General features: G+C 38.4%; 1 protein-coding gene across 7 annotated transcripts; it reads right to left on the reverse strand.

Annotated features, from left to right (window-relative positions):
• Nucleotides 1-39,329: 39,329 nt before the first annotated feature.
• On the reverse strand, nt 39,330-104,629 carry AGFG1 (ArfGAP with FG repeats 1). 7 transcript variants are annotated; one of them, XM_082629754.1, is made up of 14 exons: nt 104,346-104,629; nt 90,149-90,242; nt 69,112-69,227; nt 65,445-65,607; nt 64,103-64,256; nt 58,557-58,676; nt 57,820-57,891; nt 56,305-56,514; nt 55,032-55,212; nt 52,495-52,574; nt 52,189-52,281; nt 45,487-45,645; nt 44,518-44,603; nt 39,330-43,782 (listed from the first exon to the last, which is right to left on the reverse strand). In XM_082629754.1, exons 1-14 carry the CDS (start codon nt 104,510-104,512, stop codon nt 43,723-43,725), a joined length of 1,755 nt encoding a protein of 584 aa, XP_082485880.1. In that variant the 5' UTR covers nt 104,513-104,629; the 3' UTR covers nt 39,330-43,722. The 7 variants fall into 7 exon arrangements, with proteins under 7 accessions (XP_082485880.1, XP_082485877.1, XP_082485875.1 ...); XM_082629751.1 differs by lacking the exon at nt 57,820-57,891 and adding an exon at nt 103,448-103,540 and having other exon boundaries at nt 44,518-44,609; nt 104,346-104,362; XM_082629749.1 differs by lacking the exon at nt 57,820-57,891 and having other exon boundaries at nt 44,518-44,609; nt 45,487-45,642; nt 104,346-104,624.
• Between the last annotated feature and the right edge of the window lie 39,550 nt (nt 104,630-144,179).

A 144,179-nucleotide genomic window follows, 5' to 3' on the forward strand; every position in this document is an offset into this window, starting at 1 on the left:
TGGTGTTGGGAGTCAATGCCTTCATTGCCTTGCTGACCCAAACCATCCTGACTGTGGCCGTGATTGACAACCAGGGACCAGGGCTTCCAGCCCACATTGAGGTAAGTGCATTGCTTCTGTGCCTGCACTGACACAGAGGCATATCTTTAAAAATATGTATATTTTTACAATCAGATTTATTGAGACATAATTTACATACAATAAATTTACACATAAATAAATTTATGTACAGTTCTGTTAATTTGAGCAAAGATACAACTGTGTAGTCACCACCACAATGAAAATCAAGAACAGTTCTTTCACCCCAAACAGTTCCCCATGCCCCTTTTTCGTCAGTCTCCTCTTTCAACCTCCCTCTCCAGCCCACTGATCAGTTTTCTATCCCTATAGCTTTGTCATTTTAGAAAGTCATAGAAATGGAATTATAATAGTATATAGCTTTTTGTTTCTGGCTTCTTCCATTTCTCATAGTGTCTTCAGATGGAATAATTCTGCATTGAGAAATAGAAATATAATGTAGTTCAGATGCATTCTATTTCTTAAGAAGCTTTTTCATTAAACAGATGAGCTTTTTATTAAACAGGTGAAAGAATGAAGGAACTACCTAAAATAGAACCATAAAGCCATTCCCGTTTAAGTGGTTCCCCTTTCCCACAGATAAAGGTTTTTCCTTGCCTTGACTAAAGTTCATTCTCATTAAAGCTTAGTTCACAAATTCCATAAGCCTACTCAATCTCATGAACAAAATGGTCAATTTTACGTATCTCTATAAATATGTAATACAAAATATTTAGAATATTGAGCTATCTTCTTTGAAAACAAAAAAATAGAAATCATTTCACAAAACACAATTAAATAAAATAACACCAGGATATTTTAAAAATCTATTTTAACCTCCCACTTGTTCAATAGAAGGAAGGATACCTACATTTAGTAAATATTAAAACTAAGATTCATATAGATTCAATACTTTCTGAGATAATAAAGCAAGCAGTTTTTACTCTCTAAAATTAAATTTGAATTCCCGATTTATTATCTGGCTTGCAATTCTTTTCCCTGTTTTTCAGAAATTATTAAGTGTGTGATGGAGAGAATACAAGCTTGAAATCAGAAAAATATAGATTTGAATATTCAAGTTTATTAGTAACTATTTTAAAACTTCTAATTTTGGAAAATTTCAAATACACTTTAAAAAGTAGAATAGTGTAGTGAAACTTCACCCAACTTTAACAATTATCATTTTGTGGTCAATCTTGTTTCATCTGTACTCCTCATGCAATTCCTCACCTTTTTTAATGTTTCAGTTTTCTCATCAATAAAATGGAGAATATAACACCTACTTCATGAAGTTTTACAGAGACGAAATACCAGCCTATTAAACACAAGATTCCTGGCCCATAGTGTATTCAATACATGGGTGTGTTTCTCTTTTCTCCTAATTGAATAAATATTCACATTAGTCACACTGTTAGGATGTACTTATTTTTTCTAAGGACTTTTACATTAATCATCTCCAGATAGTTCTTTTTTTTTACACAAATCCACTGTGTCTTAATTTGAAATGAATATATTCCTATGACTGAAGTAGGCAAAATAGAACTTGAGATGAAAATTATCCATCAATCTGTCTATCCTCCTTCTGCTGCTATTTTGTATAACCTGATTTAAATGTCTACTTTGCTGGCAAATCATTTTGACCTTTCTGGGGAGTTCATGCAAATATCAAAGACTCAGAAAAAAATTAAATTTGGCAGAAAAAGTCAAGCTTCATCTTGTTCCCCCTAATAATATAAGATTTTTAATCTTTTTAACTTCTCAACCAAGAGAAATCTAGATTTAAGAAACTTCTCCAACATCTTTTTTTGTATTTCTATATTTTCTCTTCTAGTTTCTGCCAACATCCTCAGCACTAGGAACAACTTTCATTGAGGTTCTTTCATTGAAAATTGTTTTAAACCTCAGCTCCCAAAGAAAGGACTTGTTTATCCAGGTGCCAGAGCAGTGTAAGCAAAAAAACATACAATCCAAAGGCATAATAGACGACAAATCCTATTTCAATAATATATTTCCCTAGACAAAAATGTGTTATTGCAAATCCCTGGTTTTGAAAAGCAAACTTCTTCAAAATTGATTTTTGGTAGGAATCTAATTAAATATGCTTGAGTTAAACTTCTAAGTGCCAAGACTGTAAAGATATTTGATTAATAACTCCCTAATCTCCATCATAAACGTTCATTTATCATTGATTATGCACTTATGACATCCCATGAGCTCTTTAATGTAATGCCATTTTAAAAGATTGGAATCTAAAAAAATAGAAAGTACAATGTCAGCATTTTCCACATGACACAGAGATTTATCAGAGAGAAGACTGCATTGAAACATCCTAAAGTAATTCTATTTTCTCAGCATTTCTCAAACCGTTATGACAACATAGGCTATTTATGAATTTTGCAATTAAAAAAAAGCCAATGAAGAGCTTAAAAAGATGATTCAAGCACATCTTCAAAGATTACTGAAAGGCTAGGGGGAGAAAAGGCCCATGAGAAAAGCTAAAAGAATCCTTTTACCTCATCTAGAAAGAGTTAAGGAGTAATTTAATAATAATCTTTAAATACACAGCCAATTAGGCAAGGAGTGGTAACTATAAAGTCTCTATCTTTACTAAAAGCATAAGAATATGTTGTGATATATAGATGATATAACATAATTTCCTGGGGGGAATCTTATTTTTAAAAGATAGATGAGGGCTTCCCTGGTGGCGCAGTGGTTGAGAGTCTGCCTGCTGATGCAGGGGACGCGGGTTCGTGCCCCGGTCTGGGAAGATCCCACATGCCGCGGAGCGGCTGGGCCCGTGAGCCATGGCCGCTGAGCCTGCGTGTCCGGAGCCTGTGCTCCGCAATGGGAGGGGCCACAACAGTGAGAGGCCCGTGTACCGCAAAAATAATAATAATAATAAAAAAAATAAAAGATAGATGAAATTCCTCAGTCTAAAATATGGGGTGTGGGGCACGGGGTGTTAGAGGAAGTGGGTGAATAACGACACAACCTCTCAATAAAGGTTAACTTCTTCAGATAACCCTTTAGCTAAGTAAATGAAGTAATAACACCTCACTAGTTTCACACCAAACACCCAGCTATTGACAAATTGGTTGCCTGTTACTCTATCTCTCCAACTCTCTCTGTCTCTCTCTGTCTCTGTCTCTGTCTCTCTCTCTCTCTCTCTCTCTCTCACACACACACACACACACACACACATCCTTCCAACCTCCAACTTGCAAAGATACTCTTTTGAATGGGGAACAGATTGGGTGAACAGCTGTTTCTTCTCGATTAAGGGAGTTGACAGTTAGGACCTCCTCCCATTCATGGATCTCATTGCCTTCGCCCTCCTCCTCCCTGGATGGTCTGGAGGCTTAAGATATGAAAAGCAACTCTGTAATTTTAGAAGAATATTTTTTCCTCCTACGTGTTTAGTTCTTAGCTGGGTCCCTGTAACAAAAGACAGATTAACAAGAGAAAAGCATACAAATTTATTTGATCTAAGTTTTATGTGCCACAGGAGCCTTCATAAGGAAATGAAGACCCAGAGAAATATTTAAACCTGTGTGTTTTTATCTTAGATTTGATGAAGACTGGAAAGTCATGAAAAAAATGTGATAGGACAGAAAGGATATGAGCTAAGAGTAGTAAACTGGGGGAAACTTAGCATAGCCTGTTTATTCAGGTTCCTTTCTGTGTCCCTTTGTCTTTGGAGGTAAGGATGCTCCTTTCCTCTGGGTATAGGGAAGGCACCTCTCACATGAGGGTCTAATGACCTGCTTCAGGGGAGGGTCAGAAAGTCCTTCCTGCACCTGCAGTGTCTCAAATTCCTATTAAAAATATTAGAGAAAAACAAATATTGTATATTAACACATATATGTGGAATCTAGAAAAATGGCACAGATGAACCTATTTGCATAGCAGAAATAGAGACACAGACATAGGGAACAAACATATGGACACTGAGGGGGGAAAATGGGGGGTGGGATGAATTGGGAGATTGGGATTGACATATATACACTACTATGTATGAAATAGATAACAAATGAGAAACTACTAAAAAAAATATTTAGTATGCCAAGATGCATATTTGGGGGTAGCATGGCCTAAATCCCATTACCACCAAGTTTGGGAAGTACACATGAAAAAGAAGAGAAGAGTACTGGTGCAAAGTGGTCACTTGATGTCATGAAAATCACAGTGTTGTGCTGCTCTGTCTTTCCTGTCCTCCCTGGGGAATGCAAAATGATCCTTTCTAGCTCTCCTGGCAGAAAGCCATTGCACTCAGCTACTCTAGGACCTGCCAGATGGACCCTGATTACACACTCCATTAGGTTATCTAGCTAGGATAACTGGTGCCTTCGTCTACCCTAAATTAAATAAAATTAGGATCATGAAAATGGATTTTTAGTTATAACCCCAAAGGGCTTAATTAAGGGAGGGACACTCTAAACAGAAAGATTACCTCACAGAAAGTAGAGCAGTGATGCTGTTATTTTAAGTGCATGAAATAGGGTTGTGTTCAAATTTGGGGCAGCCTCACATACACCAAAACTGAAAATTTTCAGATGTGTTTAAAGCATGTAATATTTGCCAGCCCAGGTAGCTCAGATGAGTGTTTTCACTTCACATCCATTAATCCAAACCTGTGATGTGTACAGTTGCTCAGCCCTAGGCTTCACTATTTCATAAGCTATTTTGGAGTCAACTCAAAGAATAGCTGAAGTTGAAAGCCAGATTTTCAATATCAAACAAAACAACGACTTATATGGATTTTCAACGCATTTGGGCCCTGATCATTTGGACAACTTTTTTTCTTACCTTTCTATTCTCGTGGAGATGGCCTCAATGCAGTTATCTTCAGGGGAATAGGATTGAGGGATTGAACTTGAAGGAGAAGAGAGTAATGTTTGACATTTAAACAAATTTCAACAAGTGTTTTTAAAAATATTAAAATAAGAAAGGCTTACTTCCATTAAAGCAACAACCGACTAGATATCAGGAAAATCCTTACACTACAAAACACCTAAAACTTGTGGATATAAATTTAACTTTTTAAAATAAATGTCTGAATTGGTAATAAGTAAGAAAAAATCCTCAGAGGCCAAAGCAGGACAGGAAACCAGATAGGCAAGGAAGCATTGTGTCTGTCATGTGCTCAAGGCATCTGCTGATTCTCCCACTGACCTGGAATTTGGGCTTCAGTGGCACCCCAAAGGGCTACATCCTCAGTGAGTGGTGAAATAGAATAAAACAGGGGGGGAAACCCTAACAAAGAAGATTAATCTAGGTGGAATTGGAAGAATTAACTCTAAGAATTTGTCTTCATAAACCAGCACTCAAATAATTCTAGAACCCAATTCCTGCAAGCTAATTTCTTTCTTAAACTGAGAATTTAGTTTAAAGTGGTCCAGGGACTTACCTGGTGACGCAGTGGTTAAGAATCCGCCTACAAATGTGGGGGACACGGGTTCGAGCCCTGGCCCGGGAAGATCCCACATGCCATGGAGCAACTAAGCCCGTGTTCCACAACTACTGAAGCCCACGCACCTAGAGCCCGTGCTCTGCAACAAAGACAAGCCACCCCAATGAGAAGCCCGCGCACCACAACGAAGAGTAGCCCCTCCTCGCCCCAACTAGAGAAAGCCTGTGTTCAGCAACGAGGACCCAACGCAGCCAAAAATAAATAAATAAATAAATAAATAAATTTTTTTTTTTTTAAAAAGTGGTCCGTATTGGCAATGGTTGCAAGCACATATATGTATTAAAAGCATCTGCTGGGCTTCCCTGGTGGCACAGTGGTTGAGAGTCCGCCTGCCGATGCAGGGGACACGGGTTCGTGCCCCGGTCCGGGAAGATCCCACATGCCGCAGAGCGGCTGGGTCCGTGAGCCATGGCCGCTGAGCCTGTGAGTCCAGAGCCTGTGTTCCGCGACGGGAGAGGCCACAACAGTGAGGCCCGCATACCGCAAAAAAAAAAAAAAAAAAAAAAAAAAAGCAGAGGCTCTCTAGAAGCGTGTCCCTCAATACAAGAATCAAAATACTGGCACAGATGAAATTCTACCAAATATGAGTTTATGATTAAAAAATCCAAAATCATATAAGGATATAAAATATCATAAGCAAATCAACTGAAATAATAAACAGCATAATCAGACCAACAAAGGTTTTAAAAGAATTATCAGCAACATTGTGTGGAATTGCTGGATCATGGCAATAATAAAATGCAAACAGAGTTTTAATCTGTTTTATTATTGCTTTTAAATTCTCTACGGACAATTCTCCCCCTTACTGACTGTACCCGGGACAGACAACTCCCACCATCAGCATTCTTATACACCCCTGCTTTGTTTAAGGGTGAATATGTCAAGTGTAACTACTAAAAAATTAGAAATAGATTACATAATTTATATACAGAAAAGAGGAATAAAACATATTATGGAAAAAAGATAACCCTAAAGAATTCAAGAAAGGAGGGGGAAATTCAGGAGCATGAAAAAATACGAAAAATATAGTAGTAAGAAATAATAAACAAGCTCCTAGACTGAACTATCAATTTACAGAAAATAGAGGAGGTACAAGGACTCATTAAATAACATCCAGGGATATCACTCAAAAACACCAGAATCTGGGAAGCTATGGTTCTTTTCAACAAATAAAATTCAAGGGGATAAGAAAAAGAAGTTGATAGTATCTTAGGGGATCTATCAATCAATTGCTATGTGTGAATTTTATTTGAATCCTGATTCATACCATAAAACTAATCAGGGAAATCTGAACACTGACTAGAGATATTAAAGAATTATTAATGTTTTTAGGTGTGATAGTAGTTTGTGGTTATGCTTTCGTGAGTCCTTATTTTTAAAGATACACACAAATATTTATTAAGTTATATGATACAGGATTCAAATTAATCTATGAGGGGAAAGGGTAAGTGCTTGGGGCATTGATGAGACAAGATTGGCTCTGAGCTGGTAATTGATGAAGCCTGGTGATGGATAAATAGGCATTTGTAAACTATTCTGTCCACTTTTGTGAATGTTTATAAATTTTTAAAAATTAAATTCAAACAATTTTAAGTTAAATTACCCAGTAAAAAAAAGTAAAATACTAAAAGGTATTGCCAGACAGGATTCCAATTATAAATGGAATCATTATAAATGCTTCCAAATATATTCTATTTATAGAAAACACATCTAAAATACAAGAACATCTAAAGTTCAAGGGGGAGATGGGGGAAAGAGAAAATTCACACCATACAAACAAAAAAATTTTTAAGTTACTATAGTTCAATTTTTAAAATATAAAATATAATTAAGGCCTCTTGATTGAGATATATAAAGAGAGTCATTAAAACAATTAAGGGCTCAATTATTTCATTAGAAACATACATTAATTCAAAACTTTTATAGGTCTATTAATATAATTTCAATGGTTCTAGATGGAAACACTGCAATTTTTTCAAGTATATCACATTCTAGCAAAAGAATAAACTATATATATAGATATAGTAAATATGTACTGTATCTGTATATATAACTATATAGTTATAGTTTTAGAATATGTATATATTTGGAGAGTTTCAGAAGTATACAAAGTTAAAATTTACTGAATTCATACTATATAGGCACCCTTCTATATGCCTTACATGTAACAACTTATTTAATCCTCACAAGTGTGTGAGTAGGTATTGTTATTATTCTAATTTTACAAATGAGAAAACCAAGACAGAGAATCACACCTGCGGAACCTCTCAGCTTGTAGTAAAATATCATTATATATATTAAGTGTCAGACTTATGTGACTCATTAATGTCCTTTTCTTTCATTTTTTTTTTTTTTTAGTTTTTAGTTTAGGGGAGTTAATTTTCTGTCATTGTTGGACTTCTCCTAATAATAAGAATTTACATAATCTATTCAGCCAAATACAGAAAGGGAAAATGTAGTTCTACTATGGATCGGAAACTAAATGAATCAGAGGACTCAACTCCTGACAGGAGCCCAGTAACACAGTTTTAGTCTGGTCTCTCCCACCATGGACTCAGAAGACAGGCTTTCTGAATATGTATGGTGCTAAAATACATGGTTCTTTAGTGTTTTATCCTAGACTAAGATACCATGAAAGACAGGACCATCATGAACCTCATCAATATCACATTAAAGCCTCAGCTATTGGCCAGTAAACAGGATACAACCAAAAGATGGAGCTGATGCAACTGAAACAAACCATCTGTATGGTCTCAGTGAGCAACTGGGACCCAAAATACTATTTCAATACTTTCAAGTCTGTCCCCAAAATAACATGGAAATCAGACAACTGGGATCATCCAAGAGCAGAAAGATGAAATATACAAGAGCAGAAAGATGAAATATCCTAGAGTGAATGATATATATTAGCTGTCTGTGCCTTACCTCATAAAAGTGTGACTTGTTTTGATTTGGATAATAGATAAAGAAATACATAGCACAGGTCCAATACATATTAGGTGATCAATGTGTGATTATTATTATTATTCTAGTATTGTATACAGACATAGTTCAGAGATATTGCAGGTTTGGTTCTAAACCACTTCAGTAAGGTGAATATCAAAATAAAGTGAGTCACATGAATTTTTTGTTTACCGGTGCATATAAAAGTTATACTGTATTGCACTGTTGATGGGAATGTAAATTGATACAGCCACTATGGGAAACAGTATGGAAGTTCCATAAAAAACTAAAAATAGAATTACCACATGACCCAGCAATACCACTACAGGGCATATACCCTGAGAAAACCATAATTCAAAAAGAGTCATGCACCACAATGTTCATTGCAGCACTATTTACAATAGTCAGGACATGGAAACAACCCAAGTGTCCACTGACAGATGAATGGATAAAGAAGATGTGGCACATATATACAATGGAATATTACTCAGCCATAAAAAGAAACGAAACTGAGCTATTTGTAATGAGGTGGACGGACCTAGAGTCTGTCATACAGAGTGAAGTAAGTCAGAAAGAGAAATACTGTATGCTAACACATATATATGGAGTCTAAAAAAAAAATTGGTTCTGATGAAGCTAGGGGCAGGACAGGAATAAAGATGCAGCTGTAGAGAATGCACTTGAGGACACCGGGAGGGGGAAGAGTAAGCTGGGAAAAAGTGAGAGTGGCATGGACATATATATATTACCAAATGTAAAATAGATAGCTAGTGGGAAGCAGCCATATAGCACAGGGAGATCAGCTTTGTGACCACCTAGAGAGAGGGGTGGGATAGGGAGGGGGGGAGGGAGGGAGACACAAGAGGGAGGGGATATGGGGATATATGTATACCTATAGCTGATTCACTTTGTTATACAGCAGAAACACACCATTGTAAAGCAATTATACTCCAATAAAGATGTTAAAAAAAAAGTTACACTGTAGTCTATTAAATGTGCAATAGCATTATGTCTTTAAAAATAACATACAAATCTTAGCTAAAAAATACACTATTGCTAAAAAATGCTACCATGATTGTGAGAAATGCATTTGTGAGGGGAGCTCAGCATTCCTGAAGAATTCTGTGGTTGCTTTTCTCTACAGGTCAGAAATTACAGTGGGAGCTGATACCACTGAAATGAGATACTTAAATGCAATGGAGATAATAGGGTCCTGGGGTAGCAGAGCCCAAGTGCTGTCACTTAACTGTCAAAGACAAGATGGTATGGTTACCACAATGGAGCCAAAGCAGTGATCAGAATAGCCTAACTCACAGAGATCTGTGGTGTTGGCTGGTTAGCATCCCCAGAAAATAAACAGATGCACAATCTACTAAATTCTTACTCGATCTGTCTAAGCAGAGGTGTTCTAATTAATTTTAAGCAACTCAATATTCACTAAAAGTTGTAATGGAAAACATTGACATTTGCTTTGTGATAATTTGGAGTCTGATGTTTTTAGTAGAGTAAAAGCTGCCTGGAAACTAATCCACCCAAGGATAAAAGATGCCTGAAATTTAATCCACCCAGATGTCTTTAATTTAAGTCCAAGTTGAATGAGTTTAGGGGTAGTGGTAAGAAATGCTTGGGCATAGGAGGCAGCTCCACTGGGAAGGTTTTCAAAACGTTTCTTCCCAGATTAGATAGAATGTTGAGACAAATGACTTTATTCTCTACTATGGGCCTTGATCTCTCCCTGCTGTGTGCTGAGTAAACACCTCATATCAATTTTACAATTCACAAATTCTCTCTTTGATGGTGCCCACATTTATTTTGTTGCTTGAGTTTTTATTTCAACTTGCATATTTTTATTCCCAAAATTTCAGATTGGTTGTTTTGATATCAACCTATTCTTATTTCATTTCTACCTGTATTTGTCTTCTAAATTCTTATTCTTTTTTTATGGAAGTCATCCCTTTATTTATCACCTAGAAAATCCAAAAAAAAAAAATTACTATTTGAAAGACATTGTCAAAGAAGAAGTAAAGCTGTCACTGTTTGCAGATGACATGATACTATACATAGAGAATCCTAAAGATGCTACCAGAAAACTACTAGAGCTCATCAATGAATTTGGTAAAGTAGCAGGATACAAAATTAATGCACAGAAATCTCTTGAATTCCTATATGCTAATGATGAAAAATCTGCAAGAGAAATTAAGGAAACACTCCCATTTACCATTGCAACAAAAAGAATAAAATACCTAGGAATAAACCTACCTAGAGAGACAACAGACCTGTATGCAGAAAACTATAAGACACTGGTGAAACAAATTAAAGATAATACAAACAGATGGAGAGATATACCATGTTCTTGGACTGGAAGAATCAACATTGTGAAAATGACTATACTACCCAAAGCAATCTACAGATTCAATGCAATCCTTATCAAACTACCAATGGCATTTTTCACAGAACTAGAACAAGAAATTTCCCAATTTGTATGGAAACACAAAAGACCCTGAATAGCCAAAGCAATCTTGAGAAAGAAAAACGGAGCTGGAAGAATCAGACTCCCCGACTTCAGACTATACTACAAAGTTTCAGTAATCAAGACAATATGGTACTGGCACAAAAACAGAAATATAGATCAATGGAACAGGATAGAAAGCCCAGAGATAAACCCACACACATATCGTCACCTTATCTTTGATAAAGGAGGCAAGAATTCACAGTGGAGAAAAGACAGCCTCTTCAACACGTGGTGTTGGGAAAACTGGACAGCTACATGAATGAAATTAGAACACTCCCTAACACCATGCACAAAAATAAACTGAAAATGGATTAAAGACCTAAATGTAAGGCCAGACACTATAAAACTCTTAGAGGAAAACACAAGCAGAACACTCTATGATGTAAATCACAGCAAGATCCTTTTTGACCCACCTCCTAGAGAAATGGAAACAAAAACAAAAATAAACAAATGGGACCTAATGAAACTGAAAAGCTTTTGCACAGCAAAGGAAACCATAAAGAAGATGAAAAGACAACCCTCAGAATGGGAGAAAATATTTGCAAAGGAAGCAACTGACAAAGGATTAATCTCAAAAATTTACAAGCAGCTCATGCAACTCAATAGCAAAAAAACAAACAACCCAATCCAAAAATGGGCAGAAGACCTACACAGACATTTCTCCAAAGAAGATATACAGATTGCCAACAAACACATGAAAGAATGCTCAACATCACTAATCATTAGAGAAATACAAATCAAAACTACAAGGAGGTATCACCTCACACCAGTCAGAATGGCCATCATTAAAATTCTACAAACAATAAATGCTGGAGAGGGTGTGGAGATAAGGGAACCCTCTTGCACTGTTGGTGGGAATGTAAATTGATACAGCCACTATGGAGAACAGTATGGAGGTTCCTTAAGAAACTAAAAATAGAACTACCATACGACCCAGGAATCCCACTACTGGGCATATACCCTGAGAAAACCATAATTTAAATAGAGTCATGTACCACAATGTTCATTGCAGCTCTATTTACAATAGCCAGGACACGGAAGCAACCTAAGTGTCCACTGACACATGAATGGATAAAGAAGATGTGACACATATATACAATGGGATATTACTCAGCCATAAAAAGAAATGAAATTGAGTTATTTGTAGTGAGGTGGATGGACCTAGAGTCTGTCATACAGAGTGAAGTAAGTCAGAAAGAGGAAAACAAATACCATATGTTAACACATATATATGGAATTTTTTTTAAAAATGGTCATGAAGAACCTAGAGGCAGGACAGGAATAAAGATGCAGACGTAAAGAATGGGCTTGAGGACACGGGGAGGGGGAAGGGTAAGCTGGGACGAAGTGAGAGAGTGTCATGGACCTATATACACTCCCAAATGTAAAATAGATAGCTAGTGGGAAGCAGCCGCATAGCACAGGGAGATCAGCTCGGTGCTTTGTGACCACCTAGTGTGGTGGGATAGGGAGGGTGGGAGGAAGATGCAAGAGGGAAGAGATATGGGGACATATATATATGTATAACAGATTCACTTTGTTATAAAGCAGAAACTAACAGACTATTGTAAAGCAATTATACTCCAATAAAGATGTTTTAAAAAAAAAGACATTGTCAGTTCTATAAAGTCAATTTCATCTTAAATGCATTCATGTCCTAAGTTTTATTTCATTGTTCTTTCTCAACATTAGATGTTTTCAAATGTGCACTAGTTATTTATTACTGCATAACAAATTACTAAAACACTTTATGACTTAAAAAGCACACATTGATTATCTCACAGTTTCTGAGTCAGGAATCTGGGTACAGCTTAACTGGGTCCTCTGCTTCAGTGCTTCAGGGTCTCTTACAGGCTGCAGTCAAGGTATTGACTGGGCTGTGGTCCTCTCAAGGCTTGCCTGGGGCAGGATCCATTTTAAGTTCATGTGACTGTTGGCATAATTCAGTTCTTTGTGGGCCGTTGAGCCGAGACCTTCAATTCTTGGCTGGCTGTTGACTGAAGACCGTCCTCAATTCCATGCCATGTGGGTCTCTGCAACACGGCAGCTTGCTTCATCAAAGTGTACAAGCCAAGAAATCAAGAGGCAGCGTGAAGATGGAAGTTACAGACTTTATGACCTAATCATGGAAGTGACATCCTCCGATTTGTGTGGCATTGTGGTCATTAGCCATTAGATCCAACCAATACTCAAGAGAAGGTGATTTCACAAGTATGTCAACTCCAGGAGGCAAGGATCATTGGGCACCATCTTAGAGGCTCCTACTACAAAGAGTGTTTGAAACTTGTTTGCAGACTTACTGAAAGTGAGAGGTGTTTCGGTTTTGTTTTCATTTCTTTCTCTTCTCACCCCAATTCCCCACGCCCTGCTTCTTCCTGTCTAGAAGTTTTGTAGTTATCTTTCCTGCCCCACCCGCAGACCCCATCCCATAGCAGTCATGGGATATCATAGATTATCCTCAAACCACAGATGATTTAAGTCAATCTGTGGTCTCAGATGTGGCATATATATATAACTGGAATGATACAGAGACAATAAGCATAGCCCCTGTGCATGGATGACATGCAAAGTCATGGAACATTTCATATTTAAAAGAATAAGAGGGGCTTCCCTGGTGGCGCAGTGGTTGGGAGTCCGCCTGCCGATGCAGGGGACACGGGTTCGTGCCCTGGTCCGGGAAGATCCCACATGCCGTGGAGCGGCTGGGCCCGTTAGCCATGGCCGCTGAGCCTGCGCTTCCAGAGCCTGTGCTCCGCAACAGGAGAGGCCATGGCAGAGAGGCCCGCGTACCGCAAACAAACAAACAAACAAAGAATAAGAAAGAGGGGGAAGGGGAGGGGAGAGGAAGAGGAGGAGGAGAAGCAGGAGGAAAAGATTTGCCGTCTCAGGACTGTGTCCATCCTCCAGTCTCTCTGGTGGACAATAGTTTAGAAGCCATAGCCCCAGACAGCAAAGACCAGTAGATATTTTTCAAGACCCAAGAGGACCCCCCCTGGCACCTAACCTTGAAAGTGAGCGTGGCTCTGGTCTCCCATCTCATGTGGGATATCTAGTCTCTGCTATCATATCCCCAGTCTCTTAATAGCCCATTTTCAGGCCCAAAACCCAACAAGGCCATGGCTACAGCCTTGCATTCTGCATTCTCATTCTGTGTCTTCTCCATGGGGATATTTATCTTGATTTTGAGTCCAGCTATACTATAACTTATTTTATTTTTATTTGTTATCCACACTAGATCTTTTTTCGCTTTTTTGAACATAGAGGTTGCATCAATGTGAAAATACTGAACCATTGCTATTCAAAATCTCGTCAGCCTACGATCTCTACTCCTTATTAAACAGCAAAATCTCCACAATTGGAGAACGTTGTAGAGAATAACCAGAAAAAGAAAAAAGGAAAGGAAAAGGAGGAGAAAGAAGAGGAGAGGGAAAGAAGCGAATAGAAAGGTAAGGAAAAAGAAAAGAAGTGGTTACCCTGTTGCTTTTAATTAAATTGAAAGAGTGGGAGAAAAGACTTCCTCCTGGAAAAAATGCATTGAAAACCCCCTTTCCCCTTGGTTTCCTTTCTTTAGACCTTCATTTCACTTATTACTTTTGCTAAAGATAGCTGAGAAGACAGAGGCATTGGGAGAGTTTGTGGCAATCTAATGTGTTTTATTTTAAAATGTTTCAATATCTTTTATTGAATGTTGCAGTGTACTGAAAAAATTGAAAAGAAAACTTCATATACAAAGAATAGGAAGAGGAGAAGAAAAAGATTGAATATGTCAGTAAAAGAAACCCGTCCAAAGCCCAAGTGGTCTTAGTCCCACCACTGAATTCTGTATTTGGGTCCTGAAGGGAATGGCCTTGTTTGGCTTGCGGAGCAGCTGCTGATGGGCCATGTCATGTTGCATCAATGAAACAGGGAAGAGGCTGCACGCGTGGGCATAAGGGAGGGAGGAGTCACTGAGGCAAAGTGCTCCTTCACTGGGAGGAGAGGTTAGTCCCCCCTGACCTGGCAGAGCTTCCTATCCGACCTTTGCTTGTGATGCTGCCACTGTGAGGGTTTTAAAGGCTTTGTTCAAAGATAAATTCTCTCTTAAGTTTCAGAACAGACAAACCAGGATTCAGTGTGCCCAAATACAACGAAGACAAAAAGAATGTTTTCTTATGGGCATCTAGTTTTTATTTTATTAGGAAATTTGGACAATATTCTGTGATAACTAAGAACACAAAAGGAAAAAAAGAAAAGAAAACCGTGCATGAGGACAGGCAAAAACGGAGGAAAGATGGAGCTGAATGGCAGTCAGTTGGATGTATTCATATCCATAAAACCAAACATTAGGAATCATGATTTTATTCAGCTGAGTTTACTGATTTGCACAGTTACTCAGGTGCTGGGCTGCATACATATTTTTTCCATTAGATGTTTCCTATTAGTTTGGAAACTTTACAGATGGGAAGACTTGAGGTACAAAAGAAAGCCAGGAAGAGAGTCCAGGACCATAGAATGGAGGAAAAACAAGCAGAATGGGAAGGAGGGAAGTCTTACCAACAGAATGGGTACCAGCAGCACCTGCAGACCAGCCCATTTGGCAGCAGCATTGCTTCCAGCAGCAGCTCTTCTGCTGGCAACAGCCCTTCCACCGCCACAGCTGCCCACAGTGTCGGGAGAGAGGACTCAGGAGAGGTGAGGAGGGAGACCCAGGAGGGGAGGGAGGTCTGATGCCGCCTTCTAAGAAGCCCTTATATACCATCTTGGGAGAAGGGGGAGGGAGCAACCCAGGACTCCTGACCAGTGGTTACTCCCTCATTGTTGCCATTGCAGATTCCAAATGGCGTTGTCTGGGGTTATTCCTTGTTTACATTCTTATGGACTATATTTGACCCAATACATTTGCTAATTTTAGCTTTTCTCTTTAAAGTCATTTTAGAAACAAACCAAGAGATGCTAACATGTTGGAAGGGATCTTCATTTTCACAGAAACACAGCTAAATCTTTGAGATTTTTTTTTTTTTTTTTTTTTTTTTTTTTGCTGTGTTGGGTCTTCGCTTCTGTGCGAGGGCTTTCTCTAGTTGTGGCAAGCGGGGGCCACTCTTCATCACGGTGCACAGGCCTCTCACTATCGTGGCCTCTCTTACTGTGGAGCACAGGCTCCAGACGCACAGGCTCAGTAGTTGTGGCTCACGGGCCTAGTTGCTCCGCGGCATGTGGGATCCTCCCAGACCAGGGCTCGAACCCGTGTCCCCTGCATTAGCAGGCAGATTCTCAACCACTGTGCCACCAGGGAAGCCCCTGAATCTTTGAGATTTTGAATCAAGAAGGCACTTGATTACTACCAGCGCCTGTTCCGTTTCTCCTCAATGGTTTTCTCTCCAAATATTCAGTTGAAATCACCCTGCTTTAACAGAAACTTCGAGATGCAGATGAGTAAATATGAATATACAAATTGAAGAAGCCATTCTCTTTCAAAATTTTCCCATTTGTTACTATTGTGTGCCTTCCACCTCATTAAACTGGCCATTTTAGTTCTTGTGAAGTTACAAGTTCATGGCTATATTTCCAAAATTTTTGGAATGAAATGAAAATAAAATTTTTTAATGAAATGACTCTCTTTTCTTTTTTAACCTCAAAAGTTGTCTAGTAAAAGCCTGGATCCAATGCTCTCCTCTCTCACTCTGCAATCTTTCCCTTAGGACTCACATCCACACTCATGGTTTCCACTTCCACATGTATATGCCTGGACTCATTCCTTCAGTGTGCACATACAGCTTGGAATCTTCTCCAGACTCCAAACTTAGCCAACTTGCAGTCCACCTTCTCCCTGTGGGTATCTCAGAGGCAGTTCCAGTGTCAATTGCCCCAGACTCAAGTCCTAATCTTCCATGCCCACCCCCAACAAAAAGTAAATTTCTCCACTGTTCCTTACCCATCAACTTGGCAATCTATTAAAAAAAGTCATCTTTGAATCCTTCCTTTCTCTCAACCCATATCTAGTCTTTCACCAAATTCTGTTGATTCTGCCTCTTTAAAAGCTCTCACATCTGTTCACATATCTCAGCTCCACTGTGCTGCTCACCCCTGTACAAGCACCCCCTGAGCAGCTGAAATGCTCTTTGGTCCACATACCACAGAAATGGTTTGGGATCATTGATAACACCACAGTCAGCCCTGGGGACGACACAGCATTTCCTCTCGCTCAAATTCCTGAAGAACGATCTTACCAGATTGGCAAAATGGGTTCTGAACAGCAAGCCTGTTGCAAATGAAGCTTGGGGGAAAGTCAGCCACCAAACATCCCCACTAAGGTCTCTGCACTCTCAGTGATGGCTAGAGATGCTCCCACACCAGCTTGTGTGATGAATAGCCCACTTGCACTTTCATTTTTCCTACCTTATATTTTTACAGCCTCCGTGTTGGTCACCAACCCTCAAATCTCACCAGGATCCACAACTACATGCTTTACCTCATAGCCACAGACTCCTTGTTTTCCTCAACTTCCCCTACATCTCTGGCCTCTGCCCTTGCACTCCTCAGGGTACCTGCCCTGCTCTCAGAATCACCTAAGTCAGGCTACTTAGCATAGTGTTTCTCTCAGACATCAACTGATGTCGTATCATCAAAGACAAAATTAGTTCCTCATCCAAAGCTAAACATACCAAGAACTACATCATCAAAATCCAGACTCGTCGGAGGATGTATTTCTGTTTTTAAAATAATCATTACAGCCTGGGTATGAGAAGACAAATCACAATGGTATGCTTCAGATGAAGAGGTAAAGAACAAAAGCTTCTAGCCTCAGCAGTTCCTACTGGCCACAGAACATAATCATGGCATCTGGCCTTGGCGGTGGACTTTGATTCTGTTACCATTTTCACATCCCCATCTCCCAATGTCACTTTATTGCAAACTTTTTGAGGTCAGAGATTATACCTTAAACTTCACTGTACTGACCCCCTTGGAAGCTCACAGACCACCTGGCCTAGGGGCTGTCCAATGATGGGTATGGTCTGCAGACCCCCTGACAACCCACACACACAGTACTATGTTCCCTGGGCAGTGAGGGATGATAGAGAAGTCTGCCCATCCCTGTTGACAGCCCGGTTCCCAGTATGCTTCCCTAGAACTTTTAGGCCTTTTCAAATTGTATTGGAATATAGTTTTATGAAAAAATTAACAAAACCGAAAATGTGATGAAGACAAAGATATCTAAAAGGGAAGTAATAAGAGATGATGGATTCTTCCATGTAAACCAAGCCAAATAGCAACAGGGAAATGGTCATGTGTCTTCCCTCTCCTGTCCCCAGAGTCGGTATATAAGGGCCTCTCCCAGCAGAAGGGGCATCAGACCTCCCTCCCCTCCTGTGTCTCCTTCCTCATCTCTCTCGTGTCCTCCCTACTTGATACCATGGGCAGCTGTGGCTGTGGAAGCTGTGGTGGCTGCCTCGGCTGGGGTGGCGGCAGCTGCGCCCCGTGAAGATGCTCCCGGGTCGGCTGTTGCCCCAGCTCCTGCCCCTGCTGCTACGGTTGCCCTGGGGGCTGCTGCAGCGTCCCCGCGGTCTGCCGCCATCGCCGCACCTGGAGCTGCAGCCCGTGTGGCTGCGGCTGCGGAAGGGCTGCTGCCAGCAAGAGAGCTGCTGCCGGAAGCAACGCTGCTGCTGGGTGGGCCAGCTCAGCTGCTGGCAGCGTTTGCTGAGATTGGGTTTGCCTGTTGGCAAGTCTTTCCTCCAGCCCTCCCCGTCTCTCCTTCCGTGACCTGGAAGTCACTCCTGTGCACTCAAGGGTTGTAATCTCTGCCACATCACAAATTGATAATTTCAAAAGACCCTGCTATTGAGGTGAACAATAAGAACTGTGCAAACAAGACAGCCCAGCCGCTGGAGACAATTCACATATTGAACGAACTTGAAAATCGAATCATATTTACTTTTTTGCTTTCCTGAAATTCTTTTACACAACTTCAATGCCCACGCTTGTTTTCACTGTGCCCGTACATTACATGCCATTTCTTCTGTATTCTGCCCAGCAGTGCTGTACTGCTAAAAATGAAATCTTAAATAGAATAATGCACCATGCACTGATGGCTAAAGATCTCTTTTATTTTATTTTATTTACTTTTATTAATTGTCTTGCTATGAAAAGACCTTCTGTGGTCTCTAAATTCAAGAAAGCTAAACAAAGAAACCCTTGTTGGGAAGGATTTCCCCAGTTGTAAGATTCTTTTCTTTTACGATCATCAGTTGCACTGATGCGTTATGGAACAATCACAATCAGGTCTCAGAGCAGCCGGATTTACCCACATTCCGTCTCCTTATCTCATTGTGACACTCATTTCTTTGAAGTCAATGGGAATGTTATTATTCTTTCCAAAAATTCCTACATCTCACCTTGGTTTGAAAGAACATGAACCCAGCTGGAGTTGTTGCCACTCCAGAATAACAGCTGGCGTTTCACCCCAAATCAGCCTACCCCATCCCTGAAAAGGATATTCTTAAGACAAATGTAATAGATTTCCAAATCTGCCTTAAATCTTTTCTTTTCAAACCTCAGTTGGAAGTATATGGCCTCTGACACAAAATGCTTATCACAGAGAGTGATTTTTGTAAGGGGCCATGACCATGGATGGCCTCTGGCTCCTACCTAGCAATGACTTGGTGCCAGGATGTGTTGGGATGGGGATTGGGAACAGGTGTATGCAGGTGCTACCAAAGTTCACTGACCCAAGGTTAGGTCAGCACCTGATGATTTAGGTCCTAATTTCTTTGTTTTTACTCTGGTACTACTCTTAGAAATGGTGAAAATGTTTTAATTCTGCATTTGCCAGTTTCTGAGAGTGGTTCTCCACCCCATTCTTATGAGAAGAATAAATGAGCAAGACAGATCTAAGATGTTGATCAAGGCCCCCCCCACTCTATTTATGCACATTAATGTGCAAGAGGATGAAGATTTTTGACATTTCTGTGTGATATGGGGATAAGGGTTACAATGACACTTAGCCAAGCAATGCCAGGAATATACCATGAGTACCTGACTGTCAGGACCCAGGAAAATTCTCCTTGTGTGTAACTAAGTGAATGCAAGTCTAACATAGAGAGAAAACGTCTACAAAATTGAAGGATTCAATTACTTACTTAGTTGTTTTAGAAACTGGGAAGAAGAATTCATCTACTGACTTGTGCCATCTCCTACATTTTTAGAAACTTAATCATTTACCTTTAAACAAGAGACTTTCTCAACAATTCAGAGCAAAGGATGGCCTCTGGCTTATTTTCTTTAGAAGGACTCCAGGTATAGAAAATCCGTGTCCTCCACTGTTGGCCTATCCCAATGCACCCTCACCCCTGTACTTCACATCTTCCAGATGTACAACTGGAATCCTCCCTTCTTTCATGTTTCCCCTGGTCCACTGTAGACCTAGATGAGAGTCTGCTCATCAAATCTCTTTATAGACCTGAGGACAGTCTTCAGTCTTTTTTTTTTTTTCCCCAATAAGCAACAACCTCAAATTTTTAACCTTCAGTAGACTTAGAATATATTAGTCTATCTCAAAGTGTAGCCCCTGGAGCCAGCAGCATTGGCATCACCTGGGAACTTGTTAGAAATGCAAATTCTCAGAGAGTCTGGAGGTGAAGCCAGTAATCTGTGTTCTAACAAGTCCTCCAGATGATTCTGATGCATGCTTGAATTTGAGACCTTTGGACTGTATCAGTTTTTTTCCATTTAGATTTAGAGAACCATCTCATTATCATAGGCATCTAGTTAACTCTTTCTGTCTCATTTTTCCAGTGAATCTTTTTTTAATAGAGAAGATGATCTTTGGAAACTAAGGCTAGATGAAGAGTTCTTAGATTTGACACCAAAAACACGAACAGTAAAATAAAAAATTGACAAATTGGGCTGCAACAAAATTAAAAATGTTTGCTCTGTTAAAGACCTTGTTGAGAGGATGAGAAGACAAGCTATAGACTTGGAGAAAATATTTATAAACCACATATCCCGCAAAGGACTTATATCTAGAATACATGAATAATTCTCAAAACTCCACAGTTAGAAAGCAAGCAACCAATTAGAAAATGGGCGAAAGACGTGGACAGACAATTCACTGAAGACGATATACCGATGGCAAATAAGCACATGGAAAGGTGTACTACATCATTAGCCATTAAAGAATGCAAATTAAAACCATAATGAGATATCACTATATACCTACCAGAATGACCAAAATAAAAAATAGTGACAACCCAAAAGCTGGCAAGGATGCAGAGAAACTGAGTCACTCATACACTGTTAGCAAGAATAAAAAATGGTATAGGCATTTTGGAAAAGTATATGGCAATTTCTTACAAAACCAAATATGTGTTTAGAATACAATTTAGCAATTGTACTCTCAGGCATTTACCCCAGAGAAATGAAAACTTAATGTTCACAAAAAACCTATACATAAATGCTTATGGCAGCTTCATTCATAATAGCCCCAAACTGGAAACAGCTCAGAAGTCTTTCAACAGGTGAAGGGTTAAACAAGCTATGGTATATCCATCCCCGGAATACCGCTCAGTCATAAAAAAGAAACCAACTACTGCTACATGCAGAACGTGGATGACCTCAACGGAATGAGGCTGAGGGAAAAGCCCAGCTCAACAGGATACATAGTGTATAATTCCACATGTATAACATTCTTGCCATAACAAAAGTACTGAGATGGAGAACAGGTTAGTGGTTACTAGGAGTTAGAGATGAAGAGAGGGAAGGGAGTGAATGTGACTGGAAAAGGGTGACAGGAGGGGCCCTGGTGACAGAACAGTTGTGTCTTCACTGCGGTGGTCACACACGTCTACACATGCAATAAAATTGCATAGAGGTAAGTACACGCAAATGAGTGCCTGAAAAACTGGTGAAATCTGAACACAATGTAATGTCAGTTTCTCAGCTGTGATTCTCTACTACAGCTATGCAGGATGTTACTATTGGGGGAAACTGAGTGAAGGGTGTGCAGGACCTCTCTGCATTCTTTCTTACAAGTGCGTGCAAATCTACAACTATCACCAAATAAAAAGCTTAAAAAATAATAATAAGCTGCAAAGAACACTTCTAGATCAAAATGGCACCTAGGCTGACTGAGATCCCTAAAGCCCTCCTTTCCAGCTCTTCTCTGGCGACTCCATTTGCTCATTTTCAGTCTAGACTGTGAAGATTATGATCCTCCCACAATTCCTCCTGTGTCTGGATTGTCCTACCTTCACCATGTATACTGGGTGAATTCCTCTTCCAACAACATCCAATTCTTTCTCCAGTACCATCAACCCCACTTCTAGCCACTGTCTCTTTTCTGAACTACATGTGTAGTCTCCCAAATTACTCTCCATGCTTCACCCTTATCCCCGATAAATTCCCTTTTCCACACAGCAGCTAGAGTTTGGACCACATCATGCCCGAGCTGACAACCCACCAATGGCTTCCCTTCATGCTCTGGGTTTGTCTTAATCCCTTACCCCAGCCCACAAGGCTCTACATGATTGACCCCTCCCCTTCCCTTCATCAGCTCCACCCACCAGCCACACTTGCCTTCTCTCCATTTCTCAAATACATAAAACATATTCCAACTTGCACACTTTTGCCCTAGCTGATTTCTATGCCTGGAAAAAAGTTTTCCAAATCTTTGCACAATTGATTCCTGCTTAACTTTCAGGTTGAAAATTAAATCTCACCTCTGTAGAGTGATCTTTTCTGATCACTCACTCTGAAGTAGCCCTTAGGGTATGGTGTTTGTAAACACCAGAATTTTGCTTCTCCGTTGGCCCTTATTTATTGTTTTTCTCTCTCCCTCCTTGAGAGTTGAGTCCTACCTGCCTATCAGTGCTGTGTGCCTGGTGCCCACGACAGTGCCAGGCACACCCTCAGTAAACACCCACTCAAAGAAAGAAAGGGAGCTCTGGAGGCTGACTCTGACCAGCTGTCTTCCTCCCCATCATTCACAGAGTCAATTACTCCCTTACCTGTGCGAGCAGCTGCCTTTTACATGATCTCACTGGTACATCAACACAATCATGCACATGCTTGTTTACAAGACCTTGCAGTTCTAGAGGGCGGGAGCCACATGTTTTGGTTTTGAATTCCCAGGTCCTTTCACAGTATGAGGCATCAATTAATATTTGATGAATGAAGGACCGTCCTCTTTCCAGGGGATGACACCAGGTGGTCACGTCCCCAGGAATCCATTTAAAGCCATTTACAAGGCCAGCGAGGATGGGTATTGAACAGTGTCTCCCGTGAGGTATAAGGGTCAGACACCGACGACCTGACACTTCCCTTCTCATTAAAGTACGCAATTCAGCCGTGTCCTTAAGCTTCTGGCCAAGGACATTCTTCACAGAAAACTCACAAAATAAAGGAGCAAAGCTGAAAACCAAACGCACAATTGCATCTTCTAGAAAGATTTTAAACTGGAATGCTTTTTAAAAAGGTACCTCATCTGAAACAGTAGGGAAAGGAAAGCCCCATAATAGTCATACAACAAATTTCATTCAAAATTAAATCAGTGATTTTCATATGGGATGCCCAAGTGACCTTGCTTCTGGGAGGTCACCAGAGCAGATGACGGAAACTCAGAGAATAAAGCCATCTTAAAAGCAAGTGGGTTTTTTAAACCCATGCTAACATAAGATCATGCTAATGCCCTTTTAAAGACATTAAGATGATCTCCCAATTCATCTAGAGTTTTTGTTTTTATTGTGGTTTTTGTTGCTTGTTACAAAAAGTGTAGTAATTAGATACAAGCAAAACTGAGCTACCAATATATATATATATATATATACCCCATAGTTGGACAATAAAAAGAAAACCTTTGGAATGAGGTACCTAAAATGTCTAATCTATGTGGATACTTCTTAACATCCTCCATCAAAGTGTCTCAACAGGCCAGAAAATCAGCTTCCAAAGAGAAGACTTACCCCCGGTGCTTCCCACCAGCTCCACACTTGCAGACCGAGCTTCACCCAGCCCCACCTAGCCCCAGGGGCAGGGCCGCCGCTCAGTTCCATCACCAGCCTCTTCATCCTGGGGTAAAAAGACTTACCAGCGGAACCAAGGCAAGACCAAAGAGATATGCCTAATTCCCTGGGACCCAAGATCTTCAAAATGACTTCTGACTATTTTTCAAGGCGAGTATTCGTGGATATTCTTTTCCCTTTGAGCTATTCTGACACAGAACAGAATAAAGAATTAGAAACTAAGAGCCACTGAAAGGAACAAAAAAGGGGTGTCTGGGACCCATCACTAACCCACCAGGAGCCAGCAGGCAGGACCAAAATCCTCATCAAACACTTCTCAACGAGACCATAGGATATGGGGCTGAGTATTTTTACCCAGAAATCACCAGCTCTGTAATTGTTCATAAGGCTCTGGGAATACAGGGTGGGAGGCTATAATTACCAGTGGTAGCTCTACGGTGCCTTTTAAACTTGAGGTCAGAAAAGAACCTGAGTGTTTTAAGACTGATGGGCTAGGATGGGTCAGGAGACTGTGAGAGATGGAAGATGTACATTGATTGGGGAGTTCAAACAGGTAATTGAAGGGATAACATAAAGTAAGACCTTAAGGGCAAGTAACCAGTATCACTATTTGTCTTTTTCTTAATACAGGAATTGGTGCCTTGGAACAAGCGTTGAGTGGGCACGGCAGGCAGAGCCATCTGGTTTTGTCCATGTCACAGTGCAGCTGTCTGCCTGTCAATAATATTGTCACTAAACTTCTCTAAACAGCCATTTCTCCCCTTGTAAACATTGGGCTTAGGCTCTCCCAAGGATCCGTCCAGCTCTTAATTCTTCCGTGAGTTTAATGATAATACAGAATGATCCATTTTAACTAAAAATTATTCTCTAGATATATGCTCATAAAGGGAATTACTGATTTATCTAAAGAGGGCAGAAGTTACTTTTATTTGATCTGGATTGATGGTTTCATTTTTTTAACTTAATGTATACAACTATGTAATTGTGAAATGATTTCAGTCAAGTTTACTTACATGATGAGAGGTTAAGCAGATGATGATAGAATTGTAATTTAATGTAAGCATATAGAGCCAAATTTTATTCTTAAAAGTTAGACCAGACCTAAAAGAAATTTAGACTCTGAATAAGTAAAAACTTGAAAACAAAAGTCACGATGATAATAATGAAGGTATAATAGTCACCACTTACAGAGGGCATACATACATACATCAATCTAACTTAATTCCGATGATAATTCTGACAGATCAATATCATGATCTACATTTTACAAAGGGAAAAACTAACGTTCAGGGAAATTAAATAAGCTGCCAAAGGTGCAAGGCTTTCTGAGGTGTGGAGCTGGAATTTCGATCCAGATTTGAGAGTTTTTATAGCCCATGTTCTCAGTTACTGCACTGCCAACACCAGCAGGGTCACAGAAACAGTGGGTTGCTGGATAAACTAGGGCAAATGGTGGGGTAGGGGTGACCAGACGCCTCCATATATTTTAGCAGTAACTACCAGCACTGTTCATTCTCTCTGGATAAGGACAATCAATTTATCAGGAAATATTTGAGGCCAGCTAAATTCTTTCTTGATTTGAGCTGTGTCAGTGCTCTATCACATTAAAAGCAGCAAAGAAACATACAGATATCAGGTTCTTTCCAAGCCGAGGACAGGACGATTTTCCCTTTGTACCTTAGCTAGTCCATCCCTTGCTTTTCTCACTGTCACTTGTAGCTTCTTTCGCATCCCATGCCATCTCAACCCAAACGTGACACGGTAAAAGTCGTGAGATTCTTTCATCACAGATACAACCCACCTGGTGTCTTCAACCATGTTATCAGAGCATCTTATATGAAGTCTGAGAATACTCGTCAATAAAGTGCTGAAACAATCAATTATGACCAGACTGCTCATAACATCACTTGAGCAAGTGGATATTTGGTAAGTGGCTGATGGCAAAAGCCATTCCAGGAAGGGAAGCAGTGGAACCGCCAGCCACATCATCATTGGGAAATGAGTCACAGGGACCCATTTCATCACCCCTGGGAAATGAGTCAAAGGAATTCAATTTGGGATGACATATGTATTTAGTTCACTTGTTGAACTGCTCCAAAAAAAAAAAAAAAGGAATGAGTGCCTACTACTTGCTAGCACTGGTTTGGTGCTAGGGATATAGAGAAAGTCCCTATAGTCCAGTTAGGGGAGATTAAACATTTGAATGACTTACCCGTGCATGGTTATTTTATTTTATTTTTGCATGCTTAATTGTGATATCGTTCACATACCATACATTGTTCCTTTTTAAAGTGTACAGTTCAGGACTTCCTTAGTGGCGCAGTGGTTAAGAATCCACCTGCCAATACAGGGGACACGGGTTTGAGCCCTGGTCTGCGAAGATCCCACACGCCACAGAGCAACAAAGTCCGTGCGCCACAACTACTGAGCCTGTGCTCTAGAGCCCGCGAGCCACAACTACTGAGCCTATGCACCACAACGACTGAAGCCCGCGCGCCTAGAGCCCGTGCTCCACAAGAGAAGCCACCGCAATGAGAAGCCCGCGCACCGCAACGAAGAGCAGCCCCCGCTCGCCACAACTAGAGAAAGCCCATGCGCAGCAACAAAGACCCGACGCAGCCAAAAAAATTAATTTAAAAAACTTTTAAGGGGGCTTCCCTGGTGGCGCAGTGGTTGAGAGTCGGCCTGCTGATGCAGGGGACACGGGTTCGTGCCCCGGTCCGGGAAGATCCCACGTGCCGCGGAGTGGCTGGGCCCGTGAGCCACGGCCGCTGAGCCTGCGCTCCGCAATGGGAGAGGCCACAACAGTGAGGCCCGCGTACCGCAAAAAAAAAAAAAAACTTTTCAAAAAGTGTACAAATCAATGTTTTTCAGGACATTCACAAAATTCACTATCTTAGAACATTTTTATCACCCCTAAGAGAAACACTGTGCCCATTATCAGTCATTTGCTATTCCTCCATCCCCACAAGCCCTGGAAGCCACTCTTCTACTTTCTGTCTCAATGGATTTGCCTGTTTTGAACATTCCATATAAATGGAATCACACATATGTGGTCTTTTGTATCTGGCTTATTTCACTTAGCATGTTTTCAAGGTTCACCCATGTTACAGAATGAATCAGTACTTCATTCCTTTCTATGGCTGAAAATTGTTCCATTGTATGGTCATACCATATTTATCCATTTACCAGTTGATGGACATTTGGGTTGTTTCCACTTTTTGTCTATTATGAATAATGCTGCAATGGACATTCGTGTACAAGTTTTTGTATAGACATATGTTTTTCTCTTGGGTATATACCTAGAAGTGGAATTGCTGAATATGGTAACTCTATGCTGAACTTCTTGAGGAACTGCCAAACTGTTTTCCAAAGCAACTGCGTCATTTTAAATTCACACCAGCAATGTATGAGGGTTCCAACTACATCCTTGTTAACTCTCGTTATTGTCTATCTTTTTTATTATAGCCATCCCAGTAAGTATAAAGTGATATCTCACTGTGGTTTGTTTTTTTGTTGTTTTTTTCTTTTTTGCGGTACGCGGGCCTCTCACTGTTGTGGCCTCTCCCATTGCAGAGCACAGGCTCCGGACGCGCAGGCTCAGCGGCCACGGCTCACGGGCCCAGCCGTTCCGCAGCATGTGGGATCTTCCCGGACCGGGGCACGAACCCGTGTCCCCTGCATCGGCAGGCGGACTCTCAACCACTGCGCCACCAGGGAAGCCCCTCACTGTGGTTTTGATTTGTATATTGGTAATGACTAATGATGTTGAACTTTTTTTAATGTGCTTATTGGCCATTTGTATATATTTTTTTGAATAGAAAAATGTCTATTCAGATCCTTTGTGCATTTTTCAGTTGGGTCATTTGTCTTTTTGTTAAGAGTTGCTCCAAACAGTTAAAAGTACAGAAAGGAATGTATTACACTTATGTTACACCGAGTTTGAAATACATGTTTAAAACTCATTATTATATGGGCATAATATTTTGTCTTGCAATTTAAATAATTTTTATGAATATTTAGAAAATTAAGTTCTATCCGGTTATAATAAAAAAGGAAAATATAAGAAGTGCTAAAAGCTCTACCAACTCGTAAAACAGACAGCAATAAAAATGGGCCAAATAGGGTGGGAGGGAAGTGCAAGAGGGAGGGAATATGGGGATATATGTATACGTATAGCTGATTCACTTTGTTATACAACAGAAACTAACACAACATTGTAAAGCAATTATACTCCAATAAAGATGTTAAAAAAAATAAAAAAATGTGCCAAATAAATTTAATTATACAAAAATAATTTCTCTATTTTATATACTATTAAGTCACTATTAATCTCTTTATTTGTAGACTGGCCACATGACTTTTTCCAGTGGTAAGAAAAATTATCAGTGGTTGCAAGATGTCCATCGATAATTGATTACTGTCTTCATCTAATTTAAACCACAAACTGTTGTTCAAAGTCAAATTCAGTTAACACTTTCTTATCTCAAGATTCCAAGACAAACGTCATGTATCTATTATATTTCATACCATTAAAATGCCTCATCAGGGATGTGACAATTCCTTCCTAAGAAGATAGAACATCTTCCTCCCGTATAATTTTCAACCTTCTAATACTTGAGATATTGTCCTATCTTCGAATCTTAGCAGAAATAATTTCAAAGTTTTAAGATGGTACTTTTTTCTCAATCATCTCAAATAGGGTTTTTTAATACCTGTAGTCTATAGATAGTTCTTAATTACCCCAAATGGTTGAGTTTTTCTGCATCATATCTGCTACCCACCTCCTGGTTCCCAAGTGAGTCCAGATAAGATATAAGGCAGGGGCTGCCCACTGGGGTGAACAGGGAGATAGATTCTTTTCAGGGTCCAGTCAGATGGGAGATGGGTGGCCCCAAGATTTCTTAAAGATGCATTAAACCAAGGACAACACATCTGGATGGAAGCCAAGATCAAAGCCAAGAAAGAATGCATCGTGTGACCAACTAAAAGGGCCAGGTGAAGATGGAGAGTGGACAGAAAGCCCCTCTCTCACTAGAATAAGCTCCAGGAAGACCGGGGTCTTACCTTTCGTCTACTTCCGTGTGTAGCACAATGTAGGCACATTGTGGATCATCAATATTTGCTAAATGAATGAATGAACGTCAAGTTAGGAGCCTGGAGTTTGGGGGCGGAGGGTGGGCTGAAAGAACAGACATTTCTCCCTTGTGTGCACTGAGGGTCCAGGGGAGAAGTGGCCAAGAGCCCAGTCCGCGTGTGCTGACATCTGTGGAAGTAGAAACTCCATGAGTGGGGCATCAACAGTTCATCACTGAACACAAGTCTACAATTGAAAGAACCGCCAGTTCTGCTGTCGACATGTCGTCAACATTGAGTATGGATCAAATTTCCCTACTTCTTTATAAATTTCAGGGGTTGGCAAGCTATGAGCTGCTGGTCAAATCTGGGATGTAGCCTGTTTTAATAAATAAAGTTGTATAGGAATATAGCTATGTGCATTTTTTAACATATTATCTATGGCTGCTTTTATGCTACAGGGCAGAGTTGGGCTGCTTGTTGTCAGCCTTGTGTGTACATAATTCAATTAGAGTATTTAAGTACTTTAAAAAATAAGTTTGAGCTGCTTCACATGAAGTCAACTAGAGCCTGTGCTCAGGCCAAGAGCTATAAAAGCAGGAAATTCAGTGTTCCCTTCTTCCAACTGTCAGCTCCTCTCAGTAGGCAGCAGTTTCTACCTGCTACTGGTTGCTCTCCAGTGCCTTCAGATAACTGTTTTCAGCATTTTTCCAGGATTCATAGTTATCTGTGAGAGGGTTGGTTACAGTTATTACTGAAAGATGGAAGTTCTCTCATACATTTAATTTACTTCTAAATGCTATGAGTGTCCAGACTCAAGTGCGTATCTCCAGGTGAGACCTTTCACTTGAATCTCTGTAACAACCTATTGGTTATGTCTGTATATAGGACCCTCAGGAACAAATCTAAAACTGAACTCAACATCTTTTCATCCAACTGTCTCTAAACCAAGATGTCACTCCCATTCATCCAACTACCTCAGCCAGAAGTCGGGGAGTCACGCGTGGTTGTTCTCTCTTAACCCCTAAAACGTACTCCATCTCCCTATTATGCTGGCTCAAGTCACCATCATTTGTCACATAAGTTACTAAAAACCTCGTCTCCCTACTTCCACTTTCGTCTCTTCAGTAAATCATTCTCCATGCTGCCGCCTAAGCCATATTTCTTTAGCATGGGGAAGTCACTGTTACTAAGCCATATTTCTAAGCAAGTCCGATCATATCATTCATCTCCTTAAATCTCTTAATGCTTAATCACTCTTGTCGCCAACTTCTACCCTAAAACAAGTCAAAGCCCCTCAAATGGCATAAGAAGCCCTTCAAGACCTGGCTTCTATTCAATCTGATCTCTCACCATTTTGCCCCCAGTCTCTGTACTCCTTGTACTTTGAGATTCTCGAGTTTCCCGTAGCCCCAGATTTTTGCACAGTGATATCAGTGCCTGCATTTCTCTAGGCACTAAACTAGATAACTCTTCCTCACTATTCAAGTCTCAGCTGGATGTTTACTTTTATAGAAAGCCTTTCTCAAGGCTCTAATTTGAGTTAGGTGTATCTCCTACCTGTACCCATTGCACCTTAGACTTTATCCTAGTTCTTATTTCATTGAGCACTTGTGTCTATATCCCCCACTACACTGTAATTTATATCACACTGTAATTCCAAGTTTCCCCCTAATTTTCAGGACAGGCACTATATGTTATTTACTGTTAATTCCCAGTAGCTAACTTGGTTCCTGGCTTCTACTCCATACTTGATATATGTGTTGATGAAGATAACAAAATTTTCAAAAGGTATGGAGAGGTATCTTTCTAAAGGATTGTTATCTTAACCAGTGCCAACTCTTATTTTCCCAGAAGTTGATCCAAGAAACCCTCATTTATCCAAGCAACATTTATTGAATGTTTAGCATGTGCCCAGCCCAGTGGTGGTTATAGTTGTCCAGAGGTAACTGAGACAGAGCTACTGCTAGGGAAGAGTTCACTGCCTAGTGGGGAAGCAAGTGAATAAGTGAATTATAAATATCATGCTAAAGTAGAAGCATTCATAAGGTGCATTAGAAACACTGCTGACAGTAATAAAGTGACATTTGGAATGAGCTTTGGAGGATGAATGGTTTCCAAGCAGGAAAAATGTTGCATTTACTAAGCAATTAAGAAACAGGCTAAGGACATGAACAGGCAATCAAAAAAAAAAAAAAAAAAAAAGGAAGCAGAACAAGCAAATAACACTTGGGGAAATAGTCAGCTTCTCTGGCAATTTAACTACAATTTAGAAAATGAGATATGGTCTTTTGCTTATAATAATGCTTAGTTCCTAAAAGTCCCACATCAGTAAGGGTCGGTGGGAGTAAAATCTCTGTGGAAGGCAATTTGGCAATATGAAATACTGTGAAAAGATCAATCCCCAAAAACCTACTCCTGGAAATGTATCTTTCAAAGAGTAACATTATATATACACACAGATTTATGTATAAGAATTTTTAAAAAAATTATTTGTAGTAATGCAAATAGGAACCAAACTAAATGGGGTAATGTTTAATAAATTACTGCATATCTATGTTACATAATACTACATAGATATTAAAAATCTCGTTTTCACAGTATTTAAAGACATGTGATTATATAACATTGGTTTGGTTAAGGATTTGAGTAAGAATTCAGAATTAAAAATTACAGAAAATATCGAGATTTGACTTTACAAAAACATAAAACTTAGGAGAAATATTTGCAAAATACCTAAGTGACTTTACTTAATATCAATATGCAAAAAGGTCTAACAAAACAATTTTTAAAAGATGCGCCTACTAGAATAGAGGGATAAATCTCATGAAACAGTAACTTACAAAGCATGAAGATGATCAACCTCACTAGCAATCCAAGAAAAAAATGAAATATTAGATAACATCTTTGATTTATCAAGTTGACAGGTTTTTAAAGATAACCAGTGTTATCAATGTTTCAGAGGAATAAACACTAGAAAACTTGTGGGAACTCTAAACTGGAGAACCATAACATGACAAGTTAAAGTTTTGCATACCCTTTGGCTCAGAAATAACCATTCCAGGGATTAATTGATGGAACTACAATTGTGCAAAGATGCTCAAAGTACTGTTCATGATTACAGAGAATGCAAACAACCTACAGCCTGCAAGCCTGGTTTTTCAGTTTCACTGGGACAGAACAGAGCCTGCTCATTTACATACCCCTTAGGGCTGCTTCGGTTCTACCAAGGTGGTGTCCAGTAGTTGGGACAGAGACCACATGGCCTGCAAGGTCTTAAATAAATACTATCTGCCATTTAAAGAAAAAGCTTACAAACTCCTAATCTATAGAACTAGCGAAGAAATATACGATCTGTCCAAAAAGAGATACGTATCAGTTACAGCCATTAAAAATGACTTTGCACGCAATTTAAAAGGTACTTGCCAATTGTTAAAATTTAAAAGCAGACAATATACTATTTGCATAAATTTTATACAAAAAGAATTATAGCTAGGAAAAATTCTACACCAAAATTTTGATATTGGTGATCTGAGATAATTTGGGAAGGGGGGGGGGCTGTCTTTAAAAGTTTTCTTCAGTGGAAAAACAAGTTTTCTTCAGTAAACATATCTTTTGTAAAAATGCGAGAACGAGCTGTGAAGTAACTGCTTTCAAAATGGTTAGGGTGTAAGAAAAACAATTTTAAACACCAGTTCTTTAAAGTCACCACACACTGGTCAGCTTCCTGCGCCTGGACCATACCTTGGCCAGCAGGGGATGTGACATGCATGTATCTTCGTCCTCTGAGCCACCACTCTTCTGAGCCAACCACTCCAAGGTGGACCGGCATGGTTCAACTGCTGCCACCAAGAGATACTTTGGGTGTCCCTGGGTGCTTCTGTTCTGTCTGCAGAGCCTCCTCCCCTTTTCCAGTGACTGGTTTCATGGTGACAGTGAAACCTGTGCTCTTTGAATTCACCTCTTCACACAAACCTTCTAATGCCTTTATGTGCTATGAGGTCAATACTGGTATGTTTCTTTACTAATCCTTTTTAATAAATAAAATGGCCTCTGCGCTGACTCCTAATTCCTAGAAACACTTAAACTGAACATTCTTAAAAGGGAACTTAACTCAAATGTGCTTCTACATAATATCTTTTGATTAGTTTTTCTTAAAACTACCTTTTAAAATTCTCTAGAGCAATTTCTGCATAATAAACTAACATTTATAAAAATTTAAAAAGCTAAATACAAAAATGATTTATCTAATACAGGTAGTACCTAAATCAGTGCTTCTTGATCTTGAATATGCATACAAGTCACCTAAGATTTATTAAAATGCAGATCTTTTTTTTAAATAAGGTGTTTTTTTAAAATGATGTAGAGTTGATTTCCAATGTTCTGTTAAATTCTGCTGTACAGCAGAATGATTGTTATACATATTTTTTATATTTTTTCCATTATGGTTTATCACGGATAGTGAATATAGTTCCCTGTTATATAGTAGGACCTTGTTGTCTATCCATTCTATACAGACTAGCTTGCATAAAACACAGATTCTGATTACTATCCTGGGATGGGAATTTACATGGCTAACAAGCTCCCAGGCAACGTCCAGGCTGTAGGTCCTCAGATGACACATTGAGTACCAAGTGGCCATAATCATCTTTAATGCAATAGGTGCAATATATATGCTTTAGAGCAGCGGTCCCCAACCTTTTTGGCACCAGACACGGGTTTCCTGGAAGACAATTTTTCCACGGACATGGCTGGGGATGGTTCAGGCGGTAATGTGGGCGATGGGGAGCGGTGGGGAGCCGCAGGTGAAGCTTCGCTTGCTTGTCCGCCGCTCACCTCCTGCTGTGTGGCCTGGTTCTGGTCCACGGCCTGGGGGTTGGGGACCCCTGCTTTAGAGAATTCCAAACTAATACTATCTTACACTAACTTTAAATACAATTATTATAGACTCTTACACTGCTTTCCATGTTCTTCATGCCCTAGGAACCTGGAAGTGTTTGCAACAAATACTCCTATACACACATACCCCATCCTTTATTCAAATGCTGGGAGGACACACCTGTCCAAAGTGCTGCAAATAGCAGCTTCTCTATCGATACGGAGCTCCCACAACATAAACTCCTCTCTTTCCTGCTTCCTTCAGCTTCTGCTCAGCCTTAGCCCTCAGTCTTACATTCTACTATTCTTTCAAGGCAGCTACTCCTTTATGTCTGCCTTAGGCCGGACTGAGATCCCTCCTACTCTCCACAGCCCTTTTCCCTGCCCTTGGCTTAGTGTTTGCATACATCATCAGCCTTCCCCCATCTAGAAGATCAGTTCTTCCGGGGCACTGTGGTGGAAGAGGTTCTGAACGTCTGCTTGGAGAGTTCTGCCACTTACTTTCCCTGAGCAAGTAAACCGCCATATTAGCCTGTTTTGTCTGGTAAAATATAAGTCATATAAGGTTGTGAATTATAGGAAATGTTTAAAAAACATTTAGCAAAGTGGCACCAAATTAACAGCGACTAAATAGAAGCTGCTATGACAATGACATACAGCATTCAGTATAACCTTTCACATGAAAAATTCTCAAACGTTACTTAAAAAGTCAAAATTGTTCTGCATTTTAAAAGGTATTATTTCTGAATAGGGGAAACTGAAAATATTGGAAGTCTCTGCATGGCGCACTAGGATTTGCAAGGTCCTCTAATCTAATATTCCCACAGTTTAGGATGCTGGACATCTTATCTGGAAAGCCTGGTAATTCCTCTCTTCCCTGAGGGAGCTACCCAAATATATTTAGTAACTGAAAAGAACAATAAGGCTTGAAAGGAACTGTACGGTTCTAAAATCGTTAACTACTGTATTCTGTAAGTTTACAGTATTCTTCGGTGATAACCTTATGGAAATTTAGTCTGAGTTGTTATTTATAACCATAAGCATTTAAATGTTTGAAATTCTATGATTCCACAAAATTTTATTCAGTTCCCTCATCAAAAATTCTCTCTCTTAAAAACCTTAAAGGTTTTTAAGAAGACCATACTGCAGAGATAACATTTGAAGATAGAACAGTCAAGAAACTTGCAGAACTGGTAAAAAGAGCAATCCAGATTCAAGAAGCACATCAAATTCCAAGCACAAAATAAAAATAAACACCCACATCCAGACACATCGTAGTGAAACTAATACTCTGCCCCCTCCCCCACCCCTGCCAATAGCCATTTCTAGGTTGCTATGTGTCGCAAATACAGGGTAGGGAGAAAAGATGAGCTTCTGAATCTAAATAATAATCAGTTCAACTAGAGTATCTAAATACATTCATCCTTCTCTAACTGGTTTAAAGGGGAAAAAAATTATGGAACTAAAAGGAAATTTCTAGATTTGAAATTCCATTACAGATGACGTTATTCAGCCTGAAAGTTAAATGACATTACTAACAGTAGAGAAGTCCTTGATTGTGCCTCTGTAAATTCATAACAATATAGAATGTAATAAATAAAAATACAGATTCAGGTGATCCAATTCATATTTTCAAGTTAACTTTCAGAACAATTCATAAATGAGAAAATGCAACTAGTAAACTATGGAAAAATCAACCCCACCAATAAATAAAGATAAGGCATTATTTCATATGCCTTAAATTAGCAATCATTAAAAGGAATTCCCTCTGACAACTGGAAACTGAAGAAAGAATGGCCCATGTGTCTTTTTCATATTTATAAATATTAAAATAATCCCTTTAAACAGTAATTTAGTTGAGAGGATAAAATGTTAATCCTTATAAGCCATCAGTGTGAATTTTTTTTCAGAATTTATTCCAAGAAATAACACAAATGAAAGGTTATATACAGCGAGGTACTCACTTAACATTAAACTATGAAAAATGTTAAATGACCATGAAGACTACATAGCAATACAGAAAATATCTGAGACGTACCCAAGTCCTTAAGATATACATTCTTCCCTCAGCAATTCCATTCCTAAGAAGCACGACGCCAAACCCCAAGTGTGCAGAAGTATAGGTAAAATTTCTGATGTTGAAAAATTGGAAACAATCTAAATGTTCATCATAAGGATGAAACATCACTGTAAGAGAATACAGATCTATATTTGAAATTGAAAGAAACCCATGATATACTGAGGAAAATGTTACAAAGTAGTAAGCATAGCATGATTCCATTCTGGAAGAAGTCTTTATATTCACTTATACATGGAACAAAATCCAGAAGTACTTACAATATACCTTCACAGGATTATAGTTTTTTAAAAAATAATTTTCTGTGTTTTCAGATTCTTTACAGTGAGCATATATTATTTTTACAATCAGGAAAAATAATAAATGTAATTCCAATTTGGAAGAAAATTATCTGGGAAAAGTACAATATTAAAAATTAACCAGCTATGATCACAATGCAAAATTTCATATGGGCAAAAAGCAAATACGGAGAGAAAAAAACCAAAATTAGATCATTGGGGATAAGAATGCTGAGTTTGAGTTCCATTAAATGTTTGTGAAAGTTTTTTTTTTTATAACTCACACTCTTATTAAAACTGCTGGAACTAAGAGCTTCAAGGGGGGAATACGATATGAGAGGATGAATCTTAAAGTCAGGTAGACTTCTAGTCCTGCCACTTACTAAACAGCTGTATAATCTCGGCAAAGTAGACACCTAAATGCCAATTTTGTGACAAATACTGCCTAGAAGTTGTTGTGGCTATTAAGTGATATCAATTATATGAGGTGCACCTCACAAAGTTGGTAATTAACAGTGGCCATAACATTAAACTATATGATGTTGTTGACACCTGGTACTTTCAACCTACAAAAACACAAGTTTCTTATGCTCAACCGAACAGCTGTTATTCTGAAATGTCTCATTCCAATTTCCAAAGCTTAACTGTTCTCTAAACATGTATACCAAATGACTAACGTTCTACCACGTTTTACCATTTGGAAGAGATCTCACTTTAAAGCTGGGGAACTGGAATCTAACTTACCTGCTTGAATGCCAGTTAATGGCAGAATTTAAGACTGAAACACAGGAAACTTGACTCTGGGTTAGTACTTTCCAGAGTCCCAATCCTAAAGTTCAGTTAAAAAAAAAAAAAAAAAATTAGCATACTACTTAAGAAAAAAGTAAGAATTTGAATCTTTCCTCATTAAATAAGTGAGACTAAAATAAATACTAGTTTCCCCCTAGGGGGAGGGGAGGGAAGAGTGGTGGTAGTGGTGGTGGAATTACTGATTCTAAGGAAAGTAAATTTTCTTCTGGGTTCTGGTGATGATTAATGAAAATAATTTAAACAACAAAAATGACAGAATAACTGAGACGGATATACAAAAAAATAATGGTGACTACTACCAGGAAATAAGATTAGGGGTGTGAAAAACTAAAAATAGTTCACTATTTACCTTTTAAATTTCAATAGGTAGTAGAGTAACTGAAATCCAATTACAAAAAATACTGTCTTAAAACCAAGCTAGACCAACATGGATTTCGAGAACATCGAAATATACGGAAAAATAACCAAGTTAAACAAAGAGAACCAAGTTATAAAACCATACATTTAAAACAAGGGAGGACAGTGAGAGGCATTTAGAGAAAGAGGTATATAAAATAAATGTTAACATTTCTGAAAGACTATACAAAAACACAAGAAACTGTATTTCCCTGGGATGTGGGAATCAAGTCCCAGGAAGGAGACATACTTTTTCACTTTGTATATTGCATACTTTTTAAACATCATAAATATGTATTATTCTATGGTAACATATAAAAAAACCTGATTGTACCCACAGCATTCTATGAAACACTGTATAACATCAATTCGCAATCCTCTGCTGCCTTTGACTTAACAGTCATTTAGTCAAAATTAGAAGGCTCCTTGGGGTGTTTGCTTTCTCTGTCCCTCCACTCAAGATTGAGGGAAATGTTGAGAATTTAGTTTAAGTTTTAACTCTCATTGCCTAAACTGTAATTACAAAATTAATCAATGGACATCTGAATCACCAATTAAAATATTTTATCTAGGATCACTTTTCCTTGTTCCAAAAGCCTGAATCACTGCACTCTGTTTTCGTTAAATTCTACAGCCCTGTGAGTTGGACAAGCACAGATTTCAAAAATATAGTTAAATATATATTGAATTTTTATCCATTGGCATAAAATAAGCAAAATACATAGAGGTTATCAAGTTTGAAAGGAAATACATTTTTGGAAAGAGTCTTCACCAGAAAGTATCATCATAAATTCAAATCCTACAGGACTGACTCCAAAATTAGAACAGTTAAGAGGTGGCATAAGAAGAGCCGTTTTATGTCTACTCAGGATTTGCCAATTCAAAGGCCTTAGAACATGTCTGAACGTCTGAGGCTCAGAACACTGTGAGTGGTAGGCTAGTGCCCACCTTGAGAGTGTGAATACCCTTCAAACTATATAAAATCGGAGTTTTTAAAACACTGTGATGGTCAAACAAAACACAACTGCAGACAGAATTCAGAGTATATGCCATGAATGTGCAACCTCTACGTTAGCACAGTAACTGGACTTTTTAACAGCAGAATTCACAATACTTGGGTCTTTCCAGATTAAATACTTCAGTGCCCAGTACACTTCTAGAAGTAAACGAGTGTTCAAATGTTTTCTGGATTAACAACATAAAACAAAAGGTTCTTCAAATATTGGATACAATGACCAAATACCCAGTATATTTAATGAACTGGGTTGTGGGATTACACATCAGTGCTGTGTGCTGGAGCTGGCCTGCAAAGAAAGACTGGTGTGTGTCTCTTTCTAACGCCAAATTTAATGATATCAGGTTGGTAGGTGAAATCGGCCATGGTCAGAGTATTTATAATCACAAATGTCAGTAAACACTACAAAACAGGGCACTTTTTCACAAGAGAAAAGCATTCACCAGCACAATATATGACCAGTACATCTTGGTCATATTTTCATTTGTTCAAATATACCACATAAAAATCTTAATGAATGACATGTTTTAAAATATACAAAGAAAAAATTTTAACTAATGAAGATAAATTCAATACAACAGGCTAATGTAACACAAATGTTAGTAACAGCATCCTTTCAAAAGTAAATTTTACTACTGTCTAGGGCACAGACTTTATCAATAAAGTTGAAATGTTTCACAAAATAGGAGTCCCTGTGATACTTCAGATGTCTCTTTAGTTTAAAACCTGATCCACTAATTATCCCATTAATTTATTTGTAAAGTTTAAATAAAACCCCAGAGAATAAACCGTACTGATTTCAGCAAATTATGAAGAGAATCCAAATTAAAAATGATTAAGTTTAATTAGGTATATAGGATATAGAAAGCAATTCTATCAGAATTTCCTAAGATTCTGTAAAAAATCTACTTACACATAAATGTAGACAGCATTTTAATCCAACAATAAAATATTTGCTCCCCAGAGCAAAAGCTCTGTCATTAGCCTGTGCCTTGCTTCTTTCATCCTTAAAGTATGAGTCCACTTTAAGGACTTGATGAGATAATACACGAAAAGCACTTAGCAAGTTTCTGATACATTGAAAGAGCTTAATAAGCCACACTCTGTAATAGCACCACCAGGTTCAAGTCATTATTTTTGAAGAAATATATATATCTTTATAAACTCCCCTAGAGATTAATTTTCTGATGTAGTCTGAGACTACAAGTGGAGGCCAAACATGAGGTGGGTCATTCTGAACATGAGTTCAGCAGAGGGGCACAAATGTATGGACAAGGAGGCCCCAGAAGGAAGGCACAGGCCGGCCTGGGGATGGCAGCGTGTTCTGTGGTGTGCCAGCAGCAACAGAGCCAGAGCTTTCTGTGGTGACTATGTACCGTAAGTTACCTTCTACAAAGTCACTCTGTCTTCAAAAGAATTTTAAAACATTCTGGTTAAATGAGAAGCAACAAGTGCTCTCTCTAAAAATGGACAAGGTATAAAAAAAACACTGGGGGAGAAAACCATAGCAAACCTCCTTCTTAAGAAGTAAACACATTCCTTTAATTGTAGCCGACTTCCTGGAGGGTAGTGATTTCTGTTAGAGAAATCCAATTTTCATTTAATATATATATACACACACGCAGACATAAACAAAGCTAAAATTCTTTGTTAACTATAAGCATAGGAGAGAAGAAATTATTCTTCGTTTTGAACTTTCTTTAGCAAGGTGTTTTAATTTTTAAATTCCTATTTGATACTCCCCCAAAACAATTTCCAAGTGGTCAGAATAGTAAATAATTCCTAAATAAACACTCATAACCAGGAGTTAGAACTTGTAATATCCCTTTTAAAAAGGAGCTATTCACTCTTTTCATCATTATTGAAATACAGTCAAATAAAAATAAAAGAAAACCCAGAAAACAGTGTTTTAAAAGTTTACAGTTTCAAATGAAATACCAATTCTTCCCACCAAGCCAACAAAAACACTTAAAAGTTCAGGGAGTAGTATATTTACCCTGAAACTAAACACTGTTGTTCCAGAAAATACAAACGTAAAGTGTAGTGTGGTCTCAGGACCCTTGAGGGTCCCCCCAAAACGCAAGGTCAAAACTATTTTCATAATACTAAAATGTTATATGTCTGTTTCACTCATGGTTTCACAAGCGCACAGTGGAGTTTTCCAGTGCCCACATGCCATGTCACATAAAAAGAACTGTCAAGCAGAAGTAGTATGAGAATCCCACTGCTTCTATTAGGCAAAGAGATGTGCAAAATGTAAAACAATGGTCTAAATAACATTTGTGGAAAACAGTAATTTGTCATCAAAAAGGGTATTTATGTTAACATGTAATGGGGTTATTATCGTTATATTTAAATGAATAAACATGTTTTAAAAATATCTCAGTATTAGTTTCTAATACAACAAATTCTGAGCGATATAAGTTACATAAACAAAAGCTCTTTTGGGGATCTTCAATAACTTAAGAGTTAATAATAGTCCTGAGACCAAACTGTTTCAGAAGTCCTGGTACTGTGACAGGAAAGCAGCCAGTTAGTTACTGCTTCCATTTTACCAATTTACAGGAACTGTACCAACGAGGACGTGTACTGGGAGCAGAGCAAGTCACAAGTAAAGAAAGCACCGATATGCTTCTTCAAATTTACAGAAATAATTATTCTACAGAAGAAAGTGATTACCTAATCTCTATTTTCACAAAAATGAGAGGAAAATATGCCTTTAAACTTATCAATGAAGTTTGTCACCCTAAAAGAAAAGAAAATTTTCTTTCCTCAGCAAACACAGGAGAGAAGACCTGATTCAACTAGTAAATCAGGAAACTCGAGTCTTCATCCTTGCTACCTCTGAGTATTTTCTCCTCTTCAGTGCTCAACACAATTCTGATGGTCTGTGCAAAACCAGAAGCAAATCTGAATATGAAAGTCTAACTGAAGATTTTAATCCACATCAAATCTGGATCACTTCTTACACTAAGCATTTCAATTTCGCAAGTTTTCATTTAAAGTCAACAAGAGTTCCCACTTAATTACAAACCTCAAGATTTACCCAGAAAAAAAATAGTCTTTAAAATTATTTTATTAACAACTGTTTAATTTACTTGTTTCTTAGATGGAAAGCCTGGTAGGTTAATTGAATAATGGCCTACAATTTTATAGCATAACTTTGTACATGAGTTGATTGGGACCCAATACAATCTAAAACATAGGAATTCAAAGACACTTCTTAAGAATTTCCTCCATGAGAAGGGGTCTGGAAGGACACCCCAAAAATGCAGACATTTCAAGTATACACCAAGACACACCCAGACCTTTGCAGCATTCATTTAATTCTAAGAGGCATACTGCTCAGAAAAGGGGCAGAGATTTCCCAGTTTTCTTGCTTATCAAAATAGTTCAGATAACCATACATTCAGCTAGATATGCACTGGACAACAATGTGTCAAGAAGTCTGGAACTCTACACAGATTTTAATATAGTATGAAAACAACTCCTGTAGTCACCATTCGAAAAGGTATTCAACATGAATAAATAATGTTTGAGGAAACTGATGTTCACCTCTTTTAATACCAAGCTTTAAAAACAATTTAAATCATTATAAGAAAACTTTTCAAACATGTATCACGTATTTATATACGTAACCTCACCTTTTCTTGATGACACAGAGTCACAGTAATAGACAATTATCAGAAGAAGATGTAATATACTGATGCCCTCTAAACTGGGCTGGCTGTCCCTACACTAACTGGTCTTTGACAATATATGCTCTTTTGGTCTGGGAAATCTATTAATCAAAACTTCACATAAAGACAAATGCATGGGCTCTAACGTATAGACAGTGTGACTTATATGGGCTGCTCAAAGGCATTTTTAAAAAAAACTATTACAAGTTTCTCAGTTGTGTTCCGTTTTGATGAGATTGCCAGATTATCACTGGATGAATGAGGCATTATATAAATATTTAAACAAGTTCATTTGAATATTAACATAAAGCTATAACTAAACATTAGTATTGTTGCCTTTTTAAACAAAGTATTCTATAACTTTAAGGTAACACTGGGTTCCAGTTTCTTTCCCCCTAGAAATGAACATAAACAAATGTCCTATTAATATCAGTTTGTCCAAACAACGAAAAGAAAACTGAGGTGCAATCATGTCACAGTTAATGCATGTCTGCTTCCAATACATTCAAAGACAGTATTTAAAAAAAAAAAAAAAAATCAATAGTTAAAATAAGCCTTTTGCAGTCTGAGAATTCAAGATACTTTAAAAAATTTGTAAATACACATACATGCAAATTCTTCATATATACAAATTTTCACAAAATTAAGAAGTTGCAAAGAAATCAGAAGGATTACGGTGAATCTAACAAGCTACATTTAAATGCTTTACCACTGACATATTCCTGAACATAGCAGTTTTAATAAATTTTCTACATGGCCTTTTTATAAAATTTTCTCTTTTAGACATAAAAGTTAGTCACTAGAAGTCTTCTGAAATTCTAATTTAAGAATTCAAGATGTTCTCAATTCACTACTGATATGTAAGGCCACTTTGGTAAAGGCATTGCAGCAAGAACACAAAAACAATAGCATATTTTCTAGTATTTATTTTTTTTCACCTGCAAACTGTAGCAAAACATGACCAGCTTTATTATGCAGACAGGTATCCCTCTACATTTTTAAAGAATTTAGGCATGTATAAATAGAAGAGCTCTTTAGAAAGGAAAAATTCAAGAATGAATAAAACCTTCCAATTCTGACTCTGTAACTTTCCAGAAGCAATGGTTAAAATGATTTTAGGTCATTCATTCCAAGATATATGACAGCACCTTAAAAGTGGCTGATCTATTTCCCCAGTAACATTTCTCACATAACAATGTGTTAAAGTTACAAATACTGATATGCACAAATAGCTAATTTCTAAGAAAAATATGTACAGTACTGCAGCATAATGAATGTGGTATCTGCAATAACTTAATATTAGCCAATTTTTAATATACATGATACCGCTACTTTTTTTGCCAATTCACAGGTTAAAAGTTGTTACTGGAGCCCTCTGTTTTGCACATATTTCCTGGTGTTTAATACACAATGCAGGCTTTTTAAAGACTTCTCTTGTGTTTAAAGCTAGGATCAGTGAAACAAGACAACAGTGCAAGAGGCGGAGAGATGTAATGTGACCATGTAAAAGTTCGTTCCAGTAAAGTGTCTATATAAGGCTATAAGAAAGGATTGGTTGATGAGCTTCCTGTTGGAAATTGTCCTGTCGGTGCACCGGTCTAAAGGAAAACATAAGATAAAATAAATAAACAAATAAAGAGTGTGTGGAGAAAATATGAAAATATTTAATGTTATTTAATTAAACTAGATTTAATTAAATAGTATTTAGATTAGGAATTATTTCATAATTATTGGCAATCATATTTATTCATTATTGTTATTAGCAACATACTGTAATAAAGCGATAGGTTATCAGGCACTGTGTTGTGCCTCTTATATCCATTATTTCATATAATTCTCATAATAGATTCTAAGAAGGGACCTGGCCCTAAAAAAATGCATTTATGATTCAAACCAAACCTGACTCCAGGATTCCTTTTTCACATTGTTCACTAAATCTACAGCTTCTCATAAAGCATTATTTTGACAAGAAAGCAGACAAGTTTCATGTCTAAAATAGCTTATTTACTGTCAGTGCTTTGATTTGCAACTGATTAATGTGTTTTCTGGGGTATTTTTTTGAATTTTATTTTTTTATACAGCAGGTTCTTATTAGTTATCCATTTTATACATATTAGTGTGTACATGTCAATCCCAATCTCCCAACCAATTCATCACACCACACCCCCAGCCCGCTACTCCCCCCCTTTAATGTGTTTTCTTAAAAAGGAATTTCTCGATTTGTATAATCTTGCAGAATACCAAAGAGCATCTAGGAGGAATCACATCCTGTTTTTCCCAATTTGAAAACAATGCAACAACTTATAAAGTGCTTAAAATTGCATCTCACTTACCATAAAAGGATTACTAGATACTCCAGCAGCTGCAACTTGACCAAAAGGGGTTACCACTGGCTTTGTTTGTCCAAATGCTGCAAAACCTGCACCTTGTTTAAAAAAACCCACCAATTATAACCATACCTTTGAGACAATCTGATGCTTATAAAGCTTCATAATGAGTTTCAGAAAAATTCCTACCAGAGCAAAAATAATTTAAAAAATCAATGTTAAACTGTTGAGTCTCATGCTCTTTTAAATAGCAGTTAAACTTCCACTAGCATGTCTTAAAGAGCTTACATTGACTCTCCAGAAATAGTTAATTCCAGTTTGTCTCAGCTACTGTGAATTGCTGACAAAGGATTTAATGAAGAGATAAGCTTGTGACTATTTGAGAGGGGCTGTGATCCAGGTATTTCAAACTTTAGCAAATGAGTGAAATGGGCTCCCCCCCCACCAAACAAACAAACAAACAAACAAAACCCCAGAAACAAAAACTGGTCTCTAGTGAATCTTCCTGAAAACAAGTAACAAACTCCAACCACGACACAGTCACCTATTTAGAAAATGAGTTTATGTCACCAAAAAACCCCCAAAACAACAACAACAAAAAACGTACACAAAATGGAACAGAAACAGTTCTCCAATGCAAAACAAACAAAAACACTCTAGGTCTATAAAGTTTCCTTTTAAAATCAAGAGGCATATTAGAACACAGAAGATAAGAAAGACACTGGAGATTCTGAGAAAGAAGAGGTACTCTTTAGTCCCTGATTTCTCCTAAACCTATAATCTGGTCACAAAAACTACCAAATCACTCAATTTTCTGTGGCCCAAATCACCGAAGGCTTCTATATTTGTGTAGTAAACATTCAGCAGATAATGCTACAGCATTCTCTAGATAAGTCTTTTTGTCCAAACATTCATATTATGATACATAAAGGACACCTGCAGTGGACCTACAGCTAGACAAATGTTAGATCTTACCATTGGGCTGTTGAGAAAAGGCTGTCTGCTGAGGGAAAGCTGCTTGGGCTGGGAAGGCCGGCTGCTGGAAGCTGCCACTAAAGCTGGTGGGAAGACTGTAGGGCGTGGGAGTCCCAAACCCCGCAGGCATGCTCATGGATGCCGTGCCGAAGGTCGCTGCTAGCAGGAGAAAAGAAAGGCTGGTCACTTACGAAGGGTAGGTTTTCCTATACGCATACTCAACGTTATGAATCAGACATCATTTACCTTAAAAACAGTATGATGTATTTTAAATTCCAAAACTCCCAACAAACTTAATAGTAAGTTTTAGCTCCAGTTTAACATAATCTATATTTGTTCTCCTGAAACCAATGACCAGAATGAAACTAATAAAGACTTCTCAGTCTTTATTATATATATAATTATATACAGTTTGAGTCTAAACAGCAGTCTACTTTTTAAAGTCCATCATCATGCAATTCACATGTATACTAGTATATACATTTTTAAGTTTTGTTTTGCTATATGCAGTAAAATAGTCAAACATTTAATTGTATCCAGTGAATCGCCTGCTATAATGTAATATATGTGTTCCTGGAAAAACATTTAAAACCTCTGCAAAATAGTTCACTATAAATAAAACTTACAGGAGAAATGGGGTCACAGGCAGGCCACTCAAAACCTATGCAGCTTTCTAACCCAAGGCAAAAAAAGGGGTGGGGCGGGGGCGGTCCTAATAAAAACACTAACACAATTAAACTGAAAACTTATGGACTCCCATTCCTTTTTTGGAAAGTAAATGAACACTGCTTTGGATAAGGGGTATAAGGAAGGTTAGGTTAGGACTGATAAGTTATAGAAACTGGGGCAGAGTACATAAAACTTGAACAGAAAGTGAAATAATAAGCATTCTTACAAGAGACAAAGAATGTAAGGTGAATGACACTGTGTCCAATAACTTCTCCATGGCTTGCCATGTCTAGCCACTATAACTTGATGGAATAAAGCATTCATTCACAAGTTGGGGAAATTCGTGTGTGAACTACAGCTATATATATACATGGTATGCTGCCATCACTCCCCCCATTTACGAATTACTTATGAACTAATTCACATTATTACATTATCATATTATTATATTATTTATATAAACACACATAGTAGCAGAACAGTATATTACTTTTTGCTAGTAAAGATTCAAAATAGAATCTTCCAACTATATGTTGTAGGAAAAGCCTAAGTGAAATAAGAGCCAATAATGGTGCTTTTAATACAGAACACTAGTAAATACATAGTGAAATATTTTCAGCATGATGCTATCAAAAAACATAATTCACTGAATTTCCTGATTTTAAGAAAAAATTACCAACTTGATTGCTGATTTAAGGCACAAGAAATTAATACTAAAGTGCTACACAGAATTATCTTTTATTAAAAAAAAAAACTAAAAATCATGTTACGGATGTTGCCCAAAGTAATTCTCATAATCCTAATTTTTACAACAGTGCAATTCTCCGCAATGAACCTAATTAGATTTTCCAATTTAAATATTACTTTTTATTATTGATAAGAAAAAAGGGGAACTAAGCCACTGGGAAGCAAGTGAATTAAAGAATAATAAGCACACTGCAAGGGAAACAGGAGGGTTTCAGAACAGACAACAATGCACTGACATAACTTTGACAAATCACTTTTTAAGAAAGCAGTATAAAGCAAAAGTTGGATACAGTTAAGCAAAACCAAACTCCATGGAATAATGTGGTAAAATGGTTTGGTACATCGAAAAGGTGTGTCACTCAAAGTACTATGAATTCAAACTTAAGAAAAATAATTGAGAAAACTATTAACATTCTAATGTGACCACGGAGGTAAGCAATATGCTTTTCAGTATTAGAACGCCACAGAAGATTTTCATGTAACTTTAAATATAATGTATTCCCAATGCCACACATCCATGACCACTCCATTTTAAAACATGGAAAAAACTTAATTCCACATGCAGGGATCCAGAACACCAGCAGAAGCTTCCACAAGCAGGTAGACAAATTGCCACACAAATCTAGATATTAGTTGTGGCCACCTACCAAAATGAGCGTGAGGAAACACTTGAGAATGCATTGCTCCAGAAAGGCCTTATGGAAAGCCATAAAGAGACCAATGTCAATTAACTTATGAATAACTACTGGCAAAATAAAAGTAAATTTGTTTCATTAAAATGTTCTAAAATTAGAATATACTGTTACAAAGTAGGTAGCATAAGCATACATAATAAAGACACATCCAATGGAGTCTTTTTATTTTAACTATATTCATGACAGTAGTATTCACACTGTTTGAAATAAAGGGGAGATTAGAATAATACCAGAAAAACAAATATCAAATGAAGAAGCATTTACAGAATCCATCTTTTAAACAAATAACATTTTTTTCATGTGAAGATACAATAATATCCATAAAAAGACTTTCTAGGCCTCACCACTTACACCCAAAAATGCTATTCATAGGATCATCTAAAATGATCTAGCATCTACCTTTAGCATCTAAAAAGTCGACTAAATCTAAAAAAATAAAAATAATAAAATAAAAACTCAAATCTTGGAGAAAGCACTTGAATAATGTTTGATTGTTTTATTTATGACTCCATACATTAACTAGAAAGCCTAATGATAACTCAAGTGAGCTAATTAAATATTACTCAGGGAAAATTATTCAATGTAGTTCATTAGAAAGGCGAGCAGCACTTTCAGTTTAAAATATGACGGCTAAAAAGAGAGAGAAAAGAAAAATACACCTTGTGCAGATCTTACCTGGCATGACTGAGGTCAGATAGGTTACGTATAAATAAATGTAATTAACAAAAAACAAATTTAGGTTGTTAAGTACCAGAACCGCTGTTATAACCATCTGGAGTGGGGTTGTTTCTAAAATATATGGCCATGCATTTTAAATTAACATACTTAACATCAACTAAATTTGGGGAAACAAGGCGATTGAGAGATTAGAGTGGTTCTGTCTTGGTTCTGTAGTTTTCTAATTACAGGGTACCACAACTTCTTTAAGCCTCAGTTTCCTCATTTGCAAACAGGGGGTGGAGGGACATAACATAATACGTATCTACTTTACAGAGCTGCTGTGATTAAAAGTGCTACAGGGTAAATATCCAAGGAGTGTTATTTTTTCTTGCTAACTTAAAAAGATGTTCACAGCATGTTCTAAATTCAGCAAAAGGTTGCTTGAGGGGGAAGGGTTCTGAAACAAGTTTGGTCACTTTATGTTTATCTCCTTTCTTAGAGTACTTTATAAGCTCTGAGAAATCCCGCATTAATAATACTGGTTAAATTTTGTTTAACTCAGCATTTCCCATATATATCTGGGCATAGAATCCCTTTCCATGAAGCACTGATAACACCATCTCAGGACACACGTTCTACAAAATAGGCTTTGGCAAAAACTGACTTTTAGTCAACAGTGATTGTTAACCAGTATTAATTTCTGCACCTCAATCTGCAACAATGATGCCTAGTCCTGGGCTGCTATAAAAATATTTTAGACTTGTTTTAACAAGCTTTTTGATATATAATTCACATATCATACAATTTGTCCACTTAAAGAGTAGAATTCAGTGTTCTTTTTTAACATATTCACCAGGTGTACAACCATCATCACAATCTAATTTTAGAACATTTCATACCCTCCTCACTAAAAGAAATTCCATACCTATCAGCTCTCCATTTTGCCCCACTTACTTTCTATGGATTTGCCCATTCTGGACAGATTATAAATTGAATCATACATTATATGTCACTCTGTGACTAACTTCCTTTGTTTAGCCTAATGTTTTCTAGGTTCATCCATGTTGTACCATGAATCAGTACACGTCATTACTTTTTATTATCAAACAAATTCCACTGTACGGCTATACCACGTTTGGTTTATTTATTCATCAGTGGATGGACACCTGGGTTGTTTCCACTTTTTGGCGATTAGGAATAATGCTGCTGTGAACATCTGTATACAAGTTTTTGTACAGATATATGTTTCATTTACTTTCCTATGAGTGGAATGAGCAGAACCAGTGGAAACAGTGCTGGTTTAGAAGCACTCTGGGTACTAACACTAGATTAGTCATTGATTAATTTTGGACCCTTAAGGTTGGGGGGGGGGAATCTTTTAAAATCATTTTTTCATTAAATGAATGTTAGAAAATAAAGGTACTCATTCAGGGACAAAGGAGAGATTTAAGAGTTATAAGAGAATTTTCTAATAACTGAAAATTATATTAACTTTATTAATTAGATTTAAGGGCTCAAGTGCTCTGGAAAAAGAATGCTAAATATTATAGAATCCTAAAATAAAGAAGGTCTTAGGCCACATTGGCTAGTCTACTGAAGGTTTCTATATAACATGGTAAAAGAAAGCCCAAAAGCTTTGTAAATGCAGGAAAAAAGTTATTATTAAAATGTGCATTTTAAGAATGAAATACGTCAGTAAAACTTTTTAAACAGTTCACACTGAACTATTATCAATACCCTCTTTCAAAAGCTACCTCAAATGGAATTTAACAATACTAATATATTTGAGAAGAACACAAAATATTTCCTAAAGAACTAATATTAATTTTGATGGTAATAAAAACACTGGAAATACCTAAGCACAGTGTATTTGTCAAAGTGTTGTTTATATTTCAGCTTCAGCAGAAACATGTTATATAGTTAACATTTACTTTGACTTAGTCAATTCAATAATAACCTAGTAAAGATGATCAATGTGATAAATCAAAATGGTTTATAAGGGGAAAAAATTTTTGACCTTGAAATAAAAATTTGTGGACATAGTAGTTTACCTTTCAATAAATTTTGCTTAGGCTAATATTAAAATTACTTTATATCATCTGAACATACTTTGTACACTTTATATTATTTCACATCCCGTGTAGAACCTTAACTTTAAAGGACTTTCATACTCCAAATAATTGGGGTGGGGGGGTGGGCCCTTAGCTCTAATAACAGAACCAGTCTGGAGGTACAGTCATGAAAGGAAAATAATAGGAATGATTTACCAAGTATACACAATAATGCAATGACCATGCATGGTGATTTACATAACCTAATTCTCACAACATCCCTGCCAGAGAATAGTGTTCACATTTTACAGAAAAGGACAACAATAAGGTTCTGAGGAGTTACATCAACATAACCTTGGTCAAGGTATAACTTGAGTTTCCATCCTTCAGTTGTCAAATGGGGTTATAATAGCTATAAAACATCTCAACGGTATCTTGCAAATAATATACCTTCCTATCACTTTTCCTCCATTCATTAAAAAAATAATATACAGAAAGCATTTTTAGGATTACCTAGCAAGTAAATCTAAATCAGGATTTGAACGCAAATCTGGCTGTACCCAAAATATACGCACTTAACTTTTCTGAGCCTCAGTTACCTCAGCTGTCAAAGAGTGATTAAAACATTTATTTGATGAGAGTTAAGAGGACTAAATGAGAAAATGTAGAAAACCCTGTGTCATGAGACATGTTATAAATTCATTCCACGAAGTCAAAAAAATATGCTTAGAAACAGAAATATTACATATATCACAAGTGATGTATAAATATTTTGTCCAAAACACAACAGAAATTTGAAACAATCACTGATTATGTATATTTGAATTAAAATAAACCATTTTTAAAAATCAAATTATGTACAAAATTCAAATAGTTATTAAACATCTACTATGTGAGATATCAACAGATTATGACTGAAGACATTTATATGAAAAGGAAAGTTATGGTTCAAACTCCCAATATCACATATTCTCAACCTTGCCAATGACAAAAAGATATGCTAGTAATTGCCAATTCTTAATGGTGCAAATTTATTGTGATGTAACAAACACCTTAATCCCTCAAAATAGCACATCAACAAAGGCTATAACTGAAGTTCAAAGTTTAGTTCTAAAACTATCTAAATCTAAAAACAGAACTGACAAATTCAGTTTAATGGGTACTGGGCCATACCACATGCACTTGCTAATATTCCAAGGTACTGGCAAATAACTCTGGTGTTCAGGGTAATAAGACAAAAATCAAAGAGGTACAATACAAGAAATATGTACCAAATAAAGGGGGAGCGATAAAGAGGATTTTTTAAAAATTACCGGAAAATATTCAAATGTTATACCACAAATTAAACCAGTTTCCCACAACCTAAAAAAATGGGAACACCTAAAAGAAATATGTACTAGAAAAAGACCTCATTTTTAAGATCTCATGTAATAATACCCATCCATTCCTTGCAATCCCATGAAAAGGAAAAAAGCAAAAAAACTTACACATTTTTTCTATTAAGATTGAGTTATAACCAATAATTGTGAAACCAGACCAACAAATAAGTCAGAATTACAACGTTCAAGTACCATCTCTGTCATATATTGGCTGTGCACTTTAAGGCTTTAACTCTCATCTCCACGCTTGGGCTTCCACACCTGAAAAACGAAAGCTTTGAGTGGTGGGTGCTAGATAACTTCTCTGGTCCATTTTCAAATATTAAATTCAAGGATTTTATAAACTTTCAGCTACTATATGTCTTTATGGACAAAACTAATCCACTTTACAGTCACTTCAGTAAGAAAGGAACCTTATTTTCTGATGTTCTTCACATGGTGTCTTTGCAATATATACCTTTTCCAAAACTTACTGTTCTATAATTTATATTTATTTCTTACCTGTTGCTCCTCTGGCATTGGTCTGAAATGGATTTGTAGAAGATGCCACAGAAGGACCAGCAGCAGCAACAAATGGATTTGTGGAAGGTGTAGCTTTAAAAAATTATAAAATACACTATAAAATCCTAATGCATTTGTATTCAATTATTTAAAGTATTTGTTCATATATTTATGAAGACAGAAAACTAGAGCTTTCTGATAATAAACTGGTGCTTTGACTGTCTTCTGGTATCCCTAAGAAAATGCGATACAATATATATTAGGGTTCTTTATAAAAACCAGTATATATATACCAGAAACACGTACCTCCAAATGGAGCAGGCACACTTGAAGAAGCAGGCTGTGTCTGTGCAGAAGCACCCACTGGCACTGTTCCAAAAACATTACTGAAAACAAGTATTGAAAGAGTTCATGTTTTGAGGGGGAAAAAAAGCAACGGTAATCTCTCTACAAGGTTGCCATAAAATATGGAACAAATAATATTGAACATATCATGTATCACATCAGTTCTCAAACTTTAAGTCTCAGAACTCATTCACATTCTAAAAAATTACTGAGAACCCCAAAGAACTTTAAGTTGCTATATTTACCAATATATATTGTACATCAATTAAAACAAATTTAAATAATTTTATTCATTTAAAAATAACAATAAAGCCCTTACATGCTAAGCTAAGTAGCATTTTCATAAGTAACTATATTTTCTAAAACAAAAGGAACCTAATGAGAAGAGTAACACTGTTTCATATTTTTACAAATCTCTTTAATGGCTGGCTTAATATATGATCAATCTGTTGTGATATGTTGTTTAGGCTGATGCATATGAAGAAAAACTGGCCTCACATGGTAACATAGTTGAACAAAACAAGAGAATTTTAACACCTTTTCCAGATAACTGTGGATATTTTCCTTGACATCATACAAAAAACGCCAGGGATAGTTTCCTAAAGGTTAGTTGCAATATGGAATTTAAAGCCGTTATCAATGGACTTTTATGTAAAGTAACATCCACTAGTCTATCTTACACTTTAAATGAATATTTTACTAACTTTATATCATTTGGAAAATACTTGATGCCAATCTTCAAAATGTCAACATATTTCCCTATGCAAAATAAAAAAAAAATTACAATCATTAATGTCACCATCCATCTCATCAGAAAAGTAATGGGAAGCTTAATTTTAAGCCCACGGTGGCCCCTAAATTTTCCAAAATTCTACTATTTGCTTGAGAGTATGTATTTTAAGTAGTTATTTTCCTTAAAGTGACAGACTTAAAATTTCATTTTTGAGAAAATATCTACCAAATATCGAAATCTGAATAACCATGGTTTGCCTATCAATCATACTTTCAAGGAAAAATGGTGTTCCATAAAACAAGTGGCCGGTTCATTCCACAACTCAAACAACCACACAAATTGATTTTACTCAAGACAGCTTTATACTTCACTATATAGCAGAACGACCTGATGCATACCTTACTTCAACACACAGAAAATTAAGAAGACATATTTAAAGGTCAAGACTTAAATTCCTTTACTGCTTCATACAGCATATTCATAATAAAAACTGCATCAAAAATATTCCTAAGTAAAACTGAATGTGTGGTGGTAAGGAATATAATGACTATTAGATGACTATTTGTACGGCTTGGTGCCAAAGCTGTAAATCAACGCTAAGGCACCAGGAAGTTTTACCTATCATAGTTTTTGCACCATCAATACAAATGTCAATTACTGAAAACACAAATAACCCCTCAGAATTATGATGAATTTAGGTTTTAACCTCACAGACCTTTTGAATGGGTCTCAGGTACTTCAAACATTCCATGGGTTACACTCTGGGGACCACTTATGATTATAATGTAATACCAATAAACCATTTCATTACATATACCTGTCTATGTTTCCAGACTTTACGACCACCTTGCTATATAGTCCACTATTACATACGTGTAATGTAGACAACATTAATAAAGCAAAAAATATATAAATACTCTGAATTTTATTCTTTGGATTCAATTTTTTCCATCTGCCATACAGAAAATTCGTTACTGAAGAGTGAGCCAAACTAGTTAATGTTACAATCCTACCGTTTCTCTCTGGAAAAGGTGCTAAAGGGAAATAAAAAGCTACTCAAATAACAAAAAAGAAGAGACAACCTGCAGGAATGGAAAACTAAGAGATGGGTAAGACACTGTACAGGTAAGTCACCTGTACTTCTAGGTCTGCTTCCTTGACCCAAAGATGAAAAAGTCAAAACTAGAAGAGTTTTTAAAGACCGAACACTGTTAAAATGCAGTAGACTTTCTGCTGCCAAGAATTTCTTACACCAGATATATATGAACACAGTAACACGTATGTCTATTTATAAATACCAGTATGACAAAAGAGATACAGAATTGGTCTTGGGTTCTGGTGCAAACATTTCTAAAACTGCTTATTTACAACGAAGGCTATAACATGCTACTTTCAGTGTTTAATCTTCATGACTGAGAACTGTACATTAAAAGCAAATAATTCTGTAAATGGATTCTCTGCTGAGTACAATTAAATTTGTATATGACTATCTATTTCAAGATGTGTATATACTCTAAATTACATTTTAGTGTTCAAGGGAAAAAAGTAACAAAGCCTTCGATTAAATAAAAAAATAAAACTATGGCATTTAACTCAAGGATTATATTTTAATTAGAAAATTTAAACACAGTTTCCTCAAACTTACAAAAATATTCAGAAATCTTTAAGCCCCAAATGGTCATTACTTAACAGCATTATTATTCAGAGGTGAAAATAAGTTTAAAAGATAAAACACAAAGCAGGAACACAGACTAAGACAAGCTACCTGCTAGCATTACTTGTGGAAGAATATGCGTTACTGGAGGTGGCCGCGGAGCTGAAAACGCTGTCCAGTTCTGCTAGGGCTGCATACTTGTCTGAAGATGCACTTGACTGACTGGGAACTGAAACCACAGAACCAACAGGAGCTTTACCTGTGGTCCCAAACCCACTACCCTGATCACCACCTGTGAACAAACAAAAACATATTACATCAAAAATTTTAACTGATGCTTAACTTACACTTTCAACTTACAACCACATTTGCCATGAAACATATGTAAATTCAAAACCGATCTGGAGCTTAGCAAATAAATGGACATGATTCTAGAGTCTTATCCGATAAATAATACAGAAAATATTGGACAAGATTAGTGCTATACATACCACTCTGATAAAGACAACATACTGTTTCTGTAACAAAAACTAAGACCCAGTACCAATAACATGTCTAGATTACACATAAAGAAGAAATTCTCAAAGTGCTACATTAAATCTGCAAGACGGAGACATCTCATTCAAGTGAACATATACACTCATAAAATGCTTGAACTATATGAAGAGTCTATTAATAATATCATTTTCCCAGGGTTGTTCATGAAAAAATTAGAGATAGTAGTAAAAGAAAACATTCACAGAGCACTCATGATGTGCCAGGCACTGTTCTAAATGCCTCCCATGCAATAACACATATAATACAACTTGTTAAGTTCAATGCTATTACTATTGCCCTCGTTTCGGAGGGTAGATGAGAAATCAGGCTCAGAGATCAGGATGCAGAATCCAGTCTGAAAGTAGACCCCTGCTGTTCCCCCACTACACTACGCACTTAGAGAGGCAAAAATACTAGCCTTAAGACCAAAACTAGGTATAAAATACACTGTAAATATCTTGTTTTTTTTAATAAATACAAAAATATTAATAGAACATAGTTCAAAACAAATATATCACAGAAACTACCAAATAATCCTCTAGTCATCTCTATTAATAGGATTTCTTGGCCCTTTATGGCCTTAGAACAATAAAGCATGCTTTCTAAGACAAAATTAAATTTTTGTCAATTATTTTCTTTTAAATCTAGACGTTTACAAATTAGTTTCTAGGCCTTCCATTGTGTAGTTATTTCAGATCCAAAATGTGCCAAATAGTCATGAACATTTAGTGTAAACTAAACGTCTATACAACTAAAAAAAGCACATCCTCAGATTTTAATAAATACAACCAAATTTAGAGGACTTTTTAATATACAAATTTATATTCATTTGTTTAAAGCTTGATACCTTGCCCCGCACTGAAGATATTGTCTAAATTAGCAAGTGCCGCATATTTGTCTGTAGTCTGTAGACCAGCTTTGTTCGCTGAAACTTTACTAACAGTTGATGCTGTTTGATGACTCTGGGAAGTATTGAAGGTTCCAAAATCAGCACTGGAGGATTTGGGGAAGTTATCAAAATGAGCAAAATTAGCATTTACTGATCCAGCACTTCCACCTGTAACAGAATAGACAGAAAACTTGAAATTGCTAGACTTTTCTCAATATCCTTTGATAAAGATTATATGATCATTTCTTCCTAAACTGACTGTTCTATAAGCAATCCTAAATTCTTAAAATTAAAAACTGGCAAATGGCATTCAACTGTAATTATCTACACGTGACTTTCCATAATTTACAAAACTAGATTTTCAAAGGCCCTGGCAACATATAGGACAACAAGTTTCTGTGTGTAATTTTCTACCCTGGAATGAAGAGAATAATTCACAGGAGAGTATCTCCAGGCTACCTAATTTGAAACTCAGTTACTTCATAGAACATTCAGCTATGTATACTATGACCTTTTACCAATTCTCCCTAAACAAACTCTGTAGGCAAGATGTAAAATATCTTACACTACAGAAGTTTTTGTAGTTCCAAGGAAGACCTGGCTGAAACAAATCCCAGGGTAGAAATTTAAAATGTTTACAATGTACTATTTTGATCCAAATTTCTTAAAAGGTGGTTTTTGAGCTTTAGACTTATTTTACTTGAAGAGCTATTACTTAATTCCACATAATAATTTAATGTACACATGACACCACAATGTCTTCAGCAAAAGTATGCCCTAATATATAGTTCAAGGAAAAAATTATTACATCAACTTTATCCTGCTAAGATTTTAAAGACTGTTCTGTATTCTAGAGTACTCCCTAAGGTACTACTAAAATACTAAAACCAGTATATATTCATTCTACACTTTTGGTGCTACACTTTTGATGTTGGTTCTTTATGTCTAAACATTAGTCTCAGCAATCAAGATAGTAGATACAGATATAGATATTTATATATTAAAGTGAGAGCAAAGCACACTTATAGGTATTTCAGAAACAGAAAGGTTACACCCTATTTTTTAAAAAACCACAAACACTTTCCATCAATCAGTTTTTTATGCATTCTAAAACAAATATATTTCTTTCAGGAATTAAACTCTAGTTGTTTTCGATTAAAACTAAGTAATGTTTGTATTTAAAAGACTGTGATCTGTTACAAGGAGCTGATGAACAAAGTACATACTGAGCTTTCAAAATCTGTATGAAGAAAGTTATTTCAAATTAATAAAAACTGAATTATTAAATCAGCTAACTCTGTTATGGTATACTACTGTGTTCTCTGAGTTTAGCAATAGTGGAGAGAGTAAAAGTGAGAATTTCTGAAGGATTATCGTTAAAAGATGATTAACATTCTATAATTGAAAAACCTAAAAAATATAGCACAAAACATACAAATTAGTAAAAGATGCCTACTTGACAACAGAACTTACTGTTGGAAGCCTGGAGAGGAAAAGCTGAAGTAAATTCACCAAAACTGCAGCTAGATGAAAGCATTCTAAATGCTGGACAGCCAGATATTATGTAAATGATGAAATTTAAAGAAAAAAAAAAGAAGAAGAAAGAAAGAAAATTGAAAGAAAAGGCTTTAAGACAATACAGAGTTAAAAGTTGAACGAAAAATAATCAGCCAAAGATCTAAACAAAGGTTCAATGAGTTTCTGAAAACAATACAGTTTATGGGAGAGTATTGAATGTTTAAAGACCAATTCCTGCACAGAAAACTATTTAAAGTTTATTAAAGTGATTGTTAAATAATCTACTCAACTACTAATATTTATTTTCTGAAGCTTGTTGCCCTGAAAATTACTTAACGTTTTTAGTTCTATGGAAGCAATCAACTAGCTTCCTTTATTCAGAGCCTAAATTGTAATGTGTTTTGTGAACCTAATACTAAGTACTTTAATACTTCTGTGCTTAAGAAAGTTAAGGAAGATTCATGTGCAGGAAAAGGAGAATAGATGTGAATTAGACAAAATACTAGCGTTCAGAAAAACAAACGAACAAATAAAAATATAAAGATTTCAGGTTTCCCCAGAGCTTTGTAAGACAACTATTTTAGAACCAGATAATCACAGAATTTAAGTTTAGAGTAATTTTCCAAAACTACCTCTAGAGAGTTTTTTATTTTTTGAAGTAAACATTTAAGCATAATGCTGGAGAGCTCTACCTGTAGATTGGGGCTGAAAAGAAGAGTGGCTTGCTGTGGGGAAACCTCCAAAATTACTCGAACCACTAGACTGTCCAAATGCATCAAAGTTTGCAAAATCTGCATTTGCAGAATTCTGAGCTGTAAATGGTAAGGAACAATATATGTTAATGAATATGAAAATTATAAATGAAAAATATGATAAATGAATTTAAGAATTTTATGAAACTTTCTATGTCTCACAACTTACTTTAAAGAAAATTCATTTAGAAATCTGATTTTAAATTTTACCAGTGTTTATTTCACCGAACTTCAAGCAATTAATTAAAGGGTACCCAGGAATTTCCAAAAACGCTTTGTACAATGATAAATTTGTACACAATGGCCTTTGAGTGACCTCAGGAATAGTACTGTAAAGTGCCTCTATTAAAGGAAACTCTGAATTAAGAGCACTAAATATTTAGTTAAAGCAGATAGAGATGCAGGATACAGGATACATTTGGAAAATTCAGATTTAAAATAGTGATAAGTAATTCATCAGTTATGTGAATCTAAAATAATGATACAAAGATGGCTTAATTACATTAAATCTTTTGGTTGCTTTTTGAGTTTACAATGATGTCATACCATAACATATTTAAAAAAAGAAAACTCGAGTGTATAAAAAGAAAACTCGAGTGTATAAAAAGAAGGACATGATCACCAAATACATTGAAGATACTCATATTTTATTAGGAGGCTGCCATTTTTTAAAAAATATTAAAACTTAAGAAAGGATAAAAACGTAAAAATCATAGCATAAATGCACCTCATACCCAGTGAAAAAGACCAACTGGTATTTCCCAACTGGTCACCAACCTAAGAGCAAAATTCTAGGCTTCCCTGAAGTTAAAATATGTAAGTAAAACGAAATAACTCAAAAGACTTTTTTTAAGGCCAAAACAGATGCTGGATAAAATTTTTATAGAGGATAAGATAAGAATAAGAAGTGGTTGGTATGCAGGAAAGGGAATGCTAAGTGGTAAGAACGAAAATCATGTCCAAAATATGGAGAAAGATTATATGTCACCAACAAAGTGAGTGAACCACTTAAACCCTTTGCAGGCAATTCTAGGTAGTTTTTGTAAAGAGAGAATACTGCAAATGAGCATGGCTGAATCTAACAGCTAAACAATGTGTTTTTTATAATAATGAAAAACTGAGAAACTCAAATGGCCGACGAGAGATCACTTAAATATATTATGGAACATCATACAATGGAATATAATGCAGCCATTTAAAAAATTCATGTAAAACAATATTTAGCCCTATACAAAAATACTTACAGCAAAGTAAATAAGATAAATAGGTTAATAAATTCCAGATACATTTTCATCTGCTAATTTCGTTAAACATGGCATCATGTGCATAGAAAATCTGCATTTTAGTTAAATCAAAGTAGTGAGATTTCAGGTAGGTATCATTTCCTTCTTTGTTTGCCTGAGTTCGCCAAGCTTTTTCAAAGAATATGTACTCTACTTGTAAACAAACCAAAAGAAGTCACTAAGCAAAAAAATTTTCCATTAACAAAGTAAAACATTATTCTAGGAAGAAAATCAGGAAAACTTAACAGTATTTCATGTAATTGCTGTTTTATCTATCTAAATGGATATGACGGGGGCGGGGGAGGAATGTACCTAGAGTAACCCCCCTTTCCTACACACCTGTGCCACTTCCCTTCTAGTGTCTTCGCACCTACCACTTCTGACGAGTGGAGTGCTATCCCCACATGTCACTGCTCACACTGCGTTCTTGAAAACCTTTTTGAAACACATTTGACCTGGCCCTTAAGCACTATACACTAGAATCTAAATTAAAAGGCTGCTTACTGCTTAACAATATAAATTCTGTATTCTGGACTCCTACAATATTTTGTCTGTTTTTACTTAATATGATAAAATTCAACTTCTTTACAGGCTGAAATTTTACTTTCCCCAAAAGAAATATAATGGAAGAAATGCTAATAGATAAATAATAAATTTAAAAAATTAATTTCCTAAAAAATATTTTGAAAGGAATAACTATACCAGTTTAAATATAAGTTTAAACACAGTTACCATTTAGCATTGCTGAGAACACCAGTAAGCAAGTACAGTTTAGTGAAAAGGGAATCTAAGATAAGAATCAGGGAACTCCATCCTAACATAAGTAACTGTAAACCACTGGACAAGTCCCTCAATTGTTCTGGCTCTACCAGTATTCTCATTAACAAAATGAGAAGATTTGCTAGATGGTCTCTACTAGCAAAACCAACAAACACTATGATTCTACAACTTATGAAACAACAGAAATAAATTTCTTAAGAGCTTTGAAATACTAAGCCAAAGAGAAGAAAATTCTACTAAAAGACAAAATAAGTTTATTAAGGCCAAAATAGATAATAAATAGATAATGTAACTATAAACCAAATGAATAGAGAACACGATATAGGAAATTCTCAAATTTAGAGTGGATTATATTCCAAAATGCAAGTTTCCAAGTTTTTTGAACACTTAGCTGTACAGCTGGGAACAAAAAATGAAACATCTGTCCCTTGTAGAAACAAGAACTGGGTCCCTAAGCTAGTTTGTGGCTTATAACCTCGAACATATCTGTAGCCTGTAATAATACATATTCTACATTTAACTTATATTTAGAGAACATCATATGGGAAAATTTTACATTTAACATGTTTCAAACATCATCAGGGGAAAAAAAATCAGTTCAATGCAATCCATTTTGTTGGGCAAGCCTATTTTATCACATTTATATTTTCCCAATGTTTTCCAACCAGAGCACCAAACACACTCATCAAATACCTATTCACTATAGCAAGACAGGGTTTTTAATACTTCTATCCGTTTTTATTTGTAGACACTGAATCTACTGTCTTCAATAACTGACTATAGTAACTTTTTAAATTTGTAAAGTGTTGCAGAATGAAACTGATAAGCACAACTTCGGAAATTAAACACTAATAAATTCAATAAACAAAAATTACTATCTGGAACCTCAAACAATCTCTACACAAAGAAATCCAAACTAAAAAGAATGTGACAAAATAATAAAGATGTTTTTTACACAGTCTTATTCAAAAAGTACAAAGGAGTCAACTCAGAATTTAGAATTTAAGGCACCAAGTTAATGAGCCTGAATCTTGCCAAGAGTTGTCTTTACTCTTCGGTGAGCAACAGATACTCATGAGAAAGGGGAAAAAAATGTAGAGACCAGAGAATGGAAACAGGCAACCCTCATCAAATTCAGCTAACCAACAGACTTTGTTTCACCTATATGATAGTTTATTTTCATTAATTCCTAACATTTAAAAAGAGAGCATTTCACATTACATAACAAGTTTTCAGTGTATTTAGTAATCCTAAACCTGTATTTTCATGTGGCAACAGGAGATTATAGACCATCCCCCTTTTAAAGGGGCACCGCATTATATTATTCATTTGTGTTAACTGGGTGGCAAGGCAACTGAGTTTGACATCCCTCATATAAGGTGTGGCCAGAATCAATTACAGTTTACAGTTCACAGGTTTTGTGATACATTTATTACCAGGCAAAATAACTATTACATGCTGTAGTAAATTATGTTTCTAACTGCATGCCTATTTCTGTAGAAGATGACTTTTCCTGAACATAATACTGACCCCACCACTGACACATATCCACACACACGCCAACTCAGCCAGAATGTTCAAATAAAGAAGGGTAAAGACTTCTGGCTTTTAACCCATTGAACCATCTGCAAAAGCACAGTTTTCTCTTTAAAACAATGCTGGCCAGATTGGCGTATCTGAATAATTACTGTTTGCTAGTAAAAGTTCCATTTGTCACATCAATGTGTTCAGGAGAAAATTTTCACCTAATGTATTTTTTTTTTTAATGATAATTTCAGGGCAAAAACTCAGCTATCAATGACTTTGTTATCTATGAACCATGTATGGAAAAGTAAAATTCAGAGTGCTTGCAAAGGCTCTGGAAAAAGACATTGCAGATTGAACCGTGACACCGATTTAAAACTTACTTAAGGTAAAATGTGAAAGATGGCATCAACTATACTAGAAGGGAAAATAAATGAGTAATTTTATTAGCTTGTTCTTGCAATATCCATATATATTTTATGCTCCTGGGATCAATCAAATGAAGTAAGAAAAGTGATCTGAGTAGTCATCTGTAAATACAAAAAGAACTTCAGGCTAAAAAACTATTACTCTCAGGCAACCTGACCTTATCTACATGGTTATTCAACTACTTCCTCACAGACACATCCGTCCTACCATTTTTGCCATATGTGGAAAAGAGACAAAATAGTTAAGATTTACTACCTTCTATCAATCTGATAAAATCATACATTTCTCTCTCTTTTAACATTTTCTACGATTAAATAATGACAATTATTTTCAAAAACCATTTTAAGGGAGTTATTAAAAGTATGAGGGTAATCACGGTACAAATTAGTCTGTGGAGCTGCACTGTCTTGTCTATTTTTGGCTAATATGATTACACAGAAAAGTGTAACATCAATTCCCTGACTTGCAAATATTCACAAATTGCGTTTAGAGACAAAAACACAAAACAAAAACACACACACAAGGGAAACATGAAATAAGTCATGAAATAAGCTGAAAATTTACAAAAGAGTTTGGCAGTTACTTTTCCATCATTTCAAATTACATTTCCATAAACCTAAAACTGAGATAAATGCAGAATACTCATAAATTACAGAAGGGTCACTCTCTATTCACTGACTCTTCCACCAACTCTTTTGGCCACCATTCGAAAGCAAGAGGGGGGACAGAAGCTAGGGCTCCTGTCTGCTCAGAGAGGGAACTGGTTTCCCACCTACAGTATGAAGGGAAGAGTCTCCTCAGCCTCCTTCTGGACTTCTGGGCTCAGCCAATGTAAAGCAGATGGAAACCTACCACAGCCCTAACAGCGTGAGCCTCCCGATTTCTTACCCTTCTCAGTACAATCCCTCCTGAAAGAAATTCTCATCCTAGAATCCCTTTTGAAAAGCAAACACACACACACACACAAACATACATAAATCGCACCACAACTTCTTCTGTAGCATATTCTTAGAAAATGTTTCCACTGGTATTTAAAACAAAAAATTCCTTCAATGCTTGATAGAAAGAAATATGGCTGAAGAGCAGGTTTTCTATAATTTTCCAAACTATCTCAAAAGGCACATTTCTGGATGCATATATACATGACATACTTTGTACCATTATTATCCAACTATAAGCCAGGACATGAAATTGAAAGGAAAAAAAATAAGTGGGATAGCATCACAATTTCATAGGTGAATAAAAGAAAGTAAAATAAATCCCAAAGTACAAATAGGAAATCAATTCAGTAAGCAGTGGCTTCTGTTATGCTTAAAAAAGTGAAATATATACACGCAAAAAACATAAAGCAAAGTTTCAAATTATCAAATAAAACTGCTTCAAAATGACCAAATCAATTCTTAAATTAGTGTACATTTAATTTGATGATTATTCAATCACTCTGGCAAAAGCTGCTGGAAAAAAACTTACCTGCATGACTGTTGAAATGTGCAAAGTTTGCGAAATTGGCTGTAGCTGTTGACTGAGGTGCTGGAGCAGCAAAGATGTCTGAGCCAAGATCACTTAAAAGGTCAAACTGCTTCTTTTCCTGCTGCTGCCCTTGAGAGCGACCTACAACAGGAGACTATAAACCACATATTAACTATAAAGAGCTTCCAGTCAGATTTGCTGAATTTTTATACCACTACTTCCAATTCACCAAGCTTAAAACACAGTTTAAAGATTACATAATCTTCTATTTGTAGAGTTTTGAGTTCTTTGATGTTTTTTCAAAAGCACAAATTTTCAACATCTATTCCCATATTATCTTTCAATGTTAAGTACAGAATCAAGAGCAATGAAATATTATTACAACAGTTGTTACACCTCATGACACGAGACAGACTTACTGCTAAGACAGTATGATGACAAGGCTTTCATAGAACACATCTTTTATCCATGGGAAGAGTTACAATATACTGACTTTATCCTTCTCTTCATTTTCTACTCAAACCTTTGATGAAAGTGGAAATTTCAACAGTTGTTACACCTCATGACACGAGACAGACTTACTGCTAAGACAGTATGATGACAAGGCTTTCATAGAACACATCTTTTATCCATGGGAAGAGTTACAATATACTGACTTTACCCTTCTCTCATTTTCTACTCAAACCTTTGATGAAAGTGGAGCAACTTATCTAGATGCCCTAGTATATGCATTATTTAAAAAGGTGGAATTTAATTCAAATAGTACCGTGCTTCAGAATCATTCTTGTGTCGGACAGACATTATAATGCCACACAGTAACAGATCTGTCACAGCTCGCTATCATGAAGTACAGAAGCATAAACTCTAGACACCGACTGCTGAAAAGACTTCAGTTTTTTGAATACGCTATGTAATGCAAAGCCACCTGCGTTTCAATGATAAACATGCTTCACAATCAGGATGGAGAAAAAATTCTATGCTTGAGAAATCCTTTCCTGTAAAAGAATAACACAGAGGCCATACTGTTCTGACTCTGATGGTCACCACAGATTCATGTTTTACCACTGTATGTTATATGATACGTATGATACGTATGTGTTGGTAGTTGTAACCATGTTCCTGTACGGCTTTACAAACTCGTATTCACAATAGCATTCGCAATAGCAAAACGAACAAACATAGACACATTCCAACCACTTCACCGAGCATCTTTTAATGTATTACCATTAGGACATACTGTTACTGGTATACAAGGTCCTGCAACTGTCTTAATGCATTCCCAAATTCATGGTACTCAACCCTCCTTAAGCAGAGCCTCTACAAAGACTTGACCACCACTCACCTGACTCGGTGTGCCCTTGTGTAAATGCAGTGCTGGTGCTGAGTCTCCTAAAAGAGACTTCAGCGGTTTGACCTCAGGTGTGCTGCTTGTGCTACTGGCAGAGGACCCTGAAACAGAGGCATGAACTGAGGCCACCACTTTGGCTTGTTCTGGTGGGACATACCTAAAACATATGAAAAGTGAAACAGCCAGTTAACTAAGGAAGATGTAGGGAACACTAAGCTCAAAGTTATAAGCTCAATTCTAATTTTGTACAAGACTGTTTTGATATTAATCTTATTTCAAAACTGTCTTAGAACTGATAGCTTAAGACTACACTTAATTAAAACGTTCAGAGAGAGGGTAATAAGGACTAACCACAAAACTTGTTTCGATTATTTACTTACAGTTTGTCTAATAAATACAATATATTAAATAACTGCTTTTTTAAAAAAAGAGGACTCGTAGTTAATCATGATGATAGTTAATAAAAACCAAAGTATCATACGCTCATAAATAACGTTTGAAAACAGAGCAGGAGGGAGAAACATTTATTATATTACAGTTAGTAGCTCAAAATATAAAGGTCTATTACAAATCTGTAAGATTAACAACCCAACTTTTAAATGGACAGAAGCAATTCACCAAGGGAGACAAAGAGATGAAAATCCTTGTAACCAAATAAAACTGTAAATTAAAATGACATTCGCATTTGATCTGAGTATCAACTTTACAAACTGTGTTACTCTCTATTAAAATACATAAATAGGTATACTGTGCCCCAGAAGTACCATTTCTAGTAACTTATCCTTAGGAAATAATTGACTAACTGTATACACATAAATGTATACGTAGGTTATCACAGCACTCTTTAAAATTTCAAAAAATTGGACAATAAACCAAAATCCACCAGGAGAAAAATGCTTAAAAGGATTACACTAACATCTATATAATAGAATAATACATAGCTACTCTGTCTTGACATGCAAAGATGTCCGTAAGACTTTACAGGTCTTTCACGTTTGATCTCAGACATGTAAGAATTCACAGGATCAAGGGAGTAAAGGAAGGAAAGAGAGGTAGTAAGAATATAATGCCCAAATATTGGCAACGCTAATCTCCAGAGCTGGGATTATGTGCGAGCTTTTGCTCTCTGTATTTCTGGGGTTTGTTCTACCTACCCTCCTTCCCCGTATCACACAGGTGGGAGAAGTAGAAAAACAGAGCTTTTCTACTCTGTTCTAGAATCTGAGTTCAAATCCCAACTCCATCACTCGATAGCTATGAAACATAGGGCAAACTACTTCAACTCTCTGTGCATCCAAATTTTCTTCTAAAACATTGACATATGGTTGTTATGAGGTATAAACAAGTTAACATTTATGAAGTACTTAGAACAGTTTTCTGGTACAGGTGTTAGCTACACAAGTGTTGGCTATTATCAAATTATAGAATAATCACAAACAATAAAACTGCTTTGTTTTTTCCAGTGTATGGGAGAAAACAGGAAGTCACACTTTCCCATAATTTGGCCTATCAGTGATAATGCCAATTTCTGAGTATAGCCAAGTCTTATTAAAGGATAAAATCAGATAATAGTCTTTGGCTCAAAGGCTTGCTTAACTAAAAGTAAAACAGCTAAGCACGTATAGCACAGGAATTGAGTCTGAAAACTGGTTAAAAGAACAATTTCAAAATCCCTTTAGATGACAGCAACAGTCTCAATATTTTAAGTATAGTTGCCCAGTGAGGCTTTTTAGGGAGACTGCATTTGGATAGTGCTTATGTCCTGTTAAAAATCCACTGGTGGCGCAGTGGTTGGGGGTCCGCCTGCCGATGCGGGTTCGTGCCCCGGTTTGGGAGGATCCCACATGCCGCGGCGCAGCTGGCCCCTTGGGCCATGGCTGCTGAGCCTGCGCATCCAGAGCCTGTGCTCTGCAACGGGAGAGGCCGCGGTGGTGGGAGGCCCGCATACCGGAAAAAAAAAAAAAAACCACTGCACCACTCTAGTTACACATCGCAGGTATGCAGGAGTGTGAGTTTAAAATGCACAGGTCCCAGCCTAGCTGAATGTTGGTCACTCCCTCTCCCCTACCCACCAAGTGAAGTTTGTATTTGTATTACTCTTATTAACTATCCTGTTTCTCAGGACAGAAAAGATAACACAAATTATAATTATTGAAGGTTTACAATTATTGGAGGTTTACAATTATTTGCTTACTGTTTGAATGAATTATTTTTATTTTGTTGTTATTATTATTAATGTGGGGGGGGTTCCTGGTTTTAATTCTATAAACCTTATTCACACACACTTTTCTCTTACTAGTTGAAGCTAAACTATCTGAAATCCCAGATAAGTCCTATTCAAACTAACTCTGAGCTGGTAAAAGTAAAACTGTTGGGAAAATCAAAAATTAGGCCAAGGCTATCAAGTAGAAATGTCTTAACTACAGGAAAGGGTCTAGGAAAAGGTCTAAGAAATTAAGAACTAAAATGATAAAAAGATAATTATACACTTCATTTTAAGAGAATCATTTATGGCACCATGTTTTTACTATCACCGCATCTTCTAAGTTTTTTCTTTCCTGAACTAAAATCTTACTGATATGTTTTCTTCTATATTCATACTTAATGTTTCTAGTAACGCTGAATATATAGCCCTGGCAAAAATTAGTCTCCTCTAGGGAACAGTAAGAATACAAAGTTCACAGAACATACAAATCAGAGCCACTTCTTTCTACTATGCTCACCTAATGAAGGTAGAGATATCTCACTCATAACCATGGTTAAGTATTCCCTCAACCAAAACAAGCTCTTGAAGGTATTCTCTGGGTTCAAATACAGCTCCTCAGGGAAACAAGAGGCCATGTACTTCCTCATTACCTATTCCTTCTATTTGTGACTCTCTCTCTCAACTTCTTAATGTCCCAAGAAGGAAAATATACACTACTGAATATTGATAAAGAAACAACCAAGACTTCATCATTGAGTCTCAGTAAACTGACTTAAATTGTACTCATACAGGTAAAAATGAAGAGCTCAAAGTAATTGAACACTACTAGTTCTTCGAATATACCCCCTCCTCTGCTTTAAAAGGCTTACTAGCCAATACATACCTGTTTTAATTCCTTTTTAAAAATTAACATCTGACAGATTTAGTTAAAAAGGTATAAAATCTTCCTTCTTAAACAGGTAGAGTAAAATGACTTCTTGGTTGGGCAGTGAGTGATATTTTGAGCAAAGAATTACTACAACATGCAATTAAGTGAATGAATAGATTGCTTCATGAGTGCTTTAGCATAGTGCCTAGTATATAAAAGATAGTAAATAAACACTTGCTAAATGAAGGAAGATTTTAAGAAAGGAGGCTTTATAAGACTAAAATGTCTAGAGAAGCTAACAGGGATAGAGAAGGTTTAGAAGGAAGAATCCCTAACTTCCCCAAAAAGGGTAGGAGGCCTGGTGATAAGAAACAGGCTACTGCTAGGCACAGATGAGTTAAGATAAAGCAGACGTGTGGAAACCAAATTCAATAAAAAGCTAAAGTATAATGAGTTCTACCTATTTCCTTATTCCCTATCTACCTACCTACCTTCTTATTTCCTTCCTTCCTTCCTGTTATACTAATCTTACCCATAATTAATGTGATTTGGGGAGGCTTTGCTCTAAACACAAACTATTCACTCACCATCTTTTTTTTTCATATTTTTCTTGTAGGAACTCTTTCACTTTCTGTGGATCCCTGAAGTCTGGAATTGCTGAAGATCTATCATCAAATAATCCTAGCCAAATCTGTTTACAGACCTTTGGAAAGAATTAAAAAAAACAAAAGTGTTAAATTCGACATCTTAACTTAATGAAATTTTAAGATAATTAAGATTCTCTCAGAAAGATAACCTACTTAATTTTAATAATATTGCTTTCAATGAGGATATTTATCACAATGATCAATGAAGAAGCAACAAATGAAGGAACTAAATTTATTTTAATGTTACAGCATGCAGTAAAATCTTATCAACAGTATCACAAAGAACAGCTCCTCACAGGGAAACAAACAGTGAAATGGCATTTAAGAGGACCTCAGATTGTTTGGTCTTAAAATAATCATACACTGTAAACAATTAGCAAAGTCATGTAACCTTTATGAACCACAGTTCCTTCACCCCGTAAAACAAAGGAATTAGACCAGTGAGTGGCAATTTCCTGAATCCTTGACAAGTTTAAAAATCAACCAAAAAGAACAAATAAAAAGTACTAGAATCATAAGTAATATGCTATTAAAGTAAAACATAACACAAATACAAGGCAGATACAACTCTAGCTTTATAATTACCTCCTATGCTTTTTTTCCGTAATGACTAAAAAATGAGAATCTGAGATTATTTAAGTTTTCAGTAAAATCAAAGAAGTGAAATGATGCAGAACTCAAATAAGACACAAAGCATAAAGAGAACTATAAAGACAAAATTTATAAGGTGGGCTTCATCAAAATTTACAACTGTTGCTTTTCAAAAAAATTAAATGAAAAGGCAAGCCACCAACTGAAAAAAGGTAGTTACAAAATGTATAAAACCTTGAATTCTTAAAACTCAGTGATAAAACAGACCCCAAATCAGTACTTTTTTAAGAGTGGGCAGAAAAGTTGGCCACTTCACCAAAGAAGATATACAAATGGCAAATAAACATCCCAACATCATTAGTCATGTAGAAAATGCAAATTTAAAAAACACTGAGACCCCACTACACAGACACCCATACATACCACTAGAATGGCCAAAAACAAAAAAGACTAAAGGAAGATAAAGCAAGGCTTTTTTCACGAACTATGTTAATCAAAAATGCACTGGAGAAAATGCTTCATCAGAATTTCCCCTAGAATAATTTTCCTTCTCTCCTCTATAGACCATTAACTCTCTTGTGCCATTTGTAATTTTTTTTGATACATAAGAACTTTTGGAAGTTCTTATGAAGTAAGTGTATGATTATTGAGATACTTGGTGTTTTGACAAATATTTATTACAGCCATCCAGAAATAACTATTCTAACCACCTCAAGTTACACTGGATGGTTATTTCTGAAATAATAACGGTTCTAGCCAGGAAAAGAAAAAAAGACTGACCATATCATATGCTGGTGAGAATGTGGAACAACTAGAACTCTCAAGAATGTAAAAATGGTACAACCAGTTTGGAAGACAGTTGGTAGTTTCTTAAAAGTTAAACATATACCTACGATATGACCCAGCCATCCTACTTCTAAGTATTTATTCAAGAAATATAAAGGCATATGTCCATACTGAGATTTGTACACAAATGTTCACAGCAGCTTTACTGCTAGTAACTCCAAACGGAAAACAACCCAAATGTCTATCAACAGGTAAATGGATTAACTGTGGAATATCCAAGTAAGATACTATCCAGCAATAAAAATGAACAAATTATTGACACAAGAAACTACGTGCATAAACCTCAAGACAATTATGCTGATTGACAGACCTCAGAACCATCCCCTACAAAGTACATACTATGTAATTACATTCATTTAAAATCTTAGAAAATGTAAACTTATCTATGGTGATGGAAAGCAGATCAGGAGAAGCATTACAAAGGGGCACAAAAAACTCTTGGGGGTGATGAAAATGTATGTTATCTTGTTACTGTAATGATGGTTTAACATATGTCAAAACTCAAATTGTACACTTTAAATATACACAATTTATTATAATTAATTATTCCTCAGTAATGCTATAAAAACACATCCACAAGTTTCCAAAATTATATTACTTTAAAGAATAACCAGTTTTAACACTGAAAAGAAGGCAGTATCTAACTTCAAAAGCCTGACAAAGATTTGAGAAATCAGACAGAAAGGTAGCACCCTTCTCAAGCTTACCTCCTCACTGAAGTGGGTAAGAGAGAAATAAAGACAGGAAAAAAGGATTCACCCTTTTCCTCTCTTATTATGTATCCCAAGCATGTTCAAAATAGAATTTCTTGTGGTTCCTTCCTACTCTAGGCTCAGTACAGATACTACAAAGTCATTAAGGCAGTACAACTGACACAAGTGAGGCCTAGGTGAAGGCACAATCTCATTATAAAAACATTTCAGTGGCAAAGCCCAAGAAGTTCAGATACCCAGGAATGGTAATGCAACTTACGCTAGAAATACTATATAAACCCTGTAGAGGGCCAGCTTCTCCAATAGATATTTAGCTACTTTTAAAAAACCACATGATCCAAAAGGAAACATGCACCCCAATGTTCACTGCAGCACTATTTACAACAGCCAAGACATGGAAGCAACCTAAATGTCCATCAACAGAGGAATGGATCAAGAACATGTGGTATATATATACAGTGGAATACTATTCAGCCATAAAAAAAAGAATGAAATAATGCCATTTGCAGCAACATGGGTGGACCTAGAGATTATCATACTAAGTGAAGTCAGACAGAGAAAGACAAATATTATATGATATCACTCATATGTGGAATCTAATTTTTAAATATGCAAATGAAGTTATTTACAAAACAGAAACAGACTTACAAATATTGAAAACAAACTAATGGTTAAGGGGGGAGGATAAATCAGGAGCTTGGGATAAAGAGACACACATTACTATATATAAGATAGATAACCAACAAGGACCTACTGTATGGCACAGGGAACTCTACTCAATATTGTATGATAACCTATATGAGAAAAGAATCTAAAAAAGAATGAATATACGCATATGTATAACTGAATCACTTTGCTGTACACCTGAAACTAACACAACATTGTAAATCAACTATACTCCAATAAAATTAAAACACTAAAAAAAAAAAAACCCGCATGAGACTCTCCTCAGGAAAAGATTCTGTGGCTTTACAATTACATTCGTAAAGCGAGAACTGGTAGTTTCTAATTCTTTTATTTTAAAAATTCCCAAGTGAGAAAACAAGAGAAATTTGCTCGAAGACTTATTAACTGTAATTGACAGAATTAGTTTAGTTCACTTCATGACATTTAGTCTTTGTATTCCAAAACCCCTATTAACTAACATATACGATTTTTTTAACTAAAAACGATTAATGAATAGTAAATAATAAACATATTGATACAAACATAAAAAGGAGATGGGTTAAAGACAGATCATAAAGTTATTGTCTTGGCACTCAACATGGGAATACAAAGCAAAGATGGAGTGCTTGATGATAAACTTTATAGATATTTGCCATTAGCAGCCTGTAGGAGTCACTCAAAATTCTGTACCAACTGCTGGTGGTTCTGATCCTTCTCTCTGACAGGTCAAACTGCTAGAGAAAATAATTAAAACTCACTGCTTGGGTCCACTACAAATTCCTGCTATCTTACTATCAAAGTTCCATCATGTTGTTAGTCAGCTCTTATTTCTTCTGACTATGCTATCCCACAATAGCTATTTGCTATATTGCTCAAAATCCTAACTATACCTGCCACTCTTGGCAGCTGAATTCTTACTCAAGTGAAGTGACCTTAAAACTAAGAGGGCTATTTGATGGGAGTTTTGACCTTCAATGAAAGGAGGCAGCCAGGCTACAGAAATCCCACATGAAAGAAGTTAAGGAAGTAAATTTATCTTAACCTTTCCCTCCTTCCTTTCTTTGGTCCGCTGACAATGTTCTCCATCAGCTGAACGCCCCCCACCACTCCCCCAGAAGCCAGGAAGCAAGAAAACCCATTTGTGTATCCAGACAAACCAGGTGCTTGGAGACAGAGCTAGAAGGGCAGCTGAAAGCTATGCAGCACCGAACCTAAATCATGATAGTAAATACATGCAGTGCAAGCAGTTTCACAAACTCAATTATGAACACCAGAATAGGGACCATCCATACTAATTCTCAATTACTCACATATAAAAAGAAGAGTAAGAAAACAGTGTTGCATCAGACAAATAGATATGAATAGAGATAACATGTTACAGTTTTATAATCCTCTCAGGGACAACAAAATAGAGTGGAAACTTGCTGGAATGGATACTTACCTTTAAAATTCAGACAACCCCTTATTTTCACAAAAGAGATACAAAGAATAAACAATGTGACATGACCCTGCTTGCAACCTCTAGGTCCAAAGATATAAAAATAAGGAAAGGACAGAAAGATTCTCTGGAAGTAGAGAAACTTTTTTCATTAAGCCAACCTATACACATCAACTAGAGTTCAGACTCCTTTCTGTCCTTTCTCTCCTTAGTAGAGAGATGGAGTGCCTTCTTCTGTTAGATATAATTACAGCAGTTAACAGTACTGCCCATAAAATATAGGAACAAATAGGAGACTTAGGGCTTCCCTGGTGGCACAGTGGTTGAGAGTCCGCCTGCCGATGCAGGGGACACGGGTTCGTGCCCCCGTCCGGGAAGATCCCACATGCCGCAGAGCGGCTGGGCCCGTGAGCCATGGCCGCTGAGCCTGTGCTCCGCAACGGGAGAGGCCACAACAGTGAGAGGCCCACGTACTGAAAAAAAAAAAAAAAAGGAAACTTAAGGAACTGAAAAATTCATGAGCAAGTAACTAACATCCACTTTTTGGAAGCAGAAAGAAAAATTTAGCAGAAATAAATATTAACATTAGAAGCTCTCTGGAGAGTTATGATAGACCTACACAAATTCTATCAGCAACATAACATTTTTCCCTAAAAGGGAAAACAAGGGTTTTTGGGGGGTTTTTTGCCTTATTTTGTCCTAAAAATTAACAATCAGAAACAATATCTCGGGGCTTCCCTGGTGGCGCAGTGGTTGAGAGTCTGCCTGCCGATGCAGGGGACACAGGTTCGTGCCCCGGTCCGGGAAGATCCCACATGCCGCGGAGCGGCTGGGCCCGTGAGCCATGGCTGCTGAGCCTGCGCGTCCGGAGCCTGTGCTCCGCAACGGGAGAGGCCACAACAGTGAGAGGCCCGCGTACGGCAAAAAAAAAAAAAAAAAAAGAAAAGAAACAATATCTCATATATATGTCATGATTTAAGTTAAATACTGAAAAAACAAGTACATGATTAAAATTTTCTACACTCACCCAAGTCTACATGAGCATGACTATGCTAGTATTTCTAGGTCAACAGCTGACAGGTATTTCTCAGTGATGACCTATCTATAAAGGATTTATTCTCATTAATAGTGCTTAAAGAAATAACACTATCCATATGCCTTTTGCAAAGAAACAGATAGTCCTGCAATTATTTACATCTTTTGAAGACTGTATGGTATATTCCATCTTAAAATTTGGTTTTAAAAAATGTTTTAGCAAGAATTAGAACATATGCAACTGAGTCATTGAAAACAGGCATGCACAAGCTGTATGTGCAGACCAACGAGACACCAGAGCCTTTGTGAACCAGACAGATAATTTGGGTATGTGAGGGAATATCAGATTTATGAGACATCAAATCCAATTTATTTAATCCTAGTTTGTTGTTGTTGTTTTTTAATTTAAGCATGAACTACCTTATAATGGCTTCCTTAGCCTAAGAATCAAATCCTTCATCACCACCTGTTTAGGCCCCATAGGATCTCACACCTGATTAACTCTGCAAACTCATCTTACATCATCGCTCTTTCCAGCCACAAAGGCCCCCTCATAAAGTCTTCCCTGACCACCCATTCCAAAGGGGTAACATTCCCCACACCAAAACTCATATACACGTTATCACAATGTATTATTTATTTTCACAGACCTTTATCTCACAACTTCTAAATGTAAATTTCACGTGGCAGGAACCTTCTCTCCAATTCCCCACTATCTGTATTCTCAGTGCCTGCCAAACATAGAGCAGACACTAAATAAATATCTGGTGCATGGGTGGAAGCAACTTCCTAACAGCCCTGAAATATATATACAGTAGAAATTATCTTTTTTTCCCCTTCGTTCCATCTAAAATATACATGCTGACCTAGAACATTCAGCTTACCAACTTACGCAGAAGTAATAAATTCACTGATCCAAATTCTCAAATCAAATTTAGGACAAAGGTTAGCAAATTACACCTCCCAGGCTAAATCTGGCCTACAGCCTGTGTTTACAGCTGAAGTTTCACTGGAACACAGCGATGTCTGCTTGTTTATCTATTGTCTAGGGCTGCTTTGCTAGGTAGTTGCAACAGAGACTGTATGATACAAAAGCCTAATATTTACTATCTGGCTCTTTATAGAAAAAGCTTGCCGATGCCTGAATTACGTGCAACGTGGACTTACTATGATACCATCCCAGCATCCAAGAATAATAATGATTTAAATAGTATAATAAATAAAAGCCTATTTTTGAAGTCTGTGTTATAATGTGCATGGGGAATAACAACAGAGAGATGAACATAAAATGAAAGAAGCCTTTCCCTGCAGGAAGAACTTTCCAAGAGTGAGGACTACCTAAGGGCCAATTTATTATACATACCCATTCACTTGAGAATGAAGGAGAAAAGTACCATAGTTTAAGTTTCAGGGAGAGAGTAACACTTTTCAAAATAACTGATAATTACAAAGAAATAGAAAAGATAAAAGAAGAAAATATTTAGGATACTAGAGAGAAATTAAATGAAGTGGAAATAGCAATAAACCTTAACTGCAAGTGTTTGTGAGTTGTGAAGGAGAACAGCAGATCTAATTCAGACACCTATGGTAAAAGTCAGTATATACAACTCACAGCACACTCTCATGCCTTGTTTTATTTAATGTCTCTAACGTCAGAATTGCATTCCATGTAGGTTGCAAAGAACCAAAACTCAGCCACATTTGATCAGATAAAACAAGTTTATGCAAAGTGAACAGTAACACTTAAAACATGGGAACCTGCGCTGCAAACAGGAAGCCATCTGGGACCTAGGCAGTCTGATTACCTGTTTCCAAAGTCCTTCTCCACACCCCGCCCCCTGCAAACACATAGTTTATCACTTTTGCTTCTCATACTATGTCTAATCCCTGCTCTTGCTTATCTTAGTACAATTTCTTTTTCCCTGTTTACTTGTTAAGACTTCACATGGCCCAACTACATACTGCCTTTTTGGTTAAGTGATTCATCTTTTCAATCCAGCCTCTGTGAACCTTAATTCAATTTCGTAAGAGAGGATCTGATTAGTCCCTGGCCCCTAGGGTTAGGCATCCATTCTTAGTCCAAACAGCTGTGTGTTTTGTGTGTTGTGTGTGTGTTTTGTGGTTTTCCCAGGAGAGGGAGTCTTCCCCCCCCTTTCTTCAGTAAGGAGCATGAGCTTGCTAAGCTGCCCCCCACCTCCTAAACACATCTATTCATGAATGTGCTTTATAAACAGCTTTATAAATGTAAGATTTAGTATATTAGCAAAGGGACAAGTAATTTGGAGAAAGATTATCAACTGCCCTATTTTATCAAACTAAGATGACATATGTAAATTACCCTGTACCCTGTATTGCTCTTTCAATTTTGTATGCTATGTCTTTAGTAAGTTTCCATGTTTTAGCTAAATTTGCCAATTTTTACTTTTGTGATTTCTTCCATTGCTTTTAGTCTATAAAGTCTCCACACGTTTAAATGTTAAATATGTAGTCAGCTAACCTTAAACACTACCATTTAGTTTTGCCTGCCTTTTAGTTATGAAATAATCTGTTTTACAGAAAAGTTGCAATTGTAGTGGAAAGAAGTCCCATGTATTGTTTACCTAGAGTCTCTAAGATTAACATTTGCTTTATCATTCTCTCTCTAAAAAAAGTTTTGGAACCATTTAAATTACAGACATGAAACTTTTACCTAGAGTCTCTAAGATTAACATTTGCTTTATCATTCTCTCTCCAAAAAAAGTTTTGGAACCATTTAAATTACAGACATGAACCTTTTACCTCTAAATGTGTATCTCCTAAAAATGAGGACATTTTCCTATAACCGTAACACAATTACCAAAATCAGGAAATTAACACTTTATACTATTACTATCTAATCCACAGACTAACCATTATCTTAACAGTATCCTTAACAGCAAATGGAAAAAGTTCTCCTGGTACAGTATCCATAACTGTCTTGTCTCCTTTAATCGGGAACCGTTCCTTACTCTGTTTTTGTCTTTAATGACCTTGACATCTCTGAAGAGTACAAGTCAGTTATTTTATAGTATGTTCCTTAATTTAGGTTCCTCATAATTAAAGTTATGTTATGCATTTTGGGAAGGAATACCACATAACTGATGTTGTATCCTTCCCAGTGCATCATATCAGGAAGCACATGATGTCAGTTTGTCCCATTCCTGGTGATGTTAACTTTAATCACTTGGTTATAACAATATAGGCCAGATTTCTCCACAGTAAAGTCACTATTTTTCCCCTTAAGATTAATAAGTATCTTGTAGGGAAATACTTTGAGACTATTTTCTATATTTTTATGGCTTCCTAACTCTAAAATTTTTCTTAAATTTATTTTGGTGTACCATGTCAGTTAACATTCTAATTGATTCTCCATTTACTGAATAACAAATTCCTTCCACAGCAGACTGCTGAACTTAATTTATTTTATAATAACTTCATATACATATTTAATATACATAAGGATTATAGTATATCTCAGGCTCTAGTCTACAGATCTAGTCTACTAGGCCCTGCACTAGCTTCAGATTACTGTAATTAATTACTTCAAGTTTACATTGCAAATTACTGCCTATAAACACAGGCACACATTTAGTATCTACTAGAGCCAATCCTATTTACTCCTTGCTTTATAAATTCTTTCCAGCTAGTTTTACTTTTTTTGAGCTTTTGGATAAACTTTAGAACCATTTTCTAAAATGGTATTAAAAAAAAATTCCCACCAACGTTTTGGTTCCATTTGTTCTAAACTTAATTTGTGAAGTCTCTTAAAGCAAAGCATTCTCATTCCCTAAGACAGTATGAATCTGATAAGCAAGCTTGCCAAGAAGGAAAAATTACCAAAGGTTTACGTTTCTCTCCCTACAGGGAGAGAATTTTTTACGTTTTTCAGAATATAACAAGAATAAACACAGAGGTGAGCAAGGGAGGAGAATGGGCAAGTTGGTCTGATACTTCACTTAGAACCGAATATTAAGAAGTTTTATTTACTTGTCTTGATATGAAGTGAGAACTATCAGTGTAAGGATTATCAATGGTTTAGGGAGAGCATCAACACCAGAGCACCACCTCTAGCATGAACACTACTCACCCACTGTTTAGCTTCATCTAAGGCTCAATGATAGGGACTGATTTGGACGGACATTCTATTGTCTGGTTGTCCTGGTGACTGAAAGCATGCATTTGCCAGGCAGTTGACTAAGGTTGGGAATGTAGCCCTTGGCAAAGGAACAGAGAGATTAACTGGCCCAAATGCAAAACAAGTCTCTGAAGTAAACGTGATCTGTACCATATTCTACACAAATCAATCATGAGAAGAAGAAACATTTAGTTTTCTTTGAATATTTGCAAATAGACAGATGGCTCACAGGTTAATATAAAAAGAGGAAAAGGAAAATTTAGGGCAAGCTCTTCTAAGTAAAAATGAGATTTGCAGAAGTGGTAAATTATAGTAGCTTTCCATTATCACCATTTTACAATCCCTACTAATGGATGTAGGCAGAGTATTAGCCACCCCTTCTCAACACAGACAAAAACACGAAAATGTGTTTCTCCACAAAAGAACACACCACCTAACCTATGTAACACTGAGTCTTCCCTCTTCCCTCAATTAAATGTGAATCTTAGGAAGCTACTAGATACGACTATCAATTTATAGGGAACTGAGATGACAGAGCAACACTGACACTGCATGGACAGAATCAGCAAAATCGTGATAGTGGGACTACTGAAAAATGACTGAGCTGAGAAAGGGAAAAAGGGAGGGGGAGAGAGAATAAGAGTAAATAACTGAAGGGAAACTTATAGAATAAAAAAAAAAGGTTTAAAGACAAGCAGAGCAGGTTCCACTTCCAGTAACGTCAGTGTAGCTCAAATTAAAACCCAGCTCCCAGAAATTAACAACTATAAACTCAGCACACTTTATAAGAATTATCAGAAGGCACTAGAAAGCAACCACAGGTAAACAGATTCTGGAGAAGAGTCAACACCTGTAAGAAAGAAACAGCACTAAGTACCTACTCTGTTTTTAAAGATCATCATTTGAAAGCAGACCTCTGCCAAGCAGAGCTGCCAAAACTCAAGGAGAAATCCACAAATCTAAAAGCTTAAAGACAGAGTTCACAACCACAGCAACTGGAAAGTGAAGGGTATGTCCAAGAAGGGAGAGATGCAAAACTTGCATAACAACTTTGCACAAATCTCTGGCTCACCCTTGATCGAGGCATGTACAGGGACAATTCAAAGCAGTTCAATTAAGGACTAAAAGAACTGAACAGAGATTTCAACTGGCTCCCACCAGGAGAGGCAGAGTTTGCTAAAGTAAAAAGTGAACAAAACAAACAAACAAAACCAATACTTTCTGGACAAACAAGACAGAACCCAGAGGCTCTACAACCTACCATTTGCCGATGCTCTAGATATAATCCAAAATCACTAGATACACAAGAGAGTGTGATCCATAATCGAAAGAAAAGCAATCAGTAGGTCCTTGTTGATTATCTATTTTATATATTGCAGTGTGTATATGTTAATCCCAAGCTCCTAATTTATCCTTCCCCCTCACCTTTCCCCTTTGGTAACCATAAGTTTGTTTTCTAAGTCTGTTTCTGCTTTGTAAGTAAATTCATTTGTAACATTTTTTTTAGATTCTACACATACTTGATATCATATGATACGTCTTCTGGCTTACTTCACGTAGTACAATAATCTCTAGGTCCCCCATGTTTGCTGTAAATGGCATTATTTCATTCGTTTTTATGGCTGAGTAGTATTCCATTGTGTATATGAACCACATCTTTATTCATTCATCTGCTGATGGACACATGTTGTTTTCATGTCTTGGCTACTGTGAATAGTGCTTCTATGAACATAGGGATGCATTTATCTTTCTGAATTATAGTTTTGTCTGGATATATGTCGAGGAGAGGAATTGCTGGATCATAGGACAACTCTATTTTTAGTTTTTTGAGGAACCTCCATACTGCTTTCCATAGTAGCTGCACCAATTTACCTTTCTACCAAGAGTGTAGGAGGGGTCCCTTCTGTCCATACGCTTTCCAGTATTTGTTATTTGTAGAACAAAAAAAGCACATTCTTAATTATTTTCTTTATACGAGTATGAATAAAAATCAAAACAGTGGTTGCCTCTGGAAAGGGGAGGGACTGAACAGGAAGAGATGTTAGGGGAACTCTGGGGGAATGATGGTCATGTTCTATATCTTTATAGGACTTTGGGTTACCAAACTGGATACATTTATCAAAACTCTTCCAAAGGTGCACTTAAGACTTTTACATTCACTGTGCATAAATTATACCTCAAAAAATCTGAACAAATATCGAATTCTAATTAATGATATACAAAAGATTTTATGGGTGATATGAACTAATGTTTGCAAATTACTTTGAAATGCAAGAAAAATATAAGGTGGATGACCAAATGGAGACACACACAGATATTTGCTAATGCAAATACAGCACCGTGTTTAATGTGCCTGCATAATTTTTAAAGTTTTATGTATTTCTCATAATAAAATGTTGAGAGTTGGGGGGCAGAAGACAGCCAAATATGGCCATTGTGCTGTGGCTTTGAGCAGCCTCTGCCAGGGACAAGATCTTGCTATGGCCATCCATGAGAGGGGGGTATGAGAGACAACTTAGCAGGCAACCCAACCAGGCCCCCCTCAAGCAGAGCAGCTACAGCGCTCACACTACCAGGAGACCTTGCTCACCTTCAGTAAGACTTATGGCACCATACTGCAGTTAGGTGGCACAAAGCAGGACGGGTTCCGGTGCCAGAAGATGACTGCTCACAGCCACCCCATCGTTGGGAAAATCCTAGCATCACAGGCCAGTAAGAGATCATCCCTGGGGAACTGGTGGAGCCCATGGTCTAGGAGAAAACTGACAAAAGATACCATCTAAATCTCTAAGAAGTTCCTGCCGGGCATGGCCTATGGCTACTACTACCCAAAGATGATCTTGCCTGTGCAGGATGGCTTGAATTTCATGAAACAGAACCAAAAAACCTTCGATGTCATCAACAATTCCTCAAAAATCTATGGCCCCAGAGCTTAAGTTCCTTCTTACCAGCTCATAAAGCACCCTGCATCCAGATGGCATCTTCTGTTGCCAAGATGAATGCCAGTTGTTGGTTGCTGGTTGGTCCTAGCAACCAACTAGCATTCCTGCTCTACAGTAAGAACCCAACATTGATTTTCAGCAGCCTGGTAGCAGGTGATGCTGGAGCAATGGAAGACACATGTGAAAGACTACAACTCAGATATGTACCGGGAGAACTTGTACTATGAGTTTGACTGCAAAGCTTGGAATTCACCTCAACTGCTATGTTTCCCAGGAACTTGAGCTGGCAGTGCCCCCAGTTACAATGTATCCAGCCCCAGAGTAACCACCTGGTCTGAGGCCCCCACTGTCCCAGCACAAACCTGACTCTATCCCACAGACCAAGTGGTACAGGCCCCAGGAAGTTGCCTGGTCCCAGCCAGGCCTAGGCAGGCCAAAGTCTGACCCATCTAGCCTCCAATCCTTTCCTTTGTCAGAGTTTCAAAACCCATATTAACCACTCATAACATGTGAGCCTTACTTGCATCTCTATATTCAAACATATGCTTAAGGGAAGAGAAAAAAGGAAATTTATGAAATAAAAGGAAACTTGAACACTGGCTATGTAATTAGATTACTATTAATTTCTATGGATATGAAAACGATATGGTGTTATATATTCTTTTAAAGTCCTTTTTTAGAGATAACATCTAGTTCCTGAATTTACAGAGGAAAATTGTATGTCTCAGATCTGCTTCACATAATAAAAAAGGGACAGGAGTTTGGTACATTATTCTGTCTACTGTGTAGATATATGAGCAGCTCCACAACAAAAAGCTTAAAAAAGAACAAAAAGAATGAATAATTTTATTTTTAATTAGATTCAAGTAAGATTTTTTTTTTAAAGATAACATACTTAATGGCAAGAAAGAAAGAAACAAAAGCTGAGAGATGAAAGGAAGCTAGAATGGCTGAAGCAAAGAGTTAAAAGGAAATAAATAATGTGACCTGGGATAAAAATGCAATAAAATGTTAAATAAATGCTCAGAGTAGTTACAAACTACCATCCAGCTCCTTCTACAATACTCTTGAGTTTTCAGTCATCATTCAGAAAGATCAACAAGCTACAATATGCACAAAACAAAGATAACATTTCCAACATTCTTTTTGTTAATTAGTATTATTAGATATTTCTCTGAAAGCCAACAACTAATATCAAAGAATGCACTCTGAATATTTTAAAGATTACTATGTCATTACTGATTTGATTCAGCAGAATTTTTAGAAACTCTTAACACCTCACCTTTCTTTCAAAACAGAGGCCAGACTTTAAAATATGTGTTTCTTCATAAATATGCAGAAGTTAAACAAATAGCATCTTTAATACAGAACATGCTTCGATATTTTAGCTAGATGGTTTTAAACCTCAAATATCTCACTAGGAAGCTAGTCTCTCAAATAATTACATATTTTTAGTTAAAAATTTTTGAAATGTTACTATTATTATTGAATTAACTTTTCATACTGATTAATACCATCATATTGACTGTAATTCTGCAAAAATCTCCCTAAACTAAATTCAGTTCAAAGCACACCATTTCCCTATATGATACTTTTTTTTCCCCTGAGCTTAGAATTAGAAGTCAATGAAAAAGTACATTTGCACTTAAAACTGACATCTTACATCTACATAATACATCAGTTTTCAAAATGTTTTCACATGTACTACCTTCAAATCAACCTCATCAAATAGGCAGGACAGGTACTTCCCAAAGTGTACAAGGGAAAATGAAGCTCAGGGAAAAGTAGTTTCCCCAAGGTAACAAGGCTTATCAATTAGTGGTGCCAAAACTAGACCACAGATTATTGAGTCTAGACTGGAGGGAGCCTTTAGTTACTATACTGGTTCTCTCAAAAGGTGGTCTGTAGCCATCAGCAACAGAATCACATGGGGCTTCTGGCTGAAAATGCAGACAGACACTCCTCTGCCTCACCCCACACCCAGGGTCAGAATCTCTGAGGAGTAAAGCCCAGGAATTTTTACAAATATAATAATAATAAAATAAAATAAAACAAAATTAAAATAAAATTTAAAATAAAATACACACACATTTACATATATGTACAAACACACACAAACACACACATTCATACATTCTCACTGCTCTAGGTCTAATGAAGAAGTATATAAGATTATGTCATGGAAATGTCTATAATGTAAGACCAATACAGAAGAAACTATGAGAGCAATAAAAAAAATTGTGTAAAATCTTAGAGTCAGTGCTATATTAAAAAAAAAAAAAAAAAAAAGCTTAAAGTATAGGGGCGGGGGGGGTTGTCCCTGTGGGCTAAAATACTCCTGAAAGACTTGATGGAAGGGTAAAAACTTTGATAGGTCTTGAAAAACAGATTCAGGATAAATGATTCAGCTTGAGCAAAATGGCAAGAAAAGTGGAATACAGACAGCATATATAGAAAACAAACCAGAAACCATTGGCGTTCAAACATTTCTATTGGTAATGAAGCAAGAAAAAGATTAACTAGGAAAAGAAGCAAGGTTATAAAAGAATTTATATTGAGAACTGAAAACTTTGGAATTCCATAGACCAGGAGTCTATAATCAACCACCTGCAGACCAAATTTGGGTTACTGGCCTATTTTTGTACTGCCCCTGATTATTTGGTTTATGCATATTTAAAGGGTTACTTTTTTTAAGATTTTTTCTAACAAGAATATACAACAGAGACTGTATGTAGGTGGCCTTCAATATTTACCATCTGGCCATTTAAAGAAACAGTTTTGCCAATCTCTGTACAGACAGCAAGGTAATTGTAGACCCTGGAGTAATGACTATGTAACTTAACTCTGCCACTCAATAATGACATTTAATATGCTGTTACTAAAATAACTCCCAAATTTTACTAATATTATTTAAGCTCAGCATAAAATTAATATGCTCCAAGAGTTTAAATATATAACCTAAAATTAATGTAAATGATGCTACTGTATTCTAAGAAAACTGAAAAATTCCCCTAATGAAACCACTCTGAGCAAAAAGTCAAAAAAAAATATTGATAATCCTTCTATACCTTCTACTATCTTAGATTCTGATTCACCAAACATCTGAATATCTATATTATTCTATAAGAAATATGCTGGGAACTTTCACAGGTTGCTTGAGCTCAAATTATTCTAGCCTTTCTATATTAAGATACTGTTATTATTTTACACTTGTAGAAATTGAGGCTCAGAGGCATCTTGTCCATCGTTCTCAACCTTCCAAGTCCAAATCCAATCCTTTCTGCACAAGACCACTTCAAGTACTCTTTTAATAGGCCCGGCCCATATTTTATCAATTTCCCTACAGAGTTGCAGTTTGGGTTAGACTGTTTAATTTTTAATCAAACTTAAAAGAAATGAATACAACACTTTGAAACTACCTGACAGTTCCATGCCCTGATTCAGGATTAATTCAAAAGCTCATTGTCTTTACTATGATAATGGCCTACGGGCTCTTTCTCATATTGGCCTTCTACTTTACGGAGTCCACTGTTCTGTACTGACAATGACCATCACTTATTATAAGTTTATAAGACAAGATGATTTAGGAAATAACCACGAGTGTCCTGTTTAACAGCATAATAGATTGAGTATAACATATCATAAAATGATACCTGAATATTCCAGCAAAATTGTCACAGCATGTGAATTTGGAATTTTAAATTTTTTAGATATCAAAATATTTTTCTTTGTGGCAATGCTTGTTTCTGATTATAAAATAGCTCCAATCTTCCCAAAGATGCAATTTAACTACTCAAAAGGCCTAAAGAGCTGTCTCATAAAATAAAGCCTATTTAAGCCATAAGTATAACTTCTTGAAGAAAACTGTCTGCATAATCCCAAGCATTTACAACTCTAAACTGAAGCCCTTTCTCACTCTTATACCAAAATGGACCTGAAAAAAAAAGATTTTTACTGTCTCTCTCCCCTACTAGACTGTAAGCTTTACCTGAGGGCACGAATCATGGACAGTATCCCTAGCACCCAAGGACAATCCCTGGCACATGGTAGATGATTGATAAATCTCTGCTTCAAGAATGAAGAATGGGGCTTCCCTGGTGGCGCAGTGGTTGAGAATCTGCCTGCCAATGCAGGGGACACGGGTTCAAACCCTGGTCCGGGAAGATCCCACAAGCCGCGGAGCAACTAGGCCAGTGAGCCACAACTATTGAGTCTGCGCGTCTGGAGCCTGTGCTCCGCAACAAGAGAGGCAGCGATAGTGAGAGGCCCACGCACTGCGATGAAAAGTGGCCCCCGCTCGCCTCAACTAGAGAAAGCACTCGCACAGAGACGAAGACCCAACACAGACAAAAATAAAAAATAAAAAATAAATAAATTTTAAAAAAATGAAAAATGAATCCAATCATGAATGTTAACCAGGGAAAAGCACACCTTACCTTATGGGTCTACTGTTTAAGAAGGATTTTTTTTAAAGCTTTAGCTTCTGGGTTGGGGGTTATTTTTTTTAATCTAGCATAAAGATGATCAAATACTGTCAATCAATGCATGATTTTATTTCTACATGTAGATTTTATGCCTGTGGAGCATCAGCAGTAATCTTTTTACTCTCAGTCCTGAAACATAATTAGGAAGGTTAATTTATTACTAGAAAAGAAAAACTATATGGTTCAAAATAAAATTACTTCTACATTTTCCTTTTACTGAATTATCTATAGCACTGTTAGCCAGCCTTCCTTCCATTAAGTTTGATAATCAGAAGTTAACCCAATAGTGAAATTCCTTCAACTAGAGGACCATGGTTGACCCACATCATAAAAGAGGGCATATGGAGCAAACCACTAAAGATTTTTTTAAAGTAACATCATGATACAAAAGAAAGCATTACAAGATAAATATGTGGAAATTTTTTGTGAAATATCTGACTTTTGGAAAAAATGTCAACACCAATAAACACAAAGGGCTTTGCTATAAAATATTTTACTAACATCTGGCAAGTATGTTCTATAACCTGATAATGTACGTATCTCCTCCAATGAACACACTGTAGGAGTCTAAGAATTCTAAAGTAATATTCAAGTAACTTGTAAACTATATCTGTAGATACTAATGATATGTTATAAACATCAAGGGTGCCCGTGATACATATTTATAAATACTAGCAACATCATCTGCTTATTACCACAGCTATCAACTCAGACCAATTCAGATGGACTTTATTAATGACTCAAATGCCCTGAGTAGTGCTGCCATCAGTTCTGTGACTTGCCAAAAACAGTGAACAATTCTTAGTAAAGCTCTCAATGAAAAGTGAAATCTTTCCCAGATATACAAATGTGTCAAGTCACTGCATCGACAGTCTCAATTCATGGCTTCCTGTATCCAAGCCCTCTGCCCTGTAACTTGGTAGTCCCCTCCCACACTTGATTCTGGACTTGGCAGCATGACTTCTGGCAATAAGTTGTTCACGACTATTAATGAAAACATATAAAACAGATTTAAGTTATACATGCAGACTGACTGTAAAAAGGTTTTTCCCGCTTATAAAGGTCTGGAGGAACATCCAAAGCATGTGGAATATAGGTTAACTCTATTCAACACCTTGTGAATCATCCAGCAACCAAGGTGCTTGCCTGCTTAAGCCAGCAACATTTCCTAATCGTAACAACCAAACATGCCCCTCAGAACGTTAAAACTTCCTCATAGGGGTAGAAGATCCAAGACTTCTGCCAGTTAATATACTTTTTGATCTTTTAACTTCAGGCATGAACCCATTCATGCACAAGATGTATGACAGTACCTTCTTTTTAATCCAAAATTTATATGATTGAGTATGGTCCTTTCCAGACTACTGAGAGATAACACACAGTGCAAATATGGCAACATAATTTGAAACAAAAAATAAAGATCTGTATTTTTTCTCTATGCATGTTATACTTAAGATTTAAATGTTTAAATAAGATAAACTGATAATAAAGCACTTGCACTTCAAGTCTATAGCTTTTTATTAAGTTGTACCAATCATCCTGCATTTCATGATATCAATCCTCACCTTCTATACATCTCTTGAAATTTTAAGAACACAGATATTGCTAATATTGTAAAGAATCAAATATACCTAGTCCAATACTTTGGTTCTAAGATGCCCTTAGGGACACAAGAAAGTATGTTTTTCTCCCTTAACAAGTAATTAAATGGTTGGTACACTTTCCAGCAGTAAGAACCATTGCAAATTTCTCTTTTTCTTTGTGCACTGTGTTTCCTCTGCCTGCAATATCTTTTCCTGCCAGCCTAAGTCCTAGTCACCCTCAAAAGCCAGCAAATATTCAGCCCCCTCTATGAGATCTTCCCAATCCTCTCCTTTTCACCAACAGATTGAGTCCCTCCTTCCACATTACTTCTGAAACTTCTTATTCTTTATCATTAATTATCTAACACACTGTTGTAATTATTTGTTACATACCTGTCTCCCTAACTAGACCATGAGCTCTATGTCAGCTAAGCCTATGTGACATTTCTATAACTGTATCCAAGTACCTAGTACAGTGACTGCCATGGTGAGGGCTTTAAATTTAAATGGCTTATTAATTTGCATGACTCTTTTTAGGATTTAAGATTCATAAATCCATTCCATCATCTCTATTGTTTGTATTTTGTTTCTATTATTTGATATAATGAGTTACCTAAAATTTCTTTTCATATATTCTAAATTTATTTTGATATTACAGTCTTAATAACTTCCTTCAGAAATCCTGTCATACGCAACAGCACAGCTGAACCTTGAGAACATTATGCCAAGTGAAATAAGCCGGTAACAGAAGAACAGTACTACATGACTCCACTTAAATGAGGCATCTAAAACACTCAAACTCACAGAAGCAGAAAATAGAACGGTGGTTGCTATTCAATGGGTATAAAGTTCAGTTATGCAAGATGACTAAGTTCTAAAGATCCATTTACAACACTTTGCCTATAGTTAATACTACATTTTACACTTAAAAATTTTTTAAGAGAGTCCGTCTCATGTCCAGTGTACTTACCACAATTTCAGAAAAAAAAGGTCCTTCAATCGTAGTATTTTGGAACCAGTCTCCACCTAATCTTATCTACTGACAGGTTTGAATGTTTTTTACTTATTTCTCCAATGCATTGTTTGTTACCTTTCCAGTTCTACTACTCTGACTTTATCTACTGTCAATTGATTTTTAATCTAAGAACAGATATTTTTTCATTTCTGACTCCATTCTGATGTCCAAAATTTTGCATAGAAGGCCAAAATTCTAAAGAAAGTAATTTAAAATATGCACTGCTAGGCTAATCCCAAACTTTATACAAACAGTTCAAATTGTCTTTTAATCCAAAAATACATTTCTACACTTACTGTCATTACACACCTTCTGCCCTTTCATCTTGCTTTAGATTTTCCTGTAATGTACCTACATCAGTCTGGCACTTGATTACTCAAGATAATTTTTTATCGGCAAAATCTGGAAACTTCAAAGTGTGTGCTCAATTCTCTAAATCATGTATTTAAAAATATTTCATAATCTTAAATTTACACTTCTTTACTACTTTAGAACCATATACACACATGAATCACAAGTAGACAAGCAAGTTTAAGATGCTACTATCAAAGTGTTAGGGAAAAAAAGAGGCAGAGTACAAAATGCTTGCATGTATCTTCTGAGGGTGAAAAAGAAGATGGAAATTAATAAAATCTTAAGACTTAAATTATTTTCTGTGTCATATCAAAAACATGCAAAAAAAAAAAACCACCCCAAAAACACGCAACCACTGTAGTACAACTAAAGTAATATTTCCTTTCTAGGAAGTGATTCAAGTGTCTATTAAATAATAATGGCTATTACTCATCAATTGGGTTGACTGGCTCATCCTTGCCCCAAGATTATAAAACATTCTTGCTTTCGCTGTTAATTTTATAGTTTTTTCTTTAAAAAAACAGTAGACCACCACTTTTACTAATAGAAAAACATGGAACTAAAACAAGAAAGCAAACAAACAGAATGGAATTCCTGAAAGCCCATTAAAGCAGAGTAGAAAGAAAAGGCTCCCCTGCAAATCTTTACTCTACTGAGTTCCTCGTGACGCAAGGCTGCCCCCTCAGAACTACTAACCTCCTCCTTACTGAGCACCTGCTCAATAATAAACATCACACATACATCTAAAGTTAAAAACGTAAAAAGGAAAGAGGGGTCCTCAAGTGAAAGCTGATCACACAACAGCCTAACAAAAGTTTACTACAATACCATAATGTTAATTCCCTTTCTCCCTCTCTTATTTTGTCTTTTAAAGCAAAAACTAACAGTTACTCCAATACTAGATGTCCTCCAAAAATGCCTTTTACATTCAATACTGACAAAGTTTACACACAGGTTTCATCTCAGGTTTAAGGTTAAGTATTTATGTAGTAGACATTAATTCTAAACACATTATTAATGAGTACTTTCTATAACATCTAAATATAGAATACAAAAATAACTTTTTAGACAGTGAAAATTCACCATTCTAAGCAACTTACTAAATCTTATTAAAACGACTACCAACAAAAAAGTTGAAAATTGTAAAAAACACTTACTTCATTCCCATGTTTTTGAAGGAATTCAATTTCCTGTTGTGTGAATGTTGTCATGGAGATGGATTTCACCCTGTGTGGTGGATTTAACCCTCGCCTGAAAGATAAAATATTTTACAGATTTACTATTACAAACTATAGTATTTTAAGAATTATGTATCAGATAATTCAAAACATTTTTAATTAGCACATTTAAACTTGGAACAGTGTTTTCATTCCATAAACTACAAATATTTAAAAGTTATCTTAAACTATTAATCCCCACAATAGATATGTCAATGTAAATTTAGTCAGACCCACACTAAATAATATATTTAAAGATAAATTCAAGTAACCACCTAGTTAGAAGCAAACAGTACCTGTAACACATGAGATTCTTGGAAACACAAATATTGCTTTAGTGTATGTCTGATGGAAGGAGAATAATATATATATGATGGGCTCAATGGTAAAGAATTCAAAGTTATTATTTAAATATTTTCATATTTCCTAAGAAAGTGACAATGATATGTCAGGTTTGGACGTTATCTGTTTCACATTTCGAAGTGGAGAAACGTTAAGTTAGGTTTTGTTGTTTTGCTTTAAGTTTTAAACTAATAAATTACTTTCCTTCCAGCTCTTGGTAAATCATAAAATACAGATATGAAGATTGCACAGTAGGAGAAACTGAACACAGCAATTCCATCCTAGTAAAACTTCCAAACTTAACTATAAAGAAACAACTACCATTTGAATTACTTTCAAGTACCTTTACAACTAGCAATCACAAATTAAGGCTTTAACGATATCATCTAAATTTCCAAAAGTGAAAATTTAGCAAAGTCATTATTATTCCTTTAAAGCAGGACATTTTGTTTTCCAATTCATCTGTATTATGAGAATAAGACTAAATTCATCATATTCACAGCTTATTCATTTATGATATTTACCCGAACAAGTCCTATCTTGTTCCAAAACAATTTAAAAAGGAATTAACTTATTACTGTTCTCTCAGATTCCTCTGCTCCCTCCCTCACATTTAGCATCTCTGTCTCTCCTTATTCCCTAATACTGCCTCCTTGTTCCAGCCAACCCTCTACCCTTCCATCTCCCTTATAGTATCCTTTCAATAAAAAAAGCAAAGGAATAACTTTCTAACAAGGAAATGTCAAACACTGCTACAAGGGTGTATGTTTGAATAAGCAAGTTTGGAGCAATGAATTATATCCCTGTACTTCTCAAATCATCAAATGAGGGAACCCCGACTCTTAAAGTTACATGCAGATGTAATCTCATGAAAGCACTGCACTGTATAGCTTACTCTCTCATACATCTCAAGGCCCTACCATACCACAATGTTCATTTTTGCATAGAGAAGGTATTCATATTACTTAAATAAGTGAACAAATTTTCTCACTTATGAAACAAACAAAACCACAACATACTCATAACCACAATATGACACGACATTTTCCCACTTAACAAGAAGACCTATTACAGAGCTTCTTTAAATGCGCTCTCTCAGTGCACTTAAAATAAGATTCAATTTACAAAACTGGTAGACACAATTTTGCAAGGCCAGATTACTTACATAAATTGAGTAACTCCAAGGAAATTTTACATTTGTTCATATTGGTTTCTCTAATTGCTCTTTTATATTTCATTAATTCTGGTAGATTAACTGTTTATCTGGAAATGTTTATCTGGAAAACAGAGTTTACCCCCAGGAGATCTTCCCCAGTTGGCTCTCTGTGTCCCTGGGCTCTACATCCAGGAATTCAACCAACTGCCGGTCAGAAACACTGGGGGAAAAAAATTCCAGAAAGTTCCAAAAAGCAAAATTGGAATTTGCCATGTGCCCAGCAACTATTTACACAGTATTCACATTGTATTCACACCTATTTACATAGCATTTACATTGTACTTATGATCATTTACATAGCATTTACATTTTATTAGGTATTGTAAGTAATTAGAGATGATTTAAACTAAACAGGAGCATGTGTATAGGTCATATGCATCTTATGTAAGGGACTTGAGCATCATCAGATTTTGCTATCTGTGGGGCATCCTGGAACCAATCCCCCATGGATACTAAGGGATGACTGTATACACTTTAAGAAGAAAAATAACCCCAAGAAGGTCATGCGATGCAAAGGGGTGAGCAAAAAAACTGGGAAACACATTGGCAAATCTAAACAAATAGCATCTGATTTCAAAATATCCTACGTATGGTGGAGGGGAGGGGGCAAATTTAACATTTTACCAAAAATAGCACTTAAGTGAGAGTACTTTGTATTTTTAAAGACTTTGTATTATTAGGGGAAGGTTAAAATACTGATTAACTCTAGAATGTTACGATGGATAATAAAATTTCAACAGTGACCATAAAATAACAGAATTTACAGCTTCCTAACCAGTATAAAGGGGAAATCAAATCAAAACAACCAAAAACACTGTCTTTTTTAAAAAAAATTAAACATACACTTACCATAAGACCTAACAATTCCAATCCTAGGTATTTACCCAGGTGAAATGAAAACTTGTGTTCACCAAAAAATCTGTATATAAATAACTGTTTGAAACAACTGGATTGTTTCATAGGTATCAAAAACTGGAAACAATCCAAGTGTCCCTCAAATGAGGAATGGGTATACTCCCAAGCAATGAAATACTACTCAGCAATAAGGAGAAATGGACTACTAGAATATGTATTGGGTGTGCCAAAAAGTACCTTCGGTTTTTTAAGTAAAAATAAAAGACACATTTTTCATTTTCACCAAGAACTTTATTGAACAACGTATTCACCCTTTTGTTCCACTACCTTCTGTCATTTTTCAGGCAACTTTGTAATTCCATCTGCCCAAAACTTTTTATCTTTTTGAGCAAAGAACTGTTCCGAGTGCCTTTTACAGTCTTCCAGGGAATTGAATTTTTTTCCATTAAGAGAATTCTGTAAAGACCGAAATAAATGGAAATCCGAAGGTGCAATGTCTGCTGAATATGATGGATGAATCAGAACTTCCCAGCCAAGCTGTAACAGTTTTTGCCTGGTCATCAAAGAAACATGCAGTCTTGTATTATCCTGATGAAAGATTAGGCGTTTTCTGTTGACTAATTCTGGACGCTTTTTGTCGAGTGCCGCTTTCAGTTGGTCTAACTGGGATCAGTACTTGTTGGAATTAACCGTTTGGTTTTCCAGAAGGAGCTCATAATAGAGGACTCCTTTCCAATCCCACCATATACACAACGTCACCTTCTCTGGAATGAAGACTGGCCTTTGGTGTGGTTGGTGGTGGTTCATTTCGCTTGCCCCACGATCTCTTCCATTCCACATTGTTGTACAGTATCCAATTTTCATCACCAGTCACAATGTGTTTTAAAAACAGAATGTTTTCATTACGTTTCAGTAGAGAATCGCATGTGGAAATATGGTCAAGAAGGTTTTTTTCACTTAACTTATGTGCAACCAAAACATCAAAGTGATTCATGTAACCAAGCTGGTGCATATGATTTTCAACGCTTGATGTGGATATTTTGAGTATGTCAGCCATCTCCTGCGTGGTATGTTGACTGTTCTCAATTATTGTTTTGATTTGATCACTATCAACTTCAACTGGTCTACCTGGCCATGGAGCATTGTCCAATGGAGAACTCTCCAGCACAAAACTTTGCAAACCACTTTTGACACGTTCAATCAGTCACAGCACCTTCTCCAACACTGAACAAATCTTTTTGTGTGTTTCAGTTGCATTTTTACCATTCTTGAAATAATAAAGCATAATATACCGAAAATGTTGATTTTTTTCTTCCATTTTCAATATTAAAATGGCCAATTTTGATAAGTCTTTTTAACTGCATGCTGATATGATAGCTGCCACATACAATCTAACAAAATTGTTTCAAATGAAGGTAAAGACAACTAAGTTCTACTAGAGCCATCTTACGGAAAAAACAGAACAAACCTTTTGGCCCATCCAATAACAACTAACCTGAATTAATCTTAAAGGTATTATGCTGAGTGAAGAAGGTAATCTAAAAAGGTTATATACTGTATAAATGACATTCTCAGAAAGAAAAACTATAGTTGTTGGAGAATGGATCAGTAGAGGCCAGGGGTTAAGGAAAGACAAGGGTTAGAGAGTCTTGAGGGGTAACTGAACAGGTCCATTCCATGTTCTGATTGTGGTGGTAGTTACATGAATCTATACAGATGTTAAGACTCCTAAAATTACACAACAAAAAAGTTGATTTTAATGTATGTCAACTTAAGAGTCCATGTTACTATCTTATAGAAACCACAATTTTTACACAAACTAAAATTTTTTCATTGGCAGACTACCTTCTCCATCTACCAAATTTGATCACTTAAATGAATGAAATCCTCAATCAAATCTGAATTATTCATTTATCTAGTTATTTTCAAGATATATTCCTGGAAGCTGGTGCCACTTCCCCTTTTTTGCTAAGCCAAGTTTAGCTATCATGTGAATCCAGTGTTTATAAAACACTTTACTGTAATGACATTAGTCATAACTATTGGATGAAAGTGTTATTAGGCAAGTAACCCACATCATTTTCACAGTGCCAATATTGTTGAAGTTCCACCCATTCTGGATCCTAAAATACACATTTTAAGTCTCCACTTCAGTGCAAAAGAAATTTTTTTAATGACTCATTTAATAACAGCAGTATTGATATTTTGAAAGCATGTTTGTCACTTAATTGGTTTCAAGAAGTTCCAGTCATCTACTGGTGGAGCCCAACATGCTTCTGCAGTATAATTAAGTCATATGCAGATTCCCAGGAGTTTTAGTTTTAACGACCACCACCCAGGTATGACTGCAACCAGATGGTGTGACTCATTCCATATGTCCACCAGTATGCTACTCTTAACTACGCCTCAAACAATCTTCCAAATAGCCATTTGTCAACTCAAATTACAATGTGTGCTAGATAAATAAGTAAGAAAGCCTATTTAGCTAGTTTTATTAATTGTTTTCCTCCTGCTGGGGGAAAAGCTGGTTAAAATATTTTACTAGGCTGTGGAAATTTAAGTGGTTGTTAATGCTGGCATAAAGTAATAAAGCTAATCTGGCATTTAAATCTATTCCAATCTTAGTTATTTAGTAAAAATATTATATACAATGTTTCATATTATAAAAATTATACATTTAAAATCTACAACAAATGGAAAATGCCTTTAACAGGTTATCAAAAAACTACAGACTTTTGATGCCAAGATATATATGTATTATATAGTCCAGAATATTAGTTTATCCAGAACACAACTTTAAAACACTGAAAATACATACACACACACACACACACACACTCATGGTGCAAACTATAATTGTTATTTTGGGTTTTTGTTTTTGAAAGCCAGAAACACTACACTGTAAGGTCTTGTAACATTTAGGGCAAGCACTAAAAAATAACATCCAAGTAACAATTTAAACCTAATTAAGGTATTCTTGCTAAAAGTGGACAAAACCCAGGAATGTCTTTACTACCTCTCTAAACTCTACTGAAATGATAGCAAAGGAATAAAAAAGCATTAACCCACAAAGAGAAGAACAGAGAACAAAGAAGGAACCCAAAGGCATACCAAAATCTAGAAAATTACCAGCAGTAACTGACTGTGTAGACTAAAGAAAGCCAAAACAGATGCTCCTGTAGAGGTGGGAGAAGCCAACTAAAGATGATTCCCACCACAGAACCCCTGCAAGATTCATGAAAGGAATCAAGCCACAAGTTGGGGGATTTACATAGGGTCAAAAATAGATTCCCAGTTTCCCTACTTCCATAAGACTACCCCTAAGAAGTCCTAGGCAGAAGTCTGAAGGAAAATCTGATCTGGAGAGGCTATACCAAATAGACTCTGGACTCAGGCACAGCTGAGGATCGCTACTGGGTACTATGCTAAGAAATGGAGGCTTATCTGAGACTCCACACACTGAATGATAATGAGCTCTATGCCCCCAGTTCCCTCCCTCAACGTGTGCCTAGAAGAATGACAGCCAGGTTTTTTTTATTCCCCAGTAAGAAGACTGGAGAAAAAATATCTATAAACTAGCCAAGCGTAAGTTTCCAATCCAACAAGTCCAAAATAAAGCCTAAAACACTGAACAAAAAGACCTATACCAAAATACTTCAATATAGGTTCAGAATAGTAGGAATAAAAAGATCATATATACTCCCAAAGAGGGAGTGGAAAATAGGGCACAAAGAATGAGTAGTAAGAATAGAATCAAACTTCTCAATAGCAGTACTGAAGGATTAAAGACAATTAAGCAGGACTTCCCTGGTAAGAGCAGTGGTTAAGAATCCGTCTGCCAATGCAGGGGACACAGGTTCGAGCCCTGGTCCGGGAAGATCCCACATGCCGCGGAGCAACTAAGCCCGTGAGCCACAACTACTGAGCCTGCGCTCTACAGCCTGTGCTCCACAACAAGAGAAGCCCTGCAATGAGAAGCCTGCGCACCGCAAGAAAGACCCAACGTAGCCAAACATTAATTAATTAATTAAAGACAATTAAGCGATGCCTTAAAAATTTATATTAACGATACACACATGGAAAACAATGCAAGTGAAGAAACCTAGACAATTACAAACTTCAGGGGGAAAAGGTTGTACAAGAAAGAAAATGTAGTAGTAATACACTGTATGACTTAGCTGAGAACAGTAGGTACATAATGCAATAAGGTAAATACTAAATAGTGATGTAAGCAAAACTTGTGATGTTCTATTGAAGGAGCAGCTGCAGAGTACAGGTGGAGAGTGAGAGAAGTGTTAAGAGGCCAAAGCCTCATCTTCCCTCTTGTACAGGAGAGAAGTCAATAGATAAAAGCAAAAATTGAAGAATCAAAAACATAGCTGTAAGCATGCCAGCTAGAAATACTAAGATAAGCAAAGAGGAAAAGAACCAACCATCTATGGTAATCAGAAACAGAGAAAGGGAAGAGACGACGGCTGCTGCTCGCTATTAAGTCTTGGCCTTTTTAAACTATGTGCATATATTCTTCTGATAAAAATTAAAATTCAATTAAAAACTAAACATAAAAAAGAATGGAAAGGGCCTCCCTGGTGGCGCAGTGGTTGAGAGTCTGCCTGCCGATGCAGGGGATACGGGTTCGTGCCCCGGTCTGGGAGGATCCCATATGCCACGGAGCGGCTGGGCCCGTGAGCCATGGCCGCTGGGCCTGCGCATCCGGAGCCTGTGCTCCGCAACGGGAGAGGCCACAACAGTGAGAGGCCCGCATACCGCAAAAAGAAAAAAAAAAAAAAAAAAAAAAAAGAATGGAAAATAAATGGTTCTTTCCCTTCAAAATCAAATTTAACTGACATATACGTAAGCTGGTTTCTTTGATGAAAAAACATTCCTAGAAAACATGAGGAATTTTTAAAATTTTAAATCCCTCCTATTTCAAAAATACCAAGTCTCTTTACTAGACACTAGCAATCTTTTTATATAGAAGCACCTACTGAACACAACTGTGGCAAGTTAGAGCCACCAAGATTCACAGAGTAAGATAAAGGTTAGAAGAGAGAAATGTGGAAGTTTTCACATCTTCCCACATTATTAGTTCTGCTGATTTTCATACTTCCCCCATCAAAGATCTTGCAAAATTTAACCAAAAAGTGCGGGAAGAAAAGAATTTTTAGAATCTGACACTACAAGGAAAATTCCTCTTCCTTTTCTAAACATGTATGTTTCTCTGTAACTTCCATACCTGGTCTTGTATCTCCCCCTACAGAATAAACCTATTACCTCTTCCACATAAAGGCCTTAATTTACCCAAAGACAGTGACTACATGAACAGCTCCCCACCCTCACTCTCTAGTTTTTTCTTCTTTAAGCTAATAACACTTCTGTCCCTGCAAATATTCCTCTCATACAGAATTTCAAATCTCCTTATCCTAATCAACTTCCTTACACCACGCTCCAGTTTGTTAATTCATCTCTTAAAATAAGCAACTAGACTAAAAGCAAAGTGTAACTATGACTTCCCTCCCTCTAAAAAGCAGTTATGGTACCAATCAAAAAGAGACCATGTCTTACTCAGGAGTCTTTGGAAATATATGTTCTAACTTAAAAACAAACAAAAACTCATTCCCCATACATAGAACAATTCAAATAAGGTTCCCATCCCTCCTATAAGTTAATAAATTTCATTCTAATCATGTCCAATCAGGTGTCTTTAGGGCAACAGCTCTAAGGTGTGAGGCTGTAAAGGATGTCACAAGGAACCTATTAACAAAGTACCCAAAGTTATGAATGATTTACTTTTTTAATATACATTAGAAGAACCCAAGGTTTATATTCCTAGATAATCATCGATTTGATCATGTGGATTGGGAAACGCATTACTGAGTGGAGGAAAAAACAGGAAGGGTAATGGCACCTAGTCCTGAATATCTCCACAGAAGCTTCTCAAGAATGTAAGTATTATGCATGTTGCAAAGAGAAGACTGAAAATTATCAGTCTGGGGATTTGCTTATTTTCCAAAGAGTGTACTGAAGTTAGATACAGAGGTTTCTAAAGAGGCAATAAATTTTAAGTTAAGGTCCAGAGATCAGCAAGTTCCTTAAAAGAATGTTTTAATTCTTCTTATTTGTAATCCAACTCACAAAATTTTAATATAGATTTAATCTAGATAAATTGTACAACCATTACTTTGAAACTGACTAAAGATCAAAGTGTTTACAATCACACTGACCCAAATTCACAGACAAATGAGAGAAGAACAGATATGAACTTGATATAAAAATGCCTTGGTAGCAAGTTAAAAATGCCTTGGTACCTATGTGCCAAACTCAAAAAAATCAGTATCAGAACCAGTCAGCACCATATCCCATTACACTCACAATACACAACAGTTTCTAAATAAGTCAATGAACAGACATTTGAAGCTAACTAAAACTATTTAAAGAAAAGCATGACATAACTATAAAACAAAAATGGATGATACATCCATAAACTATCTGTCCTGCCTTTTAAAATCCAATGAAGTAAAATCCACCATTTAAATCCCTCAAATACAGAATTCACAACAATTTACAGCAAGCATTAAGAGTGTAAGCCACATTTTACAATTTAAAGTTGTGGAGAGTAACAGTACTTTCCTTATATGATTGTTACCAGAATAATGCCTGACACAGAGTGAGCACTCAGTAATTCTAACTAGTAGTTATTATTCTTATTTTTCATTTCTTTAATTTTTGTATCCCCAACACATGTACTGGTGCCTGGACTTAATGAATATTTGTTTAAAAAGGAAAAAAAAACCTCTGCACTTCACAATTGAAAAAGTATCAGTTTTCCCACTCACACTAAATTGAAGTTGTACTACACTGTCAAAATATCTCACTGAATGTAGCCATGTTAGAGTACTAAAAAAGTGAAAAGGGAATTAAGGATATAAATCACCGCCAACTGTGAGCTCATGTGGTACTGAATATTATAAACAGAGTTCCAAAAGGGTATTTGATTGCAATCCACTCAAATGCTAATGAGTGTATAAAAACAAATGCCTCTTTTCATCTGTCCAACTTTAAAGTCAAAATTCTTATAAGATTCACCAAAAGACTCAAAATGCACACAAAATTAATAGAGTATAAGTTACTATCTGTCTACATTTATCCTCCTGTGAAATTCCAGGTTTAAAGGCACTGTTCACATAAAAGGGCTGGTATTAAGTGGGGCACGGTGTTTCTCAAATGTTATTTTTTATTTTTATCTAAATTCTCTCTGAAAAGTTTATGAATCATTTTTAAAGGATAGAACAATTCTCATATTATTTACTGATTACACAAATGCTAAAACTCTCCACAAAATAAATAATTTGGTCTAAACCTAGTCTTTAACTAAGTTCTTTAACATGAAGGTAATATTTTATGTTGGCTGTAATAGAATGCCATTCATAATTCTACATATTTCTGTAGACAGAAGCAGAAAGAGTGACAAATCAATCTGTTAGAACAACCCCATTCTACCTCAGTGACAGTTTAATACATCTATCTCAAGTCTATTTGAAAGTTTCACAATCGGAATTCAGTTACGTGTTCTAAATAAGCATCATACAAGCACAGAGTGCAGTCATCTGGAAAAAAAAAACAGGAAATAAAAGATCAGCTCTGAGTCTAGTAATATTAACAATAAGATACTTGTTCGATTTATTTAAACAAAGATACTGCTAAATATATGATAAAAGGCATGTGACTATCCTAAATTTTTAAATTCATGATAGTAGATACCCTTTACTGTGTATCTGCATTTTTTAGGCACATCAAGGTTTCTGACCAGCAGCTAACATGACTCAGTTCATATAGGTACATCCACTGCTTAGCCCCATACTCAAAAATAATATATGTTCATAAATATTCAATGAATTGTACCATTTAATCCTCAGAACAGCCTTAAGCTATATATTATCATCTTTTATCACAAATAAAGAAACTGAGGCTGAGGGGATGGGTCCAGGCCAACCTACACATAGTGGCCTTAATACTTTGCCCTAAGTCACAAAGCTAGTGGCAGTGTCAAAATCTGACTTCAAAATTCATATTCTTTCAATTATACCATGGCATCTAAATAGCAAAGACATTATTATTAAACTCAATAGTTATATTATTCTTAAAGTATTTTCCAATATTATTGCTTTCCAAAGAAATAAATCCTCAGGAATTACTGTCCTTTCAGTATTTCTGCAGCAGACCTTTGATTCAGGATCCATTCTTTCCTTCACAAGGATCCCAGATTTCTGATTTTGGGAACTCTATTTTGGAGATCCTTGTTGTTCCAATAACGTCATCATAGAACCCATCCAATGAGGGCACTGGTTCTACTTAGCCATATGACCTAAGCTAACCCAGACTGAATCACAACTTCTGGAAAAGTTGTAACAATGATATAAATTAAGGCAGTATGTAGCCCCAGGAGCTGGGAGCAGCCATCTTTGGATGAGGGAAATCGAGGTAACATCATTAACCACTGGATAAAGCCTTATTTAAAAACACACAATAAATTCCCCTCATATTTTCAAAGATTTTTTGATGTGGACCACTTTTTAAAGTCTTTATTGAATTTGTTACAATATTGCTTCCGCTTTATGTTTTGGTTTTTTGGCCTGGAGGCATGTGGGATCTTAGCTCCCTGAGCAGCGATCGAACCTGCATCCCCTACACCGAAAGGCGAAGTCTTAACCACTGGACCACCAGGGAAGTCCCTCCGCTCATATTTTTAAACCAACTTGAGTCAGGTTTTGAGTTACATCTAAAGAATCCAAACTGATAGATTTTTTTATAAAGCTGCTTCTCATTTCAGCATCTTTCACATATTGTTCCCTACTCATGGAATATCCTGTCCCCCTTGTTAATAATGCCCCTCATATATTGGGGAGCTATTGATATTACATATCTCAGGCATCATGTGAGATGTCATACATAAAATATCTCTAATATTAAAAACTAATCTACATCCCAAATGTATAAGGTAAACCTTATCCTCACCTTTTCATAGATGAGAAACTTCAAACTCAAAGAAACTGACATTCTCAGTACCACACAGTTAATAAGTGGAGCCAGGATTCAAAACCAGGTTTATCTAGCTCATAAGTATTTGTTCTTTCAACTACATGAAGCCACCTGCCATGTGGATCTTGTCTTTAAAGGTCTTTGCTCAGGCATCAAATCTTCTGTGAAGCTTTCCCTATTCATTTACATATTTCAGGGACAGCTCAAAGATATGAAATATCACAGTGTATCATAACTATGTTTACATACTTAGAATGCAAGCTCCTTAAGGATAGTGGGATCCAAGGAGGACCAGTGCCTCCCACAGTACATGACACAGGCCAAGTGAGCAATAAATATTTGTAGAATCACCACTAAACAGAGATATGGAGTCCTATCTGTTACAGGTTAAATTCCAATAAAATAAACAATTGTCATGTATAATGAGATATCCTTTCATATGTAATTGTTCGGAAATGTGACCTCTAGGAAGAAATTTGTAAATATTTTTCATATTACACATTTCCTGCAATAAAGTAAATTTATACTTGCAAATGGCTACACAGAAATGTCAGAAATCCAGAAGAGTAAATATATACATACTTTTCAAACTAAATACTTTAAATGTATCAAAAGACCTTGTGTTTAGTAAAAACACTGGCATATTTATTATGCACATAATAAAAGTATACTCAAAACAAATTGGACTACTGGCTTTATTTTAAAACCAAAAGTTGCCCACAAACTAAGTCTTTATTTGTAAATGAAAAGAATGAACCAGACTATCCCCTAAATACCACCTAGCTCTGGGATTGTGTTGTACTTCAATAACAACACTAATTATCAACTTCTCAGAGTGCTTTCTTGACTCTACAATCTAAAAGTAACCTCTCCGGCTTCCCTGGTGGCGCAGTGGTTAAGAATCCGCCTGCCAATGCAGGAGACACAGGTTCAAGCCCTGGTCTGGGAAGATACGGAGCCCTCGAGCCACAACTACTGAAGCCCGCACGCCTAGAGCCCGTGCTCCGCAACAAGAGAAGCCACCGCAATGAGAAGCCCAGGAGCTGCAACCAAGAGCAGACCCCGCTCGCCGCAACTAAAGAAAGCCCGCGCGCAGCCACGAAGACCCAACGCAGTCAAAAATAAAATGAAATAAAATTTTAAAATATATATATATAAGTGATCTCTCAGAGAAGGTCTCTCCTATCATAGTATTTTAGTGCTTACTTGCCCCTGACATTTTTCTCATTTGATTACTTATGTGTTCCCATCTCCTCCACTAGAATGTAAGCACCAAGAGAACAAGGATTTTGCTCTAATCATCTGCACAGCCCAAGGCTTTACAAAGAACCTATAGGCACCCAATAAATGTTTGTTGAAGAAATAATAGTCATGGAAGAGTAATAATGCTTCTTTGCCCAACTTAAGAAGAAAACAAAACATAAACAAATCCTACTCTACCAGGCATACCTTGCATTTTCCAAGAATGAGTTTTCTCATATATCCATTGCCTCAGTATTACTCTTACAAAGCTTTTTTGGGGAGAAGTGGGGTACCAAATTACTTTATTTCAAAGAATGGTACAAGTGAAAGAACTTAAGTAGATGTCTGGTAGTCCAAAGGTTATACGAACATTTAGTAACCACCACTTCGTCAATAATTTACTGAATACAAAATAATTTAGCATATAAAAGCAACTTATTCAGTTCCAAAATCATCTGCAAACTCTCCAAAAGAAACCTTCAATCACAGTAACGAAAGTTTTATGAAAACGCAGCTTAATGGAGCAAAGAGGAAGAAATACAAACCATCCCAGTAATTCAAGACGGTGGTCTCCCTTTTTCTGAAACAACGCTGTCTTTCCATCTCTCCTCATTTCTGTACACAGCCAGGACACTTAGCTATTAACAGAGAAATCTTACAGATACCACCACCATATTTACAATGACACATCCCCGAGTCAATACCTTATTTCCTCTAAAACTTCCCCCAAACTCCTCAAGACTCTGCACCATAAAGCTAAAGCCCCGCAACCTCACGTCTGCTTTCTCTGCCTCCCTCTCCCGCAATTAATCTTCTCTAACTTTTCCCTTGGGAATCACATCTCTACCATCAAGACATTTTAATCCCGCTACTATTCCTAAGTGCCAGCTTGCTCGCACAGACCTAGGTACTCTCGACCCGAGGAAAAAAAGCCCAAGCTAAGCGTCCCTGCTCTCTCCCACCCCAGGTTCTCCCCCACCCCCCAACGGCGCCCGGCAGGTGTATTGCTCGGGACCGCCGCGCCCCGGCGGAGAGGCGGGGCACACAAAGGACCCGCACGGCCCTCCCCAGCCTCCTCCCGTCTTTCCCCTGCAGTCCCGTCGGGTCAGCGCCCGGGACAGCCGAAGCCCGAGGGAAGCGGCGCCGGCTCCGCGGGGACCAGAGATGCTCACGCCGGACGCCCCCTCCGGACCCCAACCCCGCCCACGCCCCACCCATAAAGGCTGCCCCGGGCCTGGACCCTCGCCCGGCAAAATCGAAAGCGCATCCCCAGCCCGGCGGCAAGGGCCCAGCGCATCCCGGCCCCTGGCCTCGACCGCCCCGCCCCGCGAGCCCGCCCCCCTACCGCCGCCGCCGGCCGGACCGCCGCAGGACCCCCACCCAGCCGCCCGCTGCCCACGCCCGGGGAAGGGCCCCCCGCCCGCCCGGCGGCCCCGCACTCACAGGCTGCCGGAACAGGAGGTACAGACGAAGGAGCCGACCGTCATGTTCACGTAGGTGGGGCCGCGCTGGTCGCAGTCGAAGCACTTTCGGTTGTGCGGGAGGCCGGTCATGTCCCGCAGCATCTTCAGGTGCTTCTCCTCCTGCTTCCGCTTCGCGCTGGCCGCCATGGCTGCGGCGCCGAGAGAGGAGGCCGGCAGGGCCGGGAGCCGGGCGGCGCTGCGCCGGGGACCCGCGGTCCCACCGGCCGCCCTGGCCGCGGCCGCCGCCCTCCGTCAGCGCGCGCCGCCCGCGCCGGACCCGGCCGCCGCGGCGGGACTCGACTGGGCTGGGCGCGGCGCGGACGCTGCAGAGCTTGGGCTGACGGGCCACACCAACCGGCCCAGCTGGGACAACCGCCCCCGCCGCCGCCGCCGCCGCCGCCGCCGCCGCCGCCTCCGCCACCTTCCCGACTTCTCCTGAGGGGAAAAGACGAGGAAGGAGGACGACAAGAGGAAGCCCGCCCCAGGCGGCCGGAGGCCAAGTGTCGGCCGGCGCCCTCTGCTGGCCAGGAGGAGTTACTGCGGCCACGCTTACGGGGCTAAGCGCATTACTTGGGTTACCTTTCCCCTCTGCCTAAAGCTCTCCAAGGGCTGCCCACTGCTTTGGGGATAATTCCAAGTTCCTCACCGTGTGCCCTAAACAGCGCTCCATCATCTAGCCCAGGATGCCTCTCTCACTTCATCCTGGTTTATTCAGCCACAGTGGATTTCCATTTGTATCCGAACACAGCAAGCTCCCTCCTGACTCAGGACCCTTGCCCTTGCTGTTCTCTCTGTAGCGGGGTTTCTCAACCATGCCACTGTTGACGTTTTGGACTAGTTAATTTTTTGGTGTGGAGGCTATCCTGTGCGGTGTTAGGATATTGAGCATCATCCCTGGCCTTTATCCACTAGATGCCAGAACGACCTCCCCACCCCTCCCTCAGCTGTGGCAACCAAAAATCCCCTGACATTGCTGTATGTGGAGCGATGATAGAGGGAAGTGAAATCAACGGGACTGAGGACCATTGCTACACGTGGAAGGCCACGGCATCCATGCATCCATGCAGCCTGGAAAGTGCAATATTTCCATGTGAATATTTCCATGTTCCTGGAAAGTCACTCTCCATGAAATGGCTGTGTTGTATTGTCTTCATAGTTCTAGCTGTTTAAAATCCTACTCCTTCTTTAGTGTTTACTATGTTTTATCTGGGATCTCCCTTTAGGCTCCAAAAACAGCCTGCACCCCAGTGTTTTCTTCACTACTCCACCCTCTGCCCCTCCCAGGGCTGGAGGCTAGGTGCTCAGTATTTATGGAATGAATGCATTAAGTATCTCATTTAATCTTAACAAGATCTCTTCGAGGTAAGCATTATTGTTCTTTCCATTTTTACAAATCTGGAAGCCAAAGCTCCGGAGGATTAAGTAAATTTACCCTAGGATACATGTGGGTTGGCCCAGACAGTCAGACTGCTGGACTCAAATCTCTTAATCACTCCAAGAATCCACAACCAGCAGGACGTTAAAAATCATCCCTGCTGCTCATTTCCCAAAAGAATACAGGGAGACCCAGTGAGTCCAAAGTCATTCAGCCGGTGAATGACTGAAAGTAAGATTAGAATCCAGGTTTCCTAATTGCCAAGGCCAGCCTCCAGATCTCCCATGAAAGTGACTGTATAAATCAACCAAATGAGACTTCATATTAATATAATACTGAGAAATGGAATATTCCCTGCCATATCAGTAAACAAAGGATGTCACTGTCATCAGTGATTGCAGTGACAGCCGATGGTGGGCTGGTGACCCCTGAGGAAACTCAAGAAGGAAAGAATACCTGCCATCAACAGCCATCAGACGGCAGCCACTCCCTAAGGTGAGCCCTGAGGAAACTCAGGATGTGACAACATGGGATATTGGCCCCAGATAGCTGAGGTGCCTATCAAAGGAATGATTTCAGTGAGCCCAGACTCTTGCATCTTCTCATACATAGAAAAGAGCTAAATTCCTTAACTTGAGATGCCTCGTTTTCTTTAACAATAATCTTTTGATGTTCTGACTACCTGCCCTTTGTTGCAAAACTCCTATATAACCTGGCTTCCCCCCTCACCTCCTTGCAGCAGTTCTCTCAGGGTTACTTGAGATGCTGCCTCACGGGCTTGAGGTCCTAAAAATTCCCGCTGAATAAAACATAACTCTCAATTTTTAGGTTGTGAATTTTTTTTTGAGGCAACAATACTATTAATAATAAGCTTTTTTTTTTTTTTTTTTTGCGATATGTGGGCCTCTCCCTGTTGTGGCCTCTCCCGTTGCAGAGCACAGGCTCCGGACGCGCAGGCCCAGCGGCCATGGCTCACGGGCCCAGCCGCTCCACGGCATGTGGGATCTTCCCGGACCGGGGCACGAACCTGCGTCCCCTGCATCGGCAGGCGGACTCCCAACCACTGCGCCACCAGGGAAGCGCAATAGTAATCTTTTCAATATTAAAAGAAGGGATCAACAGATTTTGGATTGGCCAATGGATTTTTTTAAATTTATTTTCATTTATTTATTTTTTGTACTTATTATTTTATGTATTTACTTTTTTGGCTGCACTGGGTCTTCATTGATGTGCACGGGCTTTCTCTAGTTGCGGCTAGCGGGGGCTACTCTTGGTTGCGGTGTGCAGGCTTCTCATTGTGGTGGCTTCTCTTGTTGCAGAGCATGGGCTCTAGGCGCGTGGGCTTCAGTAGTTGTAGCTCACGGGCTCTAGAATGCAGGCTCAGTAGTTGTGGCACATGGACTTCGTTGCTCCACGGCATGTGGTCTCTTCCCAGACCAGGGCTCGAACCCGTGTTCGCTACATTGGCAGGCGGATTCTTAACCACTGCGCCACCAGGGAAGCCCTGGCCAGTGGATTTTTAACTTAACCACAATACCATTAACACACCTAAAAACTGAACAATAATTCCTTAAAACTATCAAATATCCCATCAGAGTTGAAGTTTCCAATTATCAATGTCTAAAAAAGGTTTTTACTGTTTGTTTGAATCCCCACCTTGCAAATGGGTAATATGTCTCTTAAAATCTCTTTTAGTCTATGGTTGCCCCTCCGTCTCCTTTTTCCTTGCAATTCATTCTTCTTTTTAGGAACTGGACCCTTCATCATGTCATTTCCCACAGTCTATGTCATTTAACATTTTTCTCTGTCCTTTCTGTTTCCTAAGAATATGTTGTTGGATCCAGTCCACTTGTATCCAGTTCGATTTTTTTGCTGTTGTTTTTTGGCCAAGTTTTATCTTTGTGTTCTTCCATCAGGAGTCGCATAACGGGGTGGGGGGGCGGGGGGGGATCTTTCTATCTTTTTATGACATTGGCAGCCATTGATGATTAATGTCTCGATTCATTAATTCATTAAGGGTTCAAAAATGGTGATATTCTAACTCTGTTGTTCCTTCTTCATTTATCAGCTGAAAGAAAAGTTTTCCTATAAAGAAAAACGCTCCCTCAGCTGCTCTTTGGCACAGTTCACATCAGAAAGGCAGGGTGAATATTTGATTCCTTTCATTTATTCACAAATTTTCAAAATAATATATTGGTTTCCTAACACCTTGCAATGGTGATCAATATTTTTTCAGTGTCGTTACAAACTCAAGAATTTGAAAACATATTTGATATATTTCACATCCTTGGCATTGTCTCAACATCGGATAGGGGGAGCCTCTTAAAGTTGACTCCCCGAGTCTTTTTGACAAAACCCTTGAGTTAAGGTCAACTGGAGTGTCATTGCCGCAGGATCCCTGGCTGTTTAGGAGAGGAGAGTACTGAAATGTTCAATCCTGGACTGATCAAAACAAGGCTTACTCAGCCCCCCTCTGACTAAACGTGACACCCAGCAGCCTGTTAGTCATCACCAACAAATGCACTCAACCCGCAGCCAATGGCTTACTTGTTTCTATGTTTATAACGCTCACTTGTCATTTGTATGTTTTCTGTTTGTTCATCTGTGCATGGTCTATCGTCATAAATGCCAAAATCAGAAGGCGTGACCGTAGCCCGGGTACAAACAGTTTAATACATGGTTGTTGTATTATTGTGGTGTTGTTTAGAGTCAGGAGAAGTTACTTCCAGACTGTCGTTCTATAGGAAGGTGAAGTCCAAAATGTTTTCTCCAAATAAAGCCGAAAGTGGTTATGACCTGCTGAATTTTAGCTTTCTTATACCCCATATAATATCAAAGTAGGCTTCTACTTTCTCAGATCCCAAGGAGAGTTTGCAGTGTGTCAAGCAAAACTTTTTATTTTCTTTAATTTTCTTAACCCTCACAACAATGCAGAAGGAGGTATTATTATCCCCATTTTATATACGAGGAAGCTGAGGCTCTGAAACGCTGGCTTGCCCAAGGCCTCGCCATAAGGGAAGCATGAAGCTGGAATTCAAACCCAGATCCAGCTGCAAGGCGCCAACTTCTTCTTCCAGTAACTGAATACCGATCCTGCATATTGTATTTGCAAAGCAGAAGTTACCTTCATAGACGTTAACTCTGTAGCCAGAGTGATCTTTCCAAATGCAAATATGATTCAGGCATCCTCAGTCTCCTCCCCCTGCCTTTCAGAGACTTCCCATTGCTGATAGGAAAATAGAAACCCTAGGAGACCCAGAGGCCCTGTGGTCCAACCCAAGTTCCTGTGCCCGATGCACAGTGAAGCCAAACAAACTGAAACGTTGAAGTCTGGAGCAGAGAGAAGTTTATTGCAAGGGCCACACAAGGAGAATGGGTGGGTCATGCCCCAAAGACCTGAACTCTAATTGTTTACAGGGAAAAGTTTTTCATAGGCAAAATTTGGGGGGAGGTCTGCAGTGTGCATGATCTTCCTCTGATTGGTTGGTGGAGAGGTAACACAGTGGTGTTCCACCTCTGATTGGTTGGTGGAGAGGTAATGCAGTGGTGTTCCAGAACTCTCAATCGTCAGCCTTCTGGTTCCTACCAGTCTGGGGTCCCTGTGCTTGTGTTCAGCCTGAAGTTACCATCCTCCACGTGGGTGGTGGCCTTAGTTCCTGTAGAAGAACTGGGAGATTCCTATCAGATTGTTGTGTATCCCTTAAGGAGGAGCTAGGACTCTGCCCTATCATTGCAGTATTTTTTCTTGATTGCCTTTCCCTTGTTTCTACATTCCCTCGGGCCTCTAATTAGTAACAGCATGAATTTGCCCTTTGGAACTCAGGAAAGGTCTAGGAGGCTGAAACCTTTTTCCTACAAACAAGGAATAGGGGACAAGCAAAGGCTTTTGTACCCAGTAGTGCCCCACAAGGTCTTGCTCGGTTTCAGCCCTGCACAGGCAGCCTCCTTCCTGCTACCCATGCTGGTCTCCCCGACCCTGCCCCAGCTCCATCCTAAGTCTCCACCAGTCTGCTCCAACCCCTCTGCCTTCTGAGTTTTTTATATTCTCTTCTCTCCCACTGCAGGGCCTTTGCAAATGCCATTGATGCGTCCCCAAACAGCCTTCCCTCTCCTATTTCCCTTCTCATTTCTCAGATCCAGCTCAATATCTGTTTTTCAGAGATCCTTCCCTGTCCTGCCTAATCAAGTCAGACCCCATAATATGTGCTCATGGTACTGAAACAGGAGGGAAGGGGGCAGGGCACAACATCTAAAGGAATGACATAGCCCTTGAGGATTCGACATAAACTGGTTAGAACCCACTAGGTCCAAGATGGCAGAAGATTCCACTTCCAGTGGACCTTGAGCCTCATTATGCGCTCACTGCTATACATTAGCATCTAAATTACATGCCTACAGGTGCCATAACAGTTCCTAGGCTAACCATAAAAGATCAAAAAGTGGGCAGTAGCCCAATTCCTGGAAATCTCCGGCCCTTCCCCAAAACAGTTGGAATAATCCTCCCTCTTGTTAGCCTATGAAATTACCCAGCCCAGAAAAACTAACCATCCCATATTTCGGGGCCTCTTGCCTTCTGAGTGGCCCACACTCTGTCTGTGGAGTGTTTTTCTCCCAGGACCGCTCTTGCGTTTTTAGACAGACTACATTCTCTCTATGGAATGTGTATCTCTCTAAATAAATCCACTTCTTACCTATCATTATGCCTCTCGCTGAACTCTTTCTGTGCTGAGACATAAAGAACCTGAGCTTCATTTAGTCCTGAGACTAGGTGTGCGATTTTAATTAACAGACGGTGGGTTTGGGCTTCCCTGATGGCGAAGTGGTTAAGAATCCGCCTGCCAATGCAGGGGACACAGGTTTGAGCCCTGGTCCAGGAAGATCCCACATGCCACGGAGCAACTAAGCCCGTGCTCCACAACTACTGAGCCTGCATGCCACAACTACTGAAGCCCATGTGCCTAGAGCCCTTGCTCTGCAGCAGGAGAAGCCGCCGCAATGAGAAGCCTGTGCACCGCAACAAAGAGTAGCCCCCACTCACCACAACTAGAGAAAGCCTACGCACAGCAACGAAGACCCAGTGCAGCCAAAAATAAATAAATAAATAAATAAAAATAAATTTATTTTTTAAAAAAATGACAGTGGGTTCAAGTCCCAATCTGAGTTTCGGCTGGGTTCAAGTCCCATCTGAGTTGTGCGGTTTCAGTACCATGTACCTCTCCTTTAAAGTGCTTGCTGCTGTGACTGCTTTGGGATTTTCAGGTAGGGTTCCTAGCCCCCCTCCCTCCCCAGTACACTGTGGGCGTCATCAGGATGCGGACCCGGTCTGTGTTTGCTCACCACTATTTCTCCAGCTCTTAGCATGGGGCCTGGCACTTAGAAGGGGCTCAAGTCCGTATTGGTTGAACGAACAAATAAATGCAGCAATGGGAGTCAGAGGATAAAGCTTCCCTCAGTCTTATATAGTGGGTTCCACGTTCTGTTTATTGCCGTCTCCGCTGCTTTGGCTCCCAGAACGACTGCAGTTCTGCCAAATCTACAATAGTTTCGTTAAGGAACTTGCAAATTCTGAAATCAAACCTCTGAGGGTAAGAATCTAAACCCTGACTTGCTTAGAGGCTCCCGCCTATCTTATCACCAGGGGTGACTCAGAGAAAATGTCCTGAACAAACCCTGGTGTTTGGAGAGGCCCCATGGAGCCAGCGATAGAGCTGCCAACTCATCCTTGGCCGCCCCACCCTCAGGGCCTGTAGGCGAGGCCCAGAGAGGAGGCCCCTCTGAGTCTTCTTGGGAGCAAAGCAGGACAAGCAATAACAAGTATCAGAACAGCGGTGGCTTGGTCGCTCTGGGTATTTGAGTGAGGAGAGAAGAGTCCCCCCATTTTTATGTGAAGGACTCAAGTGTAGACTACTGACAATATACCTGAGTTACACACAGTGTCGAGGAGATCCACTGACAGAATAGAAAGAAACTGTAGCCAGAGACACACGCATGGCCTGTGTGCCTCTTCACAACCTGCAGTGCACTCTGAATTCATACTTTTAATAAGTCCTGGATTTACCTTGTGAATAACACAATTGCTTTGTTTGCTTGTATACTAAAAGTGCTAATCTGTTGTGTGTAATTATTTAAAAATACGCCGCAGTTTTTGTGGTCGTGTTTTTTTTGTTTGTTTGTTTGTTTGTTTGTTTTGTGGTACGCGGGCCTCTCACTGTTGTGGCCTCTCCCGTCGCGGAGCACAGGCTCCAGACGCGCAGGCTCAGCGGCCATGGCTCACGGGCCCAGCCACTCCGCGGCATGTGGGATCTTCCCGGACCGGGGCATGAACCCATGTCCCCTGCATCTCCAGGCAGACTCTCAACCACTGCGCCACCAGGGAAGCCCTGTGGTCCTGTTTTGACAGCTTTCCATGTTTTGATATACTGGGAATTTTGAAAAACTTGAAGCCGACATGAACCCTCCCTGAAGTGAGCCCCCTCTCTCTCCAAAGCCCCCAAACCCTCAGTCGGCTCTGCCCAGCCTCAAACCTCAGAAGCTCCCCAGTCCTCCCTCAAGGCGGCCCATTTCTTGATGCCTGGGGTCTTCTGATCTTCCTTCCCCTCAGGATCCCTTGATGCCTGAAGCTGATTTTCTTTATGGAGAGGAGTTACCTGACAGCTGTGATCATATCCAAGGTAGGAAACTGGAGCTCTGGGTCTTCCCCTTTTATTAATATTCTTCCCTCTCCAGAGCGTGACTTTTTCCAGCTTGTGACCAAGGAGCCAATGCTAAGTTTTATGGCCTATTTAAGTAATGGCAAAGGAGAGTCACATCGGCCCATTAACTCCCCCAGACCACAGCAGGTTTCACAGAGTGAATAATCACAGGGCCTGGGTATAAAGCACTGTGGAATAATACTCAACTCAATTTTTCCCCCTTTTCTTCTTTTGATACCGCCTTCCCTTAGCTGTGGTTTGATTATTTTTACATTGCTTCCTGACTTGCTTTTTAACTTGCAAGAAACAGCAACATAGAAAGGGAAGAGGGAAAGAACCTACAGAGAACAAGCAGCTGGTGCATACTTCCTGGAAACATCGGCGTGGTTTCTGGGTACACTCTGCACAGAGCCCCGGGAAACCACGCACCTGAAGGGCGATGCTGTGGAGCTGACAGGCAATCGGTCACCTGGCCTCCTCCTCCCGGCAGATCTGCCCCCCAGCTATCCCCACTACCATCGAAGCCCTGCTCCTCTGCCTGAGTTCATTTTACTCTGCGCTTTGTAAGCTTTGTCTCACCAGTTGAATGGCATCTGCCCATACAGCAGGTCCTAAGCTCTGTGTTCCTAGTTTGCCGGGCCACAGAAGGATTTTGCCAGTTGGTTGACTGCTCTAATCTCAGGCCATTCTGGAAACCCAGAACAATTGCAACTAGACTTCAGTTATCCATGTATCAGAAAGGCACTTTCTGGATGTTAGAGGGAAACCAGAGGCAGTTTTCAGACATCATTCACTTATTCATTCATTCATTCAATTAATATTTCTTGAGCACCTACTGTGTGCCAGGCACTGGGGACTCAGCAGTGAATAAGACGGAGTCGCTACTCTTCTGGAGCTTGTGTTGCCTGTGAGATGGAGACCAGACAGTATCCATGTTAATAGAAATGGGCCAGGTGACGTTAAGTGCTCTAACCCAAAGTGAAGCAAGGGAAAGGAATAGGGTGTGAAAGGAGAGGATGCTGCTGGGTGGTCAGGCAGGCCCAAAGGTTGGTGAATCAGGGAAAATTCTAGGATGTGCACCTGTCAGAAATCACAGGACAAATATCATATGATATCGCTTATATATGGAATAAAAAAAATGGTACAAATGAGCTTATTTACAAAACAAATAGAGTCACAGATATAGAAAACAAACTTATGATTACCAAGGGGGATTGAGGGGGGAGGGACAAACTGGGAGATTGGGATTGACATATACACACTATTATATATAAAACAGATAACTAATAAAAACCTACTGTGGCACAGGGAACTCTACTCAATACTCTGTAATGATCTATATGGGAAAAGAATCTATAAAAGAATAGCTGTATGTATATGTATACCTGATTCACTGCTGTACACCAGAAACTAACACAACATTGTAAATCAACTATACTCCAATAAAAATTACTTTAAAAAAAAAAGGAAACCACAAGTCAAAGGGCCTGGTGTGGAGACCCTGCAACCGAGCAGCCCCCTTCCCTTTGTCAGTTTGTGCCAGAATCAGGAATCCTGGCCTCCCGGGGGTCACCTATAGAGAACATGAGTCTTCGGAAACCAAGGGAGAGAAAAAAGGTCCCTGCGTCTGCAGCAGCAAGAGAGTCTGGGGTAAGAAACGTTCCATTCACGGCGTCAATGGAACGTTGTTCTTGCCCATTACTGAAAAGAGAAAGGGGACCTTCCCTTCTGGCCCAGGGTAAAGAATGGGGCTCCTGTGGGGAGAGAAACCTGCTCTGGCTTCAGAAAAGAAACGCCAGCAGGGCTTGCAGGGCTGCCCAAGAGGAGAATGGACCCTAGCAGCAGCCGTCCATTTTGAAGGGATCAGACGGAGATGTTGTAAAAGTGGGTCTCCAAAAACACTCATCTTCTTCCTTTTCCTTTTCTCACCAAATGCCAGCTCCCATGACACGGGGTGATCTGAGCGCAGAGCAGTTCTCTTGAGCCCAGCTGACTGGCGTTGCCATCACACCCCAGCCCCTGAGAAGGGAAGCGATCACACAGAATTCCCTGTTGATGCCCAGTAACGATGACGAACATTTCCTGGGACTAAGCACCAGGCACCATGCAAAGCACGCTCTGTAGAGTGACTCCATTTATCCTCACACCAGCCTTCAGCAGTAGGCTGTATTAGTTATGCCCATTTTACAGATGAAGAAACTAAGGCTGCCAAGTGGAGGACCTTGCCAAGGTCCTACCACTGGGAAGTGATGGAGCTGGGATTTGAAGGTCAGTGGGGTGACTTCAGAGCCCAGGATTTAATGTCTACAGTCAGCACTTCACTATCTGTTAGATGCTCTTGTCAATCAAACCTGGCCCTACATGAGAGCAGGAAAAGACAGGAGTGTGTGCTTTCCTGGTCTTGATCTGGCCTCCGGGGGTACAAACTCCCTGGAATACAACCGGGCTGGTTTAGCCCAAGGTTTCTGCTTTGGGAGGATGCCACCCCACCCCCAGAGCTTCAGGCTGTGCACTTGAAGGACCTATTTTCATTCAAGGAGTTATTCAGATGAGGGGAATTACCTGAAAGTTATACACACCAAGCTTCCCCCAGTGAAAATGTCCCCAATACTCATTTAGGTAGTTGTTGCAGTGCAGGTTCATCCTCACAGAATGTGCAGACAGCCACAGAGCAAAGTCCACGTCAGAGGTGGGAGAGCCCCTGGAGCAGGTTTACAGGAACAAGGCTATAGTCAGTTTTACCATAAAGAAAACCTACAGCTTTATTACTAGCCACCCTCCCAGACCTGGGGCCAGCGATGATTCAGAAGGTTTTGGTAAGGATTGAATGAGAAAAAATAGTCAGCCCGGCACCTGACATTTTAATGTAAGTACTACAATCATTCTTATTTTAAAGATGCCTATTAATTCCCTTTTCTTCACTCAGTGAGTATTGCTTGTGATGGACAAGCAATGCAGTTTAGCTGCAGTTTGCTAGAAGCTACTGTAAAACCATAAGTGAACCCCCCCCTTGGGTACATGGCTACTTTGACCAGAGTGACATTGCACTCTGACTGGTTGAAATCACTGTGGTCTGAGTGGTCTGCAAGGCAGTCAGTGATGCTCATGAACAACTATGTTTCATTCAGTTCATACTAGTCTTTATTTGTTCTAAGTGAATATCTGACAATGTCTAGTTCAATGGATTCTGCAGATGCAATGCTCCAAACACATCTAACCATAGAAGAAACAGGTTCTTTTATTATTATTGTATTTGGAGGGAGGAGGGGAGGATGTGGGTCTGTGTGTTAAACGTTTAGGTGACAAGTTTCTTTCATCAGACCCCTGTCTCCTGTGTCTGTCTGCAAGTGAAGAGACAGTACAGCAAGGGCTGTTATAAGCACAGCTTCTGAGTCAGACTGTTTGATTCCAATCCTGGATCTTCCCTGGGAGTTTAGGCAAGTAACTTAAGTCTTCTGTGCCTCAGTTTCCTCATCTGTAAAATGGAAATGATTGTATCACCTACTTCATAAGGTTGCTATGAGATCAGGTGATTTAGTATATAAAAAGCACCTAAAATAGTGTCTGGCAGATAGTAAGCACTCTATAAGTGTTAGCTGTTATCATAATATTCCTCTCTCTTCCCATCAAACACCTCCACTACAATCCAGCCAGAGTAAGCAAGCAAATGTGTGTGTGTGTGTGTGTGTGTGTGTGTGGCTTCTTATAATACACTTTGCTGCTGTTGTTTACTTTTGTTTTTTAAAATTTATTTATTTATGTATTTGTTTATTTATCTTGGCTGCGCTGGGTCTTCATTGCAGCACGCGGGATCTTCATCATGGCACCTTCATTGCGGCACACGGGATTTTTAGTTGCGGCATGCCAACTCCTTATTTGCAGAATGTGAACTCAGTTGCGGCATGCATGCGGGATCTAGTTCCCTGACCAGGAATTGAACCCGGGCCCCCTGCTTTGGGAGCACGGAGTCTTACACACTGGACCACCAGGGAAGACCCTTCTTTTGATTTTGAATATCCTAAGTAATACATGGATACAACCTCTTTTTTTAAAAAAAAAGGAACTTCAAACATTGCTGGTACAGTGGTTGAATAATGTCCCCCCATTCACCCAGAACCTCAGGATGTGACCTTATTTAGAAATAAGGTCTTTGAAGATGTAATTAGTTTAGGATCTCGAGATGGGATCATCCTAGTTTAATAGAGTGGGCCCTAAATCCAATGACTGGTGTCCTTGTAAGACAAGGAGACCCACACAGACACACAGGGAAGAAAGCCACGTAACAACAGAGGCAGAGGTTGAAGTGATGCTGCTACAAGCCAAGGAATACCTGGGACCACCAGGAAGCAAGGAAGGATCCTTCCTTAGAGACTTCGGAGGTAGCTTAGCCCTGCTGACACCACCATTTCGGACTTTTAGCCTCCAGAGCTGTGAGAGAATAAATTCCTGGTGTTTTCAGCCACCTAGCTTGTGAACATCTGTTACAGCAGCCCTAGGAAATGAATACAGCCGGCACAGCAAGCGTTCTCCTGTCCACGGCACATGGCCCCCATCCACGTCCCTTCTCCCAGCACAGTGTCATTTTGTTACCTTTCCAGGCCTTTTCCCATGCCCTTACACACATAGCCAACATATTTTGTCTAATTGGCAACAACATTTGGCAACTGTGGCTAACCGTTTTCATTACATTCTGCAGCACTGATTGCAGCCGAGCGGCTGGACCACATTCAGGATGAGGACTGCTGCCGTGCTGCCTCTCCCAGGGGACCACAGGGACCATCTCCTGTGTCTCCCCTGAGCATTGCCTCTGCTGATAATCATTAAAAGACAAGGGAATCCTCTAGAACAATGTCTCCTTTTTCATAACTCATGAGCTCTCAGGGAAATTTTTAACAACGCTACTTCCTCTCATGCAGGTTACATTTTTGTCTACCTTAGTCATCTTCTACAGATCTGATTAATATGGGTCCATTAATATTAATATGGGACCGTGCTCTGTAAGAACTGGAAGTTGCCGTTTGAAGAGTGCTTTGCCGTATCTTCAGCTGTGAGCATGATACAGAGTTATCAATTACATGAAAAGGGATCTTCACGTACAAAGTTTCAAGTTAAAAGAATATTCAAAGTCTCCTAACGCTTAAGAATCCTATAGGGATTTCCCTGTGGTCCAGTGGTAAAGAATCCACCTTCCAGTGCAGGGGACGTGGGTTGGATCCCTGGTCAGGGAACAAATATCCCACATGCTGCTGGGCAACTAAGCCTGCGTGCCACAACTACTGAGCTCGCGCGTCTCAACTAGAGCCCGAGGGCCGCAAACTACAGAGCCCACATGCCCTGGAGCCTGTGCGCCCCAACTGGAGAGAAGCCTGCATGCCTCAACGAAGATCCCGCATGCTGCAACTAAGACCCGAAACAAGCATAAATAAAATAAATAAATAAATAAACAAATAAATCTTTTAAAAAGAAAAAAAAATCTGATAAAGATGCCAACCCCCTCCCCTGAACTATGCACCAAACATATAAACTAGAATCTCAGGCCAGTCCTTGTGCCCAGGTTAAAAGTCCCCCTCATTTACAGTTGAGAAAAATCAGACTCCGAAAAAATAAAGCAAAAAAGGTCTCAGAGGGATCTGGTGGCAGAACCAGGATAAGAACCCAGATTCTGCATGACCTACCATCTCCCTGTGACTCTATGTTTCAGTCAGAAGACCCATTTGCCAGCAGATAGGACAAAGGTGGGGAAGAGGGTATTGTGGGAAGGAAGACCCTGATTGAAGGAGCCAATGGTCAGAAGCAGGAGAGAGAGTTCAAGGTCTGCACACAGATGGGTTCCTCAGACATGGCATTCTTCCAGTGTCCACCAAGGCCAAGACAAAAGAAAAGAACTTTACACTAAAGCAGCAAGGCCTTAGCTCACACAAGGACATTTTATTTTAAGTGACTATCTTTCCATTTCTAAAAGAAATGTATATGATGTCCTCTGCAGGCCTCAAAAATAGAATAGCATCTCGTCTATCTAAGATGATTTGACTGTAGATAGATATGGAGACGAGGCTGGTCAGGAATGTTAAATACATTGTCTGGGCACACCATTCCTACCTCCTTAGCCCCGAGCGGACATCACTCACCCTCATTGTACTATTTCTAAACCAACTCCAGGTGTGGCCTCGAAATCCTTCACAACTCACTTCCTCCTAGTTGGCAATAAGGTCTGCAACCTATATGCCATCCTGTAGCTAAATGACCTTCCAGTGTCCTTTTTAGTCTCTTGTGATTAGGGATTTCCCTGTAGGGATTTCCATTTAAACTTTCTGATGGCTTTACTCAGTCCAGCAGAGGCCTAGGGACCTCCCTTTCTAGGGCAGTAATCTCCCCTAGGATTTCTTCTAATAGCTGTACTCCTACATTCTCAGTCACGTGAAATAATTAAGAGAGCCCTAAGAATCCTTGCTTATAACTTATGTTTACATAGACTACAAAGGCAGCTCTTTAAAAGTTTTAAGTTCGGGCTTCCCTGGTGGCACAGTGGTTGAGAGTCCGCCTGCCGATGCAGGGGACATGGGTTCGTGCCCCAGTCTGGGAAGATCCCACATGCCGCGGAGCGGCTGGGCCCGTGAGCCATGGCTGCTGAGCCTGCGCATCAGGAGCCTGTGCTCCGCAACAGGAGAGGCCGCAACAGTGAGGGGCCCGCGTACCACAAAAAAAAAAAAAAAAAAAAAAAAAAAAGTTTCAAGTTCAATATTATTATTGCCCATAGAGCTTGTGTCTTGATTGCAGAACCCTCTTTTGTAACAGTGCTCCCTCCCTCTCTCTCTCTCTCTCTCTCTCTCTTTCTCTCTCTCGACTACATCCCTTATGTTAGATTTTGAAAAAGAGACAAGTAGACTGACACAAATCTAAGCTGCATCATGAAGTTCAAAGACGACAGGGTGAGGTACAGTGTAGGATTTGACATCTTGTCACCCTGAACTTTAAAAGGGAGCTCTCTGCATACATGACATTGATTAGATACATAGAGGGTAGAGCCCAGTGCTGGGCCCCTTTCTTGCCTCTTTGCTTTGCTTGCATCACCAAGCATTCCAGAACTACTTCCGGAACTTTCCAACCTTGTGTTTTCCTCAGTGCCCCTTGCTTGATGTCTTCTGCAACACAGCAGTACTGCCCCCAAAGGGAACAACCAAGTTAACGTATATCTCCAAACTGGAAGAAGCCATGTGCCAGGAATGTCGCAACCTGTGATGGCAGGGTGGTCAAGTTCTCTGTGCAAGAGAGGGACTGAACAGGAGGTCGTGTTGTGTTGTGTTTGGTTTTCTAGTTGTAAGTCTGATGTAAACCAAGAAGCTTTTAATATTTTCTGAGTTGACTTTGAGAAATCCTTTCGTCCCCCTGCTTCCACACTCATGTTCCTCTACTGTCCATCCTCCACCCAGTACGTGGTGGGGGCCGGGGGGGGTGTCCTTTTAAAACCATAAGTTCTACCACGTCATGTTGCTACTCAAAATCCTGTAATGCCCGCCTCCACGCCTGGCTTCCCCTTCTACAAGGCTCCTCTTGTTCCTCTCTCTGTCCAGCCGTTCTGACCTTGCCACATGGGGAAGGCAGCAGGCTCCTGCCTGGGGCGTTTCCTCTAGCTGTTGCCTCTGCTTTAAGCCAGATGTTTGTTTGGCTAACTCCTCATCTCTCTCTATCTCACTTTCTCATCAGGGCGTGTTTCGATGACCCTATTTAATATGGCAACCAGCCTCACACATACACACCCCAGTTCTCCATCTCCTTAAACTTGCTCGCCTTTATTTTTATTTTATTTTATTTTATTTTTTTCCAGAGCACTTATGAACTTCCTAAATACTATATTGTTCTTACTTACCATATTTATTGTTTATTATCAACTATCTCCCATGAGAATGTAAGCTGGAGGGGGGCAGGGTGGCAGGAATATTTTACGCTAATTATCTTTTTCACTAATGTATTCTAGGTGCCTTGAATTGTGCTAGGTAGCTTAGGTGCTCAATTAATAGTTGATAAATAAATGGTTGAAAGAATAAAGAAATGAATGAATAAAGCCTTTGTTCTGGGATGACTGTCGATTAGTAGCATCTAGAAACATCACCTCTAACAGCGTTTCTAGAGTAAGGAAGGGGTGGGGGTGAAATCAACATTGTAGAAAAGTCTGAACACTGATGATCGATAGCATTTATTTCTCTGCGTAATACATACTCACTGGTGGTGGTGACCTATTTTTATAGAAGCAAAACTGTCACAACTTCCAGCAGGTAGTTTTAACAGTAATTATTTTATAGAGTGGTAATTTTAATATTTGATTTTATTTTATAAAAGAAGGCTGCAGCAGTTCTCTGGGTCTTTCTGGAAAAAAAAAAAAACTGGTAGCCTGGACGACTCTAATAGCACTTCCGGTTTTCCTTCATTGCACAGAAAGCAGAAATGCATGTGCAAGGAAGTTACTTAAAAGGCATGAATATTTTGCCAAAAGAAAGATGCTTTTGTGGTTGAATGATGGAATAATTTATGCTAACTACCTTTTAGCGACTCTATTTTTGCATGTGGAGGTGAGCTCATGTCACTAGGAACCAAAAAGCCTTAGTAAGACATGCTTTCTGGACTGTTAATGAAATGACAGGACGAAGGGTAACACCAAGGCAGTGCAATGCATCATTATCAAATAACCATCATCCCATCCAATTAACTTTTACAGAGGAAGCAACCTTGAATCTAAATGCTAACAATACTGGGCTGGATAAAGACAGCATGATTCTATTGAAAAGAAAGTTGACACTTGAGGCCCAATGAAACCGTGTCCATAAAACTCTGAATTTGAGAGAGGAGAGGAAATATCATGCAAAATAAGATGACAAAGTAAATGTACCCTGAGTCTGTATGCTTCTGAAGGAGAATGTGCATTTTTATGGCAATTTGGGTTTTAAAGACTAAAGGGTGTTTATTGTTTCCTTCAATGCACTTTGCAGAAGTGCTTTTCACAATCTAGATGCCGACATGATTAATTAAACATGCACACAATGACATTCTACTGTGTGAGCTTAGAAAAATTGCAAGGCTAACCTTTTAAAAAAGTACACCTAACCGCTAACACCTAATGAGAGGCGACACCAATGAAAGATTTTCAGATGAATCTCTGGTTGAAGTCAAAAGTCACCTGCATTTCGTGGGCAGAGAAGGGATTAACCTTGGTTTCTTAGACAAGAGAACTTCCTAAGAAAACCTAATACCGAAAACTCAGCCTCTGTGGACCAATGCCGAATCAATTCTCGCAGACAGATTCTCAGAGACAGGTGAAGTAGAAAAGAAGAGTTTTTTTGCTTTGCCAAGCAAAGGGGGACACAGCGGGCTAATTCCCTGAAAAACTATGTCCCAACCTGGGAGGATTTGGTGAGGAGTTTTCTAGGTCTGGTTCAAGCTCGGGGCTGCTGATAAGGATCGGGGTGTGTGCAGGGCCTGCACTCCTTTAATCTGGCCTCAGGTGGTCTCCTAATGAGCTTCTCAAGATTATCGTGGTGGCACAGTGGTTAAGAATCCGCCTGCCAATGCAGGGGACAGGGTTTCGAGCCCTGGTCCGGGAAGATCCCACATGCCTTGGAGCAACTTAAGCCCGTGTGCCACAAATACTGAGCCTGTGCTCTAGAGCCCTCGAGCCACAACTACTGAAGCCCGCATGCCTAGAGCCCGTGCTCCGCAACAAGAGAAGCCACTGCAATGAGAAGCCCGTACACCACAACGAAGAGTACCCCCACTCGCCACAACGAGAGAAAGCCCACGCACAGCAATGAAGACCCAATGCAGCCAAAAATAAATAAATAAAATAAAATAAATTTTTAAAAAAATTATCAAACTATTCCTTCTCTCTGGAACATCTTCCATTTGGCGGGGGTTTTAGTTCTGAAGAAGAGCTTAAAGATATTGTTATGTGTGTCCCTTGAGGCAGGACCAGGACTCTGCCCCAAGGCTGCACTGTTGTTTCTTGACTGCTCCTCCCTTTTCTCTGTATCCCTTCCCTTCCCTGATTAGCAACTGTTGAAAGGCTTCCATGCCCAGGAGCCCCACAGGATGCTGCTCGGTTTCAATACTAGCCACTTGCTACCATTTTCTTCAAAGGCAGAAATCGATTTATCCTTCAAGCCTCAGACCCGATTTTAATCTTCTGTGAAGCGTTGCCATATTTTTTTCAACCAGATGTAATGGTTCTTGTTTAGTTATTTGAACCCTTGTAATACTAGGTTGGCACTTTTCTTATCCCCTTGGAAAGGTACCACTTATTAGGTAACTAGATATGTCAGGTACTGAGCTCAACACTTCATGTGTATTGTCTTATTTGCTTTTGAAGAGTATGTATTACTACTTGCATTTTACAGATGAGGAAACCCACCCTCACAGAAGATAAGCTACTTTTCCAGATGCACAAAGCAAATGTGACTAAACGTGATGTGTCTCCTTAACTTCACTTCTAGATTAAATGCTCTCTGAAGGCAAAGTCAGCATCTCTTACTCAACTTTCCACATCCTGTGCCTCACTTGGAGAAGGGGTTCATAAACACCAAGCATTGTTGATTTGAAGTGAACGTATGGTTTGGATACCAGAGTCTAGTGATGTAGTAAAAAGACACAGCAAACGTAGCATTGTACGCTTTCCAGTGCATTTTCACATATGTTATCTCATTAAGACCTCTCAACAATTCTGTAAGATATGTATCGTCTCCATTTCTCAAGTGGAAGACTGGGAAGCTAATTGGCTTTCCTCAAACCAAACTGCCAGCTGTGGCAGAGCAAGGACTCCAATTCAGGTGTCTGTCCATATGCCATCCACTAGAGCAACATTACCTTCCCCCTAGTCCCATCTAAAATCCAACCAATGGCACAATATCTTGGAGGCAAAAGAACCTTTATATGAATCTCAAATACTGCAAAAGAGGCAATGACCATAAATTAGCAGAAAACCTGAAACTGTTTTGCCAAAGTTCAGTTCTTTAGAAGGAAGAAGGCAGATAAACCCAGAGGCAGGCCAAATGCAAGAAATCTAATTCTCATTCTGTGGGAAGAAATAGTCAGCTCAAATAACTCCTTTAATCTAACTATGGATTTATATAAAGTAACAAGACAGCAGGTTTTTAGGAACTCTGAATGTTGAGCATTCTCATTTGTAAGAATTCAGTTCTGGAGCATTCTTCCTTTTCTTTCAGGAAGGTCAGGCATGTCATTTCAACATGTCCCTGGCAGTGGTAGCCTTACAAAGGGGTTGGGCTAGGTGATGTAACTGTTTTTATATTTCTAAATATGAAAGCACAGGTTGGTGTGTTATACAACAGTGAAAGAAAAAGAACGGCTGTGTCTTTAGTAACGTGTCCCATTTCAAGAAGCAGCCAGGGGGCTTCCCTGGTGGCGAAGTGGTTAGGAATCCGCCTGTCAATGCAGGGGGCACGGGTTCAAGCCCTGGTCCGGGAAGATCCCACATACCACGGAGCAACTAAGCCCGTGCGCCACAACTACTGAGCCCGCACACCACAACTACTGAAGCCCACGCGCCAAGAGCCCATGCTCCGCAACAAGAGAAGCCACCGCAAGGAGAAGCCCGCTCACCGCAATGAAGAGTAGCCCCAACTTGCCACAACTAGAGAAAGCCCACGTGCAGCAACAAAGACCCAATGCAGCCAAAAATAAATAAATAAGATAAATAAATTTATATATATATAAAAAAGAAGCAGCCAGGATCTATTAGGGAGTTTGTTCACCATAGAAAGAAAGAATGGAAGCAAAAATGCTGACACACATTTGCAAAGGGAATGATTGCAACATTAGTCCAGGAAATTGAACTATAACTGGACTTTGTCTTTCTTCAACTTGATGGGGCTGGAGAGGAGCTTGATTGCATTATCTTGCTGTCCAGAAAGACTTCCTCAGGGTAGAACAAATATCAGACGTGGACTCTGTATCTAAAAAGTCATTTACTTAACGTGTGATCTGAATGCAGTGTACAAAGTCCTAAGTCACATGGTATAGGAAATACAACAAGGAACTAGAGGCAGATCCTCCCTCTCAAAGGGTTTTCTGGTTAATAGGAAGGGAGCATAAATGACCTCAAAGCAAGACAGAAAGTGAAGTGTCACAAGAGCGGTGAGTTACTGTGGTAACACAGTTCAAAGGAAGGTGTGATTCCCTCAGTCTGGGAGAAGGGAAAGGAGACTTCACGGAGGGGTTGGCAGTTGAGGTGGGCAGGATTTGGAGGGCATGTGGCCCTGGGAAGAAAAAACATCCCAGGCAGAGGAAACAACTGGGGCTAAGGCTGAAAGTAAGAAATATAAGAGGCAGAGCCAGAACAGAGAATTTACTTCGTCCATGATGTAGGATGCTTGAAAGTCAAACTTCTTTTAACAGTAATTAATGTTAATAAGGCTTAGAAGGCATTATGAGGCTGTCTTTCAATAAAGTGAAAGTCTTCTCAATTACCCAGTCACTTGTCTGACCCTCTCTTAGCAATCCTAGTAGAAGAAGATTTTTTCACACATTTAAAGCTACATGGATGGAGTAGCCAGTGGGCCAGGCACCCACTAGGAAGCATTTCATGAATAATATTTAGATTTAACAACCAAGTACCTGTCCTTGGTTCGTACAATATGAAAAGTCCTGCAAGGTACAAGGAAGCGTGTAAAATCCACACTTCTTTATAGAACTTGCTAAGGCAGCTGTTCAATTTTAAGTGTTCAATTGAACATTAACACTGTGCAATACTTGTACTGACACATCCATGCCTCATGCTTGATTTCATAATCCAGATGTGTTGAATCAACTTTTCTGATATGCGTGAACACTGTAATAAGAAAAAAAAAGGGAAGGAAGGAAAGAAGGAAATAAAGAGGGAGAGAGGAGAAAAGAAAATTGGTTTCCTTTTTATCTCCAAGTCTCAATTTCTGCATTTCATAATTCAGTTGAATCTAGGAAGCCTAGTGTGATGTCTTTCCCAGAAAAGAAAGAAGGTATTTTCCTGCCAAATTGAATATATAGATTTTGCTGTGAATTTTAAGCCACGTGGTAACATATTTCAAGAATTCTCCTTTTGTGACTGTATCTTAGCTCCATCTATACACAAATGTGTATTGGACTTCACTACAATAAAAAGGATGACTTTTAATTTCATCCTGAATCTCTAACATTTTCTACCTTATGAAACATGTACACTGAAATGTTGTGTTTGGCTCAGTCTACTAAAAAAAACAAAATCTTTCTTCAGGAGAATGTGACCCTGTTCCCACTGTTTTCTCAGCATCAGCACATTGACTGTGCTGTCATTAGCCAGAATACTGAGACAGAAAAGAGATCTATTAGATCATCAAAGTCCATTCCTGGAGTGGGCCTAGGTCTCCTGGGAGAGACTGTGACATAACATCTTAGGCAGATGACCAAGGAGAATGTAGAGGCATGTAAAATTTTACCTGCTACAGTTTTTAATTTTTGAAAGTTTCTGAAATAACTCCCAGAGACTGAAACAACAGCTCAAGCTGAATTTAGGTCAGTGGTTCTCAAGTGGGGGTAACTGTGGCCCGCAGGAGATATTTGGAGACCTTTTCCGTTGTCACAGCTCGGGTAGGGGGTTGCTACCGGCACCCAGTGGGTTGAGGCCAGGATTGCTGCTAAACTTCCTACATTGCACAAGACAGCCCCCCTACGATGAAGAATTATCCGGCCTCAACTGTCAATAGTACCCAGGTTGAGAAACCCTGGTTTAGGTCCTTTTCTAACTCTTTTTTCCTGAAGTTTAACTATTCACTCAGCTCCAAGCAAGTCAGATTGCTTGACTATGTGGCACCAAAGAGCACACACTATTCTGAAACTATTTCAAATAACATCCCTACTACTTCCTTCTTCTTCAGAATGCAAGCAAGTATCAAGAATCATACGGAGAAAATAAAAGCACCTTTTCTAGTTATTTCAAGAGTTAGACTGTGTTGAATTTCAGACGGCTCCAGATCCAGTAAATAACATTCTAGAGACCTGAGGAAAAGGAACCATTACACGCTTTAGGAAAAAGAAACCATCATACTTTCCTAAATCATTAGAGCCTTATTGTTCATCAGAAGCTTATATTTTTGTTTCTACATATTCTTCAAATGTTTAGAGGCAGAGTAGATCTTTAAACTCAAAACCTTAGATGAAAAACTTTTGGTAACAAACAAACAGCTCAGAGTACTCAACAGATACCCTCCTGCCCTTATCCTAAATCATATCCATTATTCATTCTTTTTTAGGAAGTAAAGAAAGGGAAAGAGAATATAAGATAGAATGGAGGGATAGAATAAGGGCAAGGTAAGGAAAGGAAAGGAAAGGAGAGAGGTAAACCGAAGTTTTGTTTCTGCAGGTTCAAATGGACCTTGGCTGACAGAAACTTCCTGGTGGCTTGTTCAACACCCAACTTTCTGTGCGATGTAGCACTGGCCTTGGCCTTACCTGTAATGAGGATTTCAATATTGCACATCAGGGAAGTTTGTCAAGGGAAGAAATGGATAAAACATTTAAAACAGTTATGAATTGTTAATGAAATGCTAGCATCGAAAAAGTAAGCAGTATTACAAATATGTCAGCTTAAGGTTATCCCATGTCGTAATATTTTTGCTTGCTTTGAGTTTCTAGTTTTGAGAATCTAATTTGAGTTCATACTTTCAAAGACCGAAGGAGTTGTTACAAATTCCAGATTAGCTCAGAGGCTTTGAAAGTGTGAGAAGCAAGCCAGATCCACTGAAAATCCTTTTTAAATACATGGGCTTTGTTTAGCTCATTGATTTCAATAGCAAAATGACACCTGTGCATTTGAAACATGAAAGCCATTTACTCTTTGCCTATTATGGAGTCATTCCTTTTTTGAAACTGCGCCTTGACTCTGACATTCATCCTCCTCCCCTTCCCCAAACAGAATCAAGGTTGAACCTTTCTGCACTATTAGGCTAACTTGAATTAAAATCTGTCACTTGTGTTCAGTTACAATTCTGTTATATTTCCTAATGAACCGTGTCTGATCTTCCTGCATTTCCTAGGGAATTTATGAGAATGGTGCAACTAAGGCTTAGTAGAGACTTCATGGTGCTCTTTAGTATGTGAAGCATCTTTACAAAGCATACAGTGTAGACTCTTCATTCTTTCTTGTTATTAAAATCAGTCACCCACACTCCTCTCCTACTGAATGAGTCATGCCCAGGACAACTCGAACACGAGTTCTTCACAGGGATAGCACTGATCGTAGCAGAACTGACAAATCCAGTCCGAACTTTCTCTATAAACCAGGAATACATTTAATCAACTCTTTTCCTTTCCTTTTATCTTACTGAACTTGTACAAATTACAATAGTCATATAAGCTCATGATAAATGAAACAATGTCTACCACACAGAATGGTAGTGAAAACAAAATTTCCTTTCTCTACCTGCCCAACCTCCAGCCCCATTGCTCAGAAGTAAGCACTATTAATAGTTCCTCATGTGTTCTCCTAGAAGTTTTCAGAGACAAGAATAGAGAAAAAAAAATTTGTTCTGTGCCCCAATTCCTTTTTTTTAATTTTTAAACTTTTTTTTTTTTTCAGAGCTCACAATACTTTACATCACCACTAAATCTTTACCAGGTCAGTCCCATAAATATCTCAGGCAATTCTAAATAAATTAGAGAGCTAATTAAAGAAAATAATTTCTTAATATTAGTGGCAGACATTAAATAACATTTTCCCCAGCCTTCAATGGTTTCTCTCTCTGTTTATCTGCTTTTTTTTTTTTTTTTTTTTTTTTTTTGCGGTACACGGGCCTCTCACTGCTGTGGCCTCTCCTGCCGCGGAGCACAGGCTCCGGACGCGCAGGCCCAGCGGCCATGGCTCACTTGCCCAGCCGCTCCGCGGCATGTGGGATCTTCCCGGACTGGGGCACGAACCCATGTCCCCTGCATTGGCAGGCAGACTCTCAACCACTGTGCCACCAGGGAAGCCCCCTATCTGCTTTTTAATTCAAGTCCCCAAGTTCATTTTGAATTTTGTAGCTGTTTTCTTTCATTACTCCAAGGGCTTCATTTAGTGAAATTAAGTGGAGACAAACTAACATTGATCCTGCAAACCCATGGAGACAGTGTGGAAATAGGGTATTCATTAGCAGGCCCACAGACCTGAATGTGGTGCTCTGATAGCCTTGAATATCTTGTTGCTTCAAGATGCTGTACTCTCACTATTTTTATTAAATCCTGAAACAGGAATGCATCACGCCCCTGGTCTGTCTTCCTGGCCGATTTCCTGTTCTCCCTGGACATATCTTGAAACTTTTATGTTTTTAAAACACATACCACTACCGTATCTAGGTTTGACCCCAGCCTTTTTGTGGGGTCATTCTGGCCTCCAGACTACTTTTAGGGAAACTCACCAACTTCCCCCAAGCCACTAAGGGGCTGCCACTAGGTGATAGGCCCCTGTCTTCCTATTACCTGTGAGGCACTCTCTGGCTTTCCGTCCACTTGGAATTGGAGCTGCCCCTGGGTCATCTCCCCACGGGCCTGCGCATTCCTCCTGGTGACATTTCAGTCAGTAACATATCCCATCTGGCTCATCTGGACTTTTAGTTGTGGACAGAAGACACGTGCAAGAAAGTTTTTCTCTTTGCTTTTCTTAAATCCAAGTCAGCCCAGAATTTTTTTTAAATAAATTTATTTATTTTATTTATTTATTTTTGGCTGCATTGGGTCGTCGTTGCTGTGTGCGGGCTTTCTCTAGTTGCGATGAGCAGGGGCTACTCTTCATTGAGGAGCACGGGCTCTAGGCACGCAGGCTTCGGTAGTTGCAGCACGCAGCGGGCTCAGTAGCTGCAGCTCGCAGGCTCTAGAGCACAGGCAGGCTCAGTAGTTGTGGCGCACAGGCTTAGTTGCTCCACAGCATGTGGGATCTTCCCAGACCAGGGATCGAACACATGTCCCCTGCATTGGCAGGCAGATTCTTAACCACTTCGCCACCAGGGAAGTCCCAGCACAGAATTTTAAACCCTGGGTACCAGCCCATTAATAGAAAAAACAAACAAACAAACAATAAATTTGCAGAAAGAGAGAGGCATAAGTAAAAGCCACAGCATGAGGGAGGACTGACAGGAAGATCAGGATGGATTTTATTATTAGCCCCCATCACCCCTCCTGAACAACCCCAGTTTTGCTCAGGACAACCCTCAGGTCCTTGGGAGCAGCTGAGGCTCCAGGATGGGAGAAGGGCCTGGCTGGTCTGTCAGGAATCCCATCCCCTCCGCCAGCAGTTGGTTCAGTGATGGGCTTGTGAGAGGAGAGGTTTCCTGCAGCATCCTGCAAAGTCTTCTCGCTCTAAGGAGAAAGGGAGAGGAACTAAATACTAACTAAACTAATACTAACATTGCTGTTCTGGTCTTTCTCTTCCTCTGGAACGTCCCAATATTCGCCTACAGATGAGTTCAGCCCACGGGGGAATGCAGAGCCCGAGGGAATGGAACTAGAGCCTGTGGATTCAGTCAACCCTGACCATGTCCTATCAACGCTCCAGTTGTGGGAGCCAAGGCAGTTTCTCATTGTATAAGCCAGTTAGTTCAGTATGTGTTACCGGACACCGAAAGTGTTCTAAATGATACAAAAATAGGGAAGCCAGCATCAAAGGAAAAAAAACAGAATTTCTACCCCATAAACCATATTTTGTCCTCTTGGGCAAAGTAACTGCTTTGGAAAAAAGCACACTGTGGGTACTTTTTAATACCCTTATGGTTTCTTTGAATTTCTATAACATGTATTTGTTTTGGCCTGCTGTGTTTTGTTTTGTTTTCTTTACGAAATGAAGACCCAAATTGTGTGGATTTTTTTTCTTTCTTTCTTTCTAATTTAGAACCATAGGACACAGCTAAATGTATATATATATATTAATATCAGTAAGAATAATAATTGCATTTAAAGCACTGGACTAAATATAGGGGTTATGGAAAGAGGTATAAAGAAAGATAAATAACGTTGTGCTAGACTTAAGATGTTCTCATTTTAGTCCTATCCCCAAAGAATCATGGAGAAAGAGCAGTTAATGTAATTCTAACTGACAATAGCCTTGAGCAGAGGTGACATTTGACCTGAGCCTTAAAGCTTTTTTTCACATAGAGGAAATTCAAACATAAAAAATAAAGAGAACTACGTACTAAGCACTTGTGTCCTCAATAATTTTTTTTTTAATAAATACTAACATTGCTGTTCTGGCTTTAGATTCGTTTTTTAAATTAATTTTTAAATTTTGAGATAATTGTAGATTCATATGCAGTTGTAAGAAATAATACAGAGATTGATGGGGTTAGTTACATGTTAAGCTTTATTAACGACCAGGGAGATTGGCGAAGAATACCAATTCCCCAGTTGGTTGTCTCTATGTAAAGGGAAACTGCTGGAAATTATAAGATGCCTTGTTTTAAAAGTTATGTGATACCTTTAATAAGAAATAAAACAAATTCAAATTAAAAAATAATAATAATACCAAGAGATCCCCTGTAGTCTTTCCTCAGCTCCCCCAATGGTAACATCTTTTTTTTGGGGGGGGAGGTATAGTTGCTTTACAATGTTGTGTTAGTTTCTGCTGCACAATGAAGTGAATCAGCTATAAGTATACATATATCCCCTCCCTCTTAGGTCTCCCTCCCACCCACCCCCCATCCCACCCATCTAGGTGGTCACAGAGCACTGAGCTGAGCTCCCTGTGCTATACAGCAAGTTCCCACTAGCTATCTATTTTACACATGGTAGTGTGTGTATGTCAATCCCAATCACCCAGTTCATCCCACCCCCACCCCCACCCCGCCATGTCCACGTGTCCATTCTCTACATCTGCGTCAGTAGTGGGATTGCTGTGTCATATAGTAGTTCTATTTTTAGTTTTTTAAGGAGCCTCCATACTGTTTTCTGTAGTGGCTGTATCAATTTACATTCCCATGGCAAGAGGGTCCCTTTATCTCCACACCCTCTCCAGCATTTATTGTTTGCAGATTTTTTGATGATGGCCATTCTGACGAGTATGAGGTGATACCTCATTGTAGTTTTGATCTGTATTTCTCTAATAATTAGTGATATTGAGCATCTTTTCATGTGCCTCTTGGCCATCTGTATGTCTTTTTTGGAGAAATGTCTAGGTAACATCTTGTAGATGTAGGTAATACATTACCACAACCAAGACATTGACATTGATACAGTCAAGATATAGAACATTTCCATCCCCCCAAGGATCCCTCCTGGTGTCCTATTATAGCCACACTAATATCTCTCCTATTAGGACCCTCTCCTTAAATCCTGGAAACCACTAATCTGTTCTCCATTTCTACACTTTTATCATTTCGTAAATGTTATATGGATGGAATCATACAGTATGCAACCTTTGGGATTTGCATTTTCACTCAGCATAATTCCCTGGAGATTCATCCAAGCTATTGTGGGTGTTAGTAGTTTATTTCTTTTCATTGCTGAGTCATATTCCATGGTACAAATGTGCCACAGTTTGCTTAACCATTCATCCACTGAAGGACATCTGGATTGTTCCCAGTTTTGGATTATTACTAATAAACTTTATTATTATTGCTACAAATATTCATGTACAGGTTTTTGTGTAAACATGCCTTCATTTCTTTGGGGAAAAATGCCCAGGACTGCAATTACTAGGTCATAGTACTTGCATGTTTAATTTTTTAAGAAACTGCCAAATTGTTTTCTAGAGAGGCTGTACCATGCTAGATATCCACCTGTAGTGGATGAGTAATCAAGTTTCTTTGCATTCATACCAGCACCTTGAGTTGTCACTATTTTGTAGTTTAGCCATTCTAATAGGTGTTTAGTGATATCTCATTGTGTCTTTTTTCATTGAAGTATAGTTAATTTACAATGTGTTAGTTTCAAGTGTACGGCAAAGTGATACAGTTATACATGTATATATATTCTTTTTCAGATTCTTATCCATTATAAGTTATTACAAGATACTGAGTACAGTTCCCTTTGCTATAACAGTAGGTTCTTGTTGTTTACCTTTTTTATATATAGTAGCAGGTATATGTTAATTCCAAACTCCTAATTCTCATTGTGGTTTTGATTTGCATTTCACTAATGAATAATGATGTTGAACATCTTTTCATATGCTTATTTGCCATCTGTATATCCTCTTCTGTGAAATGTCTCCTCCTGTCTTTTGCCTATTCTTTAATTGGATTGTTTTTTGCTTGTGTGTTTGTTTTACTTTTGAGTTTTGAGAGCTCTTTACGTATTCTATATACCAGTCCTTTGTCAGATATATGGTTTGTGAATATTTTCCCTCATTCTGTAGTTTGTCTTTTCATCCTCTTAACAGGGTCTTTTGCAGAGAAAAAGTTTTAATTTTATGAAGTCCAATTTATCAATTTTTCTTTTCAGGGATTGTGCTTTAGTTGTCAAATTTAAGAATGCTTTGCCTAGCCCTAGCACCTGAAGACTTTCCTATATGTTTTCTTTAAAAATTTTTGTAACTTTATGTTTAACATTATGTCCATGATCCATTTTGGGTTAATTTTTTATAAAGTTTGAGGCTTACGTTAGGTTTCATAGTTTGGGCTATAGATGTGCTCCAGCACATCTGGAGCTCCAGCATCATTGGTCACAAGGGCTATATTTCTCCCGTTGTACTTTTGTCAGACATCAGTTGGGCATATTTGCATGGGTCTGTTTCTGTTACCTTGATCTATGTGTATATACTTTCACCAATACCACACAGTCTTGATTACTATAGCTATATGATCAGCTTTAATATCAGTTAGGCTTCTTTCTCCTACTTTATTCTTCTTTTTCAAAAATTGTCTTAACTAATCTGGTTCCTTTTCCTTTCCATATAAATTTTAAAATAATCTTGCCTGTATCTATAAAAATATCTTACTGGGATTTTGATAGGAATTGTGTTAAAACAGTATATAAATTTGGGGAGAATTGATATCATCATCTTTTTTTTTTTTTTGGCCATACCACGCAGCTTATGGGATCTTAGTTCCCAGACCAGGGATCGAACCTCAGACCCTCAGCAGTGGATGTGCAGAGTCCTAACCACTGGACCATGAGGGACTTTCCCATTATTATCTTAAGTATTCCAATTCATGTACACAGCGTGCCTCTCATTTTTTTTAGATTTTAAAATTTTTCTTTCATTAGCAGTTTTTTCAACATGCAAATACTGTACATGTTTTGTTAAATTTATATTTTTTAATCTATTGTGAATGGTATTGTATTTTAATCTCAGTGTCCATGTGTTCATTGCTAGTATATGGAAATACAATTGATTGTTGTGAGTTTATCTTGTATCCTATGACCCTTCTAAATCCACTAATCACTTCTAGGAGGTATTTTTTTGTTTGTTTTTTCCCTGAAATTTTCTACATAGACAATCATATGGTCTTCATGAGGACAAATTTTGATGTGTTGTTTTTCCATTTTCATTCACATCAAAGTGTTTTTTTAAATTTCCTTAGAGACTTCTTTCACCCATCTAGCAGTGTTTAGTTTCCAAAAGTTTCAAGATTTTCATATTATCTTTCTATTTTTGATTGCTAGTTTGATTCCATTGTGGTTGGAAAACACACTTTGTATAATTTTGATTCTGTTAAATTTTTGCGGTCTGTTTTGTGGCCAGGACATAATCTATCTTGGTATGTGTTCCACTGGTACTTGGAAAGAATGTGTATTCTGATGTTTTTAGGTGGAATGTTCTATAAATGTCTGTTAGGTCCTATTGGGTATTCGTGTTGAGTTCTACATCACTGCTGATTTTTTATTTAGTTGTTCTATCAATTGTTGAGAGAAGAGTGTTGAAGTCTCCAACTATAATTGTGGATTTGTCCCTTCCTTCTTTCAATTCTAATGTTTTCTGCTTCCCATATTTTGCAGCTCTTTTGCTTGGTGTGTATACATTTAGGATTGTTATGTCTTCTTGGTGAATTGGCCTCCCCCTTTCTTTTAATTATATAATGCCCTCTTTATCTCAGGTGATTTTCCTCTGAAGTCTACTTCATCTGATATTGCTATAGCCACTCCTGCTTTTCTTTGACTAATGTTTGCATGACATATTTTTTCCATCCATTTACTTTCAATGCTTATATCATGATATTTCTAAGAGCATATAGTTGGGTCATGTTTCTTAATTCAATCTACCAATCTCTGTCTTTACATTGGTGTATTTATATCATTTATTGACATGTTAGAGCTTAAATCTGGCATTTTGTTGTCATTTTCTCTTTGTTCTATCTGTTTTTGTTTTCTTTTTCCTATCTTCCTGTGGGTTACCTGAACATTTTTTAGAATTCCATATGTTTTTGAGTATATCTCTCTGTTTAGCCTTTTTAAAGGTTTCTCTAGGTGTTGCATTATATATAGTAACTTACCACGGTCTACTGGTCGTGTCATCTTACCAGTTTGAGTAAGGTGGAGAACCCTAACCTCCCTTTACATCCATTTCACTCGCTGTTCACGTTATTATCTTAAATATTTTCTCTACATACATTGCAAATATTAGACAGTGTTATAATTTTTGTTTCACTTGAAAAACATAATTTAGAAAACTCAAGAGGAGAAGGAAAGCCTCTTATATTCACCCATAGTTTATTTACCATGTTATTTCTTCCCTAAGTTCCAAGGTTCCTACTTTTATCATTTCCTTCCTTTAGTCATTCCTTTAGAGTAGGTCTGCTGACAATCATGTCTCTTAGTTTCTTTCATCTGAGAATGTATTGATTTCCCTTCATTCCTGAAGGATATTTTTGGTGGATATAGGACTTGGGGTTGACAGTTCTTTTCTTTCAGCACTTGAAAAACATTGTGCCTTTTCTTCTGTCCTCCATGGTTTCTGGTGACAAATATTCTGCCTTTCAAATTATCTATCCCCTACAGGTAATGTGCCATTTTTCTCTGGCTGCTTTCAAGATTTTTTTCTTCATCTTTAATTTTCAAAATCTTTATTATAATATGTAAAGGATTTCTTTGGGATTCAGTCACCTTCTTGAATCAGTAGGTTTATGCTTCTTGCCAAATTTAGGGAGTTTTCAACCACTATTTCTTCAAGTATTTTTCAGCCCTGTCTTCTTTCTCCTCTCCTTCCAGGACTGCAATGACATGAATGTAGAAACTTTTGTTATAGCTCTAAAGGGTCCTTAGGCTCTGTTCATTCTTTTTTTCAATCTATTTTGTCTCTGTTATTCAGATTTGGTCATTTTGGTGTTCAATCTTCCAGTTGACTGATTTTTTCCTCTGATCCCCCCATTCTGTGGTTGAATCCATGCATTTGGGTTTTTACATTTTCAGTTATTATAATTTTCCCTTCTAAAACTTTTATTAGGGACTTCCTGGGTGGCATAGTGGTTAAGAATCTGCCTGACAATGCAGGGGACACAGGTTCAATCCCTGGTCCAGGAAGATCCCACATGCTACGGAGCAACCAAGCCCGTGCGCCACAACTACTGAGCCTGCTCTCTAGAGCCCCATGAGCCACAACTACTGAGCCTGCGCACCACAACTACTGAAGCCTGCACACCCTAGAGCCCGCGTCGCAACTACTGAGTCCACGCGTTACAACTACTGAAGCCCGCGCACTCTAGGGCCCATGCTCCACAACAAAAGAGGCCACCACAATGAGAAGCCCACGCACTGCAATGAAGAGTAGCCCCCACTCGCTGCAACTAGAGAAAGCCCGCGTGCAGCAATGAAGACCCAACTCAGCCAAAAATAAATTTTAAAACATTTAAAAAAAATAAAAAACTTTTATTTGGCTCTAGTTTATCTTTTCTAATTCTGAGAATGTCTGTTTCTTTCCTGAGGCTTTCTATTTTCTCATTCGTTTCAAGTGTGTTAGTAATTGCTTGTTGTTGCTTGGTGTGATAAGGAGTTTCTCATTAGACATTTTGTATTCTGTTATGGGGCTCTGGATCTCATGTAAACCTTCTGTTTTAGCAGGCTTTCTGTGATACTGTTATGGCAAGGGACGGGGGATGCCACCTCATTGTGCCAGGTGGAGATAGCAGTCCAGGTTTCCCATTTGGTTTCCATTGACACCTGAGTGGGGGTTCCTTGTTACTGCTGGTCAGAGGGGGGAGTTCTGGCTCCCCAACTTGTCTCCATTGACACTTCAAGGGATTGGCGGTGGGGGGGGCATGGCTCATGACTGACTGACTGGTATGTAAGTCCCAACTCCCTACTTGGCCTTCTCTGACACCATCCCAGTGGGGTGCTGGGCATGTCGTTACAGGCTCACAAGGGTGGAAGCCTAAGCTCCTACCTCAACCTTTGCTGCCTGGTGGAGATGGGAACACAGTTTTCTATATGGGGCTTGGCTGGGGTAGAGCAGTTACTGTCTAAAAGTTTTCTGTCCTCCTAGGCTGCCCGTTTCCAGGTCCTCTGGCTAGGGTGAGAAGGCTTTTGTTGGGAATTTTTTTGTATGTGCCTGTTGGCATTTCTGGGTTACCAACTACTTCAGTTCCAAGTCTGCCATATGTATGCAACAGAAGGAAAACACAGAGAACTTACCACCGTATTATTCCTTGGGCCCTGAGATTCCTAGCAGTCTGCCTTCTCTCTACCTTTTAGGGTCTTCTTTTGCTTGTTTTGTATATAATTTCTAGGGTTTTTAGTTATACCCAGCTAGGGGAATATGGGAAATTATATGTACCCCAAACTCCAAGATAATTTTAGGGAAATAAAATGTTATAATTCCTGTTGGACACTTCTTTGTAAATTTTACTTAATCTTATGATCCTGTCTCCTATTTCGTGTATCTATCATATTTGTTTTTATTTTCATAGAGTGGCATTTTTATGGTTTAAAAATTTACGTCATGTCTTACACAAAAATGAATCCAAAATGTATGATAGACCTAAATGTAAAACATAAATTTATAATTTTTTTTTAATTTTTAAATTTTATTTATTTATTTTTGGCTATGTTGGGTCTTTGTTGCTGCTCACGGGCTTTCTCTAGCTGTGGCGAGCAGGGGCTACTCTTCGTTGCGGTGTGTGGTCTTCTCATTGTGGTGACTTCTCTTGTTGTGGAGCACAGGCTCTAGGCATGCGGGCTTCAGTAGTTGTGGCTCACAGGCTCAGTAGCTGTGGCTCACAGGTTCAGTTGTTGTGGCTCGTGGGCTCTAGAGCACTGGCTCAGTAGTTGTGGCACACGGGCTTACTTGCTCCACGGCACGTGGGATCTTCCCGGACCAGGGCTCGAACACATGTCCCCTGCATTGGCAGGCAGATTCTTAACCACTGCACCACCAGGGAAGCCCTATAAAGCTATTTGAAGACAACCCACGTTAAAGTGTTCTTAGACTTGATGCAAAGAGCAATCATCCACATAAGAAACAATTAGTAAGTTGTACTTCATCAACATGAAAAGGTTTTATCCTGTGAAAGACACATTTAAGAGAATGAAAAGAAAAAAGAAAATGGAGAAAATACTTGCAAATCATATATCCGACAAAGGATTTCTGTATAGACTATATAAAGAACTCTCAAAATTCATCAAGACAACAAATAATCCAGTTTTTAAAAATGGACAAACGATTTGAACAAATACCTCACCAGAGAAGATATACTGATGGCAAATAATTACATGGAAAGATGTTCAAAATGTTAGTAGTTAGAAAAATTCTAACTACAATGAAATACATACCTATTAAAATGACTATAATAAAACAAAAACTTGACCATGCCATTTACTGGTAAGGAGGTGAAGCAACTAGAACTATCACATGGTCTCTATAGAAAACTTGGCAGTTTCTCCTAAAGTGAAACATGTTTACTACAAGACCCAGCTATCCCACTTCTATGTTTTTACCTAAGTGAAATGAAAACGTATGTTCACACAAACACTTGTATGCAAATGTTTATAGCAGCTTATTTATCATTGTCAAAAACTGAAAATAACCTTAAAACCTCTCAACTTAGGATTGGATAAACAAACCAAGGTCTGTCCACCCAAAGGAATACTGCTTAACAATGAAAAAAAAAAACAACAACCATTTGATACACTCAGTGACTTGGATGGATTGCAAGGACATTCTGTTGCATGAAAAAAAAAACAGTCTCAAAAGCTTATATTCCCTATGATTCCATTTATATGACATGCTGGAGAAGGCTATAGTGACAGTTTACAAATCAGTGGCTACCAGAGAGTTAGAGGAGTCTGTAGGAACAGGATGAGGTTTGACTATCAAGAGACAGCACAGGGACTTCCCTGGTGGCACCGTGGTTAAGAATCCGCTTGCCAATGCAGGGGACACAGTTTCGATCCTTGGGCCATGAAGATCCCACATGCCGCGGAGCAACTAAGCCCATGCGCCACAACTACTGAGCCTGTGCTCTACAGCCCGTGAGCCACAACTACTGAGCCCGTGAATACAACTACTGAGGCCATGTTCTACAACTACTGAAGCCCGCGCACCTACAACCCGTGCTCCACAACAAGAGAAGCCACCGCAATGAGAAGCCCGCGCACCGCAATGAAGAGTAGCCCCTGCTCACCGCAACTAGAGAAAACCCTCATGCAGAAACGAAGACCCAACACAGCCAAAAAGAAAGAAAGAAAGAAAAGAGGTAGCACAAGGCAATGTGTGTGTGTGTGTGTGTGTGTGTGTGTGATGAATCTCTTTTGTATCTTGATTGTCGTTGTAATGATATAACTGTATGCATTTGTCAAAACTCAGAATAGTAGGGATTTTTCTGGAAGTCCAGTGGATAAGACTTTGCACTTCCAAGGCAGGGGGCATGGGTTTGATCCCTGGTTGGGGAGCTAGGATCCCACATCCCAAATCCTGCATGCCGCATGGCACAGCCAAAAAACAAAACCACAAAAATACTCTCTGAACTGTATACCAAAAAAGAGTGAATTTTACTATATGTTACTAAAAAGTAAAGAAAAAAGTTTACGTGAGTGTTGTCATCTTTCTGCAACATTCTTATTCACACAACATTGTTTTATATCCAGACCTACCTATGTCTTGGAAAAATTCCAGTATGCAGAAGAATGCATTCCAAGTGGTAGGGCTATTAGGAACAAAGATTCAGAATTGATATGACCTTGGAGCCATCTATGCACTTGATTCTACAATGAAAAATATCATTAAATGGAGCAGGTTCAGATGATCCCCTGGGGAACATCATTTTGACAAGAAGGTTGACAGAGGTTATCCATCACAAGCCATTGACTCTAAACTTAAATGCTGTTATTCTCAAAAGGTGAAATCTTCCAGGGATCTCAGCTATTTCAACATTAAGTAAAAAAACATGAGAGAACTAGTCTTTACATTTTCTCTCATTTGTTTTTTTCCAGTCCTGTAAAAATCAAATTTATTTATCCATACTGCATTGGAAAAAGTACCCTATAAGTTCTAGTCCTATTTTACCAGCTAAATAGTTGGTGATGTTGGCAAGTCATTTAACTACTCAGAATCGTTTTCCTCTTCTTTAAAAAGTTGCATTGTGCTAGATTACTTTAAGTCTCTTCCACCTATAAAATACTATAGGATATTAATCAAACCTCTGAAGTATTCAATTGTCCAGTCAACTGCCTGATGTGTCTCAGGAACTTGTCTAGGTGCCCTAGATACAAATAAGAATAAGGAAGAGTCCCCAGTTGAGTGTGGACAACAGCATAGCCATAGTACAATGGGTTGGTTGGTCAAAGTCTTGGGGGAGAACCACCAAGAGAGCAGTTCATGGCCATTTTGAGAGTGGGGAGAGGATGTGAAGGATGAGAATGCCAAAGAAGTATCCAGACACCCTCAAATTCACTGCTGCTTCTCTGCTCTCCACATCTGATTTCATTTGAGAAAGAAAGGAAGAGGACTTTCCTCCACTTCCATTGGTCTGTCCATGGATGTAAAGGAATAAGAAGCTACAGACTTTCAAACATACTTAATGCCCAGATGTATAACCTCTCAAATCTTCATTTCTTATTTAACTAAACATATAATGAAAGCATCTGAAACTGGAAGACCTAGTGCTTCAGTAAATGTAAAGTTCTAAAATCTTTCCCAGTGATGAGTAAGCATTTAGAATCTTGTCATTTTGTTGGGTTTTTTTTTGTAAATGGTAACAGCCTAGCTTTGAGAAATGTGTGTAGCACATTTTCCCACACTTCTTTTAAAGAAACAACAAAGTAAATAAATATTCCAGAAGATGATTTTAGAGAATGAATATAATTCCTGCCCTTTAATTACCACATGATTTGACACCAGGAATGTTCATTTTAAAAAGTTAACCCAGAAGCTTAAGTGACAAGGAAAATTATTGTGGTAAAAATCTAATGGTCCATTAATACAATCTCACATGAATGTGGAAAAGCATAAAAAAATTAAATATGGAATAAATGTTACATTAATACTAGGAATATATTTGTCAAAGATTAAACAGGGTTTCTGTGCATGCTAGAGAAACTCCATTAATCAGAAAGCTTCCATTCAATTTTTTTTTTTTTTTTTTTTTTTTTTTTTTTTTTGTGGTATGCAGGCCTCTCACTGTTGTGGCCTCTCCTGTTGCGGAGCACAGGCTCCAGGCACGCAGGCTCAGCGGCCATGGTTCACGGGCCTAGCCGCTCTGTGGCATGTGGGATCTTCGTGGACCGGGGCACGAACCCATGTCCCCTGCATCGGCAGGCGGACTCTCAACCACTGCGCCACCAGGGAAGCCCCCCATTCAAATTTAAATAGGAAATGGGAAATTTTTTTTAGCACTTTTACATCTATTGTTGAAACTCTTTCTAAAATATATAAGCTTTCCTTACTTTCTAAGCACAGAAAAGTTATCACAGTTCAGTTAACCCTTGAAGATTGAGATATTGAAACATCTGTGATGATGGCTGAGTACAGCAGATGCCAGGATTGAAGACCAGCCCTCAGAACCTCAGGTGAATCCTAGAGAATCCTTCGGGAGAGATGAATTCCTAATACCAGCTTTAAAGCATTAAGTTCTCTCCTTTCACCAGGGTGTAGGGATCCAAAACCTAAAGTTCGGCAAAGGAAAACTTCCACTTCATCGACCCTGGCCAACTGAGATTTTACTGTCTTCAGAGAAGAAAGCTCATGAGTTAAGATGCTGAATAATGTATTGGATCTCAAAGAATATTCCCTCCAATATTTTTTCATTATAAAGGCTAAAATAGTAACTTTACAGTGGGGAAACCTGCAAGATAACACCTTAACCAAATGACCAAAGATAACCTTGCAGCCATGGAACAAATGTACAGCATGTGTCTCCTAATAGGATACTCTAAGAGCTCAGTATCACTCCTGTGGGATTCTTATCCAAAGTATATTACCTGAATCTAGTCATGAGGAAACAACCAACAAACCCTACTGAGGGATGGTCTACAAAACAACTGCACTATACTCTTCAAAAATGCCAATGTTGTAAGAAAGAAAGACTCGGGAAACCATATCCGATCCCAGGAGACCAAAAGAGACAAAGAGACAAGATGACTGAATTCAAATTTTGGATAGTTTTTACTATAAAAAAACACTATAGGGACAATTGACAAAATCTGCAGATTAGATAATAGCATTGTTTCACTGTTAATTTCCTGATTTTGATCATCATCCAATAGTCATGCAAGAGAATCCATGTTTTTAGGAACTACCAACAAATATTTTGTAAAAATAGGGAGTAAAATGTCATCATATCTAAATTTACTCTTAGGTGGGCACAAGAAAACTTTCTGTCTGACAAAAGAGTTCCATATCTTGACCGTGGTGATTACAATGGTTACATGAATGTATTTGTCAAAGGTCATCAAACTTAAGTGCATGAATTTTATTGTTTGTAACCATATCTCAATAAAGCTGATTTGTTAAACTGCTGTTCATTTTGATATTGTATAATATTGTTTGTGAAGTAGTTATATAGGTAATAAGTCATGTGAACTAAGTTTCTGGTTTTTTATGTGTATGGTTTCATAATGATTGATTGATTGGTTGCCTAATCTGATGCATGAAATTCACTAAGATTGTCACTGAACTTTTACAAGCCCATCCTTTCCATTATGTCGTTTTATCTGATCTATTTTAAGTAGTTTGCAACTACACACTCAAGTTCTCATTCAAATCTTGCTTGCTAGGGGCTTCCCTGGTGGCACAGTGGTTGAGAGTCTGCCTGCCAATGCAGGGGACACGGGTTCGTGCCCCGGTCCGGGAAGATCCCTCATGCCGTGGAGTGGCTGGGCCTCTGAGCCATGGCCACTGAGCCTGCGTGTCCGGAGCCTGTGCTCCGCAACAGGAGAGGCCACAGCAGTGAGAGGCCCATGTACCGCAAAAAAAAAAAAAAAAAAAATCTTGCTTGCTTTTTATTTTTTATTTAATTAATTTATTTATTTATTTATTTATTTTTGGCTGTGTTGGGTCTTCGTTGCTGCTCGCAGACCTTCTCTAGTTGCGGCGAGCGGGAGCTACTCTTCACTGTCGTGCACAGGCTTCTCATTGCCGTGGCTTCTCGTTGCGGACCACGGGCTCTAGGCGCATGGGCCTGGGCTCAGTAGTTGTGGCACGGGGACCTCAGTAGTTGTGGCTCGCAGGCTTAGTTGCTCCGCAGCATGTGGGATCTTCCCGGACCAGGGCTCAAACCCGTGTCCCCTGCATTGGCAGGCGGATTCTTAACCACTGCATCACTAGGGAAGCCCTTCTTCCCTTTTTAAAGAGCTGCAAATATTTTCTATCTAAAAACGTGTCTTCTTGTCAATCAAAGATATCTCCAACGTACAACAATTCCTTTATTTTGTTTTTTATAAAAGTGAAAAAAGAAGAAAAGCATGTTGGCTGCTTCAGAGGAAATGAAAACTAGGATTGGGGCCATTTCTGATCATTAAATAATAGACACAGGAGCTTAGCCATTGACTCAACTTAGGAAGAGGATTGCAGAACAGACTGCTTCTTGTTGTGAAGAGATTCTGATGCCTTTACATGGCAGTACCAAAGGCTTGAAGAAAGGTGAACAGCCAGGGTCAGCAAACACCATAGAAACTGGCTCTCAAACCTCGGGAGGGAAATACCGTTAGCACAAGTTGAAGCGATTCTGACCGACACGTGGATTTGGACCTGACCCACATTAGCAAGGCAGCCTGCCTCCAAGGGCCAGAGCTTAATGAGAAGTGAGCTGAAAAGGTGAAGGCTTTCCTTTGTCCTGGCTCTACCAGATTAACTGACTGTCCTTATACCATGTTCCCTGTCTGTGGCTCAGCTTCCTCATCTATAAGATGAAAGGCTGCAGCAAATGTTCTTCACAGTGAACATCCTTTGATTCTGAATCCCAGCATCTTTGATGTGGAACACAGAGGCTTTTCTCTGCTTCCTAACTTCCGCCTCTTTTCTCCCCTTGCTTACCAAACCTGACAACATTGTTCATGCTCATTGTCTATAGTGCTGCTTGGGACATTCTTGGGATAAGAGGAAACATTTAAGTTGTTTCCATTGTGGTTTTTGCTTACTGGGAGATAGAAAATATTTCTCTCTTTGTTTTTTTCCCACTAATTCCTGGGAATATCCATAAAACCCTCCACAGCATGTACAGACATGCTAAGAAATGGGTACACACACAGCTAAGAAATAGAAATAATTTACGTTTGCTTAACTTGCATCTCCCGGAATTTCTCAGTAGTTGCATAACCTTAACCAGCTGGTAGTAATATTATCTATGTGAAGGAGCCTATGGGTTCTCTTATCATCATTTACAAGTTAACAGATTCTGGA

This window comes from Mesoplodon mirus (genome assembly GCF_964341445.2).
Source record: "Mesoplodon mirus genome assembly, chromosome: 8".
NCBI lineage: Eukaryota > Metazoa > Chordata > Mammalia > Artiodactyla > Ziphiidae > Mesoplodon > Mesoplodon mirus.

Bases quoted from the DNA above. Each gene is read 5' to 3' on its own strand.
- AGFG1 (XM_082629754.1), bottom strand. From the start codon at position 104,512: ATGGCGGCCAGCGCGAAGCGGAAGCAGGAGGAGAAGCACCTGAAGATG. The intron at 57,892-58,556 runs GTAGAGCTCTCC...CTGGCTGTCCAG, and splicing joins TTTTCAGCCCCAATCTACAG to CATTTAGAATGCTTTCATCT. The intron at 56,515-57,819 runs GTAAGTTCTGTT...ATTCTGTTACAG, and splicing joins TCCTCTCCAGGCTTCCAACA to GTGGAAGTGCTGGATCAGTA.